General features: G+C 35.8%; 19 protein-coding genes across 20 annotated transcripts in view; 10 read left to right on the plus strand and 9 right to left on the minus strand.

Moving 5' to 3' along the window:
• The first annotated feature begins 1,383 nt into the window (after positions 1 to 1,383).
• LOC130728356 (uncharacterized) lies at positions 1,384 to 5,326 on the plus strand. Its single transcript, XM_057579811.1, has 5 exons — positions 1,384 to 1,622; positions 2,818 to 3,050; positions 3,214 to 3,294; positions 4,104 to 4,454; positions 5,058 to 5,326. The coding sequence occupies exons 1-5, from the start codon at positions 1,460 to 1,462 to the stop codon at positions 5,157 to 5,159; spliced, it is 930 nt and encodes a 309-aa protein (XP_057435794.1). The 5' UTR covers positions 1,384 to 1,459; the 3' UTR covers positions 5,160 to 5,326.
• A 562-nt stretch (positions 5,327 to 5,888) lies between these two features.
• Positions 5,889 to 11,571, minus strand: LOC130728355 (aspartic proteinase 36). Its single transcript, XM_057579810.1, has 10 exons — positions 11,140 to 11,571; positions 10,756 to 10,885; positions 10,065 to 10,312; positions 9,209 to 9,436; positions 8,384 to 8,546; positions 8,237 to 8,310; positions 7,568 to 7,655; positions 7,248 to 7,323; positions 6,889 to 6,960; positions 5,889 to 6,308 (listed from the first exon to the last, which is right to left on the minus strand). Exons 1-10 carry the CDS (start codon positions 11,355 to 11,357, stop codon positions 6,166 to 6,168), a joined length of 1,440 nt encoding a protein of 479 aa, XP_057435793.1. The 5' UTR covers positions 11,358 to 11,571; the 3' UTR covers positions 5,889 to 6,165.
• Positions 11,572 to 23,967: 12,396 nt separating this feature from the next.
• On the plus strand, positions 23,968 to 27,253 carry LOC130728357 (thioredoxin F-type, chloroplastic-like). Its single transcript, XM_057579812.1, has 3 exons — positions 23,968 to 24,343; positions 26,581 to 26,680; positions 26,945 to 27,253. Exons 1-3 carry the CDS (start codon positions 24,039 to 24,041, stop codon positions 27,077 to 27,079), a joined length of 540 nt encoding a protein of 179 aa, XP_057435795.1. The 5' UTR covers positions 23,968 to 24,038; the 3' UTR covers positions 27,080 to 27,253.
• A 2,356-nt stretch (positions 27,254 to 29,609) lies between these two features.
• Positions 29,610 to 35,993, plus strand: LOC130728358 (glutamine--fructose-6-phosphate aminotransferase [isomerizing] 1). The gene is made up of 11 exons (XM_057579813.1): positions 29,610 to 29,944; positions 30,049 to 30,221; positions 30,739 to 30,850; positions 31,496 to 31,641; positions 33,419 to 33,583; positions 33,821 to 34,181; positions 34,270 to 34,520; positions 34,623 to 34,737; positions 34,957 to 35,212; positions 35,290 to 35,458; positions 35,578 to 35,993. Exons 1-11 carry the CDS (start codon positions 29,683 to 29,685, stop codon positions 35,659 to 35,661), a joined length of 2,094 nt encoding a protein of 697 aa, XP_057435796.1. The 5' UTR covers positions 29,610 to 29,682; the 3' UTR covers positions 35,662 to 35,993.
• Positions 35,994 to 38,872: 2,879 nt separating this feature from the next.
• Positions 38,873 to 40,807, minus strand: LOC130728362 (uncharacterized). Its single transcript, XM_057579816.1, has 2 exons — positions 40,212 to 40,807; positions 38,873 to 39,276 (listed from the first exon to the last, which is right to left on the minus strand). Exons 1-2 carry the CDS (start codon positions 40,653 to 40,655, stop codon positions 39,226 to 39,228), a joined length of 495 nt encoding a protein of 164 aa, XP_057435799.1. The 5' UTR covers positions 40,656 to 40,807; the 3' UTR covers positions 38,873 to 39,225.
• Positions 40,808 to 42,001: 1,194 nt separating this feature from the next.
• Positions 42,002 to 43,902, plus strand: LOC130728360 (uncharacterized). The gene is made up of 3 exons (XM_057579815.1): positions 42,002 to 42,348; positions 42,658 to 42,846; positions 43,647 to 43,902. The coding sequence occupies exons 1-3, from the start codon at positions 42,109 to 42,111 to the stop codon at positions 43,728 to 43,730; spliced, it is 513 nt and encodes a 170-aa protein (XP_057435798.1). The 5' UTR covers positions 42,002 to 42,108; the 3' UTR covers positions 43,731 to 43,902.
• Positions 43,903 to 45,793: 1,891 nt separating this feature from the next.
• On the minus strand, positions 45,794 to 52,756 carry LOC130728359 (biotin carboxyl carrier protein of acetyl-CoA carboxylase, chloroplastic). Its single transcript, XM_057579814.1, has 7 exons — positions 52,475 to 52,756; positions 52,257 to 52,313; positions 51,619 to 51,773; positions 51,114 to 51,426; positions 50,957 to 51,028; positions 46,282 to 46,347; positions 45,794 to 46,187 (listed from the first exon to the last, which is right to left on the minus strand). Exons 1-7 carry the CDS (start codon positions 52,631 to 52,633, stop codon positions 46,164 to 46,166), a joined length of 846 nt encoding a protein of 281 aa, XP_057435797.1. The 5' UTR covers positions 52,634 to 52,756; the 3' UTR covers positions 45,794 to 46,163.
• Positions 52,757 to 53,764: 1,008 nt separating this feature from the next.
• LOC130728363 (probable membrane-associated 30 kDa protein, chloroplastic) lies at positions 53,765 to 59,125 on the plus strand. The gene is made up of 11 exons (XM_057579817.1): positions 53,765 to 54,000; positions 54,343 to 54,467; positions 54,603 to 54,713; positions 54,845 to 54,909; positions 54,997 to 55,078; positions 55,663 to 55,737; positions 57,201 to 57,271; positions 57,361 to 57,443; positions 57,581 to 57,645; positions 58,471 to 58,545; positions 58,668 to 59,125. The coding sequence occupies exons 1-11, from the start codon at positions 53,892 to 53,894 to the stop codon at positions 58,779 to 58,781; spliced, it is 975 nt and encodes a 324-aa protein (XP_057435800.1). The 5' UTR covers positions 53,765 to 53,891; the 3' UTR covers positions 58,782 to 59,125.
• A 915-nt stretch (positions 59,126 to 60,040) lies between these two features.
• LOC130728364 (protein TIC 20-II, chloroplastic) lies at positions 60,041 to 60,932 on the plus strand. The gene has a single exon (XM_057579818.1). The coding sequence runs from the start codon at positions 60,124 to 60,126 to the stop codon at positions 60,766 to 60,768; it is 645 nt and encodes a 214-aa protein (XP_057435801.1). The 5' UTR covers positions 60,041 to 60,123; the 3' UTR covers positions 60,769 to 60,932.
• Positions 60,933 to 61,915: 983 nt separating this feature from the next.
• LOC130728366 (uncharacterized) lies at positions 61,916 to 68,241 on the minus strand. The gene is made up of 13 exons (XM_057579821.1): positions 67,922 to 68,241; positions 67,775 to 67,827; positions 67,075 to 67,243; positions 66,937 to 67,000; positions 66,345 to 66,424; positions 66,024 to 66,177; positions 64,862 to 64,923; positions 64,673 to 64,735; positions 64,188 to 64,246; positions 63,789 to 63,870; positions 63,449 to 63,495; positions 63,120 to 63,359; positions 61,916 to 62,259 (listed from the first exon to the last, which is right to left on the minus strand). Exons 1-13 carry the CDS (start codon positions 68,066 to 68,068, stop codon positions 62,241 to 62,243), a joined length of 1,239 nt encoding a protein of 412 aa, XP_057435804.1. The 5' UTR covers positions 68,069 to 68,241; the 3' UTR covers positions 61,916 to 62,240.
• A 5,109-nt stretch (positions 68,242 to 73,350) lies between these two features.
• Positions 73,351 to 78,354, plus strand: LOC130728367 (uncharacterized). The gene is made up of 8 exons (XM_057579822.1): positions 73,351 to 73,761; positions 73,940 to 74,002; positions 74,102 to 74,197; positions 74,693 to 74,740; positions 76,039 to 76,110; positions 76,834 to 76,892; positions 77,635 to 77,725; positions 77,978 to 78,354. Exons 1-8 carry the CDS (start codon positions 73,459 to 73,461, stop codon positions 78,143 to 78,145), a joined length of 900 nt encoding a protein of 299 aa, XP_057435805.1. The 5' UTR covers positions 73,351 to 73,458; the 3' UTR covers positions 78,146 to 78,354.
• Positions 78,355 to 78,956: 602 nt separating this feature from the next.
• Positions 78,957 to 84,681, minus strand: LOC130728365 (calreticulin-3-like). The gene is made up of 14 exons (XM_057579820.1): positions 84,523 to 84,681; positions 83,743 to 83,850; positions 82,721 to 82,913; positions 82,139 to 82,397; positions 81,708 to 81,764; positions 81,549 to 81,596; positions 81,244 to 81,330; positions 81,068 to 81,125; positions 80,890 to 80,957; positions 80,683 to 80,775; positions 80,474 to 80,530; positions 80,293 to 80,388; positions 79,605 to 79,628; positions 78,957 to 79,225 (listed from the first exon to the last, which is right to left on the minus strand). Exons 1-14 carry the CDS (start codon positions 84,623 to 84,625, stop codon positions 79,214 to 79,216), a joined length of 1,263 nt encoding a protein of 420 aa, XP_057435803.1. The 5' UTR covers positions 84,626 to 84,681; the 3' UTR covers positions 78,957 to 79,213.
• A 5,105-nt stretch (positions 84,682 to 89,786) lies between these two features.
• On the minus strand, positions 89,787 to 92,343 carry LOC130728368 (probable receptor-like protein kinase At5g20050). The gene has a single exon (XM_057579823.1). The coding sequence runs from the start codon at positions 91,265 to 91,267 to the stop codon at positions 89,912 to 89,914; it is 1,356 nt and encodes a 451-aa protein (XP_057435806.1). The 5' UTR covers positions 91,268 to 92,343; the 3' UTR covers positions 89,787 to 89,911.
• Positions 92,344 to 92,489: 146 nt separating this feature from the next.
• On the minus strand, positions 92,490 to 94,418 carry LOC130728369 (acyl carrier protein 2, mitochondrial). The gene is made up of 2 exons (XM_057579824.1): positions 94,111 to 94,418; positions 92,490 to 92,944 (listed from the first exon to the last, which is right to left on the minus strand). The coding sequence occupies exons 1-2, from the start codon at positions 94,324 to 94,326 to the stop codon at positions 92,768 to 92,770; spliced, it is 393 nt and encodes a 130-aa protein (XP_057435807.1). The 5' UTR covers positions 94,327 to 94,418; the 3' UTR covers positions 92,490 to 92,767.
• A 1,264-nt stretch (positions 94,419 to 95,682) lies between these two features.
• Positions 95,683 to 100,603, plus strand: LOC130728371 (uncharacterized). Its single transcript, XM_057579826.1, has 12 exons — positions 95,683 to 95,893; positions 95,978 to 96,033; positions 96,152 to 96,185; positions 96,723 to 96,821; positions 96,941 to 97,089; positions 97,538 to 97,576; positions 97,722 to 97,814; positions 98,186 to 98,284; positions 98,478 to 98,564; positions 99,428 to 99,511; positions 100,181 to 100,246; positions 100,360 to 100,603. Exons 1-12 carry the CDS (start codon positions 95,707 to 95,709, stop codon positions 100,444 to 100,446), a joined length of 1,080 nt encoding a protein of 359 aa, XP_057435809.1. The 5' UTR covers positions 95,683 to 95,706; the 3' UTR covers positions 100,447 to 100,603.
• A 695-nt stretch (positions 100,604 to 101,298) lies between these two features.
• Positions 101,299 to 106,980, minus strand: LOC130728370 (peptide chain release factor PrfB1, chloroplastic). The gene is made up of 7 exons (XM_057579825.1): positions 106,663 to 106,980; positions 106,429 to 106,506; positions 104,943 to 105,163; positions 103,671 to 103,877; positions 102,907 to 103,122; positions 102,571 to 102,757; positions 101,299 to 101,938 (listed from the first exon to the last, which is right to left on the minus strand). Exons 1-7 carry the CDS (start codon positions 106,832 to 106,834, stop codon positions 101,634 to 101,636), a joined length of 1,386 nt encoding a protein of 461 aa, XP_057435808.1. The 5' UTR covers positions 106,835 to 106,980; the 3' UTR covers positions 101,299 to 101,633.
• Positions 106,981 to 115,078: 8,098 nt separating this feature from the next.
• On the plus strand, positions 115,079 to 130,906 carry LOC130728375 (phospholipase A(1) LCAT3). 2 transcript variants are annotated; one of them, XM_057579829.1, is made up of 12 exons: positions 115,079 to 115,417; positions 115,545 to 115,636; positions 115,730 to 115,857; positions 116,237 to 116,372; positions 116,488 to 116,539; positions 117,214 to 117,314; positions 117,825 to 118,004; positions 128,320 to 128,477; positions 128,886 to 128,940; positions 129,793 to 129,846; positions 130,034 to 130,071; positions 130,178 to 130,329. In XM_057579829.1, exons 1-12 carry the CDS (start codon positions 115,207 to 115,209, stop codon positions 130,212 to 130,214), a joined length of 1,242 nt encoding a protein of 413 aa, XP_057435812.1. In that variant the 5' UTR covers positions 115,079 to 115,206; the 3' UTR covers positions 130,215 to 130,329. The 2 variants fall into 2 exon arrangements, with proteins under 2 accessions (XP_057435812.1, XP_057435811.1); XM_057579828.1 differs by lacking the exons at positions 130,034 to 130,071; positions 130,178 to 130,329 and adding an exon at positions 130,364 to 130,906 and having other exon boundaries at positions 115,081 to 115,417.
• Positions 121,397 to 128,313, plus strand: LOC130728374 (uncharacterized). Its single transcript, XM_057579827.1, has one exon. It carries the CDS (start codon positions 121,510 to 121,512, stop codon positions 124,363 to 124,365), a length of 2,856 nt encoding a protein of 951 aa, XP_057435810.1. The 5' UTR covers positions 121,397 to 121,509; the 3' UTR covers positions 124,366 to 128,313.
• Positions 130,907 to 138,622: 7,716 nt separating the features above from the next.
• The window catches only part of LOC130728376 (AP2-like ethylene-responsive transcription factor BBM2), a 4,699-nt gene continuing 3,766 nt past the window's right edge, over positions 138,623 to 139,555 (minus strand). The window contains exon 9 of the mRNA XM_057579831.1: positions 138,623 to 139,555. This exon is cut by the window's right edge and continues 158 nt beyond it. Coding sequence (XP_057435814.1) covers positions 138,908 to 139,555 — 648 coding nt within the window. The 3' untranslated portion in view covers positions 138,623 to 138,907.

Below are 139,555 nucleotides of genomic sequence, written 5' to 3' on the forward strand. Positions count from 1 at the left end.
TTAGGACATAAAAATCATTGCCATTCTTCCTTGTATTATGAAAGGAAAGATTATGCTTAAACTAGAGAAAATGAAGAGAAGAGGAAATAAATAAATAAAACACACATACACACACATCAATGTTTTTTCTTTTCTCTTCTTTGGTTGATAAGGAAATAGGGAGAGAAGGGAAGAAATAAGATGGGACCCACACTAATTATTTTCTCTTCCAACATGAGTAGAAAACTTGAGAAGAAAAGGTATTTTGTGAAATTTGACTAAAATACCCCTCCTCTATATTCATTATTAGTTATAAAAAATATTAATAAGAGCTATAATAAATTATTTTAATAACATTTCTAAAATTATATCTTTTTGTAAATTGTTAATTATCATATTATATTTTTAGTTGAGGTAATGATGTCATTTTAGAAACATCAATCTTTCTTTTCTTTCACTTTTTTTTTAACTTTCTCTTCAACTAAACAACCTACAAATTATCTCATATTCTACAATGTTTTCTTTCTTTTCTCTCACTTTTCTCTTATATACCAAACATACCCTTAATGTATTCATATCCATGAGAAAATCTTCAATACTCATGTAATACTGAAGATTAAGTACTCTCTTAGTGTATAGTGTAAAAGTGATAGTTTAAAAAAAATTAAGAAGTGTGGATAGCTAACCATACATGGGTGAATGTGATGATGATATGTAAGTGGAAGTAGTACCGAAGACTCCAAACTTCAGGAGTACTAAATGTTGTTCCCGACATCCACTTAGTTATAAGAATAGGAGATAGAGAAATGAGTGATGTGATTGAAAAAGAAAAGAAAAAGAGGTAGAGAAAGTTGATGAAAATAAAATCAATGGAAGAGAAATTGATGTGTGAATATATATATATATGTAAGCGTGTTAGGAAAATAATTAGTTTGCACAAATACATTTTTGTTGTTGTTAAATTCTTAGATTAAAACTCGGGTTACCAAATGGGTGTCGGTCGAAGTGATTAACAGTGACGATTTCAACCTTTAAGATCGAAAGTTCAATTTTTGGGAGACTCAATTTTGGGAGACCTATTATTACCTCAATAGATTATACATATGGTTAAAAAAACACAAAGGGCTACACATCAACACTTACATTAAGTGAGAACAAATATTTCAAAGGTTGATACTATAATGCTGTAAGATTAGCAAATTAAGAACAAAACATGCTTAATTGTTACATAAAACTCAAACACTAAAACTAATCATGCAAAAACCCATATTCAAGCCCTCAAAGAAATTGTTTTTTTTATTATACAAATATTTGTTTTAACAAAAAAAAATTATATTTGATAAGTGAGAGGCCCACCTTATCCACAAGAAGCATGAATAAGAAGAAAAAAAATAAGAGAAAAAGAAGAGGCTCTCATTGTCTCTATGTCTCGTTTGTAATACCAAACAACACACCTTCCTCCACGGAATGGGGTGCAGACATGAATTTGACTGCCGCACTTTCTTGTTCTCTCGCCGCTACTTCTCTTTCCGCCGCCAAACTCCGCCGGGATAAATGCACCTCCTCTGAGACACGTCCCTCCACCACATGCATGCCCTTTTCCCTCCGTCTTCACCAACACCACCACTCTTTTTTGTTGCGAGGTTTCACTGCTCAGCTTCCTTTCCCTTCTCTCTCTCTCTCTCACACACATACAACAACATAAGCAAGTTCCTATATCATGTGTCGTCCTATGCATGTTTACATGTGTGTTGAGGATAGCATGTATGATATGAGTCTGAGAAAGAACATTATGTGACTTGAATCATTATTTTTTATGATCAATAGTTTTTCTGCTCTTTTTATAGCATGTTTGGATGAGCTTATCTTTAATCATAATCAATTCTAACATGCATAAGCTTCTACGCATAATTGATTTTGATGTTAGAATTAATTGTACAAGAATTTTTAAGCATGCACTTAGTTAGGTTATGAATGAAGTTGATTTATTTAGAGGCATGTGATATGGAATTGCTAATTCAATAAGATGAACAAATTACAATTTAAGTAACATGCCATGCCATGTTTTCCTTGTCAAGTGAAAGTGGGAGAGTGTGAGAAGAGTTACCATTTAGTTCATGTTTGGATGTGCACTCAAGATTAACTCCTTTCAATATTTAGGCAAATGGACTCCGGTTAAGAAGCCAAAGATAGAAAGCTTTATTAGAGAGTGTAGCTTTTGAATTACTAATAAACACTATGTTATGTTAACGCCCCATTTTCACCTACATCCAGAGTGAGAAAGAAAGAAAATTAAGAGATGTGAGAGATATGGATGATGTGATAGGAATTGAGAGATAGGAATAAAAAAAAGAGGTGGAATTTGGATGGAAAAGAAAGTGGTTATGAGTGTGTCAAAGTTGACTTATATATTGAAGGAAAAATATTGGTAGACACCCCAATGACCCCATAGAGTGTAAGCACCCTATATATATGAAAGGATACAGAGATAAGAGAGATAAGTGAAATATGTTATATGTGATGTGACAGGAAGAGAGCGATAGAGTGAAAAATTAGAAGAAGACATGGAAGTACTGTTGGGGTATCTAAACATCGGGATTGTATATTGAATGTTGTGATTTCTAATAATAATTTTTTTGCCCTGGTTAGCAAGACTCCACCATTCATACACTTATTTGAGGGGTGAGAGGAAGTATTCATGATCGTTTACAAAAAATTGAAAGGTTATGAAGTTGATATGGTTAATCTTGTATGAATTTTGCTTTGTCTCACTCTCTCTTATACACAAACTTTGATGTGAGGCTGATATATGTTAGGTGGCATGTGTTTTGTTTGCAGTTGCAAATGATGCTGATAGGACTGAACTGCCTTCTGATGCCGCAACTGAAACATCATATTCAGATGTTGATAAGATTGTTGATGGTTTGGACTTTGGTGAGCTGTGCAATGACTTTGAGTGCATCAGTAGTCCCTTGGTAGAATCCACTGCAAGGCAACTTGTTCGCGATATACTCGAGCTACGGGAAGGAAATAGAGCACTTGGAACCTTTGCTTTTTCTGTCAGATACAAGGTAATTTGCCTTTGTCCAAAACTCTACACCTTCAATCAGTTCATCTCATAAAGAAAGTAACATGATTTCCTATTATGGTTATACTTTGTGATATGATATAACAAAGCAAAGCAGGTTGTTTTCCCCCTTGGACTTTTGTTTATCATATTGTTACTGTGTACAGGATCCTATCAGGAGTTTTACCGGTCGTGATAAGTACAAAAGATCACTATGGGCAACCAGTGCACTAGAAAACCCATCTGTGGTGAGTTTAAATTCTAGAGTCCTTCTCTTAAAGCATCAATTAATACATGAAACAGGGATTCTGTTATTCCCTCTCATTATCTAATCTTTGATCAATGCTTGAGTAGGTAGCAACGTTTAGAACCTGAAGCACATAAGTTTATACCTCTTTAATTCGATGGGTTAGAATTGCCTTTACTAGTGTCTATCATTTGCTTCTGATATGTCATTTTGTGTCTTCCATTTTAAAACTCAATTCCTTCTCAGTTATTCCTTTCCTTCCTTCGAAATCTTGCCTTAAGGTAGCTGTTAAGGTTATACATTTGACTAGAGATATGACTGAATAAGTTCTTATAAAAAGCAGAGCAATCTTCACCCCTGAGCTAGCTTTTGGGGTAGAGTTATGCCCGACCCAAATTCTAATATGGTATCAAAGTCTATCCTAGTTTATTTGGGCCACCCATAAATGGGCACCGCAGATGTTCTATCTTGTAAACTTCACGCTCCAGATGTCCAGCCTCAGGCGTGAGGTGTTAAGGTCCCACATTTATTAGAGATATGGCCAAGTCCTTATAAAATGGTAGAACAATTCTCACCCCTGAGCCAGCTTTTGATATAGAGAGGTCTGACTCAAATTCTAATAGTATCCATCTAAGAATTAATGAAGTTATTAAATAACTTCCAACAGAATCAACTGGTTGAGTGAATTTCTTTGTTGAATTTTTTCATATGTTTTTATCATTCTATTAATTTATCTTTCACTTGTCAATATTAAAGGATAAAGCTGATGTAGAAGATGGTTGGATTATTTAAAAATCTGTTTGGTTACAGACTGTGCAGGAAATGGTGATGCTGTCAACCAGTGTGTTAAGCATCAAGTGGACAATGAAAGGGAAGCCTAAATCTTTTATTGCTAGGGTGGGAGGAGATGTGATACTACGAATCACTTCCAAATTTACTCTTAACCAAATCAGTGGACAAGTCATTGAGCATGAAGAGTTCTGGGACTTGTCAGCTTCATCGGCTAGTGCTCAGGCATTTTTCTGGACATCACGTGCTCTATTTGCCACTGTTGAATCTGTAAAAGACTTGGGTGATAGTGCTAAGAATATGAGTAGTAATTTTGAATCCGAGAAAGAGAACTTGGAGATTTATCCAGATCCTTCTGGCGATCCAACCAAGGTGAGTTCTATCCAGATCCTAAATGCTTGGCTTCAGTATCTTCATCTTGATTATTTAATGAATCAATTAAGCAAGGTGTTCAAATCTCAAGTTTATTTCATCACATTCTTTGTCTCTAATACATGATGGTATGACTTATGAGTGCTTTGCCATTAAGATTGCCATACCCACCCATAGAAAGTTTTCATAAACCAACTATTCCAAAAGCTAAAGCTGGTAATGTGAAGACAAATTAATGATTTTATATTATACTTCTAACACACCCCTTCATGCAAGAGCCTACTGTCTTGAAGCTGGGAAATGCCCAGGTCCACCTACCTTGTGCTGAAATTCATCTTTTTATTACCCCCTCCGTGGGGTCTTATAATAGGGGAAGGATGTAGTAGAATAATGGTGGGCTACAAAGATCAAACTCTAGATCACTTAGCCATGGATGCTTTGATAACATGTCATGAACAAACTATCCCAAAAACTTAAGCCATTGGGTGAAGACACATGATTGATTTTGTACTATACTTCCAACAAAATTAAACTTGACTGTCTTATTAGCACATTTGGTCATTTTCGTTCATTAGTTGATTATTGCTTTGTGCTTTTATTCAGTTCTTCCAGAGGGACGACAGCTTTCAGCAAGATGTATACCAGATTGCACTGTTCCTGGCAATTCTTTATTTTGTGGTACAATTTCTGAGGACAACTTTGTAAAGCCTTCCTTCCTTGTATCAATCTTCATCTCACATCTCTTTACTCCTGAATATTGATCATTATAAAGTGTGATTGTCAGCTTGTAATCATAATGCTGTTTTGTCAAAGTTATATTCAAATATATTCTCACTGGTTGACTGTATATTCAGAAGTTTCCCTTGGGATTTTTTGCTGCCTTAGTGATGGTTCTTTTGATATCACAACCGCAAAGGACCATTTGATCACTGTGCTATAAAACTAACAAACAAATATTTAGGATGTGTGTGATATTTTGTAAACAAAAATAAGCCTTATTTACTGGTGAAACCGATAAGAATGAACCATTGAAGAAGAAAGAAAACTGACAACTGATATTATTCAAGCATACAATGGATTTCAGTCTAGTCTAGATACTTTCTTTCTTTCTTTTTTTGGCATGAGATGCTTCATACTAACTCTCCAGCTCTTGAGTGGATAGATTTGTGAACATATCAATCCATCAAAGAACTACTGTCTCATGATCAATAACCTTTTTGCTTCTCTGCTATGTTGAATTTGTGCTTTTGAGAGCAATGCTGTAACGGGTAGCATTTTCAAGGACTTTATTTTTCTTTGAGTTTATGCCCTTTGCTCAAGTCATGTGTCCTTTCTGAAATGGCTTCTGAACAAAATATTAAAAGATCTTTGACAATTTTGATAATAAATCCTTGCTGATAGATGCTACCAAGCTTGTTTCATGAACTTGCAATGTCAATGATTCTAATTTTTCAATACTCCATAAATAAAAAAACACTGTATTCAATGGATTGTTCACACTTCTGCCCGTCCATTCACAGGTGCTATAAATCCTAAAATCCATAGTTTTCCTATTACACTTGTTTTCAAATGACATTGCATCCATTGCAAAATTACTCATACATCTTCCTCATTTTACAAGTGAAACAAAAAAGTTATTGAAAAGAACATCAAAGAATTATATAACAAAATGAAGTTATTTCCATTGCTCATATACAAAAGAACTTGTCCATTAAATGTTTATAATGGCAATAATCAACAAACAGAACGTCAATATGCTTCCAGTTAATCCGGTGGAACCAGAAGAAATGTCTTGAGCACCCACTGTATATACAGATTTAGTCGTTTCATCCTTCACTTTGATGCTGGAAGAGCCTAAAGAACCAAGAAAAAAAATGGTCAGGTCATTCTAGGACACATCAGTATCGACAAATCTAACTGCAAAAGCCAATAGACGAGTAATAAAAGAAGTTAAAACAAATGAAGCTTGTCTTGGTCAAGCTCTTAACTTGTTAATTGACCTTTGTTTTTCTAATTCATGAATCATGAAAACAAGGATGGAACCAGAAAAAGTTGGTAGAGGGGTGAAAATTTAACACATTTACAAATGTCAACACTGGCTAATTAAAAGAGACAGTATAAAAAAATTAAGGGAAGCAAATACAAAATTTGAATTTTTTATTAAGGAAAAACTTTCTCTTTAAGGGAGACTGCCCCATTTATTATGCATCTGATTCTGTCCCTGCTAGGAAACATTTTGAGACATGAAAATGAGGTGTGGACTGTGGAGGTATAGAAATATCAAAAGCAGGTAAAAATTTAAGGCAGAGAAGGATGAAATATATTTCTCATTGAAGAATGAAGAGGACCAACATAAACAATCTCAGCTGATATGATAGGTATAACCTTGGATTTGGATTATAACATTCAGCATATGAAGAAGTGAGATACTCACAATCGTAATCAGTCCATCCAATGGTCATATTTTCAAGATCATACACGACTATTTTGTTTGACAGCACCAAATCTGCAATTGGAAATAATTCAAAGTCAATAGATGATATAGTGCATCTTCGAAAATTGTTCTACTATTGATTCTAAAAACAAAATCAATTATGGAGAGAAGCTTTTGGCTTCAGAATTGATTCTGAGGAAAAAGTATCTGATCAGAACCAGACTCAATCTAACAGTATGTGGAAGTTCTCAACATAAATCAGTAACAATTAAGAGAGTGAACAAATCATGCCTTTTATGAACTTATAACCAAGAAGTCAATAGATTAAATTGTAAGTGAAATTTTGTTTCAAAATTTACCTCCAAGAAGAATCAGTTCCTGTCCATCCTTGGTTTGCGCCGTACTTTTCTGCCAGCCAATACAATACATGTCTCCCTGGAGGACAATGAAGACAAAACAATATCATGAAACATGAACACCTCAAAAAAAATTGTTACAGTTTAAGTCGTCATGAAACATGAACACCTAAAACCAATTTAAGCAACAGGTTAAACTTTAGAGTATAGTTATCATATGAAAATAGACTTGTTTGTCATTTGACTAATTATGCAGCAGCCACAAAAGCTTCTCAAATCAGAAGCTGGGTACATGTACAACAAATAATCAAGTTCCCGCTTACTTGAAACTGGAAGAGGTAGTCGTGAGGTTGAGCTATTAGAGAAAGCCCCTCAAAGTGAAACTTGACAGCTGGAAATCCAGCATCAAGTCTGCAAAATTACAATGAAACACGAGTTAAGAAGTGCATATGCCAAACAATGCCAAAAGAATACATTGTATATACCATAACATCATTTGAACAATTGGTACCTAGTTTCTGTATTTCATAAGACTATCTTGAACACATAATTCAGTTCTAGTATGAAATCAGATTCACTCAATTCATCAAGAATCTAACCAAACTTTCAAAAAAAAAATTTTAAAAAAATCTAACCAATGATTTGAAATCAACATATTGATTTGTGTCAAAGCTCAGCCTACTCTGGTTCAAAAATCAAGACAAAAACAGCCTCAGTTATCTTAATTAACTTACTACTGTCATTTCTGCTTTGCTTTTCACATTTTTCCCCCATTGCTGCTTACATAATGTTATCAAAACAGGAATCAACCAAAAAATGAACTTTAGAATCTCTTGTTATATAGGTGTTATTCAGGTTAAAATTAATGACAAATAAGAAAAAGGAGCATGACACAAAAACTTGGAAAATGATACTTATTTCAAAAGAAAATAGAAATCCAAAATTTATTCTCTCTATGAAGTTAAATAAAGTCACAAAGATAAGTGCCATACTTGCCACTGAAATGGAAACAAGTAAATTGGTCCTCAACAAGATATAATTTCAGTCCAGCCTGCTGACCCAAAATCTGTCACAAAGAATTATCATGAGTACTTAAGTGGGAAAAGTTGGTTCACTTAACTCTTAATTTACGCGCTTACCTTCGGCACTAGCTGGTCATAAACCATGGCTGGAAGATAAGCCAAGGTTGTACCACTATCTATAATTGTTCCTCTCCCATTTCCAGTGCCAAAGAAATCTGTGGGGAGCTGAATAACATCCCCACCAACCTCCATATCCTTCAAAACCACGTTATAGTGTGCCCTAAAAGAGTCAATAGAGGACAGTTATGACACAATTCCAATCCCAGAACCTAAATTAGACATAAAGTACATTAAACAAATCTGAAAGAACATTTGCAAGAGAATATATGTCAGAGAGCTTATATTGAAAGTTTTTATAGCTTATATCAGATTTCTGAATGAATCCTTCTTAAAAGATGATAGTCTTAGAAGATACAAAAGATGCAAAAGGAAAAGAACCCTGAAAGGGTTGATTGCTTGAAACATCCACAACAATTGCATCGATGTGAAGCAATATATAAAGACAAATCTATTACAGATGATCCATATGAATGTTTTATTCCACTCATATCTAATAAAATGAACAGTATTTTCATTATCATATAAATTTCATATTATAACCATAAGGCCTTTGCTATACTTGATTAGATAATGAAGAATTCCGAAAGTCAGTACAACTCTTCAGGAAAATAGAATTTATGAAAACCTAACTCATTTGATCTCCATAAATTATATGGTAGTGGCGTCATCATTTAAACAGATACCATACTCCACATTAAAGATATCGGCTAGTTTTATGTTGGCTAAACAGATATCATACTATTCCATCAATTTACTGTTATCAAACAGCTAAACAAATCAAATAGCATACATGGGAACAATGAGATAAGATTCTGGACATACATTCTTGGTACCAAAGATGTTGTATTAAATTTTGGCTGCACCACTTCCCCTATAGCAAATATCCCTCCTCCATTTATACTGTCAAGGCAGTGTGAAAATATTTTTTTCACCTTTCCAGATGCAGCAAGTTGTGAAAGCACAGAAGAATTTGATTGTCCAAAACCAATTATTCCATCCAGGGCTTCTTGTTGAGATGAACTCAATGTCCCAGATTGTTTTTGACCACACCTATCAGCAGGTAAATATTAAAACTCATAAAACCCAAAAGAAAATATACAATGGTGAAGCTATATAATCGCTACACACAAAAAACCTTCAAACTCCCAACTTGAATTTTGTTATAAAGCAATAACATAAAACTCAGGCTATTAAGAAAAAGAAACCCAGAAAAGGGCAGTATGGTGCTGTAAAGCACCGGCTAAGCGCAGGACCAAAGGAAGGGGACGACTCCAATTGGCGCATTGAGGCTCAAAAAGTAAATATAACTCCTGAAGTGCCGAGAAAAATCTAGTAGAAAACAAAAATTTATCATGACGGAAAGTTTCAACACAAAACAAAACAATTCAAAGGAGAATGAAAACACAGTTTATAATGAAGGAGAAATCTCTCATGGTGAAAAGCAAAATAAGAATTTCTTATTAATGCAGCAAAATTGACACTAGATCCTATTGAGGTCTGCAATATTGGATGACTATAATGTGCTAATGAGCTTGTAGCTCAACCCACTCTTTAAGGTTGGGGTCTCATGATGATGTCAAAAAGGTTCAATCATTCATCAAATCTAGTATCTACTTCCCCAACTCAAGTATCTGTGTGTGTGCGCGCACGCGCCTGAAGTATCAGAAAGTATACTCACCCGAAAACCACACTGCTAGTTTCTGGTGCAGTTTGGTTATTACCACTAAGTTTGTTAAAAGTAAGAAGATCCTTCACATAGGTCCCAGTGGTTGTACTTCCATCTCCATAAGTTATGCTGTACGGGCAGGCCATCTCTTTGTTGCAACCATCAATTTCACCTTCATATGTGGAAGTGCAAAAGTTATCATCACAAGGAACAATCTTTGAAGTTTGAGAGGCGTTTGGATCAAAGAGGGTCAAATCCATCTGTAACATAACAACAACAATAATATTGCAAAATCTACATCAATAAGTGATCAAACAATAAAAGTTTTAGTATATAAAATAGGCCTCCAATGTCATAAACTCATTGAATGCTCCAACACTCATCTTTTTCTTCATGGATTTATCTATTGCAGGTTACAGTTTATGGACCAGTGTTGTTAATCGCGGATTGCAGACTATAGCGGTAAGCCAAAACTCAGCTATTTCCAGTCTCTTAAAGTGGAAAAAGCGACAAATAGCGGGTAATAGTGGAGTAGCGGCAAGCTAAAAAAGCGCTACGCTATAACCGCTATTTGACAACATTTGTATGGACATAAAACATTTATTGCGAGAATCAACAGCAATAAATGCAGGGGAAAAACAAACAATCGTGCAATTCAACCAAAGTGCAGGAATTTTAAAGCATAAAGTCTAGACAAACATACCCCAAGAGTACTTTTTGTGGGGCATTGTTTGCAGGCAACACAATTCACCCATAGAATGTCACTTCCTGTATCAACTTGCACATAGTAGTTCTTTGCCGGAGTGCCGAGCCCAATTTTGGTATAATATAGCCTATTACCAATGAAATAAACAAAAATTAAATGTCTCAATTAAAAATGGTGATATTCTTTATTTCTTCATTACAAATCAATATCAAATAATCTGCAATAAGAAACCATGATCATGTACCCATAAGAAATGTATTGGTGTAAAAAAATGAGTTTCAAAATGACGTTTAGCTGTCATTTTTCCGCCGAGGGACTAAAATCAAACTGGCTTACCCAGACAACAAAAATGTAAAGAAAAAGGTGGAAAGAAAAACAAACCCAGTTGAAGCAGGACGGCCATTACCACCAAGGGGAACATCAACAGCAGAGAGAAATCTACCTCGGCGATGAGCATCATGAGCTTTAATGGCACCTAAATTCTGAAACGGCCCTTTAAATTTTCGTTCAACAGGGAGGACCAAATTAGCATTGGCAACGTGCAGCAATCCCAATACAGCAAGCAACAACAACAACAACCCTCCTCTTGTGTGATCCATATTCCAATGATCGTAGCTTGCTTGAATTGAAAGCAACAAGAAGAAAACAAAGAGAAGAGAAAAATGAATGAAATGAAGCAATAGCAAGAGCTATGACACGCTCTAAATTTTCATCGCCGACCCAGATAAAGATAAAGGGTCGGTGAAAGAAGAGAGGGAAGAAGAAGAAGAAGAAACAAACGCAAGAATACAACTCAACGCGGCGACTTTGTTAAGAAAACGAGAGAGAGGGAATTTCGCGGTTTCAACGGCAAACGGCACGTCTTTGTTCTTTGTATTTAGAAAATTAAACTAAACAAAATCCAAAACAAACAACGACTTGTTTATACTTAGTTCAAGTCTTTTTCTCATTAATTCTTTCCATTTATATTTTTTTTTTTTCCTATGTTAAAATCTTGGAATTACATTCAAACTAGATATTATACCCGTGCAACGCAAGGATTAATTTGACCATTAACCCTAAAAAAATTGAAAAGGAAAACATTATTAATAACATAAGAAAACTTGAGAAAATATTTTTACTACTATATAATAGGTCAAAAAACACATTTGCAAGTATTTTCTTCAAATAATACATGCAATACATTTAATAGTAAATATTTTATAGAGACATTTATTTAATTTTTAAAATATTTTTCTAGAGTGTTCATTAATATATTTTGATTTAGACTATTATTTAATTTAAATTATTAATATTTTCTACATATTAATATATTTATTAATTTTTCCCTCAATTTATGATTGATAGTTAATATTCTAACTATTGTTAAAAACTACTTAATAAATTTTTTTTATAAGAAACTGAAAAGTTGACAATTAATAGTTAATAAAGTTAATAACATAAAATATTCATCAATAATTTATTATTATCATTATTAAGACAAATCACAAATAAATTTAAAATTATTTTTAAAATAACACGCAACTGCAAAATAGTTAATTTAAACAACATACAAAATCATTTCATATTTAAAAGTAAATTTCGAAATATATATTTACAAAAAGCATTCAACCATTAACTAATTTCAATATCTAACATGTTTATTTTATTTAAAAGATATTACTTTTTGCTATTTTATCTTTTTTTTCAACCTTAGGTTGATAATTAATTGAAATGAAAATGGAAATAAAAATTAATTTATTTTGCCAGTAATGTAGAACTCAAGTCAGATTTTATGTTATATATATATATATAGCTTATTAACAATTATTTATTAATATAATAAATAATAAAGTAGATGTTGTTTTTTTTAGTTTTGTATTTAATTATTTAATGTATTTAATGCAAAGGTAAACTAATCAATGCAAAAGCTCAAGTGAGCTTTACATATATATATATAGATTCTAATTCATTCTAGTCAAAGCTAAATTGAGATGCTTTATTTAATGAAAAAACTTAATTACTAATATATATTTTCTTAGTGTCACGCGATTTAGACATTCGGGCTTCAATAATACCAATACATCGGTTTGTAACGGTTTTATATTATCATAAATCGCAGAGTTATAAGAAAAGGGGCAGGGGGAACACATTTCTGACAGTCTAGCTGAAGTATCATACTGACATAAATGTGTGTTTTTTTTATAATTTTGTAATTTGTGGCAGTCAAAAATCACCATATACTCATATATAAAATATATGTTCGGTATTATTTGGGAGTTCGGTAATATTTTTAATTATTTTACTCATAAAACTTCAATACTTTTCTCAAAGAACAATTTAAAAGATTTTGACACAGCTTAGACCGTCAATCAGATTTTAAAAATATGAATTTTTTTATTTTATTATTTAATTTAATTAGTTGAAATGACGTATTTTTAAAATCTAATTAGTTGGCGGTGTAAAAAAATTTACACTATCTATGCATGTAAATTTTATCTTTCATTAATAATTGGCTTAATTGCACTTTTGCTCCCCCATCTTTCACCATTGTGCGAAATCCCTCCCCCATGTTTAAAATGAGCGGATTTCCTCCCTCATGTATTAAATTGCTAAATTTTGCTCCTTCCGTTAGTTAGCCGTCTAAAAGCTAACGACAGTTGCTATTTTCACCTCTTCTTTTTACTATCTGCACCACCTCACTTAATTAAATAAAAAATTATTTTTTTAAATTATTTTTATATTAAAAAAAAACCATCTTCTCCTCAAGTCACGTTTCTTCTCCCCACCCACTCATCTTCTTCTCTCCCCCAACCATGAACTACCACCACCACCCAAAACGCAATAAATTAATCATCACCATGCACAAGAGCGCTTCAGGTTCCACTTGGACCTAACCCAAGCCTTCTTCAAGCCCATCACCTACACGGCGCCGGCACGACAACGGTGCTGGGATAGGTGACGGCAGTTCTCACGGAGGCTAGGACTCGTGGTGGTGGTCTCAGCGGCATGGTGGGGAATTCAATCGAACTCTATGGTGGCTGAGTGTGTGGGTTTCAATCGATTGGGTCTTCTTTCATGCTCCTCCTCTCCTTCCTCAACTTGTTCTTTACCTACAGGTCTGAGCCCCCATTTCCCGTATCACCGTCCAGATCTGGGTTGCTGAGTTGCTGCGATATGGGGTTTGATTTGCTGGGTTGTTACTAGGTTTTTGGATTTGTAGGGATTTCTTCTGATTTTTTCACTAGCAATTGGGTTTGTACAGTTGTTTTTATCAGACATTCATAGATGCGGATTTCTCGTGTTATTGTTGGTTCCATTGATTCATACATTATGGCTCCTCTTTAATTGGGTTTGGTCCGTTTATCTGGAAGGACAGCTTGAATAGGAGTGATTTTCAAGTTGGAGATAAGCTTGGTGCAGGCCAAAGGGTCATTTAGTGTTGTTTATTTGGGTGTTTTGGTCCCAAAGAATGGGGATTTAGACGAGAGAATGCAGAAGAGGGGAAGAGGCAAGGAAACACATGTGGAACTTTGGGTAAGAAAATGTGGGTGGCGGTGGTGGTTCATGTGGGGTAGAGAAGAAGATGGGTGAGGAGAAAAAACGTGATTTGAGGAAGAAGAATGGTTTTTTTTTTTGATTGGCAGGAAGAAGAAGGGTATTTTTTTTCAATGAATATAGAAATTTAAAAATAATTTTTTTTTTTTAATTTAGTGTAGGTGGTGCAGATAGTAAAAGGAGAGGTGAAAATAGCAATTGCCGTTAGCTTTTAGGTGGCTAACTAACTGAAGGAGCAAAATTTAACAATTTAATACATGAGGGAGGGAGGGAATCCGCTCATTTTAAACATGAGGGAGGGATTTCGTACAACGGTGAAAGATGGGAGTAAAATTACAATTAAGCCTTAATAATTTTACTTGCAAAGAATCAAATTCCTTAGTACTTAGATAAATATAATTTTTGGTCATTTGCTTTTTTCTCTAAAGTATTCTACAGTCGGCGGTGGTCATAAAACTAAATCTCATCAATGTTCGGAGATCACTTCAAGTTAGCATATATCTCCCTAACAAATTCTTCTTTATACGCATTGTTTAGGACCGAACTTTGAACTTTTAAAAGCTTAACTATCTACCAATTATATTACATTGTGTTGGTTTTGGTACTTTCCTTTGCTTCATGGAGTTTGTTCCTTTCTTTCATGCCATGACATTTTTGCTTTTACTTGTTGCCTTGTTTTATGAAGAAAAAAAATGCTTTTGTCATTCCATGTTGTCCAATTTCCCACCTAACTTTCCTTCTTTTTTACACGCCATTAATTCTACCTTGCCACCTCCGCTCCCCAATTTTGGCAACGAAAGAGAAATGCACACATGCATTGTGATATACAGATTCCTTGCCAGCGGTGATATGCCTTGTATGCCTCATTACTGCTATATATTTCCATTTTTCTTTTATTTGCATTGTTTATTTCCTTAGCTGGTTTTTTTTTTTCCGGTTACACCTTATATGGGCTTTGAGTCATCGGATTCTCTTAAAATCTTGTTTCCTTGTTTAATAGGCTATCCTCCCTGCTCAAACTCAAATTATTAAGGGACATGTTCATGTTTTATAGGAGAGTCAGAAAAGAATGATGAGTCATTCTAAAGGTTATCTGATTCTTCTAAGTGTATGTTTGTCAACAGACTTTAAGATCTTCTTCTATAAAGGATAAAAATATCTCATGCATGTTGTCTTTCTTCTAAGTGTATGTTTGTTAACAAACTTTAAGGATCTTCTTCTATAAAGATTAAACATATCTCATGCATGTTGTCTTAAGAAAAGGGTTCAACCATATGTGTATAAAGAGCCTTGAAACAATTAAGATTGAAGTTGCTCCAAGGTGAGTAAAGCTTCCCGTCTAGCCAAACTTGTCGGCTTATATATTTAGGTCAAATTGAGACATTTTATTTGAACCTATAATAACACAAACGCTTACATAAGTGTTTGGATGTAACTTATGAAAAAAAAAACTTATAGCTATAAGTTATTTTTAAATTATTTTCATAAGTTACCTTTAACATATTTTGAATTTGAGCTTAATTCAATGAAATCCTCAAATTAGTTTATAATGTGAGAAGCGTTTATTGCTATACAATTTTAATTGAGTTGTTGATCTTAAGATAAGTAAAGACTAAAGATACATTTGGGTAAACAACTTAATTAAGCATGTATGATAATAAACCAACATTCAAATGATATGCAAAAATATAGAAATTAAATATTCATCCATTTTAAGACTTCAACTCAATATGATGAAAAGGATAGGAAAAGTAAACTTCATATGTCAAATGAGTACATCCAAACTTAGAGACCAAAAGTGTAGCCAAAATATACAATATTGAAGATATTGTTGCCATGCTAAAATATAGTTAAGTGTATAATTAGTAAATAAAATAATTTTTTATGCGGGAGGAAGAGAGGTATAGGAAAAAATGAGAGAAAAGGTAAAACTGTGATAGATGATTTAATTGATAAATAAAAGAAAAATAAATAGATAATAAAGATGAGAAAAGAGTCAAGGTGTACGTGAATCATATCTACAAGTCAATATGCCCACCAGTTAAGTGCATAATAAATAAACATAGAATCAACACTCTTTCATGTTGTCAAACAACCACTTATCCCAAAAGCTTAAGTTGTTGGGTAAGGGCCACTTTAATGGTTTTATATTATACTCTAACACGCCCCCTCACGCAAGAGCCCTTTGGGCTTGAAGCGTGGATAAATGCACAGACCCACCTACCATGTGCTTAATTAAATTCCACTTTTTTAATTAGAAAGTGAGGGGAGCAAGAATCGAACTCTAGACATTTCGGTCATAGAGGCTCTGATACCATGTCAAACAACCACTTAATCCCAAAAACTTAAGCTGTTGGGTAAGAGCCACTTTAATGGTTTTATATTATACTCTAACACATGTAAATATAGAAAAAGTAGAGAATTTCAATAAGTATAAAATAAAAAAGAACCTCGTAATTGCCTCCAAAAATTAGACATGTTGGCCATGCATATATTGGACGCTTGACTTCTATAGAAAAGTCAGATTGCTAGATTTAGTTTTGTTATAGGGTATAGTCTTTTTATAACATGTAGCAATACAAGATAACACTAATTTCACACTTATAAGTGCAAAAAAATTACTTAAACTCACACTTTTAAGTGCGAACGGCAAGAATCTCAAAAGCAATATAAAAATTTCACTTTAAATAAGAAATCATAGTGATTTTCTCATTTAAAAGTGCGAAAATTAACTTAAATTCGCCTTATTAATATGTTCTGCAAGGATCTCAAATGCAATATAAAATTCTCACTTTACATGCGAAAATCACTATGATTTCTCACTTAAAAGTGCGAAAATTAACTTAAACTCACCTTATAAGTATGTTATGCATGGATCTCGTATGCAACATAAAATTCTCACTTTTAAGTGCGAAAATCACCATAATAAAGGATATTTTGAGATTTAAGGAAATGTGGATAAATTAACTTAAATTCACCTTATAAGTAAGTTATGTTCATTTTATAAATATTCTTATTTTCTTTAAAATTGAAAAGAGCAAAGATTTTTTATTGGATTGTTTTTTTTTATAAATTTGATTTGAATTTAATCTTTTCATGAATTTTTTATTGGCTTTATTTAAATTTGCACTTTAAAAAGTTTAAAGAAATTAATACACATATTCAACATTTTCCACATGTAACAAAAAAAAAGACATATTTAAAGATAGGCCTAAGTCGAACATAAATTCAATTTGTTACCGTTAAAGTGCTTGATATTAAAGAAACTCCTATATTTGCTATAAAAAAAACTCCTATAAATATAAATCCATTTCACAAGCATCGTTTGAAGTAACTAGTCTCCTCTCTCAGTAACTGATCTCGCCACCGTAGAGGAGCGATTCACCGCCGCATTCCTCTTCGTCATCCGGCATACTGCCCCTCTCTCCGGCGTCATGCTCAAGATTCGTTGATCGGAGAAACCAAAGGCCCGTGATCTCCATTGCGCGTTCAAATGTTTGGTCCCCGCACACGGCAACGGTGGCAGCGGAACCATGATTTCGAGTAAGTATTCTTCTCAATAATTTTCTAGGTTAAAATGTTATTTCTAATTTAGAAATGAGATTGATCAATTGTTCTTGTTCTTACTATTGCTCAATGTATCCGATTGATGAACCCTTTTCCCTCTTTTCCAATTTGCAATCCTTACTCTCTTTGTTCCGTTTTGTTTTCTTTCTACAAAATGATATCAGGATATGGTGAATTTATTCCATTTGATTTCATGTTACTCAATTCCATCCTAGTTTACTTTTATGTATTCTTTGATATGAAGACACATAAACTAGCCTCATTCCTCATGTGATGTTATCATTTTAGCTGGGAATTTATATGTTTCTTGAAGTATAATCTGTTTGAAAGTGGAACCCTGATCCATGTATCTGTTACCCAGTCCTGATCAAAGAGGACATTGAGTATATATTCATGTTCATAAGTATTCCATAAAGATAAGCAACTGTTATCTTAATTTTAAGGTCTGGCCTAATTTTAGAAATGTTTTCATGATTATAGTGAGATGTCACAAGTTTATGGACCTTCCCATCGAGATGCTACATAGGGCATGAAGTATGGTGTCACTTGTCAGATCAGTTTAGGTACTTACTTTTATAATGTAACGAGTTAGGCATTCTCATTACAAGTGACATATATGCACTAAGCTCATACATCTGAACTTTAATGTTTAAGGGTTGTGGTTAATCTTCTGCAAGAGAAACTATTGGAAGGGTTGTTTCTGGTGCTGTTGCTAAGAAAATCCTTAAGAGCTTTCCAAAACTGAGGTATGCTACTCTTCTCATAAGTTTAGATCTTCTGCATGCTACTCTTTTGTGGTATTTCTTCATTGGTGTTTTTGTTTCAACATGGAAAGAAGGATATATTATTATTACGTAAGAGGAGTGCTATAAACACACTCTTTTAACATTCATATTTATATTTCAACTGTTGGTTAGGAAGGGTAACTCTGAATGAGTTGAAAGATGAGTGAGTGACCCATGTGTGTGTGGGGGGAACAGATAAGATAGGCTTTACGCATTCACATATTTACTTTTTAGTTTTTTGGTTTCATTGTATGATTATAGAAGATGAAAATATGTCAAACTAATAATGCAAAAAGGAAAAATTTCGTAAATTCTTTTTCTCCTTTCCTTTTATGTTTTCACTGGCTTTTCTATCACTCAAGTTCCAAGTAAAATCTAGACCCGAAATAGAATAAAAAATTTATTGGTTGATTTATGCGCAAAAGACGGTTGATAAAGGTGACGAAAAGCCTCTAAGAAAGGAACATTCCTCACCAAAATTCCTCATAATACACAATATGATTATTACCACCCAAACTGAAAGGAAGCAGTGATTTAAAAGTTACACTACACTAAGAACTTGACTTCCTAGGACTAGCATAAGTTGCATCAATCGATGGATTTGGCATCCTATCCATACTAATCTTATGTAATGTTCATAGAGTGCGCATGTACTTGTCCGAGCCTAATTTTACTATATTAATAACACGAACCAAATCCTTTTACCACCAGGTGGGATCAGCTACGTTGATCCATACTGTACTTGTTAGAGCCTAATTTTGATAGATGACTCTTCTTTCTTCCATTCCCATTTTTTTCTACAATTTTTTTAATCACCAATGCATTTTGATTTACTTAATACATCTGCATTTCACATGTTTTAATTTGTCAATTCATTAAGAAAGATTTTCCAATTTACTTTTCAGATTCCTGCCTATGTCTCTCAAGTTCACAAGGTAGTAGTTCTTCCTGGCGACCTAATTGATCATGGCAAACTGACCCTTGATCAGGTATTAAACGTTGCTTTTTCATATTTAAATATGGTCAGTGGTGCTTTTTGTGAAACTGTTTGAAGTAGATTTCATGTATTCTGAACACGGTGATGACTGTCTGTTTAAATTTTTACTATTTTTTGTGGATATTAGGATTTTACTTACTAACAAATGTATCAAGTGCATTGACAACTTACATCAACTGCAATTCTTGTAATGCATTTTGCAAATCATGATTGCAACTTAAAATTTTGTTGGAAAATAGTTTGGAATTCATAATTTAAATTCAATATATAACTATACTTTTCCACTTATTTTAGTACGTTCACTCTAGAATATCAGCAGTAAATTTGAGGGGAAAAAAAACTTTACTTCTAAGATAATGTGCATTTCTAATGATAAACTGATTTCTGCCAAAAAGAAAAAACAGATTCTCACCAAATAAGAAATCTCTATACAATCTTAAACAGAAACTTCATGCATTTTTTACCTGACTAGTGAATATTATTACGGAAATGACTTTCAATTCACTAAGATAATAAGGGATGAATATTTTTACCATCCCAACCTTCTTGCCCGGGCATTTGGGTACAGAGCTGAATTTAGGGTAAATGTTCTTATAAATATAAATCATTGTCTTGAATTTGATATAACAATTCGTACATAGTACATATGTCTATTTGAATGAATTCAAATTCTTCCTATTTCGTTTCTATTTTATTAAACAGATGTCATCATGTTGTCCTGTTCAGACATTTAGTTTATCGACCTAAAATTGATCTAGTGAATACATATGATGTAGAGAACAGTGGAGACTGTACAAAAATAATAAGATTTTCGCCTTAACTAAACTCAGACAAGTTGTGCTCTTTAGTTATCCATTCGAGCTTCAGAGCTTCCCTTTTAGAAGAATTAAATTTGTAGCCCATCAATATTTGATTGCTCTGAGGACTTCTGACCCTGTTATTTGATATTATAATAATTAACATGAAAAAAGGGAAGAAAGCAACACTTTACTTTGAAACCGGCTTGTTGTTTTGCAACTTTCTGTTCGAACTTTCAACCTCCCCTTTTATATGTCTGCTTGCATGCTTGATATCTTATAAGGCGCTTCTCATCCTTAGAATATTTTTACAACCAAATAATTTTATGTGTTTTTCATTTTGTTTTCCCCTAGAACAGAAATGACATTATCATTGTTATTTCGAAGGGTTTTGGTTCACCTGTATTTGACAAACTTGAAGCTGAGCTGGCTAAAGCTGTGATGTCACACCTGCAACTAAGGGCTTTCCATTTGGTAGTGGGTTTGCAGGTATTTAATATTGCTCATATATATCACTTATCTGGGTGCTTTTGTCTGATTATTTAAACTTACATATATGACTTTTTTTTTATGGTTCCTCCTGTATAGGACTTTGAATGCCTTTGTCGTATTAGTTTGATCTGACTAAACAAGGGTCAAACTTGATGTATATCCACTTATTTGCTTCTTCTGTTTCTTTCTAATTTTTCTATCTTATTTTCACCTTTTCCATTTGTATTGCTGCATGTTTTAGTTCATTTATATTACAATTTTTCACGTGTCCTTTTTGTTTTATAGATTGTATTTAGGAACAAAACCTTGTAATTTTAGATCATTTGTCTTAGGTTTTGAGTTGTAATTTTTCTTTTTCTCTCTTGATAGACTTTGGACTTTCTATTTTGAATCATTTGGTTGATCTTTATTGTTTGTGTGGGTGAGTAGAGACATTGGACATTATTATAAGTAATATCCTTTAGAGTGATCCTCCGGGCATTCGTACTTTGGTTGCTTTATAGCTATTTTCTCGCCTAGTATATCTTCATGATAGCCGATGTTATTAGTGCCTTTGTCTTATTATTTAAACTAACATTTGTATTGCTGCATGTTTTAGTTCATTTGTATTTCAATTTTTCCAGTATCCTTTTTGTTTTATAGATTGTATTTAGGAACAAAACCTTGTAATTTTAGATCATTTGTTTTAGGTTTTGAGTTGTAATTTTTCTTTTTCTCTCTTGATAGACTTTGGACTTTTTTTTTTTGGATCCCTTGGTTGATCTTTATTATTTGTGTGGGTGAGTAAAGACACTGGACACTATTATAAGTAAGATCCTTTAGAGTGATCATCTGGGCATTCTTACTTTGGTTGCTTTATAGCTATTTTCTCGCCTAGTATATCTTCATGATGGCCGATGCTATAAGTGCATCTGTCTTATTATTTAAACTAACATTTGTATTGCTACATGTTTTAGTTCATTCGTATTACAATTTTTCCGGTGTCCTTTTTGTTTTATAGATTGTATTTAGGAACAAAACCTTGTAATTTTAGATCATTTGTCTTAGGTTTTGAGTTGTAATTTTTCTTTTTCTCTCTTGATAGACATTGGACTTTTTTTTTTGGATCCCTTGGTTGATCTTTATTGTTTGTGTGGGTGAGTAAAGACACTGGACACTATTATAAGTAAGATCCTTTAGAGTGATCATCTGGACATTCTTACTTTGGTTACTTTATAGTTATTTTCTCGCCTAGTATATCTTCATGATGGTCGAGGCTATTAGTGCATTTGTCTTATTATTTAAACTAACATACATGTTTTAGTTCATTTGTATTACAATTTTTTCAGTGTCTTTTTGTTTTATAGATTGTATTTAGGAACTAAATCTTGTAATTTTAGATCATTTGTTTTAGATTTTGAGTTGTAATTTTTCTTTTTCTCTCTTGTAATCTTGTTAGACTTTGGACTTTCTTTTTTGAATCCTTTGGTTGATCCTTGTTTGTTTGTGTGGTTGAGTAGAGACATTGGACATTATTAGAACTATGATCCTTTGAAGTGATCCTTTAGGGTGCTTGCTTTATACTCTCTTTCTAGTCTTGTATATTTTCATGATGGCCGATGTTATGAGTGATTTTGTCTTATTATTTAAACAAACATATATGACTCGTTTTTTTTTTTTACAGTTGCTCATATATCTGAATGTCATTTTCTTGTTATTTTGATCCGACTAAAGAGGGATCAAACTTGATGTATATCCCCCTATATTCTTTTCCGTTTATGTCTAATGTTTCTTTCTTATTTTTATCTTTTCCATTTGTATTGCTTGTTTTAGTAAATTTGTATTAGGATTTTTCCGGTGTCATTTTTATTTTAATATTCTTAAGTTTATAGTTGTAACTTTTCTCTAGACTTTTTTTGGGATCCTTTGTTTGATACTTATTGTTTGTTTGTATGGGTGAATAGAGACATTAAACACTAAAAGAAATATGATCATTTGGAGTGGTACTCTAGGGGCGATTACTTTGCTTGCTTCATACATGCTTCCTTCCTAGTATATATTACTTTAAAACAAAAAAAAAAACCTTGTGATTAAAGATCATTTTTGTCTTACTTTTTTTAGTAAAGGTAGTAGGCATGTTAAGGGTAGAAAGCGATAGATCCAGGTAGGGGAGTGAGGTAGGATAGGTAGGGGAGTGAGGTAGGATAGGTAGGGCAGGGGAAGGGCCGGAAAGGAAGGGAGGTGGGGTAGAGTTCGGTAGTCTAGATTTAGGGTGTAGGACGAGAATGCCTGACCTGAGAGCTACTGACCTGAGCACTACTGACCTGAGAGTGTCTGACCTGAGAGCGACTGACCTGAGCACTACTGACCTGAGAGTGCCTGACCTGAGAACTACTGTGAAAGTGTGTTTGTAACGCATTTGAAAAGTGCGACAGATCTAAATCGAGAAATAGTGCAGGTACCTTTACAGACGACAGCGAGAAGTCAGGGAAGGCGACTGACGACAACGGAGGCGGTGGGGTTGGCGGACGTCGACAATGGTGGCGTTGATGGTGGCCGGCGACAAGGTTGATGGAGGTTGCTATAATGGGTAATGAGTATGGGTATGGAACTTGGAAGTTGAAGAAGAATATAATGGTGGTGATGGGGGAGGGTTTGAAGAAGAAAAGAGGAAGAAGGTAAGGAGGGAGGGAGGAGGTATTTTTTAAATTTTCTGTTTTCATTAAGGTCATTTTTGACAAATTCGCACTTTTTTGGGGTCTAAATAGACGAGACGTGGGTGATCTGAATAACAATTCTGAAAAGAAATTCCATCACACAAACCAAAATATCAGAGAAGGGTAGTTTGGTACCAACCCACTCCAAAACTTGGGGGATCTCACATTCTCACTAGTCCACCACACACATCACTCTCAGGAATGGCTGCTTCATCCGATTTTACCAACACCACCCTCATTTCGCAAACAGCAATTAATATCACACACAAATCCCAATGGCAAATCTGTCTTTTTCTCTACACTTCCCCCCTCCTCCACCCATATTTCACTCACCTCAGTCCTATACCATTTATGGTGTCGCATTGCAGTATTGCAGAGTGGAACAACAATCCCCAGCTAGCTAGCAGCAATGGCTCTGAATCTCTTTGTCTCTCCTAAATGCAAATGGACCGTTCCTCCTTCCACGATCGTGTTTGATAATGCTTCTTCTTCCAAGCTACCACTTGGTTCTTCTTCTTCATCTTCTTCAGCTTCTTCCGTTTACAGAAGTGTGAGTTTGAGGAGAAGTGGTAGTGTTGCGGTGAGATCAAGCTTGGAAACCGCGGGGCCCACGGTGACGGTGGGGAAGGTGACCGAGGTGAACAAGGATACGTTCTGGCCCATCGTTAACGCCGCCGGTGATAAAACCGTCGTCCTCGACATGTTCACCCAATGGTATATTTTTATTAATTAATTATCCTTAAACCATGATCATGTCCTTTTCCTTTTTTAATATTTATTAATTATTATTATAATCATATGATGATGGAAATAGAATTGAAGCAAAAGATTTATGTTTTACCCTGTTTGTTTAGTAGCTGTTAAATTCCTTGGGTGTAACTGAGGTAATTGCATTTGAATGGCATGTTAGATCAGTGAGTGAATAATTGTGTTAGTCCTTTCAAAAAAGTATAAGCTTTTTTGATCAACTTCTCTTTCATAAGAATCAATTCTAAAACTTACAAAAGCTTTTCCCCAATTCTGAAGATTTTCCAGACATGCAATTAGTATGGTAATGGTAATTAAGTGTAAATTAGTATGTATGTGTGTCACTAGAAAGGCAATGGCTATATTTACTTTTTGACATTGGTAATGGCTATATTACACTTACCAATTACCATTTGCCTAATAATTTGGTAAGTTTGTGAAATTGTTAAGGTGTATTTTAAAACTAAAAAAGATGGTTTTTACATCTTTCAGGACTAATTTAATCATATTTTTTTAATCTCTTAAAAATTAAATTGATCACATTTTATGAATAATAATGAAAATTTCTATCATACTAAATGCATATTTGTTTTAGTGTTGGAGTAGTTCCAACATGATTTCACTAAGGTACCAACAAAGAAGCTATAATTTGCCATGTTGAGTTTAACGTGGATCGGAGAAGCAAGATTATGGCACATTGGCTTCAACCGGGATCCACGCCGAGTTCGATGGAAATCCAAGCATACACTAAATTAACCAACGCCATCTTTCATAACCAAAATAAAGTTTGTTTGATATCAACATTCTCCAAAAAGTCAAAACACATTAACTCAATCCAACCTCATATAGTTCCATTGGCTATTTTGCACTGGAATGATGTGAATGTGCTTTTAGGATGAAACCAGCAGAAAACCAAATACTCTATTAGTCCACATACAAAAGAAAAAACACTTTAAGTTCTCCACTATTCAAATAGCACGCATATTAGCCCCCCACCGACTTTACATACACTGATACAAGGACTGGTTCACATATAATGGTGAAAGTGTTTGACAATTGAATAGGTTAAGACTTGAAATGGTGTTTCTATAATCTCTAAGTTGGTAGAGACTAATTAGGAGGTTTTAGTCCATGTTAGAATGAGATAAAAGATGACATATTATATTTTTGTTGTATGCTTAAAATAGTAGAGACTGGACACGAAGCCAAATATAAGTGATCCTTTAGGGTGCCAAACACTATCTTCTAACTTGGTTTGTTTAATGCTGATTTTGTCATGACTCCAGGGATCTTTATTGTTATCACTGATCAACTAGTTGGGTCCTCTCCTGTTTTAGTTGAAAAAGAAACAAACAAAGGAAGGAAAACCACTTTATACTTGCTTGGTACAAACAAATATGAGGTCTCATGTGGATTGTAATTCATTTATAGAATGTTTGAATCAACTTCTCTCTCCTCAGAATCAATTCTGATACACATAAGCTTCTTCTCAGAATTGATTATGGCTTTAAAATCAATTCTAGAAGGATTTCCAAACATGCATTCCAAAACATGTGTAGGAAGACATTTTCAGTTTTTTACTAACACCACAGATAATGAATTGTAGATCAAGGCATCAAGCTTATATTCACTCACATTGTATCACTGAGATGAATCTCTTCCAAGCTTGAGCAAAGTTCATTATATGATGAAGGGTGGGAAAAGAGGATTTGATTCTGAAATGAGGGGTTCATTAGAGGGAAATGTGCTTAACAAAGTCCAAGCATGGTGTTCTCATGGGAAGAAGTATATTATTTATTTGGGATATGAAGCACATGGATCCAAATCAGAGTACTTATATATAACCATTGACAACTTGCTTTACCTGGTTAAGCATACATAAGAGCAGACATTTTGATTTTTGCCATGTGTAGAAGAGTGGATTGTTCCTCAAGTTTTATGAGAATGTCATGTGAAATAAATAGTGACTAGTTGATTATTTCATTAGTTTATAGAAGGAAGCAAAGAAAGCTTCTTTAGTAATAATAAATTGGTTGGTTTACAACAAAAGCAGAGTTAGTTCTAAATGTTAATTGATTTTGGTCATTTTCTGGTGTGGTTCTACTATTTCAAAGAATCATGATTCCGAACGATTCTTTATCACTCTGTTCTCTTTCTGCTTAATACTGACTGGATATTTGGATATGAATTTGTGAATTCTGCAGGTGTGGTCCCTGCAAAGTGATTGCTCCAAAGTATCAAGAATTAGCTGAGAAGAATCTGGATGTTGTCTTTCTAAAGCTTGATTGCAACCAAGATAACAAGGTATGGATGTAAATGTGCTAGTCTGCTACATCGAATTAGGAGCCTCTCATGTCACCTGACCATGCCAAGCGAAACATTTTGTCTGACTCTCTTCATAAATATTCAGAGGGTCTCAGCTAAGTAATACTAATGAAGAGGGACATAGACACATCATTTTAACATGAGTGCCGTGTGAAGTTTTTACATGAGAGGATTCTGATCCATTCATTATTAATATGTACTTTTTTTTTTACTCACATAGTTTTTGTCTAATGGTTATTGCAGCCTCTGGCAAAAGAACTTGGAATTAAAGTTGTTCCAACTTTTAAAATTCTGAAGGACAGCAAGATTGTGAAGGAAATTACTGGAGCAAAATATGATGACTTGGTCGCTGCCATAGAAACTGTCCGATCTAGCTAAAGAATATAGCTATTCTCTTTCTATGTATAAATTTCATGCTTGACAACACCCTTTGTAAGTATTTCCAATGAAATTGTAAGATGAGGAAATGTCATCATGTGTGATTGTTGTAAGCTGTAATTGATGATTCCCCATGCCTAGGGAAAAGTTGCTCAATATTATTTGTTTTATCTACTTGATCATGGGGTGTCTGTAAAGTTTGCCGGGTGAATTTTTTTTTGGGGTAAAATATGTTTTTATTCCCCCTAAAATGGACATCAGTTCATCATTTTTAAAACCTTGCATTTTAGTCTAATATTTTCTAAATAGCCTCAATTTGATATTCGGCCGTGTTTTTTATATGGGCCACATTATGTTTTAATATATTGTCATGTCTTAATTTGCATCCATGTGTTACTTGTGTTACGCTTTGCTGGTAAACTTGGACCACATTAATTATGTTTTAATACTGTTATGTCTTAATTTGCATCCATGTGTTATTTGTATTATGCTTTGCTGGTAAACAATATCATCTTTTTCAAATAGCTAGAAAGAAATATCCATATCAGTGATACAACAAAGACTGGATTGAATGTGGATTCTTAATACAGCAAACAGTTGTCTCCAATTATGCACACCACCCACGTTTATTCAACTTGAACAATCAATTATGATGATGTGAGTGGAAAAGAACACAAAGGATGAATGAAACTAATAAAATACACTAAAAAAAATACAGAAGAGATTTGGATATGAATATTTATTAATTTCAGGGAAACAAAGGGTAGTGGGAGGGCCCACCTAGAAGTCCAGAAATACCTGTAAATTGGAAAAGTTAATTTTCAAGGGTCTACCTAATATTAATGCACACTTTTTAGTGGTGTAACTTTGCACTACTATGTTAATTGTCCATTTTACCCCTGTTCAAAAAATTAATCCCATCAAAATCCACCCGGTAATACCAATATTTTTTTCTTTTTATAAAATAATTTTTTTAACAGGGGTAAAATGGACAATTGGTATAGTGGTGCAAGGTTGTACCACTAAAAAGTGGTGCATATTAGGTGGCACTAATTTTCAAATATAAATTTCTTGGATAAGTTTAGCTCATGTGACCACCATAGGAAGTGATAACTTAATCATAACAAGAGCGTTGCAAACTCATTCTCTTCTGTTAGTTAACTCACATTCCAATGTCACACTTATTTCATGGAAGAATTTCTTGCATTGAAAAAAGGGAGGCTTGCAAACACACCAAACCTGTGTTGATTTTTTCATTTTGGATTAGATTTTGGTGCAACTATACCTATATTTGTGTTGTTGTTCAATATAAAAAACATAGTCATAAATTTTCTTAATATAATTTTTTAAATTATTTTCATTTAACTTCTCTCATTTTAAACATATTTGTCCATATTTTTTTACTATCATATCTCCTATTAGTGCTCTCAATTTTATATGCAGTATTCTTATATTTGAAGTTTGACTACATGCATCCAATGAGGGAATGTCACGTCCGAAAGTCTGATGCAGAGTGGAATGACGAAAATATCCCTGAGCGCGTAACCAAATTAAGTAGCAAATTGCATTGACGTGTGTGGACTTTGAATGGAAAAATCGAAGGAGGGAAGAAGTTCCCATTGGAGGGCGGAATCGGAAGGAAGCAAAGGTGGCAATTGCTGATTTGCTAAGATGACTCAACTGACACCAAGTCAATTGGATTGGGCGCAAATTGCAATGCAATGCAATTCACTTCAATTAATAAAATAAATAGGAGTACATTTTATCTCTAAAAAATGCATTTTAAATTGTAATTAAATATATTGATGAGTTTTTTTCTTTTTTTAAAATGCTATCAAAAATTATTAAACCAAAGGCAAGGCCACTAAATCAATTAAGTATTATATTAAATTTTATACAATTATTCAATTAAAATTCATCAATTTAGGAGTATTGTCTAAGATAAGAATATATGCATTCCAAAAAAAGCTAAAATTGTCTCTCAACTAGAGTTTTATTATAGTAGTACAATCATATATTATCATCTTTTTCCCGTCAAAAAAAATATATTATCATCTTTTACATCTAAACATTAAAATTTAATCAATTACTTACATTTATAAATAACTATTAAATTGATTCATATCCATTAAATCAATTTCAAAATAACTATTTCTCATATCTTAACTTAAAATTTCACATTTTACCAAATATTATTGCAATTTATTGTTTATTTTTCTTTGTCCTTATAGGTGTCAACCTGCTCGGATTTGGTGATCCTCCCTCCTAACAAATTCAATTTTTTATTATTTATACGTCAAAAGATTTGTTTATTATTATTATTATTATTATTATTATTATTATTATTATGAGAAATATGTGCAAGAGCTATTGTTGGCCATTTTTATTTTTTAAAAATTAATTATCTTTTATTTTGAACTTAAATTAATTATCTTTATTATTAGTAAATGTTTCTAATTTAAAAAACTATGAAATTTTTTTATAAAGATTATGGTGTATAAATCAAACACCAAAGTTGCAAGTGCGTTAAATTTAAAAGGAAGAACAGTGCGAAAAAAACGATTCAAGTAAGAAAAGAAAGAGAAGAAGAAGAAGAAGAAGAAATGTGTGGGATTTTCGCGTATCTGAATTTCAAGGTAACCAGAGAGAGAAGATACATCTTGCAGGTTCTCTTCAACGGCCTTCGACGGTTAGAGTATCGCGGTTACGATTCCGCCGGAATCGCCATCGATTCTTCTTCTCCTCCGCCACCGCCACCGCCACAATGCTCCCTCGACGATTCCGACGATCTCACTCCCTCTCCTCCTCCGCTCGTCTTCCGTCGTGAGGGGAACATCGAGTCTCTCGTCAAATCCGTCTACCAAGGTCACTCACTCTAATTCTTCGTTCCTTGATTTTCCATTTTTCTTGATTTGATCACTGGTTTTGCGAATTCTGAACGTGATTGCGTTTGATTTCACCGGAAACAGAAGTTGATGAAACGGAATTGGACTTGGAGGAATGTTTCGGCACTCACGCCGGAATTGCGCACACTCGTTGGGCTACTCACGGTGAGCCTGCTCCTAGAAACAGTCATCCCCAAACTTCTGGTCCTGACAATGAGTTCTTGGTTGTTCATAATGGAGTTATCACTAACTATGAGGTATATACAACACACTAACATTCTCATTCTCACTAACACAGATTTGACTCCCAAGTAATGAGGCAATTGTAAACTGCATGATTTTGAAAATCAACTGTTCATTTTTTGATTCTGCAGTTTATCACCAAGTTCCAGTAACATTATCTCATTTTGTTAAGCTTAGGTGTGGATTTGGTATAAAAAAAATAGCCATACTGTCCATGGTATCAATTGCCTCAAATGGATAGTTTTTAGAAATGGAGAAAAAATAGCAATATAGGTATGGTTATTGAGTAATTGAATCAATTGATATCAAGTCCCTTGATTGAATATTTTTCGTCATTTTCAAAGGAAGGAGTATGCAGGACTGAAAGTTTTTTCCATGCATGTACTTTTTAAGGAAAATGCTGTCGAGTTAAGACGAATGCTGTGAAAAGCGGTACTAGCTTAGTACTATGGGAGCACTGGAAATTTGACTGTGGAATCAAGGTTTTATCTTTTTTGGTGATAATCGTGTTTTTATTGTAACTTTCTTTAGGTTTTGAAGGCTACGCTGCTGCGACATGGCTTCACCTTTGAATCTGAAACGGATACAGAAGTCATCCCCAAGCTTGCAAAGTTTGTTTATGACAAAGCAAATGAAGCAGCAGGTGATTTTTTTATTTCTGAATGCATGGAGCCTTTTGCTTTATTATAGGTTTTAAATTATGATTGTGGTCACGTTACCATTGTTGATATTGTAGTGATCAAATATGGTTGATTAATGCAGTTGGAGTCATGGAGATTTTAGATACTTTGATTTTACGGTTGTAATTGTAGTTTCGGACCACAATTTTAAACCTTGTTAATTTCCTTTTACATGAAATTTAGAGGGTTAAGGTATGTATCACTATTTGTTGGTGACAGGACTGAACTAAAGCATGAATGAGTTCATGGTATACTATTGTGTAATTGAGAATTGTAAAATGCATATAAATTGTGAAAAGCAAGAAAGAGGGGCAGGGACTGATAAAGTGACCGCTTGTATGCCGCAAGACTAAAAAATGTTATGCATCTGTTTTAAAAAATGATCTTGCCGTTTGGTTCACAATATGAGAAACTTAATATTTTTTAAATTTGCATTGATGTGGGTTAAGTACCAAGTGTGTTAGTTTTTTATTCTTATATTCATATCTACACTGAATGCAATCATTTTCAGAGGTCTATACCTGAGCCTCCTAATCTACTTCTTATGAAGAGGTGTTAGTGCCATTGTGGGTGATGTTAGCTTTACGTACTTTTCCAATTTGTTGCAGGTGGTCAGGTTGTTACCTTCAGTCAAGTTGTTCTAGAAGTTATGAGGCATCTTGAAGGAGCCTATGCCCTTATTTTCAAAAGTTCACATTATCCTAATGAACTGATTGCTTGCAAGCGGGGTAGCCCACTTCTCCTAGGTGTTAAAGTAAGTCGTATGCAATTTAGTGATTTAGTTTCTCAAAACAGTGACCTATATCAAAATTAATTGTCCAGTGTCTTTTTTTGGCAAGGAGTGTTTTTGTTTTCTCTTTGAACTAATGATGTTTCAAGTCATAAAGCCTAAATATCTCTAGAGGAATTTAGTTGCGTGTGTTGGCATTTAATATCTTGACAGATAAAAATAGGACCAATTATTGAAATGCTAGCACACTAGCCAGTATATGCTGTCAGTTTGATAGTTCATAGAATGAGCTTAAGTTTCACTTTATGCTGCTTGGCTGGCTGAGCCAAAGCAATGATTGTTAATAGATGGCAATGAATAACTCTCAATTTCCATGCATTGTCAATGGTACTGCCGAAGAAGCTTAAATTTATGGAGGATTAATCGGCCTCCCTTCTTACGTGCAGGTTATTAACTGTAACTTATTTAAATAATATATGATAAATTGAACTAACCATTATCGACTCAAGAGAGATGCTATTCATATGAAATAGAATTTCCACATAAACTTGATTAATACTTTCTTCCCTGTAGCTGGAAAATTTGAAATTTTAACTACCAAGAGCTTATATTAGATCCCCCCCCCCCCCGACTTGCCATTTATATAAAAGAAGAAATACTGTTTAGTAAAGAGAAAGAGAGACATACGTAGCACAGGAACAAATAGGATGTTCTTCAAGTCTTTGAACTGAAAGATAAAAGAAAAAAACAAGAAAAGAAAGTCATGAGTTATTATTGCTAGTCTCTCAGTAAGCACCCCAATGAGGCCACTTTTCAACAAAAGAAGCAATATTAAAAATGATATCATTAAAAATTCTCAGTTCTGCACTCCACTACAACCATGAGCATACTGTCATTACTGTGCTCATGGAAAAAGAGCCTTTCCCGATTTCTTCCAACCGAAACAATTAAAATCACATGGGAAATTGCTCAAAACTCTCTTGACAGCACTTATCCTATAGTAGGACAGCGATTTAAAAAATTGCTAGTCTCAAAATCAGAGAAATACATGGCGCAAACATTAGGCGAGTTTTGGATGGTATGCTAACCTCTGAAAAATCATTTTTATTAATTGTATCTAGCACTGTAGTTCAAATGAGAGATTCACTCCTTGAACTTGTAAAAGCTTTAGCTACAGGAATGTTTTCCTCATTTGGAAATTAAGTAACAAACTGAAAATAAGACCTAATAGAGTTCACTCCATTTATCCAAGTACCATATCCTATTATCGACCAACGGAGAGGGATAGTCATGGAGTCACACTATCAAGAATTTTGAGCAATAATATTTCTTTTCAGAAATGTATGGAAAAATGGAAAATCATGTAATTCCACTGCTTAGAAGTATTTAACTTAAATAGCTGCTAGTGCATTCGTTATACATAGTGTACAAATGATAAAGGCAGGACACATGAAAAGGAAAATGGGAAAGATGATTATTAAACCACAAGTCCTCCTACAATACGATACTTGGACCATCCTGCTTTTACTATGAATAAGCTTTTTCTTCTATATGGTATTTCATTATACTGCATTTTCTTGTTTAATTTATTTTTCATGGTTAATGGATATTGTGTGAAGGTGAATTTTTTTAGATTGTCCCGTAGAATAGCTCAATTGGTAAGAGTCGGGGACATATGGGTTGGGTAGGGGAGGTCCAGGGATCGATTCCTGGCGGGTGCAATTTATCTTTCCAATGTACCCAAAAAAAAAAAGTTTTTTTAGATTGACAATGATTAAAGTAGTTACTGTTCTAATCTCAGGAATTGACAGAAACTAAGGAAAATGGTTCAGCCTTTGAGGACGACAAATTCCTATCAAAAGATGGACGACCCAAAGAACTGTTTTTGTCCAGTGATGCCAATGCTGTGGTTGAGCATACAAAGAAAGTTCTAGTTATTGAGGATAGTGAAGTTGTTCATCTCAAGGTAGATCCTGCACCCACTCTTTCCAATGTAGTACTTGCAAGCTTTATGTTCACTTGGCACCCTTCACATTACTGAAATATAGTAATCGGATTCGGGTTCCATATGAATATATTCCCTTTCCCTTTTCAGCATGAGATGATACTGTATACATCATTCACAGTGCTGTAGTTGCATATCTGTGTAATCATGTCGAATTGAAAACAAATATTGTTCTTATCTTGGAAATGATTCTGTCAGGATGGTGGGGTTTCTATTTTGAAGTTTGATAATGACATAGGAGAGCTAGGAACTCCTCTTTCAAGAGCCTCTTCAGTGCGACGTGCATTATCCGTTTTAGAGATGGAGGTTGAGCAAATAAATAAAGGACATTATGAGCATTACATGCAGAAGGAAATTCATGAGCAACCTGAGTCTCTGACAACCACAATGAGGGGGAGGCTTATATGTCGTGGATCTAGCAAATCCAAGTCTGTTCTGCTCGGTGGATTGAAGGATCACCTTAAAACAATTAGGCGAAGTAGAAGGATAGTATTCATTGGTTGTGGTACAAGTTATAATGCTGCTTTGGCGGCTAGACCTATCCTGGAAGAACTTTCTGGTCAGTGATATATAAACTTTCTTTTAGTAAGGTTTGCATATTATAAATATGCTGATTTTAATGTTTTACACTATACATTGAACTATAGGTATTCCTGTTACTATGGAAATTGCTAGTGATCTGTTGGATCGGGAGGGCCCAATATATCGCGAAGATACAGCTGTTTTTGTTAGTCAATCCGGTGAAACTGCAGACACTTTACTTGCACTGCAATATGCTTTAGACAATGGCGCATTATGTGTTGGGATAACAAACACTGTTGGTAGCGCAATAGCAAGGAATACTCACTGTGGTGTTCATATAAATGCTGGAGCTGAGATTGGTGTGGCAAGTACCAAGGTAAATGTTGCATTTAAAGGATATCGTTTTCTTTATTCCATTTTATATTATCCTATTGTTGGCTTGACCAGTGGGTTACTCACATATTTGTAACTGCTATAGGCATACACGAGCCAAATAGTAGTTATGGCCATGGTGGCTCTTGCAATAGGAGGTGATACAATTTCCAATCAAGGGAGAAGAGAAGCTATTATAGATGGTCTTTTTGACCTGCCAAGTGAGTTTCTGTTGGCTGAGCATAGTACAGGATTTGAGTACATTATGTGGTGTCTGGTTGATGGCTAAAAAAGTAAAGAAATTATAACTTCCAAGAATTGCAAACAACTTACAACCAAAGCTAAAACACTTTTTTCTTTTATGAGAAATCCACTAAATGCCACATAAAGAAGCTCAGTAGCAGTTGAAGAAGTTATCTAATTAACATGTTGTATTGTAGATAAAGTCAGAGAGGTGCTGAAGCTTGATCAGGAGATGAAGGATCTTGCACAGCTATTGATTGCTGAGCAGTCACTTCTTGTCTTTGGGAGAGGATACAACTATGCAACTGCTCTGGAGGGAGCTTTGAAAGTAAAGGAAGTGGCACTTATGCACAGTGAAGGGATACTCGCAGGTGAAATGAAGCATGGCCCTCTGGCATTAGTGGATGAAAATCTTCCAATTGTTGTCATAGCTACCCGCGATGCTTGCTTCAGGTTGGTTGCTTTGACTGTTGAGTAGCTTTATGATCTGAAATTAGGAGTTCGATACTGACATCTTTAATCTTTCGCAGCAAACAGCAGTCAGTTATTCAACAACTCCGTGCCCGCAAAGGTCGCCTGCTAGTTATTTGTTCAGAAGGTGATGCTGCTTCTGTATGCCCCGGTGAATCTTGCAGGGTTATTGAAGTTCCACAAGTTGCGGACTGTCTTCAACCTGTAATTAACGTAGTTCCGTTGCAGGTAACTTCACAACCCTTTTTGAGCTCTTTTACTGCTTTGTTGTTACTACATTTGACAAAAGGGAAATATTTTTGATGTTACTGTCAAATATTTGAACAAGTTATTTCTTTCTGATGCAGTTATTGGCATATCATCTGACTGTGCTGAGGGGATTTAATGTGGACCAGCCTCGTAATCTAGCCAAGAGTGTTACCACTCAATAAAGAAATTTGGTGACTTCACTTTCTTAATTTGATTCTGACACAAAGTAATATCAAGATCCTTAGAAAGCTCCCCTTGATCTGCAATTCTTTGTCTTAGACAGGGTGGCATCCTAGTTGTATTGTAAATGAATAGATGTAGGCTTAAAGGTTTATTTACAAGCCACCTTCTCACCAGGCAGAATAGACATCAACCATTTCCTGAGGTATTTGTGTTTGTTTGATATGGTTTATTACATCTTCGATGTATTTGATTTGCTGAATCCTGTATTGGATGCTTGAGCTCAGTAGCAATCAGAATCACAAAAACGAAATGGACATCATTTTCCATGGAATTCATGTATAGCATGGCCATACATTACAGGGATGCCTTTATTGACTTAAAAAAAAACACATGCCTTTTAGTTTTAATTTTTACAGAAAAATTACAATAAGATTTCATATAAATTATAAATATCAGGCTAAAACAATTCATGATCTTGGCCGAAAAGATATTTTGTATTAGGCATGAGTTAAAGATTAAAAACGATTTTAAAAAAAGGTGTGGAGACATTCACTGAATTCGATTGCAGATCAATTATGCATTCACAATTTGTGGCCACCGTAGCTCAAGCAGAACTCAGCGCTCTTGTAGGTCCAGTCCCAAATATACAATTCTGATATGTATATTTATAATACATGAATCTTAATTCAGATATTCTAAATTTTAATGCCTGAAACAAGAATTCATGCGGTACAATATAATTACATTCTGCAATCTTACTAAAATTACACTCCGCAATCTTTATTTGCAGTACTGTAAAAGAAGGGCAAGAAGGAATGAAGTGGGTGGTCCCTTTAGTTTTGCGCTTCCCGATTTATATTGTACTTCCCATGTCACTTTTTTCTTGTTAACGTATTCCCATGTCACTTATTGTATATTTGGATGGTACAGCTGAGTGTATATTTGGATTAGGAGTGGAAATGTGTTACACATGCATTTGAGTTAGGAGTCTAGTTAGCTATATAAGGAAGTATACACTATGTAATTGGTATGTTGTTAATGATAATAATACTCATTTTTCCTTGTTTCCCTCTCTATTCTCTCTGTTCTTCCCTCTCTCCCTAATTCTATCCCTATCATTGGTATCAGAGCACCGATCTAGGTGCACTTGAACCAGTAATCAAAAAAAAAATGGATAATTTGTGGTGGATTCAGTTCGAAGAGCTGTGCAAGAAGACGGAAGAAATACGCCTGCGTGAAGAAGCTCGCCAGCGTGAAGAGGCGGAGTACGAGCGGCACGTGGCAGAATACCATCGGTACATGGCGGCGTACGAGCAGTACGAAGCCAAAGCGGCGGCGGCGGCGGTGGAGGCCGAGCGCATCGCTAAGGAAGAGCGCGCGGCGGCGACGCGAGAAGCGTCGAAGGTGTCGGCGATTCAAGAAAAGGAAGAAACAGAGTGTGCGATCTTCGTCCAGAACCCGCAGATTGGGTCTCCCATGGTGATTCTGGTCCCACACAGCAGCGATTTCAGGTCCATTGAAGTCGTCGTACCTCGAATTCGGGAATCCAGATTCGTATTTTCCCAAATTAAAAAGCTAGGGTTCCAGGGGCCCCAAATCGGAGTTTTAGGGTTCCCCGATGGTGATTTGTCCCAATCCGCCGCTGTTCTCTGCAATTACGACGGCGATCTAACTTTCAGAGGAGGAAGAAGGCCTCCACGGAAGCCACCAGACGTATTCCTTCCGGGCGGAGACCCCTGCTGCTTGGTCAGAGAGCGTTACCTTCTAGTCTTGTCCAAGCGTCCACCTGCGAAGCCGCCGGACTCATTTCTTTGCGGCGGCGAACTGTCCTGGGCCGTGTACTCTCGCCAACCACCTCGAAAACGGCCTGATTCCTCACCTTGCGGCGGAGAACCTTGTGTTTGGACCTCAGTCATGGCGACAAGGCCGCCAGCGAAGCCACCGGACTTCGGCGTCGGACCGGACACGGCGGCAGAGGCCACTGATTCCATAGCTCAGCAACGAGGGGTGTGTGTGTGCGTGTGCGTGTTTGGTTGCTACAGTGACAAAGCGAAGGAAGAGGGATGAACAGTGCTCCCCTCCGAGTGGGCCAGGCTCAAACTGCTCTTGGAAGGACTTGGGCCTTGCAGGAGGAACAAAAACAAAAAGTCCAAGTGCTGCAATGGGTGGACATAGCTTGTGTTGGCCCATTCGTTTTTTTTGGAGTTTTTTTTCATTTCATTGTTGCTTCGAGCCCCTGTTTCTATGTGTTACATTTTCTTGTTTTTAATGTGGTTTGGTTGTATTTTGTTCTTGTTAGTGTTTGGATTTTGATGAGTTTCCTTGAGCACAAGGAAAATTTTAAGGGGAGGGATATGTTACACATGCATTTGGGTTAGGAGTCTAGTTAGCTATATAAGGTAGTATACACTATGTAATTGGTATGTTGTTAATGATAATGATACTCCTTTTTCCTTGTTTCCCTCTCTATTCTCTCTGTTCTTCCCTCTCTCCCTAATTCTATCCCTATCAAAATGCTTTCATTCACATTTTATGAAATTGTTAGATAGAGGCTAAAAGTTCTTAAAACCCAACTGTTTTTCAAATACACTTGAAATCCATCCAACCTAATTGAAATTTGTTTCCTTTAGGTCTCATTAAGGGGATTTTATCTACTTAACATGAATCCAGTCATTTGACTCGACTCAGTGATATAATGTAATTGCTGAATACCAAGGATCTTAAGAACAAAACCAAATCATTTTGACCTTTGTCATTCAAAATCTTAGATATTTTGCCAATTACTAAAGACAATGTTTGAGTACTCGTTGGCACCGGAGCAAACAAACATTAGCACCCGCTTCAAGAAAACAGGTAAAACAGAACTCTATATATGGATTGTGAAAAGAGTACTTCACTTTAAATTTAATTTGTATCCAAACACACTAAGAATGAATTTCCATTTAACTCTACACAAATATCTCATTCTGTGTAGAACCATACCAACGATACATTATGGAACAATCAAAACAGAGTATAGAAACAGAAAGAGTTGGAGAAAACGTCCCCAATCAAAGCATGGACTGAAACAGCCATTTAGGAGGCAAAAATACAGACAAGAAGGACAACTTACCTGAAAGATTGTGATTAAAACACACACAACACAGTACTCACAATATAAATGGCAGGAATAGGGGAATCATAACTAGTAGTAATATAATACAAGAATCATGGACATACTATGCTGAATTTTATTAAAATAGTTTGGTCTACACAACACAAGGTTGAAAAACTTGCATACAAAAATGAAAAGACCAAAACACAGATAATAGAACCTGAGTATTACACAGATCATCATCAGCAAAACCAACCAACATTCCTCTCTTTCTAACACAGGTTTTGCAGAAACGAGTGTTGCTACCACCAAAATTGTCGTCCTTTGTCCCTCGACACAGGCGATTGATTCAATCCAAGCAGAAAAGAAAAAGACTGTGACTGTACAGAAAAAATACAACAAGACCAACCACAGCCACAGATAGGCTGATTGATATGTAATCTGAAATGCAGCAACATGCTTCTCTCTTCTACCAAGCAGCCCTCAACACATCATCATCACCATCACCATCAACATTAGCCTGAGTAAGTCAAACACCGAATTAATCATAACTTTCATATACCCGGAAAAAAAACAAATTTCAGCTACCCAACACAAGAAAAATGACAAGTAACATGTCATGAAAGATAGAAAGTTTATCAAATCAGTTCCTAAATACTAAAAGTTAGGCCCTAATGCCTTGATTGTGCATCATTTTAGTGCATGTTTGGAAACCCTTCAACAATTGATTCTAAAGCCAGAAATGATTCTAGGGAGAAATCTCTGTGATTAGCTTTTGGATTTCAGAATAGATGTTAATGAAAGAGAAAGTGATCAAAATACTATTAGTCACGTGAAATTAGTCTTCAGCCTTCAAATTCATCACAGACTGTTCTGACCAAGGAAATACAATCTGAAGGGCTGACAGCACATGAATGCATATGCAAACAGCACATGTGCAATTTCAATCATTCACGACAAACATAACATGCTATATAGTTTTGGAAATTAATTTGACTACTCATTAGAAGAGCATACCCAAATGATAAAAACCATGAACTTCAAATACCCAACTGGTAGAAAACACAAGTTTCAGATACCCAAATCACAAAAATCATGAATTTCAAATACCAATAAAAAACTCAAACATTTCAGATAATCAAACAACAAAAGTCATGAACTTCAGGTACCCAAAATCATGAACTTCAGGCATTCAAATAACAAAACCAAGAATTTCAGATGCCCAACAAAAAAAATCACAAAATTCAGATACCCAATAAAATCATAAATTTCAGTTAGTCTGATAACAAAGCTCATGAATATCAGACACCCAACAACAAAAAATCATAAATTTCAGATACCAAATAACCAAAATCATGAATTTCACATACCCAGCAAAAAAAATCACAAATTTCAGATACCCAGAAGAGGAAAAACCAAGAAAATTGTGGATGGGTGAAAAGAAAAGAAAAAAACCTGGGGGTTGCAATCAGGAGGATCTTCAAAGAGGGACAAAGAGAATTGCTTATCAGCGACACCAACATCGAAGTGTATGATCCCAGAACTCGGCACATCAACTCGAATCCCCTTCACAGGAAACCACAGGAAGAGATCCTGAGCAGTCATACCGGTCAACCCCTTGATCCATCCGAAACCGAGGGTGCCCTTGATGTTGGAATCGTAGTGCACCTCGTTCTCAAACTTGGCGTTGCACGCTTCCTCCATCCACACCACGAACTCACCACTGGTTCCGTTAATTTCATACTTCGTTATCCCCTTCGGAAGAAGCCCCACCGGTAGCCCCTGCGCTTTGAGCTCCTCGTATATCGTCGTTGAATTGGCCGCCGAAGACGTCAACGGCACGGTGGCGATAGCGAGAAAGAGAATCCATGACAAAATGGAAACCCTACCACCCGCCATTGAAGCGAATCGATGATGATGATGAATTCCCAAAGATTTTGAAAATTTTGGGAATTCTCTTCTTCTTCTCTTTCTTCTTCTTCTTCTTCTTCTGTTTCTCTTTCCTTTCCCTTTCTTTATTTACCAAAAAGAAAAATGGTAAGTAAATAAATAAAATGAAGTGAAGTTTAGTTATTTCTTCTCCTTTTATATGATAAGACCAGTTTAAATAACAGAAAACCAGGTAAATTAATTTGACTATCCCTAACTTTCCTAACAAGAAATCAGATGAATTTTTTTTTTGGTAAGATATGTGTTCTTCTTCCTGTTCAAGCCGGAAACATTCACATTATGGTCGAGCTAACTCTATCACGGAGGTTTTTTCATCCATAAGACTCAAACTCGATACTTTAATTAAGGGGAATCAAATATGTAGCACTTGAACCAACCACCCGTTGGTAATCAGATGAATTTTAAACTCGAGACACCTTAAAAAAAATTAAGATGTGTGTTTTAAGTTTTTTTATTTTTTAAGTAAGTTTAGCCTTTGATCCTTGTAAATATTTGTTTGGTATGTTGTATAATATGAGGTCTGATAGTATAAAGCCTGATATGATAAGGTCCGATAAAATTTTAATATTATACAATGTTTGGTCATGCACTGTATAATTTGATGGCGACACGGTGGCAGTGGTGATTTTGGAAGGTGATGATGGTTGCAGTGGTGGTGGTGGTGGTACTAGTAGCGGTGATGGTGGCAATATGGAGGGCGGCGACGGTGGTAGTAGTAGCAGTAGCAGTTATGTGGTGGCGACGACGGTGGTGATAGTGGCGGTAACGATGACGGTATCAAACATGGTGGTAGCGGTGGAGCATGGTAGTGGCGGCGGCGACGACGATGGAGGTGACAGTAGTAGTGGGGGTGGAGGGTGGTGCAAAAGCTTCCTTGAAAGTTCAACAAAGCATAATCAGGTGAGGTTCAAAAGATGGAGCTGCTTGTTAAGAACGTCTTGTTTCACTATTGTTCCTACGAATTTAGGAGTTATGTGTGGGTTTTTTTTAGTACATTAGTTACTTTTATATGCATGAGTGAGCATGCTTCCTTCTTAATGTTTTATCTTATTGTCTTGTAACACTAATGAAGTTTTAGTCTCACTTATGTAAGTGTCGTTTCACAACCCTTTAATGCTTACTTCAAGTACCATTGACAAGATCACATTCTCGTAGTTTGTTTTCTCTATCTAAAAATGATGCAAAGATAATTTCCTTAATTTCCCTTTTAATAAGTGGCTTAAAAGGGGAAAAAATATGTTTAACCCTTAAACAATTCACCATATCCATGTCCAATTAGCAATTTAGCATGAAGAATGAAGGGTGTTATTGTCCTTTTATTTGGACGACATATGTAAGACACACGAACCTGTGTTTCTAAGGAATGAAGTAACAATTTTGGTTCTTGATTCGTGTTCGAGAAATGATGATGAACGGAGTGAGGCGTAGATTGTTGCACACTCTGTGTGGCGGCGATGTCCCAACGGAAGCATTGAAGAGAAGAGCGTTGGAATTGGAGAAGAAGAGGAAGATGAGGAGATCCAAAACCAAGGACCAATTCATCGTTACTGTCCCTGAATCATTGTCCTACCTCGACACCGCCACCATGCCCATGGTTGTCTTCGCCGTTGGCGTCGCATGCTTCGCCAAGATCCTCATGATGGTGGGTATTTTCGATTTTCCTCTCAACTTCACTGCACATTACCTGTTTGATCATATTACTAACTGAACTGAACCAACTGATAGTTTGTTTAGACGGAACATTTATGATTCTCATTAAGTAATGTCTCAGGTTCGAGTCATGCGAATAAAAAAAAAAGAAGAAAAACTCGTTAGGAGAGTTAACCTGCTGTAATGGGGATGTTACCTGCTCGAACATGATTGTCTCTTTACATTACAAGTTGAACATACTAACTAGTGTAGTCAAATAATATAAGTGTATATTAATGGGTGGCATGGCTTGACATGGCAGCTTGATGAATCCAGAGAGCAAGAGTTGCTGGAGCGCAAGATAAAGAATGCCCCTGCTGGTCAAGGCACTGTGAGAATGCTCACCCGTGAGGAGTGGGAGAAGGTTCGAGAAATCAGGCCTAGAACTCCTTTTGAGTCCAAGTTTTCACGCCCGAATTCCAGAATAAGATCTGGAGAACCATTGCATCTGGTAATAACATACACTCACTTACTGTATGCTTTATTTACTGTATTGACATAAATGCACAGGGAGCATATGTAGCGTGTGAAGAGTTATGGTAGTTTGGTTTCACGGTGAAATGCTGGAGAATCCTTTCTAGTTAGAAGCTACAAGTCATAGCTTTTGAGAGATAGCATGTTGTATTATTTGCAAATTGTAAAATCAATCACTCGCTCAATCTTAAATTCTTAACCATTAGAAAATACATGTATGATGAAGATCAGATTCAAGTAAAATTAATCTTTGACAAGTTATGGATAGATATATGGTCAAGGATAGCTCTTCTCATCTCTTTCTTAATGTTGGCGTGCAAATGCCGCAGAATCAATTCCACTAGCTAGAAGCTACTTGTGCAAATTCTAATTTAACGTGGTTTTTCATTTCAACGTGATGCTCCAACTAGCACCCAGACGGACTATTAGTACACCCTATAGATGTGTGTGGATGCATGCTTGCGCTTGACAAATGATACAGAGGAGCCCTAGTCTTAGTTTGATAACTAAAATTGCCACGAGAGATTACTTGATTATACATCTATGGTCAAAATTAGCTTCTCTTGACACATCTGTTATCGAATATATGTGTGTGTGGGTGAGGGGAGATTTAGCATTCAAATTTATTCGAGCTGACTTTGACCATGTATGATCATGCTAAACTACCATTTAAATTTTAGCACAAGACTTGCTCAGTTCATTAGAGTTTTGCCTTGAAATTTAATTAAAATTGAAGCATTTAGTTGCTGAAATTTCCTCACTTATTGCTGTCTACAGGATGATTTAAAGGATTGGACAACTGATGTTTTCATGGATGCTGTTAGCAGAATTGAAGAGTATGGTAAACAGGGTTCCAAATAATGTAACTTGTCACGAATTAACCTTGTATTACCTGTTCATTCGGTTCATTTTCTTATTTTACTGCGTAATATAAATAATTCCCATTACTGTGTTTTGCTGATCTCCTTGATGAGATTAACATGTAATCATACAATTTTCACCCAGGAAAATTACATGAATTGTGTTTGGCAAACATGAATTACCAAAGGCTAAAAAGCATTTTTGGCCCCTGATGTTTTAAGTTTGTGCACATTCTGCCCCTATCTATTTTTGTCGATGTTTCCACCCCTCATGTTTTCAAACAGTGCACCGTCTACCCCTCCGTGAGGGGTAGACGGTGCACTGTTTGAAAACATGAGGGGTAGACGATGCACTGTTTGAAAACATGAGGGGTAGAAACATCGACAAAAATAGAGTAGGGGCAGAATTTGCACAAACTTGAAACATCAGGGGCCAAAAATGCTTTTTAGCCATTACCAAAAGGAGAATAGAGTATATTTCTTTAAGTATGTTTGATTTTATGCACTCCTAAAAACAATAAAAGATAACTACGGGTACACCCTCATCAGAGCAAATATTTTAATACAAAATACACCTATATTAGACAAGGCCAATGAGCATTTTCAGAATTTGTACCAAAACTTGTATATATAGAATCTAGAGTTACATGGCAGGTTTGGTTGAAGTTTCACCTGTATAATAGAATTCTCCTTCACTTGTATAATTACTCACCACCCAAACAATAATGATTAGTTTCTTGAAAATAGAAGTAAATATCCTTTTTATGTTTGGTTTCTTTTTTCTTAATAATCACTTACCAGTCTCTTCCTGATTACACTTTGGAAGCATGTACACCAAATATTTGTTTTCAATCATAATGATTTTTAGGTCTTTTGAGTTGACAGGGTTATAGTTCCTTTTCATCATAAGTATCTTATTTCTTCAACAGGATGATGAATATAAGTTCCACTTTTTCTGTTTGCCATGCTCACTTCAGATTCAAATTCTAAAATTGACTGATCCTTGATATGGGGGTTATAATAGATAGTAAATAGATACAGGAGAGATTAATTTGATTAAACAAAAGCATTGTCTTCAACAACAGTGGATTTATCGAGGATGGCTGCTTTTTAGTGGCTGTATGTTTTTCTGTTCTTTTCTTTTGTTGGCTAAATGGGGAGTTTCTCCACAACCACCCTGTGCAATCCCATATTGTACACCATTCTGCAGCTTCAAATCAAAGTATATTTCAAAGGGAAGTTGAGGATGGCACATCTAAGAGAGATCTTTCCCATTTTTCATAAATGTCAACGTCGGGAGTGTTGTTTTCAGTAATAACCGGTGGTTCATTCTCCATACTAGCATAATCAATGTTCATCCAGCTCAAATGGAGAAGAACTCTCTCCTTCTGGACTTCATAGTTGTCACTCTTTGATTCAGGAATATCACGCTCTATATTAGAAATATTCACAAGTTGAATCACTGCAATTTTAGACATGCATGCTCATCATTCATATTTTGAGACAAAATAATTAAATACCACATTTGATTAAAGTAAATCATGTATTAGTTTATGATCTAGGGACTTAAAACTGGCATTTAGGCTAAAGCCTCACTCAATCAGAGTCAACATGTAACCTTATAATAAAAATATCAAATCAAATTATGTTGCATTTCTTAATCCATGTGGTTAGATTAAAAAATATAATCCATGATTTCATCATAACTAATCATACAAATATATAAAAAAAATCTTGTAGGTTACTTATTTAATTTAAGCTTTTAATAATTTATATAATGTGCATAAATTATTTTACTTAACTAAATAAGTAACAAAATAATGCATACAGTAATTGAATAATATTTTTAAAAGAATTCAAATCAATCCCGGGTTCAGTAAACATAATATTGCATGCAATAGCACATTTGTTTAATATTGCGTCCATTAACTATTTTTAGCAACCAAATGATGCAATTGTGGCCAGTGAAACCGCATGGAAAACCCAATGATTTCCAACCATTTTCAGCATGAGTTCAGCGTTTAGTTGTCAAAAAATGAAATAGGAATGATATAGTAGTAACTCTTTCTACCTTAAATTAAGGAATCTTTATAAAAACTTGAAAGAAATGATATCACCAACAAAAACCAGGATAACAAAAAAACAATGAACAAAATAAGGACAAATGCTCCCCTAGACCTTCAAAAATTAAAAGGAAAAACAGAAGACATGAAATAAATATCACACACATCAACTTCCTTGAAAGTTGAAACCAAAAGAAAATTCACTAAAACATTCCAATCATGTAGAAGTGAAAAATAAGGAAGAAAAAAAGAAGTAAGTAACTCTTCTCAGCTGTACCATCCCAATTCAGAACAAAATCTTCCTACACTTCACACTTTTCAATTACCAAGAACTGCATACTATCATCCACCTCCTTGAGTACTCTTCAGCTCTACGGTTCAATCACAAATAGGGGCTGCATGGGGAACAAAAAAATTCAAACATATCATGATGTCAAGCTATATTTTACTTTGGGAGTTACTAGTCATGAGGGACAAGAATATACTCACAGTGTCAACGCTTACAGACTTGCCGTCCTCTGCAATGACGTCGACTACAGTTCCTGACTGGTCAGCCTGTATAGTACACAAATTTATGGTTTAAGATGTCACAGGATCATGAAAATAAAATAACAATTGCACATATCTAGATTTTTTTTTTTTGGCATCAGTATTGTTCATCCAGGATAACAGCGCAGAGGCCAACCCTAAAAATGCTATTGTGGTATAGCCATCATGGGATGGCAGCTATGCTGGATTGTTTTATACAATTTATACTAAATATACATATATGGTTGTTGGGTCAGGGAAAAAAAATACTCAAAAGTCAATTCAAATATAGATATCTTAAACAAAACATAAAAAATAGAACCAACAAAACAAAGGAAAAGAGGGAAAAAAACTTAAAAGAGACTAGAGAGTAGTTGTTGGGTCTGACTAGAGAGACAAAATCAATTGCAAAAGCAGCAAAAACAAAGAAAAAGGGGGGAAAGGAGAAGACAGCATCCTAAAGCTGCTAGACTTTGAGAACCGAGAAAACATATATGGTTGTGGCAGGAGGGTCACTATACGGTTGTGTGGTGGCTGGTCGATGGTCACTCGATGATGGGTCCACTCGGACTTTTGGATAAAGAAGGGACGAAAGAAAAAATAAATCTCCCAACAAAATGTCCTGCTGTTAACATTTTATGAGCATCTTTTGGGGTTTTGTCCATCCCTTCCAATAGGGACCAAATAGCGCCGGTGGCCGCTATTTCCACCGCATTAGTGGCCGTAATAACCGTTGCTCTGAACCAGTGTAGTTAATCACGGATCACGGAAAATAGCGGAAAGCCAAAAATCCGCTATTTCAAGCCCTTAGAGCGGAAAACAGAGGCAAATAGCGGATAGCAGTGAGCCCTCAGAGAGCTACGCTATAGCGCCGCAATATCCACTATTTGACAACACTGCTCTGAACTGAGCGACCAAGGGCTTCTACTAACTGCTACGGCGCTATAGTGCTATTGAAAATCCTTATTTACATCTCAGTTACTAGCCTAGTTAGAAATCAAACTTCAGTTCATTTTATGCAAATTTTTTAATGAAAGTCAAACCACAGTCCAGCCTTAAATAATTGAAAAGTATTTGCACTTTAAACTTGTATTTCCCTAAAGAAACAGTGAAGTGTAGTTATTTTGGACTAAAAAGAAATGTATGCAAATATGCAATTGATTTCAGTAGTAGAATCAGGACTACTTGAAGTACAATATGATATGAACTAGTTGAATACAAGCTATTTCCTCCATAAGAACAAATTAAGAATAACTATGCACAGGATTATTGGCTTTCTGTTCTGCTAGGGTAAACGTTGTTACAAATTTTTATGCATGTGAAGAACCAGTAATTTTACAAAAACTAAACATGTGTTAGTTGAAACTGCAGGGAACTTGAAAAATACTGAGTCCTAATTCAATACTGACAAACCTATTCACATATCAAGAGATATCAAGGAATATTGCAGGAAGGAAGTTCTAAAGAGAGGAGGAACAAAGACTACCAAAAAGGAAAATAAAAAGAACAAAGATGCCACAGACCCATAGAACAACTTTGATTTTCTACTCCACATTTGCACACACTTGAATTTGATAAAATAATACTTGTATTTCATTGATAATACGTGACTAAAGATTACAATATATATAGACTAACAAAGAGATCAAAAGAAACTAAATGTATCTAAACATATCTCTATTTAAATAGATATCATCTCTATTTAAGTAGATACTAATCTAAAATAGATAAACAAATCTAAACTATATCTCTATGAGATAAGACTAATAATAAATTAAATCTTAATAGATATTCAACACTCCCCCTCAAGCTACAGCTTAGCTTTAAGCTTGTAACAAATCTAACTCAAGAAGAAAATTATCTTAATAGATATCCTTTAATAATGACGGTCCTGGCGAATCTCTAGATTGAATAATCTTTCGAACTTCTAGTAAATCCATGGCGGCAAAAGACAACGTCTCATACTTCAAATTGAATAATCTTTCGAACTTCTGCTAAATTCATGGGCAGGATAAAGACAACTTCTCATACTTGATCTGGCTGAAATTGATGCAAGACAAAAACCAATTCTTCTGGAGTGTCGTAGGGTAGCTGAGCCAGCAAACAAGGGCGAAAAACCAGCAACAATACGCCCGAAAATAAAACAAAGCTGAAGCAACAACTCACCAACAACAACCACACAGAAATAAAACATACTTGAAGTCAATCGATTGATGGCTTCTAAGACAAACAATGGTGTCATCTTTGACACAGACAACTCTCAAACATTAGAGAGTGGGCCAGCGCAACTCGCAGCTGAAGCCCTAAAACCAGAACCAATAACTCTCAACTAGAGAGTGGGCCAGCGCAACTCGCAGCTGAATCCCTGAAACCAGAAAACCAAACAATCGAGACAAAACAAATGAAGGTGACACTGTCACCTTCAAAACCAAACCAAACCAAATTGCATAAAGTCAGCCAAGATCAATATAATAATAGCATCTCGAACCATGAGACGCAAACAACAACTCAAGTCTCAAAAACCAATGTGGACCTGAGCGTCAAAACAGAGTTAAAACTCTAAACCAAACCAAACTTGGCCAACAGTGAGATATGGCACGAGAAACGTCCAAACAGGGTCAAAAACAGCTGACCCACAAACCAAACAGGGAGAGGAAGACCGGATGATCACAATTGTGAAGGCACAACACACGTCAAAACAGAGGATCCTTAAAACCAAACCTGGCTGATACACAAAGAGGACCAGCGAGAACAAAGCAGCGGAGCAATACAATTAGATTCAGCCAAACACTTCTTGAATACAACCTCCACCAAACCAGCAACAAGGATAATGATTGTCGGCGGTGGTTGACTGTGGTCTCTATTAGGATATTTAGCAATATCCAACACTTCCCCTCAAGCTATAGCATATATGTCATATGCATAGTTTGTAACAAATATAATTAAGATTTAACAATATCCAGATCCTCCCCTCAAGCTAGAGCATATATGTCATATGCATAGCTTGTAACAAATATAATTAACTTGAGAAGTCGCTGCTGCCGGAGAGAGATATTCCCAATAATAGTCCAAAATTTATACACCAACAAACCACACAATGCAAAACCAATTCTCCACTTTAATAGAGAGCAAAAATCTTTTCCAACTCCAAAACCACACTGTGCCATCAAAAAAACAAGAAACCAAAACAAGAAACTAGAGCCAACCATGTTCTGAATCTTGAGATCCTTAAATTTAGCGTTGAAACAAGTTTTTGAGTAATACGAGCATACTTCCATGCTGCCAATCTGGACCAATGGACTTTTGGAATGGAACAGGGAGGAGAGGAAGACCGGTTCTGGGCAAGAACCGCAAAAAACCGAGAACTGAAATTCTTAGAATCTGGAGAACATGTGGGCAAAAAGGAAAGAGAACAAGCGTGAGGGCACCATGTGTCTTCCCACAACTACACCAATTGTAGTTTTAAGTCCTAGTTTAGACTACCAAGAGTAACCAAAAGTGATAACTACTGTCCACCAAACCACTGCTCCATCAACAACTTGCAAACGAAACCCAAAGAAGCAAAAACCACAGTAACAGAATTCCACAGTAGCATGGTTCAGACACTTTAACACGAGTCACGGCCACAAACGACACGCAAGAAGGGCAGATATGGAGAAACCGACCGCTGGAACAGAATCAAGAGAGCATGGCGAACCTTTCTGTGGAAGCGGCATCACGAACGATGGCTGGGAAGGCGGCACAGCGAACCGACCGTTGATTTGATAGTGGTTGAACATTACTAGGGTTCCAAGAGAAAGGGAGCCATAATCAGAAAGAAACGAGGCCGTAAGAAAACGGCTAGAACTAACAAGCGGAAGCAAAGTAAGAAAAATTAATCCAAAGAGATTTGGAAAGTCACCATGAGGGGGCTCACGGGGGAGGAGCCCCCTCACAGCGAAGGGATCAAAACTAGCTCTGATACCAACTTGAATTTGATAAAATAATACTTGTATTTCATTGATAATACGTGACTAAAGATTACAATATATATAGACTAACAAAGAGATCAAAAGAAACTAAATGTATCTAAACATATCTCTATTTAAATAGATATCATCTCTATTTAAGTAGATACTAATCTAAAATAGATAAACAAATCTAAACTATATCTCTATGAGATAAGACTAATAATAAATTAAATCTTAATAGATATTCAACACACACCTTTGATTTTCTACTTCCATGGGCTCAATTTACTTAAAAGGAGGCGTGAAATGCATTGTACTGATAATTGGCAATTTAAGGAAGATTTGCTTCACAAAAAAAGAAGTACATATATGGAGTGATACAAAAGTTTCTATTGCAAATATATATATATATATATATCAAGTAATCTAAATCCTTAAAAATGGATAAAAAATAACCAGTAATAGCACAGAAGAAAGCAAAATGCTAATTACTTTTAATAAAACTATCTCATCCTCTGGTACAAGGTCTAGTGCTCCAAATTCAACATTTGGAAGAGACAAAAGAGAAACAGCAAGAGGCAGTAGACGTATAACAAATAATTGCACTTTATAGAAGCATAATATGTATAATTCACTAATTTAACCAACAGTTACAATGCAAAATAACATAAAAACTTTGAACTCACCTCTATTTCATTCATCAATTTCATTGCCTCGATGATACACAAGACTTGCCCTTTCTTTACTTTGTCTCCAACCTAAAGAAAGAGTTCCATCGCATAAGAGTGCAAAAAAGCATGATACAAGGAAACGAACAAATATAATATTACATAGAAGATCTACCTTCACAAATGCAGGTTCACCCGGTGCAGGACTTCGGTAGAATGTTCCTGCCATGGGGGATTTAAGAGGTGGATGTGATGATTTAGCTGACTTGATTGCAAGAGAAGTCGATGGCGAAGGGGTAGAAGCGGCTACAGCAGGTGCTGGATTAGATGCTGTCGCGACAGGTGGCATCGTTGGTGAAGGGGGTGAATAGAACACTGCAGGCTGAAGAGCAGACTGCAGTTGCGGCATAGCCTCCCTTTTCCTGATTGTTACTTCACAATCTAGTTGCTTCAATGTCAACTCTACAATGTCTCTTGAATCAACAAGCCTACAGAACAAATTTGGACAGGAAGGTTTCCATTGTTTCACTCCAACCATATTGAAAAACCATACATACAATTGCAAGCGCGCACAAATTCAACTACTCAAGTGTATATACATACACGCGCTCGCGCGCGCACACACACACACACACTCATCATAATTGACAGAAAGTAGCAAGATTGAAGCAGCGTCTTACTTGACAAGACTTGCAACTTGAGTAAGAAAATCAGAAATTGATTCTTGAGTTGCAAAGACCGAAGAAGATGGTTCGGGTGAAGGTTTGTTTGGTGGTTCCACGTCCGAGTCGGATTTGTTAGTAGGTGCAGCATTGGAGGAACCATCATGGGCAACCTTGTTGAAACCAAAATGAGAATGTGCGTGTTTCAATAGAATATAATTTTAACAAAATTTACAGTATGTAACACATATCATCATAATCTCAATTATCAATTTTTCAATCAATATGATACAAACCCTAGTATCACAAAAGCTAGCTGTTGCAGTTGGAGAACCCAAGGCCTTATAAACCCCAAGTTAGAATCCCATACTACTTCCGATGTGAGACTCGAGTCTCATACAGTCATACCTTGCAATTGGATCCTAACACAATAGCTATAACCCCACATTTTTACTTCATCTAAGGTGCAGTTTTGACTTTGAGGAGCCAAATTCATATTCAAAAATAACCTCTGCTATTCAGAACCAGACAAATTGTACAAATGTGAAAAAACTCCTTGACAATTAAACACTAAAAATTACAAATTTCTTCTCATACCAATGAATACATTCTTTGAAAACATACATACATAATAGTGCAAGAGGAAGAGAGTTTACCTCATTTAACTGGGCCTTAACCCTGGGGCACAATACCACATGACTAGGTGGGCATCCCTGTAAACATAAAATAATGCATAGAAAGATAAATAGTGACATAATTAAATGAATAGAAAACAAAATGTAAGGTGTTTTATTCTTATTTTGAGCTAAGGGGTGTATGAAAGATGCAAAATTTCCAACATTTGTATAAATAGTGATAGAGCGAGAGAGAGGACCTTGGTGAAAAAGCGGAGGGTGTTGGGTTTAGGAGAGAGGCGGAAAGAAAGGTTGGAGTTGGAGGAATGAGAGACGCGAAAATTGGTGGCGGGTTTGGTGGTGGAGGGAGAGGGAGAGGGAGAAGGAGAAGGTGATGTTGAAGCCAAAGAGGAAGCCATGACTTGAACTGAACAGTTTGAGACTGGGTATGAGGATGAGAGAGAGTGTTTTGGATGTTCGATGAAAACAATGGAAGAACAAGAACTGATGAATTAATTAATTCAGTGGGGTAACATTAGCTAGCTGCTACACTCACAGTCACACACATATCCCAAAGAAAGATTAAAAAAATGTGATGGACTCATTTCTCTTTCAACCAATTTAAAATAAGATTACATCATAACTAAAATTGCAACAATTACAACAATATCTTTTAAAATTGTGGAAAAACAGTATGTTTAATAAGTCATAAAAAAATCGTACCTTGCGCACAACTCTTCTAAATTAATTTCCAAAAATCTAGAAGTAGTCCTAAAATCCTTGATGATGAAATCATAAGTTGTGGTCATCGAATAGTTCCCATCAAACCTTCTTTTCCCACAAGAACAAAAAAAAATTCTCGTTGTAGAACATGCATCGTTATCCTCTCGACCTCCGCACGCACTTGAGCAAGCAGCACGATAAAGGGATTGAAAAACTGCCAAAGGCCCCCACTCCACATATTTGAGAGTTGCAAAACTATATCCGCTATGCGGATAAAAGAGACATCATCACAAAGCCTCAATTTTTCCATCCAATAAGCATACCATAATTAAGGAGGATATGTCCTCCCCTAATCGAACTTCGTATCCAAGAGCAATAGCAACTTTCACCTTTAGTATATCCTTTCAAACATAGGAATCACGAGGTTTATATCTAGCCGCAAACACATAATACGTCTGTAAATACTTTTGAGATACCAACCACATCCAAATCTTATCTTTCTTATGGAGCAAGCCATGAACAAGTTTTCCAAGCAAAACCTCAATATTTACATGAGCATGCCTAACTCATAAGTTCCTAACCCTCCTTAATATATGCACCAATGTAAAGAAAAACTTTATAATTTATGTTGATGTAAAATTATTTTTATTCTATTAATATTATAAAAAATAATATAGATATGCTTTACTTCAAACAAATTTTTAAAAGAATAAGTACATTAATTAATTGAGGAAAAAATCACTACTAACCCCACAAAAAATAAAATGCAATTTAAAGGCTTGGGAAAAATAAAGAATTTTTTTGGTTTCTGGCTCCTACTAGAATAGAACCCTCCCCTTGATGAGAATTGTTTTTGAACAATTACTTGAAGGAAATTTACCAAAACAAGAACATTGTAGAACAAAGTTCCAGAAACGAAAAGAAGAAGAGTGACAGGTTCGTGAGAAAACTGCCATGGCTTTGTCTATGAAGGCTACACCCCTAACTGGTTCGTGTTTCGTTTCAAATTCAATACGACCTTCCACACATCCACCCTTCAAATCATCGTTTCTTCATTATGGCGGTGAGTTACTCCATCCCTTTGTTCTATAACCTATATATGATCATATTATGATTATTTTCCCTATATTCTTATACATGGCTTGAGAGGAACATGTTTGTATGATGATCCTCTGATAAACCAGAAAGATTGTAAAAGCTGAAAGAACAAAAGTTGGCACATTTTAGAGAACTTTGGTGTTAGAATTTCATTTCATAAAAACCAAGAAAAAGGGTCGTTTTTGTATACATAAAAGCATAAACTTTTTTGGTTGTTTTAGCATGAAAGAAGTTTTCCTTCAACAGAAACTTGAGGGAACTGTAACTAGAGAGGATTTGATCATCCGGGGTTATTATATTGTAACAGGAAGAGCACTGGAAGTTCCTGGTATACGAGTATCATACTCCAATAGGTTGAAATGTCAATGTCATGGTGGCGGTGGGCTTGGTGCTCATATGAACATTTTTAGCAGATTTGCTAGAGTTATCAAGGTAAGAAGTAAGATCAGGAAATACATAAAGTTGAGATTTTTGTTTTTTGTTTTATTAACTTATGGAGTTGATTCTTTGCATCCCCCACATTTACTATAATTTTTCGTGTGTATTGATGATTTTGAGTTAATGCAGTCATATGCTAATGCCATTATAAGCTCCTTTGAAGACCCTGAGAAGATTTTAGAACAAGCTGTTTTGGATATGAATAATGATTTGGTGAAGGTTCGCCAAGCTACAGCACAGGTATGTATTTAGTTTGTTACCTTTTGTTTTATTCAATTTGTAGAATAGGGGATTTATGGTGCTTGAGGATGCGGTGATCACTTAGCTGAATGGACATTTTCAATGAACTTATTTGTTTCCATTTTCTCCAGGTTCTAGCATCTCAAAAGCAACTAGAAAGCAAGTACACAGCCATACAAAAAGCTTCAGATGACTGGTATTTTGGTTTCAGAAACTTCTACTTTTTTGCACGGGCATCACTTATTGTTTGGTAGTTAATCTCCTTCCCTTACCTTGATAATAGGTATCGAAGGGCACAACTTGCTCTGCAGAAGGGGGATGAGAATCTTGCACGAGAAGCACTTAAGCGAAGAAAGTCTTATGCTGTATGCCACTTGCCTATCTAAATCTTTATGGGGGACTATGAGTTATATGCATCATAAATGTGAATGATATGCTGTAAGATTTTATTTAGATTTTGGCATAAGATGGAGTTAAATCATTTTACTAGTACAGTACACACATTCTTAATCATCAAATGACGGAAAGGAAAGGATTTGTGTTGAAACTGGAAGCTGGATTTGCATACTTGCAGTTTGTTGTAATTGGTCTCAATACTCATTTGAGAATTTCACTCTTTTAAAACACCTCTAATATTGTACGAGCATCCTTAACAGTGAATCCCTAATTTTAACTGCATAAGAAAACATGAAAGGGAGAGGATGAGATCTTTCTCCTTATAATAATGGAAAGTTCTAAAAATATCAAGTGGAGATGGACCATGCTTGTCTCCTTTGAATTTTCTATTTGTTTCGAGGTTGCAAACTTGCAGAAAAACTTACCATTGTGGTAGATTCATTTGTTTTGTGTCTGTGTTGTTTAATTCTTGCAAGTCACTATGAGTTGAAAACAAGCTGCTTTGGTGCATTGAAGTTTGATTTCTTCACTTTGCGTCATGTGACTTGTTCAGGATAATGCAACTGCTTTGAAGATGCAGCTTGAACAGCAAAGGAATGTTGCCAATAGTCTTGTGTCCAAAACACAGGTTAGTTACCATCTGTGATGATAAATTTTACGACAGTGGCATGGAGATTTATAGTATACCAGATATAGTATCTTCACACTCACTATGTTGGGTGACCCACATTCTATGTTTTATTAATTATTACTTCAATTTGTCTTTGAAAAGTCATAAATAAAAGGGGGAATGTGTAGAGATGTGAAGTAGTTGTGAAGTTTTTATGGGAGAGAATAATAAAATACGAGTAAATAACCCAGGAATTGGAGTGAATTGAGATAGAGAGTCGAGGGATAAAAGAATTGAAATCAGCAGTAGTAAGTGTACTTCTATCTTGGTTCATGAAATTTTCTTGCGGACTTGTATAAGATGCTAAAGTATAAATGCTACTTTTATGTGCATCTTCATGTGAATTGAGTAATGAGCTGACTCTTTCAGTACAAGAGATTTCATGATTGCCCTTGAAAAAAATAGATAACAGTGGTGTTCTTTGAGTGAAAATATGACTTATAATTATCATACACTTATATTGGAAGTCAGATGTTTCTTAAAAAAAAGAGCTTCAATTCATATTTGCATGTTTCATAACACCTAGCTATCATGTATATTGTTATAACATTGTTAAACTGTACATCATACCATTATACTCCTCTTTTCGTGTATGTATTCTTTCCTTTATGTTCCACCAACTTCTCTTTCAAAACAAAGGGTTATACTCTTTTAAGTCCTTTGCTTTGCATATTCATTTTCACATTCATAGACTTATCAGAGTCGGCATTTTTGTTCTATTCCTCTGATATTATATAACCTCTTGCTTGAAGCTTTGCTTCAGTTGCATGTGTTCATCCTCGAAGAACAAGGTCAAAGATTATAGAGTACCTGTAGAACAATTATATGTTAGAGATATACAGATCATAACTTCTGAAGATTAAATTAGTATGGTGAATACTGTATGGATATCTAGTCCAGCAACTATTATAATACACTTGCCAGGGAAAAAATCATTAGTAATACAATATCGGTATAAGAGTGGATTGTTATTTTTACTAAGGGAACTTTCATACCTGATTAACCTGGGGTGAAAATTCGTAGCAAGATTAACAGAAAGCAAAATTGCTTTATGCAGGGTAAAAACTGGCGAGCAAGATATGGTAATATACCTATATATTTTTGGAAGTAATATAACCTTTCTAAGGAACTACTTTTAACCAGTGTCTGGAATATCTTTTCTTATCCTTTTCTTTTGGGTGGAATGAGGCTGCAGTAGAAATTTCTAACTTGTTTATGGGCTTTGTGGCTTCAAGGTTTATTGGTAGAAATACCTTCCTCTTTGTCCTATAGTCACACCATATACTTGGATGTTTGTCAGTCTATCATTGCACCATGTTGCTAATGCTGATTTATTTTAGTATCAGTTGCATTGTTCATTTGCACTATTTGATAAGCATATCTGAGGAATGCATGTAACTCTATGTACTGTTTGTCCACAGCTTCTGGAGAGCAAGATACAGGAGGCAAAGTCGAAGAAAGATACACTCAAAGCAAGAGCTCAATCCGCAAAGTTAGTCTTCATATCTATCTTTCATTCTTCGGAAGCCGGGCTTGTCTATCGCCTTTGTCTAAATAGTCAATTCTTTTTCTTCTCTTTAGGACTTCAACCATTGTAAGTGAGATGGTGAGCAATATCAGCACAAGCAGCGCCCTTGCAGCGTTCGATAAGATGGAGGAAAAGGGTAATTTTTTTTTCATATTCTATTTTGGATTCTTCATATGGAAGAAATGGCTTTCATCCATGATATCAATAGGTTCTAGTTCATATAGTTCTTAAAAATTTATTTAAGCCTTAGAAATTTGATTTTCTTTTGTACAGTATTAACTATGGAGGCTCAGGCAGATGCATTGAATCAGTTGTCTACTGACAATCTTGAGGGAAAGGTAGTATAACTTATAACTTCTCCTATATTACTATGCAGTATATTTCTTTTAAGATGTATTTCTTTAAACAAAATGAAGGGCTTGGTTTGTGTTTTTGCCTGTCCATGTATGTGACTGTCATGAATCAACTTTCCAAAAGTGAAGACACATGAATGGTTCTTTATTATATTTCTAGCATGACCCCCTCATGCAAAAGTCCATTGAGCTTGAAATGTGAATAATGCACAAATTCATCTACATTATGCTGAAATTTAACATTTTATTAGAATTAGAATAATGGGAGAAACAAGGATTGAAATTTTGACCAATTGCTCATAGTCAGAAACCACTATCTCAAAAGTTCAAGTTGTTGCGTAAATGGTTTTATTGTATAGTTTTAATATTGACATACCAAATAGAAAGTTATTGATATGCAAAAAGGAAGGTGAGTGAAACCACAAACTTCAAAAGTTAGTGAATGCACTTATTTTCTTGATCCAAAAGTTTCTTAATTTTCATTACTTTATTAGTAAGGCGGCTCTTATGTTCAAATTAGCTTTATCAGCTTTATGGGTGCAAGATGTGGATTGGAAATTCATGGAACTCGTCCTCTTGATTTTGTTTAATCCTTATAGTCTATGGTTGTTACTGGAAAGCATGTTCCCATGAACTGAATGTGCCTTGACATAATAATAGTGGCTATTCATTGACCTCTTGTGATGATTAGCATTTTTCTATAGTAGTTGTCTTCCAATATTTTGTGCCATATCTTGTAACCAAAACATGGGGTTAAATTCTCTCCTCTCTCACAAAATTAAAGACATTTCTTACTCTACCAATTTGCAGTTTGCACTGCTAGAGAACTCTTCTGTTGATGATGATCTTGAAGAGTTAAAGAAAGAAATATATGGAAGCTCTAAGGTATCAAGCTATTAATTGTATCTAATGACTGTTTCACTTTCTCTGCATATTAGTCATCAAAAGAAAACTTGTTTATCATGGGGACTTTAATCTTTCTTTTTTTGTCATTTTTGTGTTGGCAGAGGGGAGAACTTCCACCTGGAAGAACTGTTCCCACTAACAAAGAATTTCTATTTCCTGACTTGGAGGTTGAGAAGGAGCTTGATGAATTGAGAAGAAGAGCAAAAGGGTTCTAGGTTCACCCTTGATCTCTCTTGATCACTCACCTGAAAACCTTAAGAGATAGAGTTTTTTTCTTGGCCGCCAAATATAGGAATTTAGATTTTAGTCTTCTTTTGATCATATGTAACTTGAAGTTGGGAACCGATAAAGATCGGTGACACCTAATGATAGACTACTAGAGTGAGATAGGAAGAGAAGAGAGATAAGTGATAGATGTGATATGTGATGTAATTTGACCGGAAGAGATAGAGAAAATGATGTAACAAGGTTTATGCACGATTTGGTGTTACACATATCTTTACTTGTGGGAAAAACTTGTAAATATTTTTTAAGTATAATAACCATTTTACGTTGATAATTTTACATTAATCTTTATAAGTTATTAATTTAACAATAAGTTTATTGGTTAAAAATTGTAATTTCATAAATAAAATTTTTTTGATGATCAAATAACAAATAAGTAAATCACCAAATTGGTCGGTGCAAGTTCATGTTGCTCACAATTTGGTCTCGCTCATAATTTAGTCTCTAAAGAAGAAAATGGCTTGATGAATCCTTAAATGTGCAAAAGTTGATCATGTTTGTCTTTGGATTCCATCCAATAGCTAAACTATATGGAAATGGTGATGTGGCAAGTTAAGTGACATGTAGACTTCCACTTGTAATCCAATGTGGCTAACACCCACTCCCCTAAAAATTTCACCCTTCGACATTTTCATTCTCTCCCCCACCCACCACTCTCTCAAACCCTACTCCTTGTTCTTCCTTCATCTCATTTTTACTTATTTTTTCTTTTTATATCATATTATCTATCATATCTCTTATTTCATCTTTTGTCTCTATTAGTGTAGGTGTGGTCCAAATGTGATTTGAATATTTGATAATGAAACCTTGGTAAAATTTATCTACACCTTTTGGTGTATAATTATTAGTATTAAATAATATTCGTAATGAATAGCCAATTTAATTCTTAAAATATGAGATTGGTCAATCTAATCAAATATGAAAATTATTATTTTGATATTTAAAAGATAAGACTATTACATCGTCTCACTTTTAACACACTAAACGATATAACTAATGAGACTATTACATCGTCTCACTTTTAACACACTAAACGATAAAAGACCATCAATGAAAAGTGCTAGAATCGAAAATTCTAGCCCCATGGCTAAGAGATAATAATCAATTGATTTTTTTTACAAATTTATCTTGAAATTCTTCAATAATAGAAATTAATTAAGTTTTGTATTTGAGAGACCAATGCAGAATGAAAAGGAATTACAGAAGCCCTAAAAATTAGTAGCAAGTAGCAACGTCTTGACTCACCAACGAATCAACCTGTGAAATTGGAAAATGGCTTCTCTTCCTCTTCTCCGCCCCTCCCTCCTCCACACCCGCAACCCCTCTTCCACCACCACCGCCCTAACCCTCAAACCCAGACCCACTCTCCTCCGCTTCTCACCTCTCCACCCGCCATCCAACCGCCGCAGCAACAACCACCTCACAGTCCGCATGTCCAACTCCTCCTCCACCTCCCCTCCCGCAGTAGAACGCCTAATCTCCGTCGCCGCCTACACTCTCCCCTTCTTCAACTCCCTCCAATACGGCCGCTACCTCCTCTCCCAATACCCCAACCTCGCCGTCCTCCTCGACCCCCTCATCCCCTTCCTCTCCTTCTACCGCTCCCTCCCTTACGCCTCCTTCATCGCCTTCTTCGCTCTCTACCTCGGCATCGTCAGAAACCCTAGCTTCCCTCGATTCGTCAGGTTCAACGCGATGCAAGCCGTCACGCTCGACGTGCTCCTCGTCTTGCCGCTACTCCTCCACCGGATCTTCACTCCGGGTCGGGCCGGGCTAGGGTTTCGGATCATGGTTTGGTCCCACAACGCCATCTTCATCTTCAGCGTGCTCTGCTTCCTCTACAGTGCTGCTTCCAGTGTTCTTGGCCGCACGCCTTACTTGCCTTTCGTTGCCGACGCTGCTTCTAGGCAAATCTGATTGTAATTTTGATATGTGTGTTTGGATTTCCATATTTCATTTTGTAAAAGCGCTTTTTTCTGTAATCTACTGTGAGACATAATTTCATTTGAAAATAACTTTAACAGAAAACCAAACACGTTATTACTTGTTGTGCAATCAGCAATTTGTGTTGCTTTCTTTCATTGATATTCAATTCCAGTCGAATTTTAGTTATAAACCAACCTTGAAGATAGAACATAAAGCAATCGAACAAGTAATAGGTAATGCTAAAAAATTGATTTCAGTGCAGGAAAGAATTGCGTATGAAGATACAACCATTTCTTTTATAATTTCATCTATAATCTATCTTTAGGTTCGTTGATAAGTTACAGGATTAATCTTACTTCTTATTAACCTGCCAACGTACTTATACAAAGAGAACACAAGTTTACAAATATTTCAGTTGATTTTTTGTAAGTAATAGATAATTAATTATATTGTGGTACCGGTCCTCTCTTACTAGGGAAATTTCCTCTCAATGCTCTAACGCCCACATCGGATATGGACCGAACTGTCTTACGACGTTCTGAACCCAGCTCACGTACCGCTTTAATAGGCAAACAGCCCAATATATTTGCTCATAAATTTGTTCAAAAAATATTCACAAAAACATTGCCCGATCAAATTCTCCCTTAGACTCATAAAAAGGTGACTTTATTTTTCACAAATTTTAGAAAATTAATGAATCCATGAAATAATCTTTGAAGAAAATCTTCATTACATCATAAAGGAATGATAAATCATACCAAAAAAGTTGCTGCAAATTTTCATTGAGCTCATTAGACCAATTAATTAGTACTCAATCATGACTTACAATTATTCTTCAAGTAAGTATTATCACTCAACTTTCGTACCAGTACCGCCCTAGAAACAAAATGGTTCACTACCCCAACCCCAAAGGGTGTTAATTAGTATATTTTAAAAAAATTGAATCCTCAATTGAAATAACAATTCCTTCATTATCCTCAAATGTGTTTGAGTAAACAACTTGACTAAGCGCGCAGATAATTTTATAAACTTATTGAAATAAGTTCAAAATAGCTTATGATTATAGCATTAAACATGAGCTTCTTATGAAAATAAGCTCAAAGCATCTTAGAGATAGGTCATAAGTTTTTTCATAAGATTACTCAAACACTTATACAAGCGTCTATGCTATAAAATGAGCTCAAATAAGATATTCAAAACACGGCCTAAATGTTGACCTAGAGAAAACTACTTCAAGCACAATTGCAAGAACTGCTCCAAGTAGGCAGATTACAAATTAGATTTAATCTCTCCAAAGGAACATCAAACCATAATTTTGCTACACACCTAAGCTCAAGTTATACATCCATCGTTGGAGAAATAGCTCAATACATTGCAAAATTATTTGTCCAACACCTGGTTCAACACCCACCTAGACTAGACATTTCATGATAACCATAACAATATATGACTCACGGCAGTTGCTAGTACCGATCATGACGCCTGGCAAAAAAGTAAGACAGGTTAGGTACAAGGCATACATAAATAAAATATTTCAACTATTGATATTTATTTTCTCCAAGTGCATCTTTATTTTAGAGAAAAAAGTAAAAGTTCAATCATTGATCTGAAAATCCACTACTGATAGTACAAGTGTACATGTAACAAGTTTTGATTCACTCACACCCAATTTTTCTTCCATCCCATATCCATCATCTTTTTCTTCCAATCGCTCACTCCGTTTTCTATCACATCACCCATTATATCTTTTATTTCTCTCTTTCATTCCTATCTCTCTAATTTAGGTGTGGGTGGAATGGGTGTGAAGATAAAATTTTCCTATTAACAATCCATGAATTTGCTAAAATCCACTCTTGATTTATTTATTTTCATCGATAGTTGAAACCTCTCGTATCTTTGAACTTAATACAAGTTAGGATATTATGATATCGTGCGGTGTGGTCAGCCCCACCTAATGGGAGAAAAGGTTAGACTGTTATTATAGTTGAAATCCCTCACTTTTCTCTTTAAAATTATAAATGACTGCAAGTCTAGAGGAACCAATTCAGAAAATAACGTGAGAAAAAGAAAAAGAAAAATAATGTGAGAAAAAGAAAATGAATTAACCAAAGATAAAGCCAGTAGCTTTCATCAGACAACACATCTGTTATGGTATTTAGATACCAAAAGAGATAATGCTTAATCTAGTAATCCGTATTTTATTATAGATCATTGACCTACATGTGCCACTCCTATTGGCTCCTCACAACACTTATTTTCCAAGATTAACAGTAGCAAGTTATCGAAAAAAGAACGACAGAATTTAACAAAGGTAACCAAGGAATAGACTAGAGAGCTTGTACCTGTGACGATCATAGTCTCGAGGACGATCCCGAGACCGTGAGCGGGACCTCCGGTGACTTCTTGAATCATAGGAGCGGTTGCGGTCTCCATTACGGTCCCGGTCATATCCACGGTCTCTATCATGGTGCCTATCTCGGTCCCTGCTCCTACGATCGATGTCTCGCCCCCGTTCATGACTCTCACCACGTTCACGGTCCCTACTCGGCTCCCTATCACGATCCCGACTCCGTTCTTTTGATCTATGCAAATAAATGCAAAAGATATTTATTTGCATATGAAACATTTCACTTTCATACATGTTACTACATTTTGGAGTAATGAAATTTACCTCCTGTCCTCATGCCGATCCAACTTGCGGCTCTTATTCCTTTCTTCCTGAACCAGAGAAAATAACATAGTCTGAGGTCCACTCTCTTACCGATTAAACCAAAGGTCCGTATGCTATTTGATATACAAAAATAAACTAAATGCATTCCCAAAAACAAAACCATACAAAGCATAAGCCTGAAAGGTTATCAAAAGAGATGCTATAGGAGTCATGTTGTAAACAACTAACAGGCAAAACAAAACAATTTCTCCATATATTTATTTATATTTACTTATTTAGCAATCAGTATTTGAATAGAATAAAATTAAACAAGATCAGAAATGCATGAAAAACGACTTACTTGAAGTTCTTCTAACTTCTCACGAATTTGCATATACCCTAAATGAAGTTTCCCTCCAAAATGATCAGCTAAACGGCGATCACTGTAAATAATAATATAAATCAAAATGTTGCAGCAAAATTAACAAAGTATCATGACTTCAAAATGATATATGACATGATTTCCCCAAAAATTGCTAGCTAGAATAGCATGATCTACAAGCAAAATACAGAAAAGACGCACATTCTTTAGCTGCAAAAGTTATCCTCGTAAAACTGGCACAAGAGCCTGCTGGTGACAAGGAGGTATTACTAACGGATCAAAAGCTGAAGCACTCGAAACCCCAAACTCTAACACCATAAATCCCTAGCAAAACTTAAAAGGGGCAAAAACAAATGGGGGCACGGGATTGGTTTTTACCTGTCATAAACACTCAAAAATGCTCCACAAATGTCGCACACACGTAGCTTCTGATCAGTCTGAATCGTTATATATGAGTAAAACAGGTATTAGAATCATTAGTTATATTAAAACTAAATAAACCAAAAATGTTGGCAAAAAATGAAAACCTACATGCCAAAAACGTGGATATATAATTATGTATGGGGAATTATTTTGCACAGTCTACTTCTACATGCATATCTGTATATTGCTCCCTCAAGTACCAACTCACAATGAATCAGTTTGGGACAAAACATATTACTTTATACCTCTTTAGCTGTGAACATTGGAGAAATAGCTAATATAAACTTATGGGACAGAGACAAAAATTATTATAATGGGAGTTATTTCAAAGCACATTTCCTACACTTAATTTATTCCAACAGCTTACTTGTTGTTATAGAGGAAATATATATGTAACTTTCTAACATATACAAAGAGTTACAGATCATGGAAACACTCACAATCCGCACATCGGCAGCTGTATACTTTGAAGAATCCAATACTGGCTCCTGCCTGGGAGGAAGCTGTAACAGAACAATCAGACCTTTAGAGTCATTAGCAAGTAAAAGCTAGAAACGATTAATAAAAAAATGCAGCAGGTAAGCCGATAAAATATTGCAATAACTTCATAGACAAAACATATGAATGACCTTCTTAAGGGCTTCAGCCTCTTCCATTGCTTTTTTTGCCTCATCAACCAATCCTTGCTCGCCTGTTCATTCAAAATAATATCATTAAATAAAAAGCAAAGATCCTTTCCTAACCTTAGGTATATGTTTACATTTTGGAGTTGCTAACCAGAAGGCATATGTTTACATTTTGGAGTTCCAAAACAGAAGGCAAAGAACAAAGTTGGTGTTTTGAGTTACACACACAATCAAGATCCAAAAGAAATGAAAATTCTATAACAACTTCCGGGCAGCAGTCAATTATGTTGATATTAGAACACAAGCATACCAAATCTTCCTAGAGGCTAAAGTCAAAATGTATTAGTTTGAGAAATTAAATTAAAAAATCAGATTATATAAATGGTAAAGATCTTCTTAGACATGGAAATTATCTCCTCAACATTCGTGATTCCGTTCTCTCTGTGGCCAAAATCCTTTTCCTACACCTTGAAATTTCGCTGTGATATCAGCACTAAATATTTTTAATTGTGATACATATAGCCGACCTCACTTAGTGGGATAAGGCTTTTATTGTTGTTGTTGCTGTTGTTGTTGTGAGACATGACCAGGACTCCCGGAGGATTAGTAATAATATTTTAATGATGTTATTTTAACTTTTCTATGCATTATGTTCAGGTCAGTCAGAATTGCATGTGACCTTTTAATAATCTCCAAGTGTTGTGATTTACTTAAGATGTGCAATGGATTGATTAGGATGCCAGAACTGTTAAACTTTAGAAGCCCTAATGGAAAACAACTTAGGAACTATCGCGATCAGATTTTGTCATCAAATTAAGTCGTATGTCATCACTTCCAATTTCAAATTCTCCAGGGTTCTTGACCCAGAGCTATCTGTTAATCCCGAAATATATCAGTTTGCTTATTCATAACTGTCTAAAATGCTAAGGAGTACATTAGCATTCGAAAAGTGAGCGCATAGCAAATTTTAGAGCTACGTAACACTCCAATTGGTTATAAAGACAATTGCAAACAAATCAGTGTGTTTGGATTGGCTGGTTGTGTTTATCTGTTGTTAAATATTTTAATACAATCAAAATGCTGCAAATATAGTTCTTAGCAGAAAAGCCATGTGTGTACAAATTAGCAAAAGAAAACATAACCAATAAGAGTATCATTGACTTACCAAGTTCCTCAGCCTTTCTCATCTTCTCATTTATCATCTCCTGTGTCTGAGGATCAGGAGCAGTGGCAGGAAGAGGCGCCAAAGGTGGCGGATTAGGCAGAGGTTGAGGTAAAGATGCCCTATCTTTGTTAAATGCGTCTAAAAGTAGTACAGACTGTTTGAAAATCGATAGGAAGACAAAAGAGTTGTTAGTAAGTTCCACTATAATAGTGACTATATAACTATCTTGACAGTCTAACAACATGAACAGCAAAAGAAAGACAACACCATCACATCTTAGACAATCCACATTGATCTTCAAGTTCAAGGGTGATCACTGACCTGCTTGTCTGCTCTTTTAGTTCTAAGCTCCTCTACAACCTCCAGTGCTCGGATCTTCGAATCTGTCATGCCTTCAAGATCTGCAAACCCAAAATTATTTTACACAAGTGGAAAAAAAAAAAACAGGAAGTTGAAATTTGGGGTGACAAATAAAAGTATCTAATGCCATATCAAATAGTTTCAAATTTGATCAAGTTGGAATATGATTTGGAGTTTTCATAGTGATACGATCCTGAGATCTAATAATTGGACTTGAAAATATGAATTATCAAGGGAAGAAACTACCCACATCTTTACTCTGAGATATATTCAATACCTAGAAGGCTAGAACAGATTCAGATTATGCCTATTTTCGAATGCAGATTCACACATGTAAAGCATAGGCTTGCAACCAGGGGCGAGAGAACAAAAAAATGTGATACCCACAGCAACATGCAAGTTCATCTTAAGGCAAAAGCTACAACTTCAAATGAGACCATATAAACAAATGCTATCAACAGTTTATCATCCCCTGTAGTATTCTATTCTTATCTCATTACAATTGAAGTCTCAGAAATGCAAGTAAATCTAGAAGCAAAAAATATTTACATACCATGTAGATCAGCCTCTTTCAACTTCTCTTTGATTAGTTTGGACAACTCGAGCACCTCAGGTGTCTGCACATTGAAAAAACAATTATCACCAGCTAAATCATCACTCACAAATAAATCTGACCAAGACTCAAAGTCACCTGAGTTACTTCAGAAACAGAAATTGCAATTGCAGCTTTGGCGTCATCATCCTCAAGACGCTTGAGCGCTCTGCCAATTTTCCTATCACACTCACTAATAAGCTTATCTATGACGTCCTCCAACTCCCTATCATAATTGTCGGCACCTTTTGCTTTCGCTTCCTCATATCTAGAAACAGTTAAGGAAATACCCAAAAAGACAATAATAATCATAGCACATCATCTTTCAATTTTTTATCACTTTCCTTCTACTTACACTCTCGTTGTTATCCAAAATATTCAGAAATGAAATCAATTAACCAATTTCAAACTTCTGTCAAATCCCACCCCCTTCAAACCCTAATTTCACATCTTACAAAATCTTCCAAATTTAATAAAATTCGCACTAAATTTTCAGACTTCCAAACTTACAAAGCTATTTCATTACACAAAGCCATCATAATTCAAAGGGTTTGAAGTAGAAGAAAATTCATGGCAGGACCAGATTTTCCTAATTCAAAGGGTATTGCTGTTAGCGAACTTGAATCTCAAAATTAAAACAACAGAAGGCCGTTAATTGATTTCAAAAGCTGACATATCTTACAGCCAAAGAGTACACCAATTCAAAACCCTAACCCTAAGTGGTTGGAACATATATGCAGCAAGTAAAGGGAGAAAACGAAACAGAAGAGTGAAATAGAGCAGAGATCGTGAAGGATACTCTTTCCTGAGCTGCAAGGAGTGCACCTTAGGGCAAGGACCCATATCCATTTTCTGAAAACAAAACCAGTCACAGAATCAAAACGACGAAGCCCTAAGAACAAAACGACGCTGAAAACAAAGAGGGGTTGTTGATGAAGAATGTTACCGTGAGCTGAAAGAGCTCGTGAGGGCAGAGACCAACGAGATAGAGGCGACAGACATCGCGATCGTAGTACTTGCGGTTCACTTCACGAACGTCGCCGTTTCGGTTCGCTCCCATCAACACATCAAGCTGCTTCCGTATCGCGTCCATGCTCGCTTTGCCACTCACAGTGAAAACCAGTTGCTTCCTCTGTTACTGGCGTTGTTGATAGATGCCACTCTTCTTCTTCTACTTGTGATATGGTTTTGGTTTTCTTTCTTCTCTCTCTCTCTCTCTCTCGCGCGATCTGGAATTTTACCCCCAAATCACACTCCTTTGTGAGTTTTAGGGTTAAGTTAAAGAGGTCCAAGTCTAGTTGGGTCTTCTTCATTTGCCTTTTTTTTTATTGTTAATTTTTTATTGATATAAAAAATAATTCAATTTATTTAAACCATAAACAATGTACCAACGGGTGGTTCGTTGAAGTGGTATTTGATTCTCCTTAAGTAAGGTCACGGGTTCGAGTCTTGTGGATGAAAAAAATCATCTTAAGAGAGTTAGGTACACCATGATGTGAATGTTCTCAGCTCAAACATTATTACCTTCGAAGGAGGACACATGTATTACACCAAAAAATCATAAACAATGTATTTTGATGGTATTTATATTTATGATGAAAAAATGAAATATCAAAAAATTGATAATCATATTGTCCCCGCTCATATGATAGTTCAAGTGGTAGGAGTTGGGGGATATATGAGTTGGGTGAGGGAGCTCCAGGGATCGATTATTCGCAAATGCAATTTATTTTTTCGATGTAAAAAAAATCATATTATTTTGTCTTCTACCTTAGGAGTTGCACTCTTCGGAGCTTTTGGCCTTCACCACATCTGGGTTGAAATTACGAGATTAATTTAATATACCAAATATTTTGGTTTGCCTTAGACATACCTTTCAAAAATTGTAGGACACTCTGACAATATCATAATTCTTCATACATAATAATGAAATATTTGAATTATTAATATGAAAAGGATTGTCAACTCATTCTTTTGAACTTACTTTCTAACAAACTCCTTGTAATTGGTTCATTTTCAAAATGGTCAACATATTTTTCTCTCTTTTATTAAAAATAGTGTTGACATTTTAAAAAATAAACATTCACACGAAGTGCTTGTGCGTGTTACTAGCATTTCTATTGTCAATATTTAGTTAATGAAATGCGAAAAATACCCTTTTGGATTAAACCTAACTCATTTTCTTCTCCACTAGTTCACCTCATTTGGGTCGCCACACCATCTTTATGTTTTCTGCTTTTCTAGACCCCATTTTCACTTTCTCTCATGTTTTTGTTCGTGATCTCTGCATCAACTGTTTCCAAAGCGGCAATGTGGTTTGAAGCCTTTGCATTGTCCTCTATAGTTTCTTCTTCATGTTCTTCTAGCTCTTGTTCCCCTCGTATCGTGGCGTTACTTTGAGGCAAATCTTCTAGTTCATATTCTTGCTCTTGGTTGAAAACCATATTGTGGGATTTTCCTTGATCTGAGGTTGGTTGGAGTTCAAGTGCATGTCCTCAATCTTCACTTCACGCGAAAGCAACGAAACCTTCTCGCCTAACTTTATTTAGAATAGTGATCGATCCCTCGAGAGTTACATTCGTAACTTAATGTTATGTTCACGTTCACGCGGTGATATTATATCCAAGAGTACTACCTTGTACGTAGTCTATGTCTGGGGAGCATACTTGAGTTTCATTGCCATGACCTTGGTGTGGTTTGACCTCCACACGCTTGTTAGTGGGCTTGAGGTCAAAGGATCAAAGCTTTTGCTTCTACGCCATGCTAGTGACAAGAACGAACTATGGTCAGGGTTTGCATGGAATTATAGAAGGGGATTGTCTGAAGAGGAGAGAAATTAGGGTTTTAAATTGTGATTTAAAGGGAAAATGGTTGAAATACATGTTGTGAACAATGGAAATGCTGAAAAAGTGTTCAATATTTTACGCACATGTGGTGGCTGTCAGGGAAGTTATGGTTAGAGTAATCAAAGAAGTGGTTATCAAGGAAGTTGCGGTCTCTTTGAGGAAGATGAGACGATGTTAGTAAATTACCATTAATTTAAGGCTTAAATACTCTAGGGGTCCCTGAAATTGTACCCCGTATCAAAATAAGTCCCTGAAATTTTTTTTTCCGATTCTGGATCCCTGGAATTGTTTTTTTAATCAGAATAAGTCCCTACGCCGGAGAAGACGGTGGTTGACGACGGCGGTCATGGAGGCGCTACGACCAAGGTGTTGGGCCGGCTTCGTCTCGTCCTCAGGAACTCAGTGGTGGTGGTCTCGTGGGCTGGGTCGTCACAGTTGAAGAGAAAAGGCCAGTCGCAAGTTGATTTCTTCTCGCCGGAATTTATGGAGCTTCTCGGTTTCTTCGTTTTAGCTTTGTTTCTTGCGATTTCTTCGCCCAGATCAGATATATGAAGGTCTAGGAGTGTTTTAAACATGTTATTTCATGGTTTGTGGAAACAATGAGGAGGCAACCACTGTCTTCTCCGGCGTAGGGACTTATTTTGATCAAAAAAAATTTCTAGGGACCCGGAATCGGAAAAAAAAATTTCAAGGACTTATTTTGATACGGGGTACAATTTCAGGGACCTACAGAGTATTTAAGCCTTAATTTAATAGGTAAATTTTTCATTCACTAATTGGGTACATTAACTTTCTTTCAAAGATATTGTTGCATTAAAATAACACAGGAAACAAAAGTGATACGAGAAGAATCATGCTTATCGAACCCAAGAGATTAAGGCATGAATACTATATTTCAAACGAGGGGCCGTTTTGAAAATTGAAAGGTTATTGGATACTTGTGATCATGTAAGAATTAGGGCTCGTTTGGTACGTCATATTAGGTATGATAGTATAAGCTTATACAATACAATATGAGTTTATCCATTGTTTGGTGCTGACATTGTATTATATAAACTTATACATCAATCCCCTCTTATACATCAAAATGATGGATTATTTAATCCACCCCATAGATGATGGATAAGGCATGATAAAAGTGTGATGTATAGACTACTTGAATATATTTAATCTATTGCACCACCACCACACTCCACCACCACCACCACAACCACTACCACTGCTACTACCACCACCACTGCCGCCACCACCACCACCAGCTTCGCTGCCGCCACCACTATCTCCACCACCACCGTCGTTGTCGCAACCACCACCGCCACCATCGCCGTCGCCGCCACCACTACCACTGCCCATACTACCGCCACCACCATTGCCACTATCGTTAATACCATCATCGTTTCGCCACTACTACCACCGCCACCACCCTCTACCACCACTATCGCCGTCGCCACCACCACCACCACGACGCTCCACCACTGCAACCATTGTTGAAATTGTCATCGTTATCGCCACCACTTCAGCCACCAGCGCCACTGCCACTTCAACCACCACCCTCCACCACCGCCGCTGTCACCACCGTCGCTCCACCACCATGCTCCACCACTAACACCCTCGTTGATACGATCATCGTTTATGTCACTACCACCACCACCCTCCACCACCACTGTCGCCACCACCCAACACCACCGCTACCATCATCACCTCCCAATACCACCATTACCGCCGCCGCCATCCACCACCACCGCCATACGACCAAACGTTGTATAGTATTGAAATTTTATCAGGCCTAATACAATCAGGTCCTATACTATCATGCCTTATACTATACAACATACCATACATGCCCTTAAAGAAAATAATTAAAATAAGGAAGATAATTTAGAGATGAAGAAGCTTCAACGTTAAGATAATAATTCATTATGGCAACCCAATTTATGTAGCTTATTTAATGATTCTTATGAAACCAACCATACCCCTTAAATTGTTAACTCACTCCCATGTTGTTACTAACTATCCTCCCCAAACTCACTACCCACAAGCAACCATCATACAAGTGTTATGGAGTGCACATGCATGAAGAACAAAGAAGCTATCTAGAGGACATTCTACGAGCCGCTATCTAGACAAGTTAAAAGTATACGAAACTAATCATAAACCCTTTGCTATGAGCGATTATTCTTATCTACCTATACTCAATTTCTTCATGGTTCAGATGAATTAAGTAATTAACACATTCGTCAAGAGACAATTAACCACTAGAGATTATGATTATCCACTTCGTATATCAAGCACAAAGAAAAAATACCAATCATGAAAAGAAACTAAACAAGAGGACAGATAAAAATGATTCACATCATCAATTATGTTGCAACCTCGAGAAAGATATTTGTATACTTTTGTTATGTCTTGAGGTGTTGAGTTTTCATTCAATTATGTCTTGATCTTTGTTCACCGGACATTGATCCTTCAAGTTGTTACCGAATAACTTGGATTTCTTTTGAATTTGAGCACTACAACATATTTTTGAAACCACCCAAATGTATAGTATTATTGCATATAAATCACTAGACTTAAAAGAACACAAAGAAGACCTTATCCAAGTCCCCAATATGCTATTTGGGTGCTTTTGTTTGCTTGTGTTCTTTTCACGCGTTGACAATACTGCAACAACCCCTTTTTTTGGGCACTACTTGAGCAATGAGGAAAAACGGATGAGCATCCTAATGCCCAACAACTTTCGCGCCAATGCGTCCCTATCTCGAACGTCTTGTTTGGGTCAAGGTAAGTAAATATTTGTTGCCTAGTGATTAACAATGACCTCAGTACATATTGTCTATGTTTATCTACTATTTGTTCAAGTGCACAAAGTAAGGAAAAAGAGCTTAATCTCAAACTTCCCTTTCTTTCTCAAAGCTCTCCGACTCTTCAAGAAGGAGAGTGGCAATGCTTGAAGCCTTGAACCATAAAGTTTTTATGGTGAGAAGTGAAACAAAAATGTGTACGAATAGAAGAAGACCTATAATAGCCTAGCCAACAAGATCCTATTAAGTGGTCCAATCAGTCTAATGTGTGATGTTTAATAAGAAGAATCTTCCAGTAATTAGTTGATTAGGGATTGAATGGGAAAATGAACTATTATTACCTAGTCACATCGAAAATATGAAACAGTTTCTTTTAGTTAGGTCCGATTTGCGCTACCTCAAAGACTGGATTCAAGTCCCTTCTAATGATAGGGTCGATTTACAGTTTTTGGTTGCAAGACCTAAATCCAAATATAGAATTTAAAATCGAGTTCATTCCTAAGTAACAGTAACTAGTTTCTCAATATAAACCTTCTTAATTAATATATTTTAAAGTGTGTTGAACAAATGAGAAATTGCTACAAATTATAATATTAATTTTTAAGGTAAATAGAAATTTAAATTTACATTTTTAAGAATTAAGAATTAAATTATCTTTTTCTTATCAAAGAATAGAATTAAAATATCTAATTAATCCTTCTATTGAGGATTAAATTGAGCTATGGGACTATTCGATCTGTCTGGGTTAAAAGTTACTGAGAGCCTGCTGAGAGTATAGTAAGTAAAGCTTCGTCGTTAGGCTTTGAGGAAGCAGATTCGGTTGCTCCGCCGAGACGATGGGTGGTTTCCGGTTAGTTCTGGCGGTGGCTGTGTTCCTCGCCTGCTTGATCTCCGTCTCTCTGTCTTTCCAATCCGATGAACTTCTCGACGACGAAGAATTCGGCCTCGAAGGTGGACGCCCATCCCAGTCCGAATCCCGTCCTCCACCTTCCACCACCACCACCAATCGGAAGAGATTTTCCGACTCCTCCTCCGATTCCAAGATCCAGTTCATTCTCCAACACGCCTTTGGAGACTCCGATTTCACCGACGCCGGCAACTTCTCCGCTCGCCTCAAAACTTGGAGCCACGGCGCTCAGGTACCTTCGCTTCAAATCTAGTAGAAAATTTATTGAATTGGTATTGCGTCGATTCGAATCTATGCAAAACTGTGAATATTTTGACTTGTTAATTTCACCTTATTGTGCTGAGTTCGAATTGATATATATGATTATATGCAAGATTCATGCACTGAAAAACGGTTTTGATCTGTGGCAGACACTGACGAAGCTGCGGTTTACACGGGATACGTTTACTGATGTTGAGAAGAACAAGTTTCAAGTAATTTGTTTGTTTTCCATTGAGCTATTTTGCGTGTGAGTGTGTTTTCGCGCCTTTGTTAGCTTTGTGTGAATGTTTGGGACTGTTCTATTATTGCAGGAGCTGTTGCAAGGAGATGATTTCTATAAGATTAGATTGCCATCCAATGTTTTGAGTCCTCCAGGAAGGGACTATATTGTTTCTTCAGTGAAAGCTGTAAGTGTGAATATAGATAGTTTAGTATTAGATAGTAGGAAACAAAAGTCAAGGACCCTTTTCAATCAAGCATGGTGGTCCTGGCCCTGGCCATTTACTATTCATACTATGGTTTTACTTTCATGTTTATAATTGGGAAATGTGAAGTTTTTAGTTCCTTGATCTTTTTATTATTTTTCTAGCATTTTTTTGGTGAAGCATATAATGGGTGGTACTGCGGTATGATAGTTAGCAACATTGTTCTAACAATACTGGGTGTGGTTTGTTCCACACTTGCCTGATACTGAGTGAAAGTTAAACTGCTTCTTCTGTTTAACTCTTTTCCTGGCATCCCTTTTCAATGTGTGAATAACTTTCAGTAACTTGAATCCTTGTTATACTGCTGCTGGATTTGTCAATATTTTTGGTAGTTGTGGCTCTCTTAGTTGTTCTTTCAGGGACTCTTTGAGCTATTGTCTCCAATTAGAACTAACAGTTCTGCCTTTTTGAATCCAGAGATGTCTTCCAGGGGATGGATTGGAGGAGCATTTTGTAATACACACGGTAATTTATGTTATTAAACTAAAATATGCTGTTTATACTGCAATTATGGGCTTCTATCTGCAAAATAACTTCTTCTCCACTCAACTCAAATTTTGATACATGAAGAGGCTTGTCATGGATACTCTCTTGCCATTTGAAAATCAAACGCAAGGGTCTCATGAAAGTGGGAAAAATAGTGAAAGTCTTTTGATGTAGATTCAATTAATCATTTTACTAGGAATATCCAGAATATGATAGGATTATCGATTCATAAGCAGGGTGTGTGCTATACTGCTGTATCATTTTAATATGGGGTTGACAACACTGATCAAATCCGAAATTTCAATAGATCTATAGAGAGTAACTTCATTTTGGAGGTTTCTCTTGAAGGTTTTTATAAACTAGCTTTACTCTTTCCCAGCATCTCTAGTGCTTTCTTTGCCTCAAATTCTTGGATTCTACTATAAAAAAAACACAGGTTTGACCAGTCTCTCTTGTGGTTGAACTCTCAAAGTCTATTTCTCGCATGCCTTTCTGTGAATATCATCTTGTAGAGATAACTCCACAATCCTTCCTTAATTTCTTTATCAGTAGCTAAGACTTTCCTACCTTCATTCTTAACACCTCTTGCACTAAATCCCTTGTTTTCTTACTCATCTCTTGGAAATCTTGTATATATTTCCCCCCTCATTTCCCAACCCTTTTGACTCAGTAAGAACTACTTATGCTACCTTTCAAAATGTCTTTTGATCAATAACATTATTTAGCCAAGTTACATTACTAGCCTATTGGCACACTAGAGGCATTTTTATGCAAAATGATATTCTCTTAATTTTATATCCATTTTATATTTACGAAAAAGGAAGAGTCTTAAATCATAGCTGTAGTTTTTATAGTGAGACAGTTGATTTTGGGAAAAAAAGGTAGAGAAAGTGGATTTTAAATGTGTTTTCATATGAATCAGGCTATCGAGTGCCAAAAAGACACAATGATGAATACAGAAGTAGAAAGTATTTAATGAATGGTACATCATTTAAGGGAACTTTGAAAGCTTTACTTTGTATTTAATACTTTTCATTTATGAATCCTTAACAGTCACAAGTGCCTTAAAGACGCTTGTTGGCATTTCCCAGTTCATATTTCATATTTCATGTAAATGGAGGAGACTTGAGAGAGCATGGGCGTTGTTCCCTATAAATTAGTGTATAATACTTCAACCTGGAAACAGGACTGAACTTTGTCTGTATAGCTTTTCTTACAGAGCAGATATTTCTTTTTAATCTTATTGAGTCTCAGTCTTTCTATTTTTTCTGTTTCAGGAAGGTGTTAACATCTTGGCTGTCAATTATGGTGCCCATGGGGCTTGCCCTTATCCCCGGCAATTGAAGCTTGTAAGTCACATCTGCTTTTGACAACTGCACTCATTTCATGTTTCTCATTGAGCATAGCCCAAGTTTAAAACTTACCAACATGTCTTATTGTTATCTATTTTCTTATCCTATTGCTTCTGTTATTTTGTAAATAGAGTTGGTTTCTGTAAAAGGTAGAACAACCATCTGTTACTCTAATTATTTGTGCTGCCCATGGAGTCACTATTCAATATTCCTATTTCTTTCCTTAACATACGAAAATTGATATCAATGAAGAATTTATTCAATGTTTATATTTGTTTTTGCCATACATGCAGTCATTTGCTTAAGCATCTAAAATGATTGTCGCATGTAAGGGCTGTGAAGGCTAGTTTTACAATCTAGAATTCAAATATAAAAGTGTACTTAGATCCAAAATTAGCAGATGGAAGTTTAGACCAAAGATGGGTTACCTTGTGAATATATTAGGGTCCTTAATCCTAATCCATGTTAGTTTTAAAGAGTAAAATTATCATATATGAAGCCTTTTATAAATTTAGTTTCAAGGAATATTCCATAGTCCATACATATGTCCTGGTTGATTTAATAACCTGCTGTGCTACAACTTGTCCTTTGTTCTTAAGAGTAACTAGATTTGAGAAAACTCTCTTGTGCATGTTTCAGCTCTATTTCATTACTAGTCCAATGGCTTATTTTATAACGTAAAAGCTAATTGTATACATGCTTTTGTTTTCTTGGCCTCAGCCAGCAAAGTGGTCTTTCAAGTCACACACAGTTTTGAAGAACAGTGAACAGGCACCGAGGTATATGTACTACGATTGACATTTTCACTCCTAATTGTTTATTTTTATAAAAAAAGTGCAGGATGAAGGTTCTCTCTTAATTGCCAATTTTAGAAGGTTTTCTCCCTTTGTAAAACTAAGGAACAAAAAGTGCAGAATGAAAAACTGCTAGTGTATTGAAATTATGATATTGATTATATAACTTATACACATTATATGGAAATATAATTAGATCAAAATAATAGTCAAATGTCTTGTTCGCAGCAAACTATTTGCTGAATTCAATGTCCAGTATTTTATTTTAAAATTTGAGTTGCTTGTTTTCAGTGGATCTTTTGCATGCTTTTCTCAAATATCTCAATTAAAATGAAAAAAAGAACATAAAAAAGTGGAAAATTAGAATTTGAAAATAGCTTCCCCAACTAGGAGCCTGTTTGTCTATTTCTCATCCCTCTTTCCGAGGCATGGAAACTGAAGTTAACCCCCCAACTCTACCCTGAGCCTCTGTCTTTTGAACTTCAGTTTGTGTCCTCCCACTATAATACAAACAGGCCCTAAATGTTTCCATCTTGTTGTCTGGACTTTGTTGACTAGATTCATATGGTCCTTATCTTATAGACTAGGAAGGAAGGAAACCTTTTGCAGTTTAGATCATTGACATTACACGTGATGTAACTGTTGAATCATCCTTATTAGAAGTTTTTACTTGTGCAGTTTGTGTTTTTTTTTTATATTCAACAAAAACATTTTTTTGCTTCCACAGAACGCCAATATTTGCTGAAGAGGTGCTTGGTGGAGAGGGAATAGATGGCGAAACTATAAAGCCAATAGAAAGGTCCTTTTGGGCTAAATATGTGAGTATACAGCATACATGATTGCTTGATCTTTAAGCCACGGCTTTTCCTTTTTTAATTACACTAATCAGTTCTTCTTATGTGGAAACTTCACATGAAATTATTTGTCTATCTTTTCATAAGTATTAATCAGGTGTATGAAGAGAGACATAGATACAATATTTTACTCGACATTGTCATGAGAGAATCCAAATCCATGTACATATGTATTTATTTTCTAAAAAATCTCATTTGGAACCTGTTCAATATCAGTGGATGTACCTGATCCCTCTCGGACTCATTGTAATGAATGCGGTTACCCAAGCGATGAATATGCCTGAGGAACAGGCTGGTGCGCAAGGTGGCGCCGGACCTGCACCGCAGCAGCTAGGATCTGCTGCAGCTCAGCGCGGAACAAACTCTGGTGTGCGGAGAAGATGATCATTCATTTGGGAAGACAATCTTAGATTGACCTTTGATGTAACATTTCAAAATAATTTTAGTTGCATGTTAATATTGTGAGGTCTGTAAGAATTTTTTTTAATTTGATTTGCCTGTAAACTTTGAAACAGTAGTATCTTGAAGTTTTCCAATTAGATCGAGTAATTAATGTCATATTGAAATTTTGACACGAAAAGAAGTTTGACTCAGGAGCACTGCTGTTTCAGTTTGAAATTCATGATTTTAATTTTTGAATGCAAGTTTATTTTGATAACTTGCACACATGAGCTTCTATATTTTGCTCCCTCCCTGCTTGGACATATATTTGAATCCCCATAGTATATTAATATGTGCACTCATTTTTGTATCTATCATTCACATTTATCAATATTCAATATGATTTGAAGAACGTACTCAAATTCCTAGAACAAACTTGAGCCCTCTACAATGTCCTTTGCAATATGCTTTGAATCTAACCGGGCTCTCACTGCTGTCACTATGCTTTTTAATCATTCAAGCAGGAAGCATTACAATATCATGAGACTTGTTTTTTCAACGGATTTTTTTGTCATTCATAAGACTCAGTCTGAGAACTTATTTAAAGAGAATTAGACAATTAGACATGTATCACTGAACCAATTGGTTTCAACTAGCGTTTCACAAAGTTCTATTTATATTAATCAATTTCTTAAATCCTCATTTGGTTGGTTAATGAAATGAACATACACCGGAGTTACAAAATAGTTGAATTGGACAGCAAATGAAAATGCTGAGACCTTAGCATTAGTACTAATGCAATTGCAAGGGGACGTTAGCGGGCAAAAAGTTGATGAAACTTTTATTAAGTATTGAGATGAAAATGTTCACATTACAGCCAATTAGTATCCAAACACTTGATTATCAGGATAATAACTTCAATGGCACCAATGATTTTCAATTTTCATTGATTCACCGTGCAATGTTCACGTTTATCCCATAAATATCAACATAATCATAATCATAATTCATAACAGTCAACAACTTCTTCCCAGCCCGAAAACATATCACAAAGAAGGACTCTTTATCCCATCATAGTTCATCCTGCAGATCAAAGAAATGGATTCTTTTAGAACAACAAACTTAAAGATGTCAAAGATTGCATATTAATCACAATCGTTCCACAAGCTGAAAACACAAGGATAGCTTCTCCCTCCTTTTTATTCTTTAAACTGAAGTTATGACATGAAAAGCTAAGCTTAAACAAAATTAGTGACCAAGTTTGGTGAGGGATCATCAAAATGCCACGCTATCTCTATAAATGTAACAACAATGCTAAATCTTACGAAAGAAAATTGCAAAAAATGCAAGAAGTGGCGATAACTAGCACTTCTATGTTTCTTACAGCAACTTTCAATATTTTCCATGAATGTAATTTCTAATTACCAAGAGAAAGAATAACAATGAAGAAATTGGGACTTACATGATCATCATAACCACGACGATACTGCATATGGAAAACAACAAAACAAAGTGTTAGAAATGCTTGTCCTCGTTGCAACACAGGGCAACAAAAAGTATCATCAAATTGGAATCTAAATCCAAAAACTCAAATATAACAAAATTCAGCACAATAACCACTCCAACATCATTCCATTAACATGATTTTTTTTTCTAGGTTTTGTAGACATTTTGCTGCCTTAGTAGTAGTGAGAAACACATAAACCAATTCAGTCTGTTGTTTCTTTTATTCTTTGTCAAATACATGTATTGAGATATAAGTGAAGTAGTATAGCTGATATTTTTTAAATAAAGTTCATTCTCAAACAAAGATTGCAATTATATCTTTTTGTTTCAAGGGAACTAGGTAGTGTTCAGCTCCAAAAAAGGTCAGCCACAAAGATATAATTACTAAGAGAACTTGATGACTTTTACCAGAAAAAAGGCCTAACTTAAAGTGAAATACTTCTGATAAAATTATCAAGTAAGTTGGTTTATCTACCACACACATTTTACCAATAGAAGATAGATCAAAGCTAGAATTGAAAAATACTAGAATGATATCCAGTTTCTATAGAACATGATTTCTATTTTCTATCCTATAAAAGGGAGTGATGATTCATTAATAATGAAAATAGCAAATATTGACTATATTCATGTATCATACAGACCTTTCTATATCTGTCTCTGTGTCTGTCCCTGTGATGTCGGTCATGGCCTCTCTCTTTCCTCCTCCTCTCACCTTCTTCTCTTGCTCTTTGAGCCTCCTGCATAAATGTGAGTTTAGATTCTGGAAAAGAAACCAGGTGACTTATGGCAGATGAAGGAACTAAAAGGTGTATATTCAAGTACCTCCTCCTCTTTAGCTTTTCTAATTTTCTCTTCTTCCTCAAAAGCCTCCTTTTCAATCTGAGATGCCACAAAATAAGGGTCACTAGGAGAATTGAATTCCATTTTTATGACTTGATGGATACTTTCGGAGGTAAATCAAATATTACTTTGAAAAGGCTTAAGTTTCTAGACCATTTCTAGAATCAAATGCAAGTTCCTGAAAAACTAACCTCCCTGTTGGCAAAAACTTCATCAACAACTTCTCTTGCATAATCAGGATCATCACAAATCAAAAAGTTGTCAAAAACTGAACCGCCTTTAACCTGAACCACAATATTTTCCTTTAGCCTAATAGTTCCAGACCTCCAAGAGAGAAAGAAGATCTACGGAATAATATACAACTCATCACCAAATATGGAAGTTTACATTCATTTTACCTGCCAAACTTCGATGCCAACATACTTGATAGGCTTAAGCACATAAAGATCAGGGTCATCTTCAAACTCTAATACGGGGAAAAACGAAATTTATGCATTTAGTAGTGTGCATGTAAGTCTGAAATATATAAAAAATTAAGACAAAGAACCTGGATATTATATAGACACTTGAACAAACCTGGATTATCTTTCCATTGGACTTTCCACTTCCCTTTGTAGTTAGGGTTCTTGATTTTCTGTCAAAATAGAGGTTGCAAGTAAGAGATGATGCTGATGAAAGAAAACTGACAGAATATAGGAAAAAGAAAAACTAATGCTTGCAGCTGTACAGCACCCCAAACTTGATCAACAAACCTTTCTTTTCCACGGTCCTTTGTATGCAGGATTTGGTATCTTTGGTGCTTTCCATATTCCATCTTCATCTTCATCCCAACTATCAGGCTAATTAAAAGAAGAAAAAATGCATAAGATTTTTCTTTAAAAAAAAATCTACATTCATCTCTTTATTTAGAAGTCATCATATTAGAAAACAAGAGAAAATGAAGAGAAAAATACAACAATGTGACATATTGAGGATGCAACTAGCATCCACCCTGTAAACTAGAAAATTTAAGATATCTTTGGAGGAATTTGTAGTTTTTCTTCCCCATGAAACTAACCTCTTTAGCATTTGGGTCAGGAATTTCAGCTGGGATTGAATCATAGCCCTGCAAATGCAAAACCAATAAACCAATAAATGAGTTTTCCATACTCATGGAACAAAACTACCACCCCCTTGTTGTATTATCTTTATTGAAAAAGTTTGAACTTTCAGATACCTTAGGTTTGACATCATTAGGGTCTTCAATGTATTCTTTGTCATCCCAATCTGCAGGCTGCAAGTTGGGAGAATTTTTAACTTCAAAATATAATTCATTGGCAGAAGAAAAAAGATAACAATAGAATATGAGTGGGATAAGGTAAAGTCCTTTTATGGAAAAACCGAAATCCGAATTGAGTTATAAAAATAATATTGTCGTGAGATTTAGAACACCAAAAGAACCATGCCATGCTTGAGGAAAATGTCATAATTTGACAATAGATTGCATGTTTGGAAACTCGTTCTAAAACCATGTTAAAGCCAAAATCATGATGGACAGAAGCAAAAGCTAAGGGAGAAGTTGCTTCTGCCCACCATGATTTTGACTTCACCGTGGGTTTCGAATGAGTTTCCAAACATGCACACTGAGTAAAAAGCTCAAAATGACACCTTTTTCGCCTTGACATCTTTGATTTTTCGCGGAGGAAGAATGTCCCAATCTGTATACATGCTTCCGGAATCTCGCTCTCTATTATCAACCAGGACACTATATGAGGCATCTGGCCTTAGAATGAATGTGTAGAAGTGAGTTAGCTTGTCAGTTTCACATTGCAGGTCCTTCTTTACGGGGTAATTTTGACCTTGGTAGGAGAGTATGAGATGGAGCTTCTTTACATCTGTGCCACACAAGTCTGGTCCAAACATTACACTATAGAGAATTTGTCAGTGTGACATTCTTTTCTATTGAAAAATAGACAATGTGGAGAAGCAAGGAAAAAATGAAGATCTCTGCTAGTACACTATGAATAAATATGATTCAAGGTGAATCAATGTACTATGCTTTAATGTTGATTCTCATTGGTCTACTTAAGCTTCTAAATGACACTAAAACAAACGAGGAAACAATGAAAATTTAACAATGTCTTTTTTTTTATATAGATTTTAGCTTACTTAGGTTGCAGATGAACTATTTGTTCACTTGGTGTAGTTCAAGAATCAAAAGTAAAGTGAACAATGGAATAAGCAACACACCTGTAAGGCGTATCCCCACCGAACTTCTTTTGATTCACAAATCCAGAGAGGAGCTTTATGTAACCTCCACCACACTCAATTTCTTGCTCAAATTTTACAGAATACTGAAGGACCAATGTTCTGTTCTTGTTGCTGAATTCTGGTATCTTTGCAGAGATAGCAAAGTGTTTGGCATCAGTAGATGTTTGGATACCTACAAGCTCCCACAATATTATTACAATAACAATCAAATTCCTGTCACCACCATTTTGTACATAAATGGACGACAAGGCAATTAAAAGTAAATTCCACATAATAATGTGTGTTTAACGAAATGAGTTCTTATGGGAGTAAATTACTCTCTCTCCCTCTCTTATTTTGTATTTAAACTCTAAACCTCCCCATTATGATGAAAATTGAAAATTACAAAAAATGTCTCATATATTTACATTAAAAACAAGCAAAACTAACTCCAAAATGTTGTAACAACAAACAGATTTGCTAACTGAATCATTACTTCACTCAGGTATTTAAGCCATGTTTGGATATCTGTTGGCACCAGTGTAAACAGATGTTAGCATGCACTTTGGGACAAAAAAGTGAATGGAACTCTTCTTATGGATTGAGAGGAAAGTCCGTTCACGTTTCACTCAACTGGTATCGAAACACAACTTAGAAGTCAACTATCATTCCTACACTAGTTCAGCCTCATATGTTGAAAAAGGGACATAATACACTTAACTTAAACCTTGATATCATTAATGCAAAGTGTCCATCCTCAACTTTGTGCTGTTAAAACAGCTGACATTAACTTAACAACAATCCATTTTACATTCCATGTTTAGCAAGTTGCCAAGATCACATTGAAGTCAAACAGGTGGCACCAAAGATAGACATTTAGACAATAAAGGAATACTAAGTGTATGTTTGTAAATACTTCTACAATTGATTCTAAAGTCAAAATTAATTCTGGACAGAAGCTTTTATGAGTAGGCTCTGAGCAGAGAGAAATTGATCCAAACATGTTGTAAATGAACAATTACCTTTATCATCTGGATCTCCAGCCCATTTTCCAGCCGTGTGCTTGAATGAACCAGCTTTTCCTTCACTGCTTTTCCAGTCTGATTTCACCCAGCGACTTTGCCATCCATCTTCACAAAATCCAATACATTGAATTCAAACCCCATATCATATCATCAATGAAAAATATAAAACACCCACAAGTGATAAAGAGAAGCTGATTCTAAAGCTAGAATCAATTCCGGATAGAAGATTCCGTGAGAAGCTGATTATCCAAACATGCCAAAACTATAAGCTGAATTCAACACCCCACATAACTTGTTATGTTAGGTGCTGTCTTTTTTAAGTTAACATTCTTTATTGGTCAATAAAGTACAGTCTAGTAATCATTAGTGAAAACCAATCAACTAAAAATAACAATAGAAAACATATCAAACATCATTTTCCTTGTGATTTATCCTTAACCATACAAGGAAGCAAGGAATAATATTTACTCATTTAGAAAAGAGTAAGAGAAGAAATTGACACTTCCTGAATGAGAAAATTTGAATTACACACTAACCAGCCATACATACATAAATACATGGTTTATATACATATTAATAGAAAAATAATCAATCATCTAACTGATCACACACAACACAACAATCACCTATTTACAACATGCTTTGATATCACGATTTGCATAGAATCCAAGACAAGTTTATAGATTCTAACTCAACCAACTTTTCACATTTGTTAACAGTTGGAATAAACAATGTAAAAGTAAAGCAACAATAGAACATAGAATAAAATTAAAATACCATCAAAGCGCTCTTCAAAAATGATTTCAGCAACGGAAACCTGAATTAGAAGCAAACAAAACAAGACAAGCTTGTTCAACACAGTTAAGGCATTTTCTGCCATTTATGTATTAAGCAATATTTGCTCAATGACACTTCCACCTTCCATTTGCAGAGTTGAACTTACTTATAGAGGCAATACCTTCATCTTTGCCCCCTCGTGTCTTCTTAATTACTTATATGCCACACACTAAAATGAATTTTTAATAACTAAATACTTATTATGTTTTACATATATTTTCAAAAGATATGATGGTCTATTCCCTTATTCAGGGTCTTAATATCAAAGTCTTTCAAATAAATCAATTACTTCTTTAAAATATTCATTTTGAAAAATGCCTTTTATTGTCTAAAATATCAAAGAAATTGATTGTTAAATTATCCAATTGTAAGACTTTAATGTTCAAAAGAGCCCTCTATTTTATTTTAACCAATAGTTATTCAATTAAACATTAATTGTTCAAAAGAACTAATAGTTCACAAGAGCAAAATAGTCCTTATTGTTCAGTGTGATGAATATCACAATAAGCTTAAGCTCCACTATTGTAAATTTAATTTTTTCTTCCAAATTAATATTACCAAAACACAAATTAATTAATTTTATCATTTTTATATTTTAAAATTAAAAAAATTATAAGTTGATTGTAATCATTACCAACACTTACTAAAATAAGCTTGATCCTTTTTGCTTATGCTTTTGGCGTGTATCTCACTGGGGAAAGAAAATTGCTGTTGATTATAGAAAAGCCATGATCATTAGTGTTGAAATTGTCCAATAGAGAGCTAATTTTGACGTGGCTATGGCCAATGATACCACTTCTTTCATTCATTTCTGTGTCATTTTTATTTTTGTTTTTGTTTAAATGAAACAAAATACCAAGTCAAGGTCTACGAGACTTTAGAAAAATCATCAAACCAAAGAAGAAGGCAAGTGAGAGACATGATTTTTATGATTAACAAGTTTTTGTGTTCAAGAGTTCAGTGACCCTTTCCATACCCCTTCGGAGAAGGTTCAAGGAATGTATTTGAATTGTCAACGACGACCCAAAGTCAACCTGGCTACGTTGACTCAAAGTCTATCATTCTGTTTCTTTCAATTCTTCCATTTTACATACCTCACTTCCGAGTAATAATAATTTTTTGGTTTAATACATCAAAAGGTCCCTGGAATTGTAAAGAGAATTAGTTCTAGGACCTGAATTTTTTTTGCATCAAATTGGGTCCCTAAGAAATTTTTTTTAATTCAATTAAGGCCAAAGTGTGTCAGTTCAATTTTGTCCTAGTCATCAATTCCACGCGGCTTTTTTTAATTTTTTTCAATAAAAAATTATAAAAAAAAATTAATTTTTAATTCCAACTCATCTCATTTATTTAAGGAGAAAAATAAAAATAAAATGGTAAATAGTCAATTTGGTCCCTAAATGTGTGAGCCGACTTCACATTGGTCTCTAAACTTTTAAAATGCCTCTCGCGGTCCCTGAATGTAGCAAAACTCATTCACGTTAGTCCCTCGGTTAAAAACATGTTAATGGACGTTAACAAATTTATTTTTTATAATTTTTTTTACCTGGGTGGACTGCCTACGTGGAATTGGAATGTTGAGAAAACATTTAGACGTCAAATTAGTCCCTCGATGTGGCAAACTAGTCCTCAATGTGGAAAAAAAAATTCTATCACCTCTAAATTCTGATTCAGATCCAAAAATCTTCCAACTTCATCACAAATTGAACCCAAAAAACTTCAACAATGACGTAGTTTTCACGATGAGAGCTTTCAACCCATCCTGTTTAGATTTTTTCTCTCTAAAACCCCATCTTCTTCTTGCTGCAATCTCAAAGTTCTCAACTTTCTTACTTCCATAAGAGTGAAATCCAACATCTTCATTCCCTATTTCCCACCTTCTCCAACATGTACGATAAAACAAACATACCCAGAAAGCAGAACAAGTTCATCATCTTACAAAAGTTATGTTGAAAATGAAAAGGAGAACTTACTCTTTGTAGGAGATCAACAAATATCAAGACAGAGTTACATTTGTCAAGAAAAAACATCATTTTTTTTACATTCTTCAAATACCCAATTCATGATATATTCAAGAAAAGAAGGTCGAGTAAAAGAATGAAATTTTGGAAACAAAGATACAAACATGCAAAGTGCATAAAATGAAAGATACAAACATGTAAAGTGCATAAAATGAAAGAGGAACTAAAGGGTAGGATTTTGTGAAGGATATGCAAGATCTTCACTCTCATCTCCGTCCCCAGCAATAGACGATGGTGTAGAGTCTCTGCGAATTGTGAATTTACAATTTAGAGACCAAGATGAAGGGTTTAAGGGAAAATGTTACAGGACGTGAAGCTATGATTATTCTCCCTCAAGTATCCTGGCCAGCAGCGCATGGCGGAGTGGTACCTCTTTTCGGATCCCTCCCGACTCGAATCCAACCGCGCGGGTTGGAGTAGCTGGATTTGGACCCTCCGAATCTGAGATCGGATTTGTGGAAGAATATGAAGGTTGAGGGAGGAGGAGGAAGAAGATGAAGTTTCATTTTCTTCATTTTTTGGGGGAAAATAAATAATTTCCACATCAGCACTCTTGGATGGAAAAAAAATTCCACATCACTGATTCCGTTAACGTCCGTCAATTTATTTTAACCTAAGCACTACCGTGAATGAGTTTTGCCGCATTCAGGGGACCGCGATAGGCATTTTAGAAGTTTAGGGACCAATGTGAAGTCGGCTGACACATTCAAGGACCAAGTTGGCTATTTACCCAAAAATAAAAATATTAAAAAATTACAATGTATTTAACTTTGATCCTAATTATATCTTAATCCTTATCTCCTTCCATCTCCATGGAATCAACAACAACAAATTCAGAAAGAAAAAATTCTCAGAATCAACAATAAATCTAACATCAACCACCATCTTCATCCTCAAAGTTCAAACCACCAAAAACCTATTCCCTTTACCAAGAAATCAACCCACAAAAAACAACTAAAAAATCCAGAAATAAACCCAGAAACAACCACAAATTCAACATCACCCATCATCTTCATCTTCAACCCCAATCCACCAAAAATCTCTTCCCCTTACCCAAAAACCAACCCCACAAACCTCCTACCCTCCTCCCACTGTTCTGGAACCCAAAAAATCTACATCTGTGGGTATAACCAAGAAGCATTCTTCTTCACAACTTTGAATCCACTTTTGCAATATATAAAGCCAGAAATCACACCCCAAACATAAACCCATAAAATAGTTGAAGAACAAAAGGGGAAGAAGCTCATAATTTTCAATCAGAAAATGGGTCTTCATCTGGTGCTTTTGGGTACAATTTCTCCGCCACCACTTGATCTCCCCAATACCGCCGCTCAACCTCCACCGCGCCGCCGCTCGATGTCGTCATAGTCGCCGTTGCAGAATATGTTGTCGCGGGCACAAGGAGGAGTCGTCGTACCCAAGGTCAACGGATATAATGGTTCCATAAGGCTTGAACAAATCAAGTAGGTGAGCAGCGTTGAAGCTTTTGGGAAGATTGCAGACATAGAATCTTTGTCTGGGTTTGTTGGGTGGGTGGGGGTGGGGAAGAAGAAGAAGAATGGGTTTTCTTATTCTCTCCTCAGTTAGGGTTCAATTTGGGGGAAGATTGGGATTGAGTTTAATTTGGGGGTGAAAATGTTTTAATTAGGGATTGGTTATAAAGATTATTAGATTAGATTAGGTTAAAGTATTAGATTAGTTCATTAGTTAGATTATTAGATTGTTTAGTTAAGGATTATTAGATTAGGTTTTTTATTAAGTTTTTAATTTTTTTTTCTGATTAAATGATTGAGTTGGAATTAAAAATAATTTTTTTTATTTTTTTAATTAAAAAAAATTATAAAAGCCACGTGTAATTGATAATTGAGATAAAATTGAAGACTGACACACTTTGACTTTAATTGAATTAAAAAAAAAATTCTAGGGACCCAATTTAATGCAAAATTTTTCTAGGCCCTGAATTTGATTCCCTTTACAATTACAGAGGCATTCTGATGTATTAAGCCTAATTTTTTTACCATTAACTCATAATATGTGAGAGGGATACTCAATGCCTCATTTTATAACAAGGTCCAACATAGTTACTAGATAGTTGAATTTTTAAGTATTTGATCGATAAAAAAGTATTTAATCGAATCAATAAAAAAAATGTCTTTAGTTGAGAGTTCAATCTTTGGATGATGTTTATGAAGAATCATTTATTAGGAAAAATTCTACCTACTTAATATGATCTTGAAGTGCTCTGGACTGTAAGACTACTATGGTGTGAAAATAAAGAGTCTAATTGACATGAAAACACAACATTGAGGGGTTTTTCAAAAGCTCATTCATCGTATCATTTCAAATGTAATCAAAATCAACCATTCGTTAAGTGCAAGTTTTAATGACAAATCCTTAATGGATTGATAAGCTAAGCATGTGGGTCATTGGTGATTAAATCAAACTTAGCTACTTGTGATTCCCTACTTATGAAACTTTCTCACACGAGCTCCACTCTTGTGTATGATTAAATGAGAAAAAAAATTATGGAAGAGACTATTTAATTCCAAGTGGCTCATTTCATTGAGATGCAAATTTACTAATCAAGATTAAAAAGGAAAAAAAAGAAATTAGCATTTTACTGGTCCATCCTTTCGGTAATGAAGTCATGGTAAGGGGTAAGGGTTCATACTCGAAGAAAATTAAACTACTTACACCAAGTTGAATATTTTTTGGTACCACTACAAGAAGATGAGGAAAAGGGTTCGTCTTAGATTGACGCCAGATGGTTTTTATAAGGGTTCGTCTTAGTTTGTAAGTGGTGGGGATGACTTGATATGGCTCGATTTGGGTAAGTCTTTCCATCGTTCATGTGAGTTCAAAGTTGGGAACTTTGGGGGTGGCTACATTTGGACATTTCGGCTCGATCTAGGTTAGATTCTTCGTCACTCTTGTGGGTTCAAAGTTGCAAAATTTGAGGGTGGTTCGATCTGGATTCGTTCTATGCTTTCTTCTTCTTCTTAACTAATGCAAGCATGGTGGTGGTGGGTTCCTTCCAACTCTTCGAATATTTTGAATATTTGTTGTGAGAATGTGAGGCTGCGAAGATGGTGGTGGTGGGTTTTGGTGCTTGGCAAGAGCAAAGAGGGTTGTGGTCATATTTTAACTCATTTTTCTTAGTCATTGGTCCAAGTAGTACTAGGATAATTTAACTCATATTTGTGTCATTTAACAAGCCCAGAGAAATCATAAGAGAAAACAAGAAACATAATAACAAATAAATAATAATCCGCTCCTAAAGCCAGAGTAGCTAGCTAGCTAGCTAAGAACTATCTTCCGGACATAATGAACGAATTATAAGTAGATGTACAATCCACAATACTATGTGTTCTTTGACTCGACATGGAGTCCAACAACCTTGGCATGTTGTTACAATTTGCTGTACTCTCTTCATCCACGTTGAGCAAATCCAGATGAATCATTCTGGTATCTGGTGGCTCCTCCACCCTCACGCGCCCTTCAAGCATATCAACCACTTGAACCATGTTAGGCCTCAACCTTGGCCTTTCTTGCACGCACCACAGAGCAACAAAAACCAATGTTCTTACCTCCCTCTCATCAACACCCTCGCATGCCATCAACCTATGGTCAACAATTTCCATGAACTTACCTTCCCTCACTTTCTCATTCACAATCTTTGGAAAGTGTTGCCATTTTCTTCTAGACTCGACGTCCTTTTCATCTTTTACTAAGCACATATTTTTCCTGCCTCCAATAATTTCCAAGAGAACCATCCCATAACTATAGACATCAGTTTTATCTGATATACCTTGTTCCAAGAGCCACTCAGGAGCCAAGTACCCTCTTGTTCCTCTGATTGTAGATACCACTTTGTTTTCATCCTTACCAATAAGCTTGGAGAGACCAAAATCAGAAACCATCCCTCTATAAGTCTCATCCAAGAGTATATTTTCTGGCTTTATATCAAGGTGTAAGATCCTTGATCTGCAATCATGGTGAAGGTAAGCCAGTCCCTTAGCAACATCAATTGCAACTTTATACCTCAAGTTCCATGACAAGCACCTACCACCATGACTTTGATTTTCCTTTTTTGGAAAGATCCAACAATCCAAAGACCCGTTTGAGATGAACTCATAAACAAGGTACCTTGGTGCTGAAGGAGCATTACAATAGCCCAAAAGCCTCACGAGATTCACATGATGCACGCTAGCGATGGCTGCAACTTCTGATCTGAACTCCTTCTCTCCTCTGTTTCCTAGTGCATTGATTCGTTTCACAGCAATTGAAGTGCCATCACTGAGAACGCCTTTGAAAACTGAAGCTGATGAGCCTTTTCCAACAAGTGACTGAAACCCATCTGTGGCTTCTTCAAGCTCTTTGAATTTGAATTTTGTGGGAACCCCTGCAACCTTCCGCAAGAAACTATACTCTGTTCGAAGCTCTTGGCCTTCGAAAATTAACTGTGATTCCAACAACCTCCTTCTGCGGTTGTAGCTTAAGCGCAGGAGTAGCCAAACAAGAACAGCAAGAATCACAGAAACTCCTGCGCCACAAATGAGGAAGAAAGCCCTTGAGAGCTTCAACAAGACACGAGCGAAAATTATGATACATATCAGTGTGATCACTGATATAGAAGCAACTATATTCACTCTCCTATCTTCCATTAAAACTTCATTTTTAGTTTTTGTCGTAAAGATTGGAAGGAAGGAAATAAAAGACCATCTTCGTTCTTCCTTCAACTATTGTAATCTCACAAACGACGAGTTGATAAGTTCAAACAGTTTAGCTTGTGATTGCAGTAAATGATGTGTAATTTTTATTTGAATATTGAGCTGACAACAATTGTAGAGACTGGTTCCTTCCTCGTTCAGGTTCACCAAAAGGTGGAGTATATATCCAGCCACAATTGATATTGGATAAATCTTATCCACAATTCTTAAAAATTGGAATGGAGTGGAGAGAAGATGAAGTTAGAGATGTAATAAGTGACATAATTGAAAAAAGAGAGAAAGTAAATAGAAAATAGAGTGGAAATGAAGTCGAGGTGTGAATGAATCATAAATAATTGATATTTAACATGTGTATTTCTGTCAACCACTCTTGCACATATAAGTCAACGACACTTATATGTTATTTTTTTGAAAAATTAAGATAAACATGTGCAACATTCAACCAAGTATGTTAAGACCACAATGAAGCAAGAACATTTCAAAAATCTACAAAGTACAATGGAGAGAACAGATTATAACAAGTTAGAAATTGGAACACAAACACGATGCTAGATCAAAATAAACTTTAAAGTAAGTGATGAGTTAAGACAGTGCACTTTCAACTGATAGGAAAACTACGCTGGGATCACAATGGCTTGACAGCTGACACTAGGTTGACGCTGGATTCGCAACAGGTAGACAATGCATTTGAACGACTTGTAGAAAACAGATGCTGGATTCTCAACACATTACCACCCACAGGTCCTAGCAGAATTTTTTTTTATGGTTTCTTAGCAACACTGTTATTTTGGCAATTGGGGGCAGTAAGATTAACTTCGTAGACTCTTTCGCTCACACCTAGACTAAGCAATTTTCAAGGAGTCTGAACAATTTAGCTCTGGTATATACAAATCTATCAAGAAACAAGTTTTCAATCAAGTATCAAGGGGATGTTTATTGATGCTATAATGTTGTATGTATTCTAGGAAAGAGCAGATTTTCCTAAGCAACAAATATTACCCTCCCCATATTAAGAACCACCAAATAAAATATAACATTACTTATCATACATAGATTTTGTAACTGAAACTATTACACATGAAGTATAAACCAAAATAAAAGAGCATGGCAAAGTCCATCAAGCACTCATGAGTCATGACAACTCAAGACCTCAAGATTTTGTAGTAAAAAAAATTAACACCCAATTTTTATTGACATGAATAATGGGGGAATATAAAATTCAAAGCTCTGCGATGCCAATATTACTAAAAGTAAAGTGGCACTCAAGTTGGCACATCCCCAGTTAACACACATCTGGGATTTAGAGGGATGACAAAATGAAGTTCCATTTTAGAAGCAGACAAGGAGGGAAAACGTCTTAAAATTCGATGGCTGGTTCTACACTACTTTATGATGAACAAAAATAAAATTATACACCAAGCCTCAAGGGTTCCACTACTTTGCCTGAGGGTGAGATGCAATGAAGTCAACTGCAAGTTTAATGGAGTTGATCTTGTCCGCTTCATTATCAGGAATCTCAAATCCAAATTCTTCCTCAAGAGCCATCACGATCTCTACAGAATCTAAACTATCCAATCCAAGGTCATTCTGGAAATGAGCATTGGGGGTAACCTGAAAAACAACCATAGGCTCCATATGAACAAATAAAAAATGCACAGATAATAATTGCTGGGCAGTGAGGTAGAATAAACCCTTTTCATGTGTTCAGAGAAGCACATGTGCTTCCTGATTTTCACACAAAACCTGATGTTTATTCTGATGAATGATTCTCTCATTGGATTCACCTCATAGTTGGTTAACAATAACGGAAGCAAGTGTTTTATATCTAGGATCAAATAGAAAATGGAGTGGAATCATTCAAGGTTTCATTGTCTTTACAGATTATATCCCATTCCATCCTTTACTTCTCATTTCCTTCCCATACAATTTGCATGAACACAAATGGGATGGAATAAATATTTTTCTCCATTCCATCAATAAAACATTCAAACCATTAAATGTTGTATTCTATTCCACACTCCATTCTTTATTTTTGGTATATAAATACGGTAGAAAGGAGATAGTCACTTCATTCCATTTTGCTCCACTCTCCATTAAACATCCAAACATAGCCTCAGAAACCACATTTGTAGCATCAGGAAATGAGTTTAGTTCCGGACTTCCGGTAAAATGGGCAATATTTTACTCCTCACTTTTTCAAATAACCTCAACTTCGACTGTATTAAATAGTGAGCCAAATCATAGTTCCAATGCTGACATTGGTATCCATAACAATTGTCCATCATATACCAATGTCCAACACATTCATTTACATTATAACCACAAAAAAAATACATGTAAATTTAAATGATTCAAGTGAGGGAGTAAAATGAAAATCAAATATTATTAGATTGAGTCCAAAAGCCAAGGGCAAGCATATCACATTAGAAATATAAATTTTAAAAAACAGTGAGGGAAAAAATCAATAAAATGACCGAGGTTTTGCGCACACGAAAGGAGTGACGAATGTGTTGCCGAAAGATTGAAAAATTGAAGCTAATATCATCAAGTCACGCATTGATTTTGAAAAGGGGCTAAACCAGAAATTAGCAAACCCTAAAAATATCTATCAATCAATATAAACAGGAAATGCAATTGGTTCTTTCAATTACAATCAAGAGAAACAACAACAACAACAACAACAACAGCAATAACAGCAACAGCAACATTTACCCAATACAAATCATTCAGTGTGCAGTTGAGAAAAATAGGGGAAAATGGAAATGGTGGCGGTTTACCTTGGATGGGTCAACTTTCTGGAAGTTTTTGACGCAGGAGACGACGCGATCTGTGACCTCGGATTTGTCGAGGAAGGAACCCCTAACCTCTTCGCTGAAGCGGCGAAGGAAGACGGAGGTGGAGGAGAACGGAGATTGGTACTGGTGCGGCAGAGCACCGACCACGTTCACTCTCAAGTACTTCATCAGAGGCAAACCCACCCTCTTCGCCGCCATTGCAAAATACGGAGTGAAGGAAGATGCGAGAGAATGGGAGAAACAAAACCCTCTCTTCTTTCTTCTTCTGGGCTTCACACTTTCGCTCACCAGGCCCAATTTGTTTTCTTCAGTATCCATCAATTATCATAAACCAACTTTGTAAAAAAAAAAAATTGGCCAAAACTTGTGTAATTGGCAAATTCTTTGGTACCCTTTTAAAAGTGAAGGGTTTCATACCTTTTAGTTATGTTTTCTTCATGATAACAATTTTAAAATTTCAAATTAGTATTTTTTATGGTAAAAAAAATTACCTAAAGGGTATCGGAACAACACCCTTTTCCCAAATAAAGTGATGACACGTAGAGATACGTAGGGTTTTAAAAAAGTAAAAAATTCAATCTAGCTCGATCGAGATTGTCTCAGTAGAGGTACGTAGGGTTTTAAAAAAAAAATTATTTAAGTCTTATGAAATTCATATGATACTCTTGTTGGACTTATCATCCATCTTAATGCATGATATATGAAATGTATGATATGATTTTTAAGATTGTTATATGGATAATATTGAATTACACGACCATTATATGACAACCACGACACAACACATCACGATGGTGTTTTCAATCAAAACATATATTTTTTTAAATTAAATTATAAATAGCAAATCCATACCATAAACTAGGTCAAATACCCTTATTTGTGGGTGTTGTGCATTACTTACTTGTGTGTTTGGAAAACTTATCTAGGATCCACGTTTGGCCCTGATCCATGTTTTCAGAAGCAAGAAATAGTTGCTTTTAGATTTCCGGATCCACGTTTGGCCTCTCCAGATTTGAAACCAAACACACACTTAGCGTCATGCCATATAGGAGTGTTGTTGTCACATTGTGAGATGGAAGTACGAAACTTCCAATATGCATAGTAGTATGAGAATTTAAAGGGTGGTAAAATGGGTTTGACTCATCATGTCAACTCATCATAAATGTGGTGTCGGGCCTCAATAAAAATTTAGTTATGAATCTCTAAACCTTGGTATAGACAACCTATAACTAGAGCTCATTGTTAAAATAACTTTGTAGTTAGAGTCTAATTTTAATAACTTGCTTAACTCTAAACTATTATCTACTCTCATGACACTCACTTTCTTATGCTTTATTTGGTTTATATTTTCACAATAAGAAGTGAATCATTTCTTTCCAATAACATAAAAAGAGTTACTGGTAAATCATAAGTTAGTTTTTGCTCTTATCTTATCATATGTTTACATTCACCAATCAACTTTGTGTTTGTTTTTCAGCTTTCTTAGTTTAAACAATTTTTTTTACCAAGCAATAGCATTCTTTAATTAGAATATTTTTAAAAGGGTGGTATAATAATAATTCCTAAAATGCATTTGCCATGAAAAATAATAATAATTTAAAAGCCTATTTTTCCATTTCATGCCCATCACAGAGAACCAAGAGCAAGCACACCTCCACACACAGAGAGAAGAAGAAGAAGATGATATCGCTGAACCCTATATTGTTGCTGTTAATTTCCGTGTTCCTTTTCATATTCTTCCTATTCAAATTCGTCACCGCTTATGGTATTTCATTTGTTTCATTCACACTTTCAAGTTTCATTCATCATTTTACTTTTGATTCTTATTCTAGCTGTTTTGATACACTAGGCGACTTCACTTTGATGTCTAAGAAGCAACCAAAACGTGAAGAAATTGAAGATAAGGTTTGTTTTCACCCACACTTGTTACTATCTATGCTTCCAGAATCACATGCATGATACATACACTGATACACACACTTGAATTGAATCTCATGTCTTCAAATGCTTCATTTCTTCCCAGGTTGTCTGGATTACTGGTGCAAGCCGTGGAATTGGTATAGCAATAACTTGAGTATTATATTTATACCCCTTTTGTCTCATCTATTTTTTTGATATCAAAGTTCTATTTCTATAGTATTGATTTGTAATCAAGCTTACCCAGAGATGGTTTTGATAAGTAAATGAATGAAATTCATGAGCTTTTGTGTAAACAAGGCTCACCCAGAAATGATTTTGATAAGTAAATGAATGAAAGTCATGATCATTGTGTGAATTTAATCAAGGGCAGTTAATGCATTCGACGGTTGTCGGTTGATAACTTGATATCATGCCTTTTTGTTCCAAACTTAGTTCTGTCAATGTTGATCTTTGAAGCGAATTTCTTGGTTTAATTTATGCCACCATGCAATACTAGTTTTGAGATCTGCTGTTTATTTAATTTTATTTCAGGGTTCCTCTGAACTTCAATTCTTCTCTACAATGTTCAAAGATTCTTTTGTAAAGCCGGAATATTTTGCTTATTTGTAATTACTTTTGTTTGCATAATCAATTGCTTCTGTTTTCTTTTCCCCTCTTCGATGATGTTTATAAAGGGGAGATTCTAGCTAAACAGCTTGCAAGTTTAGGGGCCAAGCTAATAATCTCTGCAAGGAATGAAGATGATCTAATCCGAGTAAGGACACAGCTGAAAGGTATGTTATGTTACTTGCAGTTGCATGTAAGGTCTGAATTACTCTTTTTTATGTCTATGGACAAATAATGATATACATACATGCCATACTCTAATATTTTGTGGTTTTCAAACCATCAGGTAAGCATGCACCTGATGGAGTCAAGGTTTTACCATTGGATTTATCGTCTGGAGAGGATTCTCTTAGGCAGGCTGTTGAGAAAGCAGAATCCTTTTTTCCGGATTCTGGTGTTGATTATATGATCCATAATGCAGCTCATGAGCGTCCTGTAAGTGACTGATTGCTTTATCTAATGGTTAGATTTTATAAATTAGAATTTGCATCAGGAAACAAAGCCTATGTAAGCTTGTAAATTGTAATACATACATAATATATATTTGTTTTATATTTTTCAGTGTTAAATTAGAATTCTAAGATAGTAAAATTACTTCAAATTTCAGACACATTTCCTAAGGAGTTCATGCTTCAAATATGATATTTTGGTTGCTATGCTTGCATACAAGTGTATCTTTAGCAATTATTTTTATTAACTGAACACCACAATAGAGAAAATGCCATGAGATACTTCCATATCATCATTACATGCCATATGATATAGCGAGGATCCTTTGTGAAAATTGATTAAATTTCTATTCATTTTTATGTTTCTTAATTTGTTACATGCTTCTTCAATTTAAGTATTGTACTGTTGTGAAATTAATCATTTTGTTTTGCAGAAAACATCAGTTTTAGATGTAACTGAGGAAGGTCTTAAGGTATCTCACAAAGAACATTGCTCCAGCTGCTTAATTACCAAGCCTCTACTTTAGAAAGTGTTTTTCATTTTCCCTTTATAGTCTTCTTTCAAAGGACTGAAATTAGTCTTCTGAAGTTCTGTATTACTCTTTTTCTCCTGATTAGGCAACATTTGATGTCAATGTTCTGGGGACAATAACTCTGACAAGGCTCTTGGCACCTTTCATGTTGAAGAGGGGGAGAGGTCATTTTGTGGTGGTATGCATGAATTCTTTGATACTATCTTATTTTGGTCTGGTTATGGAATCTGCATAGCAATAATCATATAATATATTTAGTGGTTAGAAACTAGATCATGGTGATGGAGCTTATGGAAAGATGTTTGTGACTGAATTTGTTTATTAGTTGAGATAATTGCAAGGAAAAAAGAGAGTATTTTAGATTATGTTATTTGAGTGGACATTCATATTTTTGACTGTTTTAGTTAAATATATTGGCAAATGTTTTATGTTTTGGATGTAGAAATTTCTGACTATGCCAATACCTAACAAATATAATTTTGGATCTTGTTTGACATTGCTTTTTCCCATTCATAAATTGATTATCTTTTGCTCTTTCTTTACTATCAGATGAGTAGTGCAGCAGGAAAGACACCAGCCCCAGGTCAGGCTGTATATTCTGCTTCTAAATATGCCCTAAACGGGTACTTCCATTCTTTGCGTTCAGAGGTATGTAAATCGTATTCATTATCTTTTGATCAGTGGGAAGCAACTGACCGTGATAAACTGCACTATAGAATATAACTGGAATATAAATGCATAGTTTTTCTGTAAAGAAAAAAATGGATTTAGTAGATGCATATTTTAATTATCGTACAATACCTATCATGCATTACTAATACTGACCATTCTATGTTGACAGCTCTGTCGGAAAGGAATCCAGGTCACTGTTGTCTGTCCTGGTCCGATAGAAACATCAAATAATGCTGGATCCAATGTTCCATCTGAGGTATGTTTCTTTGGCAACTTATCATCCAATACTAGTGTAAAGAAAGACACAACTTGAGTCTGTCTGTTTTTTCTTTACTTTCTTCTCACTGTATACATAGTATATGTATCTTTTGCAACTTCTAATCTTCTGAGAGTGCTAAATCAAGATACACTACTTTTTTCTAAGTTTATAGGTATATGTTATGCAAGAATAATGAAAACTGTTCTCATTGTACTTTTTAGCAAAATTTGATGCATGTAGAGTTATACTTCTGATTTTATTTTTTTTAATATTGTAGGTAGTTGTGGGATTATTATTTGGAAACCATGAATACGGCTTACTGATCGCATGTTTCCCATTAGATGGGTTCGGTTATACACGAATGAAACAATGCCATGATCTTCCTCGACCTTTTAAATCATGTCCATAGACAAACTATTTAAATCTAAATTCTTAATGGCTTGCCCTATAATTTTCCTTTATCTTCCTCAACCTTTTACTATTGGACTACCCTTCATATGATCTACTCTCCTTATGGGGACTTTTATAGGTCTTCTTTTCACTTTTGTAGATCTACCATGTTAGTAGATGCTACCCCCAGCGTTCTCTCTAATGCAATAATTTCTAATTCTATTTTGTCATGTGTCACTACTCATGGCCAAAACTGAATAAGTAAAAAATCTAATTTTATTACAAAAAAGGAAATATAGATTGCTGAGAAGCATAATAGAGAAAGTTCTGGGAGCATCAAGTACAAACTTTCCTTTGTCTTGGTTTGTTTGTTACTATTGTTGAAGATGTGTCGTGTAATTTTGTTATGGATACATTATTGAACCATTGAAATTTGAAGGTTTGTTTCTTTCATATTTCTGTCCCAACAGAGGCGTGTCTCATCGGAAAAGTGTGCAGAGCTGACTATTATTGCTGCAACCCATGGCTTAAAGGAAGTTTGGATATCAAATCAGGTAATAGCATTGGTATTAGGCTATTAGTAATTTACTTCTGCTTAAATATGCTCCTCCACTTTTCAACTTTTGTACCTTCATAGATTTTTCTTTTGTAGTTGAAGTACTGTTAAAATCATTTATGGTACATGTGTTGGTAAGATAAAGTGAGTCAAGTGGGTTGGAGCTGGCAGTTATTATTTCATATTACTAATCTGATTAATACTTACTTTTGGTTACCTTTTAGATTTATCTACACCTTTTTTATTTTCTTTTCCTCTTAGACCAGGGGATGTTCGATGTTGATACATGAGATAAAACATCATCCTTAGTTGTATGTTACTTTGTTCACGCGATTCTCGGTATAATTGTGTAATCGACAAGATAAATGGTTCCTTTTTTTGTTTGTAACATTATGCATTCAAGTGTGAGTTTGGGAATACCTGCTTTTGCTTTTCTTTCTGGAATCATAAGAGTTTATGTCCACTCAACCTGAAAGATTCTATGTTTTGGCCTATTTGAGAGTTTGCTGGATTTTAGCATTTCGCTTCTCATTTTAGATAGGTTATTTGGCAGGCATTTGCACTCCTTATGGTGCACAAACTGTTGTTGATTCTTTCAATTTGCATGAACTATAATTTTGAGCTTGCAACTTTTGTCCTTAATACTAATAACTGAACTCTTTTGCAGCCTGTGCTTGTTGTCATGTATCTTGTTCAGTACATGCCAACTATTGGTTATTGGCTCATGGACAAGGTATTTTCCACCTTTGATATGCATTGTCTGTCTTTATTGACAATTTTTGATTATCATGTACTTCTATTGCACATTACTAAAAAATATTAATTGCTTCCATAAATGACTTGTAGGTTGGCCAAAATCGAGTGGAAGCTGCTGCTAACAAGGGAAGCACTTATTCTTTGAGCCTTCTGCTTGGTAAAAAGAAGGCAGCATAATCCCCATGGATGCTAGTTTTTCAAAGATTTGTATCGAATATAAAATTGTAGCTCGAGGTTCTCTATCAAACTGATTAACACCCTTTCTGACCACTGACAAAAGTGCAGTTATGGTGTATCTAGTTGAATGATAAAGATTTGAAAAATTCCAAGATGAGTCAATGCGTGCACAAACTAAACTCCAAATTTGATTTAAAGTACAAATTAACTAATCTGGTAATTCGATCATAAACAAGTGATTTTTAAGGCAGCTACGCCTACTACGGTACAATACCATACAGCATAAAATACCAAAATAGGTGTTGTATCATGTGACGTATACATAAAGCATTATGCATTAAATAAAGAATTGAATGGCTGGAGATTCAGTTTGCACATTTTAGTGATTGAAATTGCAACTTCCTCCCTTATCAACGTGGTGGTGGATGTGCTTCCAACATGTTTTCAGGTGAGCATGGAATAGAGCTGGCAAAAAATGGATTAATGGAAGGAGAAATGAAAATTCACTCTCAATTCTAAAATTCCCGTAGAAACCAGGAGAGAAGTGCATTCAATTTAAGATTTGCAGCTGCTAAGCTGCATTATCTTCAACTATATGTATTAATCGGATTTGGGTTATTTAAAGTCAAAGATACACTACATTCACGCATTCATGATATCTGGATCATATGATTAAGATCACTTACAGTCAAAGATGTCCTACATTCACCCATTCATGATATATGGACCATATGATTAAAGATCAGTCGGCTCATACATCTCTTAAAATTTAAGATCAAAAGCGCGTGAATGTAGGGATTCCCAACTGTAGGGAATCAATTTCCATGGACCACCCAGCTTCAAATGACAATATACAGTAAAAAGGACAAATTGTGAATGGAAAATAATAGCAAAGACGTCAACAGAGATTGTCTAATTAACTTAGCATTGTAAGAGGATACAAAGCCCCCTGATACAACCAAACCGCACCTCCTCCTGCAGGCTACTTATAGAAGATAGGAAAAATACTATATGGCAAGACTAATTGTTTGACAAAAGATCCACCAACAAGGTTTTTTCAGTTTTTCTGAATTGCACAACTGATTTTCTATCTCCTCTCCACCATTTTCACCCACCCTGAAAGATTATTTCTTTCTTTCGTGTGACTGATGCCTATGCTCGCCTTGCTGTACAGCCTCTAGAAGATATTAGTTGACACCACTTGTAGACATTGTCATGCTGAACTTGTGTTTGAGGTAAGATTTGATGAAGGGGTCCAACTCGCCGTCCATAACAGAGGTGACATCTGGCGTTTCATGCCCTGTTCTTACATCTTTTACTAGTTTGTAGGGATGGAATACATAGTTCCGTATTTGTTGTCCCCATTCAGCCTTCACTGCATCCCCCCGAATCTGCTTAATTTCAGACGCACGTTGCTCTTCAGCTATCACCAACAGCTTCGCTTTCAGACGGCTTAGAGCCTTGATCTTATTGGCTAGTTGGGATCTCTCCTCTGCACAATGGTAGTTTGAAGTTAAAAACTGGCATGTAAAAGTATAGATAATCGAATTGAATCCAAAAAAGATCTATGTTTCAAACAACGAATAAACCTATGGATAACAAGGTCACATAGAGTGAACTACTAACTTACGAGGCCCTTGTTTAGAAAATGGAATTAAAGCAATGCAATAATCGAATATTATGTGTTAGTAGCGTCCTTTAGTTCCTTCTGATATCACAAGCTAAGCTTATCTGATTTCACAATATGATTCATGCATGTATACAAAGCCATTCGCAATTCATCACATACAAGAATCAAAGACTAGCTAAATCTAATTGAATCATGGGATTCAGATCATGAATAGCCTACTTGAAACTTGACTGAGACCACTCTGAGCTTATAAATTAATTTCCTAAGTGAGTATTTCTGGTCATGGCGCTCGTAAGAGTAAAAGTGGGGATATGAATTCCTAAAGAAGAAACAGCTTGTGGCTTAAGTTTGAAGCATGGGTCCATTGAACTTAAAATGTGACTAAATTATGTTTCTAAAGTATAAATTGTCTCCAACTATATTCTGTTCCAAAGAAGCCGCAGAAACATGGAAGATGAGTTCACATATTAATTAAGAGTCAAAGGGGGAAGAACCTGTGCAGCGAAGAGTGACACCGGTTGGGATGTGTGTAATTCGGACTGCAGTTTCAACCTTGTTCACATTCTGACCTCCTTTTCCACCTGCTCGGGAAAAACTAATTTCCAGGTCCTCCTCAGGGATTTCAACATCCAGAGATTCTTCTGGAAGAAGAGGCATGACCTCAACACCAGAAAAGCTCGTCTGTTTAAATATTTTAATATTAAAACCTTGTTGTTTAAACAAAAGTTGATATATTTGATAATTGAAGAGAGATGACTAAGCACATTTTAAAAAAACCATTCATGGACATCATTTCTATGCAATCAACATAGCAAAAAGTTGATTAATACCTGACGGAGACCTTTGGAATTAAAAGGAGATTGCCGAACAATGCGATGTGTTCCTTTCTCCCCAGACAAATACCCATAAGCATAACGGCCTTCAACCTCAATGGTGGCAGATTTAATTCCAGCTTCTTCTCCGGGGGATCTCTCAACCACTCTGGTTTTGTATCTCTGTTTCTCACCCCATCTCATGTACATCCTAAGAAGCATGTCCGCCCAATCCTGCACTGGAAATGATAATATCGTACAGAAGTTGAAACTGAATACTCAGAATCACCATCAAGTACTCAAATTCGGAGCAAAATACAAGTAGAAAAAGGAATGGAAAGATGGGTAAGTTGCATCTTCTAGAACTACAGGGAAGGCCCCTTATATCATGATCTAGAAAATAGGGATTAGTAAAACAAGCTCCCCATATGATGATTTTTTTAGAAATTAAAAAGTTAAATGCTTAACAAACCCACATCCCATATGTTACAAGAGTACTTGTCCAGATGTCATTCCATATGACTGTCACTTATTTGCTAATACATACGAACAAATACTCCTGAAAACCTGGAGAGGTAAAAAAAATGTTGAGAGAAAGAGGCCGTATTCTGAAGTCATAGCTGCAGTGAATATTTATTTACTCAGGATGTGAAAAAAAAATTAGCTTTTTGTTGGTATACAAGTTCTTCCTTTCTACCAGTGCAATAGAAGTTTTCACCTACGGCTAGGAATGAAAGAAACAAACTCATTACTATAAGATCTGCACATAGATAGTTATTTACCTGTGCATCAGTACCTCCAGCACCCGCTGTAATAGAAATAACAGCACCTTCTTTATCATAAGGTCCAGAAAGAAGTTGAGTCAGCTCAAATCGATCTAGTGATTTATTCAGTTCTTTAATAAGACTAGTAGCCTCCTCAAGAAGCGCTCTATCAATGGATGATTCCATTTCCTCGGTCAGCTTAACTATTGTTTCTGCATCCTCAACCTATATTCATTGTGATGAAGATCCATATTGGTGCACAACTTAATTGACACAAGAAAAGAAGTAGAGACACTCAACATGCAATGAATGAGTCATTGAGAGAGACAGTACTAAGCATTCAGTACTATAAATAAGAGTAGTGAGGATCTGTTCCTATCAAGAACCAACTATCCCAAAAGCTTAAACTATTGGGTGACAGACACATGAATGGTTTTATATCATATTTCTAATACGCTCCCTCACACTAGCCAACTTGGACTTGAAGTGTGGACAGTGCACAGACCCACCTACCACATGCTGAAATTGAACATTTTATTAGAATAATTGGGGGCAACAAGGATTGAACTCTAGACCACTTGGTTATAGAGGCTTTGATACCATGTCATAAACCAACTATCTCAAAAGCTTAAGCTATTGGGTAACGGAAACATGAATTGTTTTATTTTATATTTCTAACAGTTACATTTCCATATATCGTTGGCTTCAATTTTTAAAAAAAATTCCATGACGGAACTAATTTAGAAATTAAATTTTTTCATTTCCTAGATAAATGAGATTTTATTGGATAACAACAGATTACGAAAACAAGGATAGGGATGAGGGAGCGCAATGGGAGAATTTTAGTAAATTGTGCATAAATATGAAAACACCCAACACAATGTAGTAACAAAGGATAGGGATGAGGGAGCACAACGGGAGAATTTTAGTAAATTGTGCATAAATTTGAAAACACCCAACACAATGTAGTAACAAAAACAACATTCAAATATTCTTAAAGAATGAAAATATTTGTTTTTATAAATTCTAAAGTAAACTGATGTGAAATTGTTCAGAGAAAAAGATGCAAAGTATTGTTCAACTTTGTGTCATGGGTTTCAATTTTACAAAATTACCTTCCACTGTTTATTGATAGTAAATTTTGACAAGTGGTTTCTAAGGCATATACAAGTGAAAACTGAAACTTGGAATCACCTTTATTTATTTGCACACACAGATATGACTAAATGTTGGTTCTTTAATTAAATGCTCATAAAATAATTGTTAAAAGTTGATAGAGTTGCATCTAACCTGGGTTTTGAACTCAGCAAGCAAGTTAATCTTATCTTTGACATCAGACAATGTCGAAAGAGTCTCTTGAGCTTTGGCTCGATTGTCCCAAAAGGAGGTAGCAGATGCTTTCTCCTCCAAATTGGCAAGCTCTTGCTCCAATAGTTGTATACCAGAAGATTCTCTTATTTCTTCAACACGCTGAGACGTAATTTCAACATCCTTCCTCAGGGAATAAAAAGCTGAAAAACAATGCCAAGTTATGCACTACTCCATGACAACTAATCCAGAATTGATTTTAGCGACATTCCTCTTATTAAACCCATCCATGCATTATGGTGCAGTTTATCATTAAACAAAAGCAAGAGAGAAACTAGAACGTGTCCAGTGACTTAAATCTAAAGAAGTCCACAGAATAATGTCAATGTACAAATCTACTTATCTTTTTAATTATAAAATATTTGGAAAAGAAAAAAACTAAAGAACAAAAATTAATAAGAGATTGCTCTGTATTATCTCTGGGATTCAATCTATGTCATTCCTTTAAATTCTTCCTAATAGTTGAAGACAAAAAGTCATACAACCTTTGGTAATCAAATGATGCATGGTCTGGTCATGATGACAAAAGTAAAAACCCAAGAAACCCCTTAAACTAAAAATCAATTACAGATGACTCCTTTGCATTTCAGAATAAGCAACTTGACGTTAGGTGTGTGCTATCAGAGGTTTAAATATCGTTATTATGAAAGAATCACTCCAGAGTTAGTAGAAGAATATATTGTTAAATATTATATTGCAATCATAAAAGAATTGTTTTGTTATGGAATTAGGATTACTAGGAATAAGATAAAATAAGAGAATTAGGAAAAGATAGTATGTTATAAAAGACTTAAGAGAGTTAAACTGTCGATATATTTGTGGAGAATTGAGGGCTTAGGGCAAGGAGGTGCAGACCCTCAAAGATCTGCAATGCTATAATTAGGGGATACTTTCCCTATTCTTTCAAATAAAATACCAAGTTCCTAACACTTGACTCCTTGAACTAACCAAATTATGCATATTGACTCTCTACTCCCCACAGTGATTTTCCGCCCACATGTTAGCTGTTGGATGCAAGAACTACACCTGTTACCAAACTCCAGCAGATCCATTCCCATCCTGAACCATAGTGTTCTGCAGATGACTTACAATATGCACTTCAACCTTATTCTAAAGACTAATATCATCAAAGTCACGTCCTATGCTTGATGTATGAATGCAAATGTGACATAATCTCCTCTCAATTATACTAAAAATGCTCATTATCAGTCTTTCTCGACCTTATTCGAGCTTATCTTATAAAAACTAAAAATAAAAACTGATTCAACTTACTAGACAAATAACTTACATGCCTAAAAACCATTTTGAGCATACTTTACTAAAAACTTCCATAGAAATCATAAGTTGTAACATGATTATTCCAAAAATGGCCTTAGATTATTGGTTAACTAAAGACATTAGAAAGTACCTTGAAGTGCCCATTCAGTTGTATCAGTATCCTCCCCTTCCCCAACGCTCAACTGGTTCTCCGGCGCGGCAGACACAACTAGGGCAAAATCCAGAACCACACAAAACAATTCTCAGCTCAAAATTAAAACAAAATAATAATGATAATTTTTTTTTTAACAAAAACTAAATGTGAGGATTGATTCCATTGAAGATGAACAACAAAGAGAATAATGGAAAAGCAAAATTGAATTACCAGGTGGTGGAGGAAAACGGGAAGGAGAAGAAAGTGTGGTGCGGAAGGGAAAATGCTTTGAAGGATAAGTGGGGTTTTGAGGAATGAGAAGTGGTTGTTTACGCCTGAAGCTTTTGGCGGTTACAATGGCGGCGGTGGTGGTGGTGCACAGAGGCTGCGTAACAACCTCCATGGCTTTTCCTAACGAATTTCTGAGTTCCACGGAACGCCACTTCCTCGCTCGCTGGAAGGTGAAAGAAAGGAGATAAGAGAGAGTTTGTGTGAGTGAGTGAGTAACTCAACTCAACTCAACTCGTTTAGGATATGGTTCAATGGTTCATGTCTGCAGTGCTGAAATGTAAATAAACCAAATGCTTAAAGTTACTCATAAGGGGAGTTTAGTTTTCACCTCACACAATTTCTTACCCCATGAGTTAAAATGCTGAAATTGAAATTGATTAGTAAGAACAAAATTAGGGAAGTTGTGGTTGTTTGGCACCAATCTAATTAGAGAAATTATGGTTATTTGATATGAACTAAATTAGAGAAATTGTAGTTGTTTGGTACGAATACAATTAGAGAAAATTTGGTGCGAACTCAATTAGGGGAATTAGTGTTGTTTGCTACAACTTGGGGACGTCTTGGTGGTGCTGCTTGTCAAGAATGATGCATCGATGTGGAAGATAGATTGTCGTAGATGGTGTCTTTGGTTATATAGTCGATCAGCTAGTTTGTTTTCGTTGGGTCTTGCGCGCAATTATTTTTTGGTTTTGAATAAAGTCTCTCGTGTTGTTTGCCCTATATTATACAACGGGAGCAGTTTTAATTTCACTTTTTTTCTTGGTGATTTTGAATAATAGACTTTTAATAACTTGGTTTCGAATGGTGGTCACTTAATGAGTTTCTTTCATGATATTAAATGTGTTTGCGAAAATTTTAGTAGGTTTTTTGTTATTAGTGACCCTCGAGAAATCAGAGCGTTAAAATATGTGAGTAGTGAGTAATCTGATATGCTTACAATGCATAACAAACCTTATATAATGGATTTTCTTGTCCTGTTCGTATGTATAAATATTTAACAAATTGTCATCGTGGTACAATTGAATTACCACGTGGAATAACGATTAAACCTTGGTTGAAAAGTGCTTGATCATGATTTTAACATATTAACTTCTATGGTGAAGTCATTTGGTTAGATGGATGAAAGCTTTATATTCCTTGGTCTAATTGTGACTTAGTCATCATTGTCTTGGACAGGTCATAGTGGCTTTGGGTCATGTGTTCATCTTGACTAATTTTAAGAGGAAGTCTCTAACTCAACGAAATGTCTAGATGAAAATTAAATACAGCAAGATATCAATATAAATGTGCTGAAATGAATCAAGTAAGAAATATTTTGAGATGTATGATTTAAACACCATACTCGAATTTTCAAATAGACAGGCTGACATAATTTTTTACATTTGGTTAAAACGTAATGATAAGTTTCGTTTAAGAAATAACTATGTTTTTGTCAATTTACAACGTAATGGTTCATTACCTAGTCATAAAGACATAAACATGATGTCCACTTTTCAACACATTATCATTTTAAACAACTCGCCCTTTTATTTTTCACGCTGTTTTCATATTTCTTTAAAATTTTAAAAAGGTGAAAATGTTCTAGATATTTCACTTTTACCTAATTTTTTTTTATTAAGTAGAAATGCTTCCATTTAGCATTTTCACACAATACTTGCGTTTTTTTTCAAGCCTCCTCTATGATAGCTTTTCTCTTAGGGCTCAAATGTCCATTTGCAGTCGTTTTTTTTTTTGTTGATAATTACAGTCGTTCTTTCTTCCTTCCATCTCTTAGAGTCCCTACTTGTTAGGTATACTTCTTTAAATTCATTTTTCTCCTTTTAATTTCAATGGAAAATATATACTCCCTCCGTTCCTTATTATAAGGCTATTTTTAAGTGTTTTTCTTGTTCTTAAATATAAGTCCATTTACAATATCAATGGAGCATTAAATATAAGTCCAAAACTATCCTCATATTTAATATGAAAGAGACAATGAGATTTTGAAATAATAACTTGGAGAGAGAAATTTATAAGAAATTAAATAAGGGTAATCTAGGAAAGTGAATAAATTCTTTTACAAATTTATTGTTTGTAACTACTTTTCTTAATTTAAGATAATTGGGTAAAATTGACTTATAAATAGGAACGGATGGAGTATTAGCTATAAGCAGGGGTAAGTGAAAACAATGATAACCATAGTTTAGAGAAGATTCTACCTGGGCCTCCACTTTTGTGGCATAATCATCTATATCTATATACTTTAGAAAAGAGGAAGGTTATGAGCCCCACCTAGATGATTTGGCATTCCAAGAATGATTCTCATCTAACCTCCCTCTTTACATGACAAGTGTCACACTCCTATTCATTTGGATCAAAACATTACAAGCTCATTTTCATTTGCATTTTGTATGGAGGCCCATATATTTAAAACTCCCTATTTTCCTTCCATAATTTAAGCACTGAACTCGAATTTGAAAATATTAATAAATAAAAAACGTTACACATTAATTTCAATGACTTCTGTATTCAATTGTTTCCATCTTTGAGAAACAATTTTCCTTTCGAAATTTATACTATAATGCTTATTTCAAATTCGAAATTGACCCTCACTCATTAATTGGTTTCTCCGTTGGCATTGGTTGATTAATCAGTGATTGAATGTCGTTTTTTTTAAAACTCTGCAATTTATTATCAGTTTTAAAACTCCCTATTTTCCTTCCAAAATTTAAGCAATCTACTTGATTAGCAAAATTAGTAATAATTAAATAACGTTACAGATTAAATTAGGAGAAACATCATTTCATCAAATATTCAACCATTAATGGTTAAAACTATTTAAATCAAAATCTTATGTAGATATTTATTTTTATAATCAAATTCTTTTTTTTATATATTTTTTAAAAAAAATTTGAGTGTACCCATTAATGGTTAAAATTTTTATTTGACTTTTGTATGGAGACCCATTATTGAAAGATTTTTTTTTGTTACAATTATTGAAAGCATTTTGAATAACCTTTTGAATGCTTAAATGAATTTGAAATTGACCCCCTCATTAATGAATTTCTTCGTTGGCATTGAGCAGCATTGATTCCATTTATTTGTTTGATTTATTTTTATAAAAAATAAAACGGCTATTTGAATGAAAATGACAAATTGAAATGGGTAGCATTTAAAACAAACAACTATGGAATACAAACAGGATTCAAAAAACCGCAAATCAATCAAAAAAGTGTTGATTTGCATTTATTTATTTGATTTAATTCTCTTAAATAAAAACCGCAAATTAAATTGGAAAAGTCAAATTAGCATTGATTCTATTTACTGCTATCCAAATTTGAGCATATGTTCGAATGGAATCAAATCTGCATTTAGTCATCTTATTCAATTCAAATAATTTCGGTTTTCTAATAGGAATCATAAAAAATAATTATTGTATTATAAAAAGTCAATGAAATATTCTTTACACCTTTTCTCATCATTGTGAGCCTCACTTAGCTGATTACTATATAAATCACCTAATGTTATTATTCAACTTCATCAGACCTTCCATTTTTCACCAACTATTAGCTTTGAAATATACTTTGTTCTAATGGCAATTGACGATCTCGCCACCCTCGATGCCTCGAAGGAGAACTGGACTATTGTTACAAAGGTGGACCGTTTATGGCTTAGTCCGAGCTTATATGGCTTGAAGCTTCCATTTTCCATGGACATGATTCTTATGGATGACAAGGTATATTACTTTTTCACATAATCACCATGTTTTAAGTTTTTTTTAATGGTTGGTAAATCTCCTATGTTATCTGTTTATTGAATTTCAGGGTTGTAAGATTCACGCTTCGGTTAGAAAGACTCTTATATACCGATTTCAATCTTTGCTAAGTGAAGGACGTGTATATTAGATTTCGTTTTTTTGGTGTTGGTGAAAGCGGTCGTGATTTCCGTCCAACCTCGCATCCATTCAAGATCAACTTTGATATTCATACTTCTGTGCGATTGGTTCCCAACAAGGCTATTAACTTAAGCCCTTACAATTTTGTGTCACTCTTTGTTATAATGTTTAAGGACATTGATACGTCTTTTCTTATAGGTATATACTCTTTTCAAAGATTTTTGGTTTTAAATTACTGTTCTAAAAGTTGGATTAATATTTTTCAGATTTAGCAGATGTGATTGGAATTCTCACCGGTGCAACTGGTGAGCAAGAAGGAGAATGATGGGGAAAAGCAGAAGAGAATTACTATTCAACTTGACCAAGATGGGTACACTTAATGTTCAATGCTTATTCACATTTAATCCATCTTTATTATTATGAAATCAGTTTTATATTTTCCCATTTTTTTGAATAGGGTTCAGGTTGAATGCGCCTTTTTTGGCCAGTATGTTGATGAAGTCGTATGTTATCTTGCATCGGGAGATGCAACAAATGTTGTTGTGGTTGTGCAATGTGCAAAGATCAAGCCCTTTAAAGGTATTTAAAAGTTTGATCTGGTGTCGAATAATCAAAATATAGTTGGTGGTGTTTTTTTTCCTTAATCCTAATTTTTTTTACAAGTAAGACAAGTCTTTACAGGTAAGACAAGTCTCCAAAATGTTTATGGGGCTACAATGGTTCTTTTTAATCCTCTCATACAAGAAGCTGCTCCTCTCCGAGCTCGGTGAGTTTTATTCTGATTTTTAAATTTCTTTCATTTTTTTATTCATATCAAATTATGAAATTGGCTATCTTCCAGATTCTTGGAATCAAATGATACTGCTGCACATGTGATTAGCCCGCTGCAGGACTCGACAAAAAAATCTACCCCTGATTTCTTAAAACATAGTGATGGAAAAACCATTGAGCAACTCAAAGATCTTGCTGAGGTATACTCTTGACTTTACAATTCAATAATAATTTATATTCCATATTTAGTTACAACATATATTACACATTTTTATTTTCGAATTTAATTTTGCAAAAGTCCTATTGTGTTGTTCTTCGTACTGTTAAGTATATTGCAGAGGGTATGAATTGGTGTTACCCTGCGTGCAAATGTAGCAAGAAGGTATATCTTGCTGACGGAATGTATTTCTGTGAGCTATGTAATCGTCACGTTGTTTCTCCGGCTCACAAGTTAGACTACAACTTCGTGTGATGGATTCAAAAGATACTGCTACCTTTGTCATTTTTTATCAGGAGGCTACTGCGCTTCTAGGCAAATCCTGTCCAGATCTGCTTGAAACTACTGTACGTATATTTTTGGTAGCGTATGATTCAATTTAGAATTTATGTGTATATTACTAACAAGTTTTTAATATTTTTTTTCCACAATTGCAGGGTTCTGATCCTTTAACAATTCCCACGGAAATTCTGAATTTGATTAACAGAACCTTTTTATTCAAGATTGAAGTCGCAAATAGTTTCCATTCTAAGTTTGAGAAATCATACCGTGTCAAAAAACTTTGTGCTGATCAAAAAATTATTAATCAATTCAGAGCGGCAATGACCTTCCTGCCTGTAATTAGTTTACCTTAATATGACATTGGTGGGCTAAACAACGTTTTCTATTTCACATTTTTAAGTTGGTCTACTCACATATATTTTTGAATCTATTCTCTGTTGTACAGCTATTATACAAATATATCTACACAATAAACTAAATCGCCGTGCAACGCACGGGTAAAAAACACTAGTTTGAGACATTCTAAACCAGTACTCTCCACAGAGATTTCTCATACTCTTCTTCAAACGGTAGAATTCATTTGTTTTTTAACAAAATGATTTAGATAATTTTTCTTCAAAACTCGCCTCACTGCGAAAATTATTAGAGGAAGTCTAGATTATGGGAACTCCTTTGACATCATGGGCGTATCTAGGGAGGGGCTGGCAGGGGTCATCGACCCCCAAAGAATTTTGAAATTTGACCCGACTATAGGTATTTTTCCGAGCTAGAAAAAAGGAAATTATCGTTTCAACTGAAACATTATCATTCAGATGTTTTCCGAGATCTTAGTTTAGGAAATTTTTCACATTATCCGAGTTTTACTAGAAGTTAGTTGAAACTTGAAAAGCAACAATATTTCCACTTGTTGATAGATTGATACGTCTTGTTTTGACACTACCTGTTTCAACAGCATCTACAAAGCGATCTTTTTCTGCAATTAAAGTTGTTAAGACTCGACTTTGAAACAAAATTGAAGATGATCTTCTTAGAAATGTATTAATTGTATATATATCGAGAGAGAAATTGCTCAAAAAATCTCTGTTGATACAATAATAGATAAATTTAGTACTATGAAAGAACGAAGAGTTCTATTTAAATTATTTTTTATTATTTAAAGTATATATGATATTCAATGAAGATTTTTTTAGTCTTATATTTCGCCCCCAAACAAGAAAATCCTGGATACACCCCTGTTTGACATCCTTTTCCATTCGAACCTTGCAGGTTCCTTGTTCATGGGTTGTCGGAAGGGTGCCCAATCTTCTTGACTTTTAACAAGTCCAACAGAATTGACAGATAGTTAAACTATTTAAGTATTTAATTGAAAATTCAATCACTAGATAATATGTATGGAAAAAAATGGTTGGGACATATCTACTAAGCTACTCGTGGAATACTTAGTAATAAGAAAAACATACATGAAAATTAAGATGGCAATATTGTCACATGTAATAATGAGGGAATTAACTTACTAATGTTATTTCCAACAACAATTGAAAAGATTGTTCAAAAAAAAAAAACAATTGAAAAGAGAAAAAACCATTATTTACGAAACACACTATTTTTATGTCTTTGAAAAAAAATTTATGAAATAATGAATAAGAAATGATATATTAATTAAAGAGAATTAAAGAGAAATGGACAAAAGGTAAAGGTGTGGGAAGAAAGGAATTCCATCTTTACATGGGTAGTTAGTTAGGTTGGGCATAGACAGAAAGGTAGTTGGAGATATGGGGAGTGAGGTAAGGGTATTTAAAGTTTAAACTTTAAACTACTACCAAAATTGATAAATATAGGTTTTTTGATATATCCTATTTTATCCTATTATAATAGGCAATTTCCAAAAATACAATATTTTAGCAAAACAAAGAAAAAAGAAGCCCTGTACTAAGAACATCAAAATGTATATAAAGACACCTCTCCATAACCCAGGTCACTATTATATTGTTCAAGAATCAAGATGATCATTGAATGGTATAGTTACTCATCATTGATTTCATTTGTATACTTTGTCACCAGAGTTGAGATGCTAAGGAATATGCTGGTTAAGATGCTTGTGATGTATTTTCGTACTAGAACTAGAAAGAACTAGCTAGAAATCTCTACCAGAATAATGAGAATATAACAAAACACGTGGGTGCATTTTTTAAGTTTGATTTTTAGGTAAGCACGTACGTAGCTGCTGGCTGCATATTCCATTATTCTTCAGCTGAATTATATATATAATTACAATATTTCTTGGTACCATATTTCTTCCCTCTTTACTTTTCTTGCTTAATCCAACAACATTGCGTACTCTTTTAATAGTCTTTTGTATATCGGATAAACTAGAATCATCCATAATTCAATGCCAATCTCTCATCTGAGAGGGACGGAAAGCGCAAATTAAAGCAAAAACAGTACTTGTTTAAGTGCCCATCTTCATTTGGTGTATTTTTCTCTATTCTACCAAATGAAATTTTGTTATGGAAATTGAAGAACGACATAAATCTGACACTTATAATTTTATATAAATGATTTTCGTATCATATGACACAATTGCATTAATAAGATAGGTAACACAAATTAAAATTAAAATCTTTTCGTCTTTATTTGATGTTTCATTCTTTTCTATGACACTAATTAATATATGATATATCAATTTAAAAAGGCATAGTTATAAATCATATGAATAATTTTCAAATAATTTGACACAATTGTATTGGTGGGTTATGATATAAAACATCAAGACTTCCGATTTCAATCCGTGAATACAATCTCTACTATACAAAATTACAAATCAAGAACTATAAAAAGAAAACTTGTATGTCTACATCAATATAAGATATAGTAGGATTTATACACATGAATCAAAAGTTTTAAATCAGAGTAAATTGAGTTAATGCAGTAGTTCAACACTTTGTTTCTTAAGTAGTTAGTGATTCAATTCTCAACTTTTGCAATAGAAAAATTCATTGACCAGTCTCCTGCAGCATAGTACCCGTCTCCTGTGGTATAGTAGGCTCACAATATTAATCACACGACTATTAGTTGTCAGATAGCTCAATTAACACATGAAAAAAATCTTTAATTAGAGTCTAAGTATGAAGTGTTTTAAAATCTAGAGAAATGAGTTTACCAACTACAATAGTGATGTTAAAATGTATTATAATAAATGCATGGTGGTATAGTAGTAGCACAAGACTTATAGGTAGAGCAGAGTGGCGAGTAGCTTTTCAGTTTTTCTTGTTTGGTTGGTACAACTCCCTCACTCTCACTCACCGCGCTTCCACTGTGTCAGAACTCAGAAGAAGCAACGATGCGGTTGTGTCCCTGTTTTGGCGACGGAAACACCGAGCAAGCAGCGGTGGCGGATCGCGACCCGGTCCTACTAGTCTCCGGCATGGGTGGCTCCATCCTCAACTCCAAACCCAAGGGATTCGGTGTCACCACTCGTGTCTGGGTCAGGCTCCTCCTCGCTGACCTCGAGTTTCGCAAGAAGATTTGGTCCATCTACAATCCCAAAACAGGTAGTGAGTGTGAGTGTGAGCAATTGAGCATAGCAGAGTAGCATTTCAATTCTGCAGTCAAGTGTGAGTGTGATTGATTATGATTATGATTGTTCTGACCCTAAATTAAGCATCAATTAATTTTCAGGTTACACGGAATCGTTAGACAAGAAATCTGATATTGTGGTTCCTCAAGATGATCATGGCCTCTATGCAATTGATATTTTAGATCCTTCATGGGTAAACAAAACAAAAAAAATTAATTGAAAAACCAAGATTAGGCTTTGAATTTAGTGATATTTAATTTTCTGATTTTGTTATCTTATGTGGCAGTTTACGAAATGCGTACATTTGACGGAGGTGTATCATTTTCATGACATGATTGACATGCTTGTTGAATGTGGGCATAAGAAAGGAACCACCTTGTTTGGATATGGATATGATTTCAGGCAAAGCAATAGGTAATCTTGCTACTTGCTTGTGCCAGTGGTATGCATAAACATCATTCAAGGAGTTTATTAAGTTGGTAAATGTTTAATTAAGCACTTATAGCATGAGAGTTTCTACCTGTTTGGATGCAAACCAAAAAGCACATATTGGAGCTTATTTAGTGCATTTGCTAGTATGTAAGCTCAAATAAGCTCCAATAAGCCCCTATCCAAAAGGGCTCTTTATCTGAAAAGTTTAAAGCTCAAAATGCTTTATAGGTGGGTCATTAGCTATTTTTATAAGTTTAACCAAAAATCAATTTAAGCGCTTATGTCATGCGTTAAATCGAAATGAGCTCAAGGAAAGCTCTTATGAATGTCTCAAAGTGCTCATTTTTTTTGTTGTTGGCAGGATTGACAAGTTATTGGATGGTCTTAAACACAAGTTGGAAACTGCTTACAAGGCCTCTGGTGGAAGAAAAGTCAATATAATCTCACACTCGATGGGAGGAGTTTTGATCTTGTCTTTCATGACACTTCATAAAGATGTATGCATAGTTTTTCTCCATTGCCACCTATGACAATTGTGCTATTTCTACAATATATTGGGAAGATTAGAAAGTTCAAGCTGAACTAATGGCTATTTACGTTGTTTCTTGGCAGCTGTTTTCAAAATATGTGAATAAGTGGATTGCCTTGGCTTGCCCTTTCCAAGGTGATTCCTCTGTTCTGTGTTCCTTTTGTTAAGCCTACCCTGTTTGGTATATACCCCCGGAGGGGGGGGGGGGGTACTCATTAGTTCATATTATTTGTCCGTGGTTGAAAATTTAAATATGCTAGGTTAGTTGAATATAAATTCTCCCTTCATGATAGCCATATGATAATTCAATGCAAAATTCATGAGATCAAATTGAAACATATTCTCAATGGGGTACATAATCTATTGACAATCCTGCCATTCTACAAATTTGTGATGTGAAACTACCAAGACTAATTATCTTCTATTCTTATTCAATCGCAAGTTTCCCTGTCATTGATTTGATTAGTGGGGCTGTGGGGCCCTTTTCATCTCCTTGATTTTCTGTGTAGCAGTGTAGTTCATTCTGTTTATTACTAGGGACTTGATTTGTTTCTGAAGTTTTTCCACAGACTGGATGGAAATAGTTACCAAGCTATAATCATCTTCCAAATTTGATTAAAATAAGTCTACTATAAATACAGTGATGTGATAAAAGTTACTGGAAAATCCACAACTAGCCCATTGAAAAAATCGCACGGCTTTTTGAATCATTAATGTAAACGGCTTATCATTCTTCTTTTTACTCTCCCTCTTTCATTTTTCAAGATGTCTTAACTATCTATGCTTGGATATGAATTCCACATGAGCAGGAGCCCCGGGGTGCGTCAATGATTGTTTATTAACTGGACTAGAGTTTGTTGAAGGCTTTGAAAGCTATTTTTTTGTATCAAGGTGGAGTTTTCATCAATTGGTAAATTCTTGATCTCAATTAATTTGTTCTGTTAGTGCCTGAACTGAGTGTGATTATAGTAATTTTAATAAGAACAATCTCCAGTCACCCTTTGAAATGTTCTAATCATGTCGTGATTGCCAAGGAAGTGGCCAAAGTCCAGTTCAAATGAACTGGCTCTTCAAAAAAATAAGTTGGATGGTGACCAGGCTTTAATCCTTTGAAACTAGTGAATATGGTTTTGTGGGGGTACTGGAGATGTTCTCTGATGTGGAGCCTCCAAAGTCTAAATGGCTAAGCCTCAGATCATTCCCCAAATATACACTTTCACACTCTTAGATATGCTCCTCTCTGGCAGCCATAACAGTGATCCATTGATGCCTGCTGCTCAGGTCCACTAGTTATTGAGATCCAAAGCTTGGTTACCATCCAACTCATTCCTATGAGGTTGAGAATAGCCACAGTTTTCATGCTTTTTGTAACATGTTAAAGCCACTAAATCATTTGAAACAATCTTTCTTATCGCATCAGCTAGTTGAGTGTCCATCAATCTATGAGATGTTGCCAAATCCCAAATATGAATGGAAAAAGCAGCCAGAAATTCTAGTTTGGCGCAAGCTTACAAAGGATGGGGATATTAGCGCAACTCTGGAATCTTATGGACCAGTCGAGAGTATCTCTTTATTTGAAGAAGCATTGAGGCACAATGAGGTAATCTGTTCGAACTTTTCTTTAGGTTGGTGAATCCAAGATGTGTGGGCATATATGCTTTGAAATGTTCAAGGAATTCATGTTTTGAAGGTTTGATTTTGTATGTATGATAAAATAATTTGATGACACGTTTAGGAGCATATTAATTTAAGAAATGAACAATTCCTTGGCCTTACATGTCAGGTGTTTGGGTTCAACTCCTAACTATGTGTCACACAGCACCTCTGTGAGCTGCCATGTGATTGATTTGTAATTTAGTGGACAGACCAAAGTGCTGCAGTTGGTTTGACTAGTTCTTAAAACTACTGGCTTGCTTGGTCGGACAAGTTATGAGTCTTATTAGCAGTTATGGTTACTACATAAGAACTGAACCAAGCTTGAATCAGTTCCCCTCAGTAAGTAAAACTGGCTGGGCTGGGCTGGGCTGGGTTGGGTTTGGTCTAGTCCCGTTTCAGAACACTGGTCATAGATCAAGTGACTTCTCTGTTTAATAAAGGTGCATGTGTATTCAGCAATAGGGATGGGAAAGTTGCCACCTGTCATTAGTGAGACTAAGTGGACTGGGCGGGATATAAGTATCCCTTATTCCCGCCCAAATCAAGCATTTAGATGAACGAAAGCAGCCATGGCGGGATTATGGAACAACGTCGAAGCCCGCCCGTCTTCTGGATGGGTCCACGCGCCAGCTGGAAGATTCCTTTAGTTTTGTCTTATATGTATAGAGGCTTGGGCCCCGGTTGTCAGGCCCAAGTACAGTGACAGTCCATGTTATGATCATTCCCTCTATAAAAGGAGAGGTCAACCTCCTGTAAAAAGTACCTTTCAAACATTTAATGAGAATATTCCTTTTGTGATATTTTTAGTACTCTGCTAGGGTTTACTTTCTGTCAGTTTCCGACGTCAGAACTCCCTAGTACGGAACATTGGCGCCGTCTGTGGGTCTTACTTCGATCTACTACTTGACATAGAGGGTGCGTTTTAAGATCCATGGAAACTCGTTCGTGTGGTGTGGGCCGCCGCGATCATCGCCGGAGGGGTGGTCGTCACGGCGGCCGCGGCGGTGGACGGTACAACAACCGCGAAGTACCTCAAGAGCCGGAGCAGGAGGCTTCTTCGGCGGGGGTTCACTCGGTGGCGCAGTCACCGGTCTCGTTGGTGAATGCAGCTCCAGGAAGACCTTCAGATCTGATAGCTAGATCAGATCCAGGAGTCAGGCGACGATCAGCGTTCCGAGAAAAGCGCCAGAGGTGGTGACGGGAATCACTCCGGCGGCCTTGCAACAAATGTTGGACACTTTGCAAAAAGTACAAAGCCAGAACGAGCAGTTGCAAGCCCAGGTGCAGTACTTAACTCAGCGACAAGATTATAAGCAAGAACAACGGCTCGAGGCCGAAGACGTTGTTGAATTCCAGCCTTTTGTTCCCGCCATCACACGGGTGGGCATACCAAAGCATCTGCAAACGATGGCGTTGGACGCCTTTTCAGGCGACTCAGACCCCATGGAACACTTGCGTTATTTTAACACGAAAATGGTTATTGGAGGAGCAACAGATGAGGTGAAGTGTAGGTTGCTACCATCAACATTCAAGGGGATGACGATGCAATGGTTCATCCGTCAACCGCCCTTCTCCATTGACAATTTTACTGATTTGTCCACAAAGTTCTTAACTCAATTCTCCGCCAATAAAACTACCAAGGCAACCATGTTTGATCTTATCAGCATACATCAACAGCCAGGGGAGAAGCTCAAGAACTACATGGCGCGATTTAGTAAAATGACGGTTCAACTGGAGGAGGGCAATCCAGATGTTTGCCTTGCGTCTTTCAAAAATGGTCTTCGGGCGGGTGACTTGAATCGGGACTTGACGAGGCGACTAGCAAAAGACATGATGGACCTTCGTGCTCGTGTTCAGGAATTCATATTAATTGAGCAGGATGATCAGAAAAAACAAGAAAGAGAGGAAGGACGCAAGCAAGCCCATTCCGGCGGGGTTTCGCAGGATAAACCTAAGGCAGGGAAGGAAACCAGGGTAGCACAAACCCCCCGTGTACCAAGACCGGGACCATATCAAAACTCCAAACCAGGATTTCAAAATACATGGCACCGTAATTCTCAAGGTCCCGCTGCAGCCACAACTGGTCAGCATGGTACTGCGCCAGCTCCAGTTCCACTTACAAAGTTAAATGCGCCCTTAAGCACCATTTTAAGGGCCGTTGGTCAAACGAATGTTGTGCAGTACCCGCCACCCCCGCGGCGACCGCCAGCTAATGTAGATACCAATAGGTGGTGCGAGTACCACAAAGCGTTGGGGCATACGACGGATAATTGTTGGAATTTGAGGCGGGAAATTGATCGATTGATTAAGGCTGGTCATCTGGCAAACTTCGTTAAAGACACAGCAACGCCAGAAGTCGCTAGGATCACCCAAGGAGACAAAGGCAAAGGCAAGGAGATAGTGGAAGAGTTGGGCGATCCTGTTGGGGAATGTTCATCTATTGCAGGAGGATTTGGCGGGGGTGCAATTTCAAGTAAGGCTAGAAAGCGCTATGTGGCGGCAGTACACTCAGTACATGAGGCAAGCGAAAGCGAGTGTTGGGTGAATCACTCCCCTATCATATTCACTCCTCAGGATTTTGCGCACGTGATTCCCCATGACAACGACCCAATTGTGGTAACAATCAGGGTTAACAATTATGTCACGAAGAAAGTATTTTTAGACCAGGGGTCTTCGGCGGATATCATTTATGGAGATGCCTTTGATCGCCTGGGGCTAAAAGAGTCAGACTTGAGGCCGTATAAAGGAACCTTGGTAGGGTTTACAGGGGACCGTGTCACTGTTCGAGGATATGTGGAAATACCAACTGCTTTTGGCGAAGGAGAGTTTGTAAAGAAATTTCAAGTGAAGTACTTAGTCCTGGCGTGCAGAGCCAACTACAATGTACTTTTGGGACGAGACACCCTCAACAAGCTATGTGCGGTCGTTTCAACAGCTCATTTGACTGTTAAATATCCAGCCTGCAATGGAAAGGTTGGGGTATTACATGTAGACCAAAATGCAGCAAGAGAATGTTATTTAAGAAGTGTGGCGCTTTATGGGCGTAAGGCCGCCAAAGAAAGTCACAGAATCACAGAAATCTTTCCGCAAGAGGGATTCAGTTTGGATCCAAGAGACGATGCTGATGATTTCCGCCCACAACCTCTGGAAGAAACCAAGCAAGTGCAAATTAAGGATAAAGTTTTAAAGATTGGCAGCAGTTTGACAAAGGAACAAGAGGAAAGGTTGATCACGCTGCTGGGTGATAATTTGGATCTCTTTGCATGGACCATCAATGATGTACCAGGGATTGACCCCAATGTGATCACTCACAAATTGGCTATTCGACCAGGGGCGACCCCAGTCATCCAGCCAAGGCGGAGAATGAGTGATGAAAAGAATAAGGCAGTACAATTAGAGACTGAGAAACTAATCAAGGCTCGCTTCATCCGTGAGGTGCAGTACCCGACATGGCTCGCCAATGTTGTATGGTCAAAAAATCCAATGGGAAGTGGCGAATGTGCACGGACTACACAAGCTTGAACAAAGTGTGTCCTAAAGATTCATATCCACTTCCCAATGTCGATAAGCTTGTGGATGGAGCGTCGGGGAATGAACTTTTAAGTCTCATGGATGCTTATTCGGGCTACAATCAAATCATGATGCATCCATCGGATGAAGAAAGTACAACATTTATGACCAATCAGGCGAGTTACTGTTACAAGACAATGCCTTTTGGATTGAAGAATGCAGGAGCTACGTACCAACGACTCATGGATAAAATCTTTTCAAAACAAGTGGGCAGGAATATGGAGGTATATGTGGACGACATGATCGTAAAGTCCGTCAGGGCTAGTGATCATGGCGGCGATCTTAAGGAAGTGTTTACTCAATTAAGAACATATCAAATGAAGTTGAATCCTGAGAAGTGTTCTTTTGGGATCCAGGGAGGAAAGTTCTTGGGATTCATGTTGACATCGAGAGGAATAGAAGTGAATCCTGATAAGGGAAGGGCGATCTTAGAGATGAAAAGCCCAACAAGTGTCAAAGAAGTTCAGCGTTTGACAGGACGAATGGCCGCCTTGTCACGTTTCTTGCCAATGGCGGGTGACAAAGCGGCCCCATTCTTCACATGCTTAAAAAAGAATTCAAAGTTTCAGTGGACAGAGGAATGCGAACAAGCTTTTACCAAATTAAAGGAATCATTGGCCACATTGCCAGTACTTTCCAAGCCAACACCAGGCTTTCCATTAGTGCTCTATCTAGCAGTTACTGACAAGGCGGTGAGTACAGTGTTGCTCCAGGAAGAGGGAAAAAAGCAGAAAGTTATATATTTCGTGAGCCATACTTTACAGGGGGCAGAGTTGCGGTACCAAAAAATTGAAAAGGCTGCATTGGCGATTTTGAAAACTGCGAGGCGCCTTAGGCCTTATTTCCAAAGTTTCCAAGTTAAAGTTAAAACTGATGTCCCCTTAAGACAAGTACTTCAGAAGCCCGATTTGTCAGAATATGATATACAATATGAGCCAAGGGGCCAAGTCACAGTTCAAAGTTTGATCGACTTCGTGGCGGAATTAACACCCACGGAAGACGAGAAGACTCGAGGAGAATGGGTCTTATCTGTGGATGGATCCTCTAATAAGACTGGAAGTGGGGCTGGGATAACAATTGAAAGTCCAGACAAAATGATCATTGAACAGTCTCTAAAGTTCGAGTTCAAGGCGAGCAACAATCAATCTGAGTATGAGGCTTTGATTGCCGGCTTAAGGCTAGCCATTGAGCTGGGGGTCCAAAAGTTATTTATCAAGGGAGATTCGCAGTTAGTGGTTAAACAGGTGAAGGGCGAATACCAAGTAAAGGATCCGCAACTTTCCAAATACTTGGAAGTGGTACACAGATTGATGATGGAGGTCAAAGAAATTAAGATAGAACATGTCCCGAGGGGCCAAAATGAGAGGGCAGATGTGTTAGCAAAATTGGCGAGCACAGGGAGATTGGGCAATTACCAAACAGTCATTCAGGAAACCCTGCCTCGCCCGAGCATTGATTTGGTAGAAATAAAGTTGAAAGCAGTCAAGTCAGTAATTGAAGGCGAGCCTTCTTGGATGGAGTCAATCAAAATATTCCTAGAAAACCCTCCAAAGGATGACGATGTGAACACAAGAGCGAAACGAAGGGAAGCCAGTTTTTACACAGTGGTGGATGGTGAGTTGTATCGGCGGGGAATTATGTCCCCTATGCTCAAATGCGTTGACACCAAGAACGCCAATGGAATAATGGCGGAAGTCCATGAAGGTGTTTGTTCAAGCCATATAGGCGGGAAATCCTTGGCGGTGAAAATCGTGAGAGCTGGATTTTATTGGCCGACAATGAAGAAGGACTGTCTTGAGTATGTTAAGAAATGTGAAAAATGCCAAGTCTTCTCTGACTTGCACAAGGCTCCGCCAGAAGAGTTAACAACCATGATGGCGCCTTGGCCATTTGCTATGTGGGGGGTAGACATTTTGGGACCATTCCCAGTAGCGAAGGCACAAATGAAGTATATCATCGTGGCGGTTGATTACTTCACTAAGTGGATAGAAGCTGAGGCAGTGGCAACTATCACGGCCGCCAAGGTCAGGAGCTTCTTGTGGCGAAGGATTGTTTGTAGATTTGGGGTCCCCATGACATTAGTAATGGATAACGGAACACAATTCACAAGTAGTGTTACCCGAGAATTTTGTACAGAAATGGGAATCGAGATGCGATTTGCCTCTGTAGAACATCCACAGACCAATGGGCAGGCTGAATCGGCTAACAAGGTTATCCTGAAAGGTTTAAAGAAGAAACTGGATGAAGCAAAAGGGCTTTGGGCGGAGGAACTACCAGGCGTTCTTTGGGCATACAACACCACTGAACAGTCAAGCACAAAGGAAACCCCGTATCGTTTAACTTATGGGACTGACGCCATGCTCCCAGTGGAAATTGAAAACCAAAATTGGCGAGTGGCTCGGTTTAATGAGAATGACAACGGGGAAAATTTAATAGCAAATCTAGTCATGCTGCCCGAGGAACAACGTGAGGCTCACATAAGGAATGAGGCGGGAAAAGTGAAGGTTGCAAGAAAATTCTCAACGAAAGTAGTGCCAAGAAAAATGAGGGTAGGAGACTTAGTGCTCCGAAAAAATACAATACCCGATAAACACAACAAACTTTCACCCAACTGGGGCGGGCCTTACAGGATTATAGGCGATGTTGGAGGAGGAGCTTATAAGTTGGAACAACTAAATGGTCAAAAGGTTCCACGAACATGGAACGCCTCTCATCTAAAGCAGTATTTTAGTTAATAGAAACAACCAAAGGTAAAACCAAAGGTGAATGAAGCCGCACTCTTTTTTCCTTTCTTTGGAGAGGTTTTTAATGAGGCGGCATGTAAAAAGAATGGAGACAATTGTTCTCATGTATGAAAGAGAAATGAAGATTATTTCAACAGAAGTTACTTTTTAATTTTTTAATTTATATTACGAGTTTATGCAAAGTAAATCGTATCAAGGTATATAATACCGCGAATAAACCTTTCGGAATAAGAAAGTATCGCCATCCAATATTGCAAGCCTTGGCAATTCTAGTGGCCACTAGAAACCGAGCCTCGTCGAAAAATCGACTAAGGTATATAGACCTAAGTAACAACAATAATTGGTAACAACTCAAGGTAACAACGAATAAATTTAAAATGGTCTTCATTAAAAGCAAGAAAAAGGGGCGACGCCCGTACATGATTTGGAATGATAAAAGACAAAAGGGGAGGCCCCAAAGATAAAGATGACTCAACAAAATAAAACAAATTACAAATTCAAGCCAGGTTCTCATTGTTGGCGTTGTTGCCCTAGCTTGTCCCAGCTTGAGGGTCTTCCTTCTCGTGATCCTCGTTCTTGTGCTGCTCATTCCCATCCTCGCCATCTTCTTCAGGCTCACTTTCATCATCGAATTGGGGAAGGAGGTCGAGGCTAATGTCATCATCACCAACTACTTGACCATCCTTGATCTCCTTCAGCCACCCAATACGGGAAAGATCAAAGCCCGGCTCAACCACACTAATCTGCTCTTTGGCCGCCAGAAAGCCTTGAGCAAACTGGAGAGAAGCACGCCCCAAGATGGAAGCACTTAGGCGTTCGTACTTCTTTTCCAGTTTTTGGCACTTGGCTTGAACAGCAGTGTGTTTGTCGTTGATAGTTTCTTTCAGAGATTTGGTCTTTTGAAGAAGCAAGTCAGAAGCCGCCAAGTCATCAGTTAACTTAGCACACTTCTCCTCAGCAGCCTTCAGGTTTTTGTTGGCGGTCTCAGCATCGGCTTTTGCTTGCTCATAGGCAGTCTTATAGTCAGCCGCCTTCTTTTCATAACGGTTCTTGGTTGCTATCAACTCCTTCACGCACTGAGCCATTCCCGCCACAGTACTGGCAGCAGAGAGCGCATGATGGATCGCCACAGAAGCAATGTTGGGAGGGCCTTGACCGGAAACATCCTTGTGAATCCGGTTGTCAAAGGTACGATTCATAAAATCCAATCCGTTGAAGCGAGGATCAGATAGGTTCAGCAAAGGGGGAAGAGCCTCGCCACCAATAGCTGAGCTAGGGCCAGCTTGGACGAATGGAGTTGAAGGGCGGTTGATCAGTGCGCCTGAATCCGGTTGATGTGGCGGGACATTGTCATGCCCCTTCTTTTTCTCAGTCGGACGACCTTTTGGATCAAGAGTTGATTGGTGAAGAGGTTTAACACCAGCAGCGCTCGAAGTTTTTTGGCGCTTTGGGTCCCTGATGTTATCAGAACCCGAAGTACCTTCATTCTTTTTCTTTTGCTCAGTCTCGGCGGCCCTTTTCTTCGCCGCCGCAGCAGACTGGGCGAGGTATTCCTTCATCTTGAGGGGGTTGGCATCAACCTTGCTTTTTCCCATCGTGGCTGCATGGAAAACATCAATTAGGCGAGGTACATAAACAAAAAGAAAAACAAGTTGTGCAAAAATTATAAACTTACTAAAAAATTGATTTAAAGTGCCGGATTTCGACGCTTCAATCAAGTCATGACCAGAGATCACTGGTAAGGTGCGGAGGTAATCGGCGATGGCTTGCTCGGATTCATCCAAGGCGTCGTATGAAACGGATATTTTTCGGCGAGGGTTTTTTGTCCAGTAAAAGGGGAAGAGAGGGTGGTTATTGGAATCTCGAAACAAGTTATTCATTTCAGGCGACTCCATGACTTTGAAATATTTTTTCTGCCACACTTTGTAATGGCTTTTAAGGGCGGTGAATCGGCTCATGTTCCTGCGAGCCAAAAGGGGAACCCACTTGACAGATGTAGGTTTTGTGGTGACTGTCTTGTAAAAAAGGAAAAATAAGGGATAGGTGGGAGTGCAACTCAAATGTTCACAGAGAATTTCAAAGCAGCGTATGAAACCCCAGGCGTTGGGCTGGAGTTGACAAGGCGCCACGTTCAAAAAGGTAAGAACGTGACATATAAAGGGCGAGAAAGGGAGTTTGATATTCAAATCCAAGAAAAAATAACCATAAACAAAAAAGAAATCGAGCGATTCATCAGTGGGTTCCTTGCGAAAAAGAACACAATCGTCCTCGCCACATGGAAGAACATTTAACAGGTGATCTTCGTTATTTGAGGTGGCGGGATTTACCTTTGTAAACCCTTGAGAAGATATTCGAAGCGAACTGATGCTCCCAAGGCTACCCCAGATGGAGCGCCAAAGACACTTATCTTCAACTAAATGCGCATTGGAACGCCATTCGGGCGAAGACAAATCTCCATTAGAGGAGAGAATAGAATCAACGGAGCCGGCGGGACCGGAATCCTCGTGAGTGGAGGGCGAGGATTGTATTTCGATAACGGTGGGGGCAGAAACTTCCCCCTCCGTAGAAGGGGAAGTGAGCTCTAAGGAGGAAACGCTAAAATTTTGTGTCGACATGCTGGGTAATTTCATAAAAATAAAAGATGAACAGGTCCAAACACAAAGAAAGAAGAAGACACAGTGTCAAGAAAAGAGAAAGGGGAAGGACTCACCGGAGTAAGAAGCGGAGGATTGAGTAAAGAGAACGTCGGCGATGGGGGAGCACCGCGCAATGACAACGGCCGGAGTGAGCAAGGTTCACCGGAGAGCAAAGAAGAGAGGGAAAGCTGCGATGAAAAAGTTTTCAGAGCAAAGGTTTTCAGAAAAGTGAAAAGTGAAAGGTAAAAAGGGTATTTATAGAAGAAAAAGGAAGAGAGAGAATGAGTGGGAAAAACTGCCAAGGATCGTGGGATCGTGGGTTTGAAATTTGAAAAGGTATGAAACGAAAAGACGTAACTCCTCGAGACGCACAACTGCATTTATGGCAAATGATAGCAAAATCCCGGAAAAGAAGGATACGTGCGTCAGTTGAAAAGACGTGTTTGACAGGTGTGATAACGGCGAGATATCGACAAAGATAAAGAATGTCGACATATAAAGGAGCATGAAAATGGCGAGAATTCATAAGCAAGAATGTGACGACAGACCCATGACTACAAAGAATGGCGATATACTGTAAAGACGTCTCGACTCAAGGAACCTAAGTCTCATGTCTTGGGGGGGCATGTGGACTGGGCGGGACACCTACACAAGTGAAAGAACGGCGACACAATTATCAGAAGAACGAAGTAAATGATAAAGGTAGGCGACGAAGCAACGTATAAAGACATTTCGACTCAACTTACTTAAGCCTCATGTCTTGGGGGCATGTGGACTGGGCGAGATATAAGTATCCCTTATTCCCGCCCAAATCAAGCATTTAGATGAACGAAAGCAGCCATGGCGGGATTATGGAACAACGTCGAAGCCCGCCCGTCTTCTGGATGGGTCCACGCGCCAGCTGGAAGATTCCTTTAGTTTTGTCTTATATGTATAGAGGCTTGGGCCCCGGTTGTCAGGCCCAAGTACAGTGACAGTCCATGTTATGATCATTCCCTCTATAAAAGGAGAGGTCAACCCCCTGTAAAAAGTACCTTTCAAACATTTAATGAGAATATTCCTTTTGTGATATTTTTAGTACTCTGCTAGGGTTTACTTTCTGTCAGTTTCCGACGTCAGAACTCCCTAGTACGGAACACTAAGCAAATGCTATTATGTAGTTTTATCTGTAATGCCAAGGAAAGGAGTTACGTTAATTATAAAAACCATAAAACACATGTTATTACTCTTTTTCTAATAAAAGCAAAAATGATTTGTCATATAATTTTTTCATTAGCTTAGACCACGAACTTATTTTTTTTTCTCACAGCTAAATTATAACGGAAAGCTGATATCACTGCCCTTTAACACTGCTATCTTCAAATGGGCTAGTGGAACTCGTGAAGTTTTATGTAATGCAAAACTGCCAGATGGGGTCAGCTTCTATAACATTTATGGGACATCATTTGACACGCCTTTTGATGTTTGGTATGTAACTAAATTGCTCTATGGAAAAACAATTATGGCTTTGAATTAATTTAGGTTGAGAGATTGGAAAGTTAGGTAGAAACTGGGTCACCTTAGAAAACTCTAGTGTGAATTTCATACATCATTTTATCTGAATTTCAAAATTCCCCTCATCAGTATACATAATGAGCTTTCCCGATTAGCTGGACTTATTGTTTCTTTATTACATTTCAAACCTTTTTTCATATTTTTTTTGCAAAGAAGGATAACCGCATCCTCAAGAAAAAAGGACAATCTTATCACTGAAAATAGGGCATACATTGGGTCAATTCTTGTGAGAGTTTAGATTAGATATCCTGTGCTTGCTATTCGAAAGGTTCTATACTATTTTGCTTCTGACATGTTTTCATGTTTATACCTAATGCACAGCTATGGTTCGGAAAAATCTCCAATAGAAGACTTATCTGAAGTATGCCAAACATTGGTAAGCCACTTAAATCCCTTATATGCCAAAGATGAAGGCCGTTAATGAGACTCTGATATCTTCGTTCTCTAATATTTTTCATTGATACTGCACCAGTTCCTGTATCCCTACTGAAAATAAAGCATCTGTCATAATCCTAGAAGGAAATCCTTTATTTGAAAAGTGAATTTCAAACAATTCTAGCACTTGGGATTTGGGGCTCCCTCTACAGACTGTAAAAACATGAGTACTAATAATACTATGTGTCATGAACCAATTATCCCAAAAGTTTTAAGCTGATGGGTGTAGGACATAAATAATTTATATTATATTTCTAAAATTATAAATTAAAAAGAAATTGATTTTCCAACTGACTGAGGGAGACCTAGAAGTTCGTTTGACAATAAATAATTCCTGTCATGAGATAGCTGTTAGGCACCCCTTTGTCGTTAAACAAATTGTATCTCCTTTTACCTTCCAGCAGTTTCTTTTTATTGGTTCTGACCAGAATAACAAGGCTATGATTTCAGGGGGTGCTGTTTTGGCAATTCCTTCCATGTAGTAAGAGAGATATGTCCATATTTTAGAAGGGTTTATCTTTCCCCTTGGGTTTCTGTTCATGTTAGTTTCAACTTTCATGGGAATATCTTTGACTTATATGTAAGGAGATTCACTGAATAATTTTGCTGATTTCGTAGCTATTTTGGCTCGGTGTTGTTTTTGTCTCTAGAAGGATATAACTCCTCATTTCTTTGATAAGATGTAGCTCTCTGTGTGTGTATGTGTGTGTGTACATGTTCACTCGTGTGTCTCTATGTATGCTGTACGATGTTTGAATGAACTTAGAAGAAAATTTCCTTTCTTTGTTTTCAGCCACAATATTCTTATGTTGACGGAGATGGAACAGTTCCCTCGGAATCGGCCAAGGTGTGTCTTGGACCTTTCTGTATTCTGTACATAATTCTTTGCTGTAGCCATGTTGCAATTTTAATGATTGTTTTGGACAAAGATATAATGCCTAATTATTAAAAGCATCTAAGCATGCCATTCTAAGAGTTACTTAGCTGTTCAAAGCAATTATTTGCTGGCTTTTGAAGATAGACTCACTTTGCAGGCATATAAAAGTAGGCAGATAGATGGATACGGTTTTAGGTATGAACTATGTGTTGCTTCCTTAATATAGTAGTTCCAAATTAATTATTGAAAATAATTTCTGGTGCTAAACAAAATGTGGTACCTTAACACCGCACACGCCTAGGTGTGAATATCTTGAGAGGATCTATGATAGGATTTGATACTGTCTTACGATTCAGGTTAGGCTTAACTCTATCTCAAAAGCTAACTCAGGGGTGAGGACTGAGGATTGCTCCATATCTAGTCAATATAGGACCTTAACAAACTTCCATATTAATTTGAGGAGTTCTTTTGTATTCTCACCTTACAGGCGGATGGACTTGAAGCCATTGAAAGGGTGGGAGTTGCTGCCGAGCACCGTGCACTATTACGAGATAAAACCGTATTTCAGCTTATTCAAAAATGGTTGGGTGTTGAGCCAGTGGTTAGCAAGCAATCTAAGACATCAAAAGTGGTAGATATTGCTGCAATCAAGCCTATGATTCTATAAATGTTTCTTTCATAAAAAAGGGGGATCATATCCATGTCCATTTGTTTGTGCTCCTTGATACGTTCACAGAAAAAATAGTGTCTTTTCCATCATTTTTAAGAGAAAAGATAAGAAACTTAGAAACAGCTAAGCTCCCATTGTTTAGACAATAAGCAGTTTGGTGCAAGTTCAGGTAATCTAAAAATTACCCAGGAGTGGTACAATTTTATCATGCATCATGTGTTGTCGTTTATTATTGGGTGGTGTACTATATTTGGTGGTCCTAGAACAAGGTGTATCTTTTTCCTTGCATCTCCAAGATGTGTCGTCTTGGAGTGCCTGGTGAATTTGTTCTCAATATGCATATATGTTATTATTAGCTTATTAGTTTGTTCTTATCAAACTGATTTTTATCAACACGTTCAAATAAGAACCAATTGCTCCAATTGTGACGATATATTAACATATTCGTGTACTGAGATTATGGAGGGCAACAAGTGAGTTGAGCTAAGCAGTAATGCAGTTTAAGCAGTTCTAGAATAAGCTGATGGAATATATTTAGCTTGACATTCGTTAAAAAAATGAGTTCATCTTTATCTTACAACTAGTTTTATCTCAATGAGTCATGTTAAAATCTTAAATCAATTATTAGTCAGCTAATTGTGGGTAAAGTGTGGTTCGAAATCCATTTTAAACAACTCACACCTCTTTTTACTTGAGTGTCTGAAATTAAACATCACGTCATCATCCTCAACCTATTAGCAAAGAAGTTTTTATAGAAATTTATACATACAATCAATTAGAGAAATATGTTCATACTCCTCAATCTTCTGTGGACTAGATTCTTCAGAAATCAAAACAATGAAAGAACTGTCACAACCTCTCACCAATTTCCCATTAAAATTGTTTTTCTTTAGGAAAGTAATAAAATCATTTTATCTAGAGTACAAACCTCCATCACATCAATGTATATTATTTTTCTTAGATTGGAATAGAAAAAACAATTGACAAATAAATAAATTAGAAGAAAAAACTAGTCTCCTGGAGAACATTTATAAGATGAGAGGATTAGGTCTTCAACACTTCCCTTTCCCTAAGCCCCAATTTAGCTAATGAGTCAGGTTCAGCCATCATGTTGATCCTAGAGACATGTTGGAAGACAACTTCCAAGTCTTGTTGCATAAAGATTCTCACTTTAGTCAGATACGCTACACAAGATTGGAGATTGAGAGTACCATAGTTGAGGTATTAACAACATCCAAACAATCAAGCTCAAAGAAAATTATAAGCACCAACACGTTAAGCCAACATAAGACCCCCGACTACGATATGAAGCTCAGCTAAATAAACATCACATCTACCTTTAAAGCTAGCAAAACCAAGAATCCAAGCTTCGTTGTGGTCTCGAATCAGCCCCCACAACACATTGTTGAATCCCACATACTATACAAGTGTCATCGGTATTTAATTTTAACCAACAAGCCATGGGCGCAAACCATCCTCCATGGTCCTGAATCTACAAATGAACATCCCCTACAAAACACTGAATATAATTGTCCTGCAAAATATTGCGCTGAATAAACACTAAGAGGTTTAATTTCGGAACTCATCATGATATTTCTCAATCTCCATATCCACACAAGTGATGGGAATCTAACCGCATTAGGACTACTAATGATTTGAGCAATTCAATATATGTTAGAAATTCACATGATAATTAAATTTGCTCATCAACTTATTGTCTTGTTTGAATATATTTATATATGGAGCCTTTAATTAAATTATTATAAGCCTATTAAAGATTTATTTAACTTTATCCAAAAATAATTATTATACTAATTAAGAAATATTTTTTTAACAAAAAGAAAATGGTACATATGATACATCTTCAAAGAAAAAGGATATATATATATATGTTCAATTTTAAATTTATTGATGGAAGAGTTATTTACATTTGCAATAGTTAGACTTTGATCGTTTTGATTTGATAAAAAAAAATATCATTTATCATAAACAATTATGTTCGAGCACTAAACATTTACATCCTAGTGACTAGTTAACTCATGTCATATATCGAAGATTTGTGCACTATGAGCACTTCTACCTGTTTGCTGCTCCTGCCCCTTGGTTTCGCTGGCTTTTCAATTTGAGTTGGCCTTGGTGGTTCTGTTTAGTAGTTTTCCTGTGTAGTTATTCTTCTTTTTGATATCTACATAGAGAACCTTGTTTGTATAGTTTCTTCTTTCCTTATGATTCTGTTTTTTCTTCATTTGTATCTTTGTGTTCTTCTCTTATATTAAGGGTTGGAGTACCCCTTGTACTCCTTTTTAATACAATTCTTTGGCTTACCAAAAAAAAATATCGAAGATTTATACCATTCTCAATGATTGAATTCAAATCTTATTTAAAGAGAATCAAACATTATTTAATCAACTATCTTAGAATAATGACTTTGATTTAAAAAGTGTGTACTTATATTGAGGCTAAAAATTATGTTATGAAGAAGAGACCATGGAAGCTGGCTGGTCAAAGTCAAAAAGAGTTTAAATCCCAAACAGAGTTTCCACGACCACAAAGCTAGGGCATTGGATTTGATAAACTAATATAGAAGCTCTGATATAAAGACACAAATGAGCATTCCCAGAGCTTGTTAGCTTATGATAGGATTCTATTTGAGAAAACAATGTATAGACACAGAGGCACATGACATATACTAAGTGAACTAAGCATGCTGCAATTTTATAATATTGGACTATTCGAGCCCGAATCCCATATTCTCTTTTCTCTCCCTCATCACACGCCCCAACACTAAATACAAACAACAAATGTAACTTTACTCAATCATAAATGTTTTGAATACTAGCAAACAAAATTACTACTCTAAGATGATCTCCAATGCTAGGTTTTTAGTTCTTATCATTATTCATGTGGGACTGTACTACCACATGTGCTTAAACAACTCTTTGCAGATTTTGCTACAACTATGAGTTTTTAATTCTTAGCACTATTCATCTGGTCCTACAATACCATTATCTTAATATTATTTTTTATTTTCGTATAATTTAAATTTAAATTTAAATGCTAATTCAATACTTAAATTAAATCAGTTGATTAATGAGAGAGATTTTTTTTTATGCTAAGAACTCAAAAAGTAAAACTTCTTATATAAGAATTACGAACATCACGTTATTAGCCCCCTCCAATGATTAAGAACTCAATTCTTAACTCAGAAATAAGAACTTAGAACATTGCATTGGAGATGCTCTAACATGCATTCTAGAATAGGATTTCATCCTTAAACCGTGTGTATAGAAAGTGATTTATTGGAAGAGCTCTATCACTTAAAATTTTTGTTGGATTAGTTTTATTATTGTCGGTTGTGGAGATATATATAGCTTGGAAATTTTTTTACTAGAATATATCTGAAGTTCACGTCTTAAAATTAATGTATCGTTTTAATTTGCCAAGTTTCAGACATGTACCCTTTTGACTTAAAAAAATCTTATCCTTGAAAAGTCCTTAAAAATAAAATTTTATGCTAAACTAGTTCTCGATCGAAGAATACTTCTTAAAATCAATACGAGTACTTTGGAAGATAAAATGATGAGCATTTAGACTGTGTGCATAATTGTTAAGAAATTAAGAAATAAAAATATTTAATAAATTAAAAGTTTAAGAATTATGAGTAACATTATATTTGGATACTCATTAGTATTAAATTATTAATGCAGATATATGTTAACACTTACTTTGAGATAAAAAAAAAAGATAAATACTCCGTCAAAAAAAAAGATAAATACACCATAAATGTAAATATTTTTGGCAAATATTTTTTTATATATGCACCCAATTGTTTTTCTCCATATTAGAAAATATAATTTTATTTTAAATTATATAAATGATGAATGAAAATCTCTTAACATTTCACTCAACTCATATTTAAACACAAAGTGGTCATTGTCAATTTTTAAAACACCAATTAGTACAATCCACAAGTAAAGTGGCTTTGAGTCAATAGGAACACATAGCCCGTAATTTCGTGGTTCCATTCCTTCATTCACACACAGGAGCAGACCGAGCAGTGCGGTCAAAACTTCAGATAATTGGATTGAATTAGCAAGAGAGCAAAACTTAGCTAGGCTTAGTGAATATATATAATTGGTGACATACAAATGTTTTAGTAATATCCGGAGTACTAAGAGCAGATTCAATTGGAGTATCTCACACCAAAGAGACTCTCCCACTAGTGTCTCACACCATTGGAAAGAAACTGTTCTTTCACCATGTCTAATTTGAGTGTGGTAGTGTAGACATTTTTCTCTCATGTGTCTCTCATAAATATGTTCTTATAAAATATTATTATATTTGCTTATAATTTAATCACTCAAAGTATGTAGTTGATTGTGGGGTCTACAAAAGAAACTTTTAAGAGTTTTTGGGTTCGAGTAAAAAATTAGTAAATTGTTTAGATGATGTGACACTATAGGGAATTGTAAAGAATGAAGTGTAGACACTCTAGTGAGTGTGCATCCATCATACTCACTAAAATATCTACATTTCATTTTTTACAATTCTTCATAATGTCACATCATCTACACTATTTTACTTACTTTTTACTCCAACCCAACAACTCTTAAAAGTTTCTACAGTGGATCCCGCCATCAACATCACATTTGTATATTTTATTATTTATCTTCATTTTAATTTAATTATATTAATTGTAAGTGCTTGTAATAAATACAAGCTCACTTTTCAAGTCTAGTGTAGAGTATCTATTCCCACATACTCATCTTTGTCATGTTGGAATCGAATATGTACTCCAATGGTAATAGATACTCATATGAGTATGTATTTAACATTAAATACTATAATTGGAGATGCTCTAAGATAGATAGATAGAGCATGGGAACAAAAAGTAAAGAGAGGATTGTGACCCACTATAGTAGTACTACTACTTTAACAAAAGGTTATTGCTACTTTTCTTGGAAATCTCTTAGTCTTTGGTGAGAGGAGAGGCAGGGTTTGTGCAATATTGCATGGATAAGGGTGAAAAACAACACTGCAACCAAGCAGGTGCAGAGAGAGAGAAAGAAGAGTTTTGATAAACAATTATAGGTTCATTGGTATTATTTCCGAGGAGGCACGGGCACACCGCTGATTTCTCCCATAAAAAATCGATTCCCACTGGAGTTTACTCCCTTTAATACTCATATGTCCTTCCATCCATCATCAGTCTTCAAGCCACTTGGATCTCTATTTGTTTTACATGCATTCATTCATTATATTTTTAATTAGTACTCTTGTGTAATGTTCCTAATAAGCATGAGTATGTATCTGCTATACGAATCACAAACAAACAACACCAAACAAATTAAAAAAGAAAGACTCACATATTGTTGTCTCCTCATTCAATGAATCACAAGGCAAAGACCACATTGATGAGTAGGGGTGTCCTATCATGAAACGAGTTGCGTTTGTCTCTTATCTAGCTCTAAATTTGATCAGCTGAGTTTTTAAACTCAAACTTGTCTCCAAATTAGATAAAATGCGAGTTTTACAAAGACTATGTCACTAAAGGATGAGTTTGCGTTAACCTGAAAGACAAATTGAATGTCGAATTCAAAATTCATCAGAGAATTATAAATGCTTCTCATTCTAAAAAAACAGTAATTTCTTATCCTATTAATGAAATAAAAAACTACTCAGTTATTAGATTATTTGCCATGTGTTTTGCATGCTACAAGATTCCAATCTAATTATATATAATTTTTAGATGTATTTATACGAAAATATGTTGTCATAGATACATACTGGGTTTTGTTGGATGCTTGGAGCGACTATGACATAAAATTGAAAATTGTTGTGTGATGTTAATTTAGAAAATTATAACCTTTTGTGCAAAGTTCACGCACAATTATATGCATAAGTAAAATTAGGTTTTAAATCTAGTGGGTACAAGTAGGGGTCATAATAGGCCAACCGTTAGTAGGGGCCTATGGCTTAGCCTGTCACAGGCCTAGGCCAAGACATGACAAATTGGTAAATAGGCAAGGCTTAAGCTTTTTTAAAAGCCTATTTGGTTAAAGGTCAAGCTCAGGCCATTCAAAAAGTCTTGTAAGTCTTATATGTTAGCCTATTTAAGTAAATATGTATGATTAGTATTTTTATGGTACATTGTAAATATGATTAGTATAAATATATTTTACTATTGATGATGTCTATATCTTAGAGATTTATCATAATATTTTGATATTATATACTAATTGACATTTTTATATATTTAAGCAAATTGACTTATATAATGATTCAAAGTTATAAGTCTATTTAGAAATATATATATATGACATATTTAAATACCTTAATATGAAGTGTGATTTTAAATTGGCTCTCTGACTCTAAAAAACTAACATAAACTCGTTTAGTTTCATTTCTACCTAGTAGCTTATAATATTATAAGCCTGATTGTTGAAAAAATTATCTTAGTATATATAATTTAATCCCTTGCCTTATAAGGTTGGTAGCTTTTTTACATATAAGTTTGTGAAACGAGCCTTTAAATAGGCTACCAGGTCAAGGACAGGCTCAGACCTTAAGATATTTAAATAGGCTAGGCCAATTTACGCAAAGCCTACATGAGATTAGCCTATTCCCACCCCTGGGTACAAGGTAACTAGGATTTTCGTGGAACGTATGAGTTATTCTTGTCTTTCACCCGACCCTAAATGTTGATCGAGCCAATTTTTTAACCCTATATATAACATGCAGGTTTAATGAACTTAAGCCATGGCAGATTAATAGCTAGACTGAATCAGTTCTTGTACACCCTATTGAAGAGTGATGACTAGTAAAATTTTGCTCCTAAAACTTCCAATAATTTATGTGATAAAACAAAACTCAATTAATTTGCAAAATCCTCATGACGATACTGAGTGGTGTTATATTTAAAGACTATGCAAATTAGTTGTGATTTATCTGCTACTTAACTATGAATATCGTTCTCTTCAAATTCCGATAATTTGAACAAGTGTAGAAAAATGCCCATTTTAGGTCCCAAAATCTGTATATGAGTATTGCCTATTTAGTTGGGGTAGGCTTCCTCTGAAAGGTTTTTTGGGATTCTTTGAGTACTCTCTCCACGATAATCGTTATTACCTCTCATTTTGGTGTCTTTTGGGGTTTTAACATGATATAAATGAGATAGTCATTATAAGTTAATGATATATCTAATATGTGTTATGACTCGAGTTTTGCTCTTTAGATTCTCCCCCTGCTTGTCAAAGTTGTCCCTTATGTCGAGATACCTACCATCGAGTATGGGTTTCGAGACTCGACTAGTATACAACCTTTCCTACATGTCTTAAGCATCTAGTTTAATAGACTTGAATTGTCGGATTTTCGTGCTCGAGACTCGGTAGGTAGACAACCTTCCATGTCAAAAGCATCTAGCTTAATGAGCTTGATTTATTGTCGGTTTTGGGTGTTCAACTAGGCATCTTTACTCATACAAATTTTAGGATCTAGATTAAGCACTTTTCCAAGCTTAGTTGGGAAAGAAAGAGATAGGAAAAAATCGCAGTTACTATCAATTTGACTAGGAACAAAAAAATGAAGGAGTTATGATATATACACATCTCTCCACTTCTTTTCCACCTTCATTTCTATTTATTTCTCTTTTCTCTATCCATCAAATCATCTATCACATCTTTACTTTCTCTCACCTTTCTTCTTATCTTTCTCTTCCTCCACCTCTCCACCCCTCAAAAATGAGGTGTGAATATATAATTATTCAAAATGAAGTGACTCTTCGTTTAATTTCAAATTTTATTTTATTACTGATTCTGTAATCTTTCACTGAAGTGTTTCTTACGTCTTAATCACATGAAGAACTTCTTTTCTAAATTTGGTCATATATCATTGGATCATGTGATCGAAGCAGGTGTCTGGATCCATAAATAAAACTATGAGATCTCTGATCAGTTCACAGAGAAACACTATTTCTACTTCATACATATATAGATGCATATTGAAAAAAAGCATTTGGTAAAGAAAAATTATTACAAATTAAAATAACAGCATATACATAACATACACATGAACAAATAATTAAAACTCCATCCTTTGTATATGATTATTCCAAAAATTACAAAGCATGGTGACATAATAAAATTAGATAAAACTTAATCCCAATGATCAATCTACATTCTCAAAGTTAATAATTCCCAAAATTCACAGCATGTTGTGTCTGCTATGCTAAACTTGAGATCACTAGATTAAACCCTGTTAGAATTGCCCCAAACTTCGAAAAAAAAAAACTCTATATATCTTGAAGAAAGAGTCAGTAATGCATGCATCATTGTTCACACCTTCCTTGACCACCCCAATAAACTATTGATCATATTGGTAGAGAACCATATTGGTAGGCCTTGCTGGAATTGCAGTTGGAACCCAAGTGGGGGCTTGATCAACACATGTTTGTTGTTGTTGATAGTACAAGTTCCTTGCATGTATTGCATGATAAGGATCAGTAGTAGAAGTTCCATAAACACTTTCATAACTTTCACCAAAACCATTGCTTCTTTGACTTTGGTCAACATCATCAATTCCAATAACACTAGTAGTACTAGTTGTTCCCATGGGAATCATATAGCCCCCACCACCACCATAACCATTACGTTGATCCCCTCCATAAGATCCTGAACTATTATCCATTGAAGCAGAATTATCCAAGCTCATGAAACTTTGCAAACCAGAATTTGACTGAAAGAAATTGTGAGTATCTTGAAAAGTGTGAGAGACATGATGATCAGAATCTTGTTCTTGCTTGCACCAAAGCTTTTGTCCATAAGGGTAGTGGATGGAAGCACAAGGTTGAGGTTGTTGGAATGAGAGAGCATTATTAAGCCAACCATGTTGTTGATAGTTGTTAATGTTGATTCCATCACTCAAACTCATGATTCCATGATCAGTTGATTGCACTACACTCAATTGTTGTTGTTGTTGTTGTTGTTGTTGTTGTTCAACTTGCTGATCAAT

The sequence above is a fragment of the Lotus japonicus genome, chromosome 1 (assembly GCF_012489685.1).
Source record: "Lotus japonicus ecotype B-129 chromosome 1, LjGifu_v1.2".
Classification (NCBI taxonomy): Eukaryota; Viridiplantae; Streptophyta; class Magnoliopsida; order Fabales; family Fabaceae; genus Lotus; species Lotus japonicus.

Excerpts from the sequence above, each read along its gene's own strand:
- LOC130728356 (XM_057579811.1), top strand. The coding sequence starts at position 1,460 with ATGAATTTGACTGCCGCACTTTCTTGTTCTCTCGCCGCTACTTCTCTT. Across the intron at positions 1,623-2,817 it reads CCACTCTTTTTTGTTGCGAG|TTGCAAATGATGCTGATAGG; the intron begins GTTTCACTGCTC and ends TTTTGTTTGCAG. Across the intron at positions 4,455-5,057 it reads CTTCTGGCGATCCAACCAAG|TTCTTCCAGAGGGACGACAG; the intron begins GTGAGTTCTATC and ends GCTTTTATTCAG.
- LOC130728355 (XM_057579810.1), bottom strand. The coding sequence starts at position 11,357 with ATGGATCACACAAGAGGAGGGTTGTTGTTGTTGTTGCTTGCTGTATTG. Across the intron at positions 9,437-10,064 it reads ACTAGCAGTGTGGTTTTCGG|GTGTGGTCAAAAACAATCTG; the intron begins GTGAGTATACTT and ends ACCTGCTGATAG. Across the intron at positions 7,324-7,567 it reads ACTACCTCTTCCAGTTTCAA|GGAGACATGTATTGTATTGG; the intron begins GTAAGCGGGAAC and ends ATTGTCCTCCAG.
- LOC130728357 (XM_057579812.1), top strand. The coding sequence starts at position 24,039 with ATGGCTCTGAATCTCTTTGTCTCTCCTAAATGCAAATGGACCGTTCCT. Across the intron at positions 24,344-26,580 it reads CTCGACATGTTCACCCAATG|GTGTGGTCCCTGCAAAGTGA; the intron begins GTATATTTTTAT and ends TGAATTCTGCAG. Across the intron at positions 26,681-26,944 it reads ATTGCAACCAAGATAACAAG|CCTCTGGCAAAAGAACTTGG; the intron begins GTATGGATGTAA and ends TGGTTATTGCAG.
- LOC130728358 (XM_057579813.1), top strand. The coding sequence starts at position 29,683 with ATGTGTGGGATTTTCGCGTATCTGAATTTCAAGGTAACCAGAGAGAGA. Across the intron at positions 30,222-30,738 it reads GAGTTATCACTAACTATGAG|GTTTTGAAGGCTACGCTGCT; the intron begins GTATATACAACA and ends AACTTTCTTTAG. Across the intron at positions 34,738-34,956 it reads TGGTCTTTTTGACCTGCCAA|ATAAAGTCAGAGAGGTGCTG; the intron begins GTGAGTTTCTGT and ends GTTGTATTGTAG.
- LOC130728362 (XM_057579816.1), bottom strand. The coding sequence starts at position 40,655 with ATGGCGGGTGGTAGGGTTTCCATTTTGTCATGGATTCTCTTTCTCGCT. Across the intron at positions 39,277-40,211 it reads CTCCTGATTGCAACCCCCAG|GCTAATGTTGATGGTGATGG; the intron begins GTTTTTTTCTTT and ends TGACTTACTCAG.
- LOC130728360 (XM_057579815.1), top strand. The coding sequence starts at position 42,109 with ATGATGATGAACGGAGTGAGGCGTAGATTGTTGCACACTCTGTGTGGC. Across the intron at positions 42,349-42,657 it reads TCGCCAAGATCCTCATGATG|CTTGATGAATCCAGAGAGCA; the intron begins GTGGGTATTTTC and ends TTGACATGGCAG. Across the intron at positions 42,847-43,646 it reads CTGGAGAACCATTGCATCTG|GATGATTTAAAGGATTGGAC; the intron begins GTAATAACATAC and ends TGCTGTCTACAG.
- LOC130728359 (XM_057579814.1), bottom strand. The coding sequence starts at position 52,633 with ATGGCTTCCTCTTTGGCTTCAACATCACCTTCTCCTTCTCCCTCTCCC. Across the intron at positions 51,774-52,256 it reads TTAAGGCCCAGTTAAATGAG|GTTGCCCATGATGGTTCCTC; the intron begins GTAAACTCTCTT and ends GGTTTCAACAAG. Across the intron at positions 51,029-51,113 it reads GTGAACCTGCATTTGTGAAG|GTTGGAGACAAAGTAAAGAA; the intron begins GTAGATCTTCTA and ends CTCTTTCTTTAG.
- LOC130728363 (XM_057579817.1), top strand. The coding sequence starts at position 53,892 with ATGGCTTTGTCTATGAAGGCTACACCCCTAACTGGTTCGTGTTTCGTT. Across the intron at positions 54,468-54,602 it reads GATTTGCTAGAGTTATCAAG|TCATATGCTAATGCCATTAT; the intron begins GTAAGAAGTAAG and ends GAGTTAATGCAG. Across the intron at positions 57,646-58,470 it reads CTGACAATCTTGAGGGAAAG|TTTGCACTGCTAGAGAACTC; the intron begins GTAGTATAACTT and ends ACCAATTTGCAG.
- LOC130728364 (XM_057579818.1), top strand. The coding sequence starts at position 60,124 with ATGGCTTCTCTTCCTCTTCTCCGCCCCTCCCTCCTCCACACCCGCAAC.
- LOC130728366 (XM_057579821.1), bottom strand. The coding sequence starts at position 68,068 with ATGGACGCGATACGGAAGCAGCTTGATGTGTTGATGGGAGCGAACCGA. Across the intron at positions 64,736-64,861 it reads AGGCTGAAGCCCTTAAGAAG|CTTCCTCCCAGGCAGGAGCC; the intron begins GTCATTCATATG and ends GTTCTGTTACAG. Across the intron at positions 63,496-63,788 it reads AGAAGTTAGAAGAACTTCAA|GAAGAAAGGAATAAGAGCCG; the intron begins GTAAGTCGTTTT and ends TCTCTGGTTCAG.
- LOC130728367 (XM_057579822.1), top strand. The coding sequence starts at position 73,459 with ATGGGTGGTTTCCGGTTAGTTCTGGCGGTGGCTGTGTTCCTCGCCTGC. Across the intron at positions 73,762-73,939 it reads CTTGGAGCCACGGCGCTCAG|ACACTGACGAAGCTGCGGTT; the intron begins GTACCTTCGCTT and ends GATCTGTGGCAG. Across the intron at positions 74,741-76,038 it reads AGCATTTTGTAATACACACG|GAAGGTGTTAACATCTTGGC; the intron begins GTAATTTATGTT and ends TTTCTGTTTCAG.
- LOC130728365 (XM_057579820.1), bottom strand. The coding sequence starts at position 84,625 with ATGGCAGAAAATGCCTTAACTGTGTTGAACAAGCTTGTCTTGTTTTGT. Across the intron at positions 81,126-81,243 it reads AAGGACCGTGGAAAAGAAAG|AAAATCAAGAACCCTAACTA; the intron begins GTTTGTTGATCA and ends CTATTTTGACAG. Across the intron at positions 80,531-80,682 it reads AAGTTTTTGCCAACAGGGAG|ATTGAAAAGGAGGCTTTTGA; the intron begins GTTAGTTTTTCA and ends GTGGCATCTCAG.
- LOC130728368 (XM_057579823.1), bottom strand. The coding sequence starts at position 91,267 with ATGGAAGATAGGAGAGTGAATATAGTTGCTTCTATATCAGTGATCACA.
- LOC130728369 (XM_057579824.1), bottom strand. The coding sequence starts at position 94,326 with ATGGCGGCGAAGAGGGTGGGTTTGCCTCTGATGAAGTACTTGAGAGTG. Across the intron at positions 92,945-94,110 it reads AGAAAGTTGACCCATCCAAG|GTTACCCCCAATGCTCATTT; the intron begins GTAAACCGCCAC and ends GTTGTTTTTCAG.
- LOC130728371 (XM_057579826.1), top strand. The coding sequence starts at position 95,707 with ATGAAAAATAATAATAATTTAAAAGCCTATTTTTCCATTTCATGCCCA. Across the intron at positions 96,034-96,151 it reads GTGAAGAAATTGAAGATAAG|GTTGTCTGGATTACTGGTGC; the intron begins GTTTGTTTTCAC and ends ATTTCTTCCCAG. Across the intron at positions 98,285-98,477 it reads TCCATTCTTTGCGTTCAGAG|CTCTGTCGGAAAGGAATCCA; the intron begins GTATGTAAATCG and ends CTATGTTGACAG.
- LOC130728370 (XM_057579825.1), bottom strand. The coding sequence starts at position 106,834 with ATGGAGGTTGTTACGCAGCCTCTGTGCACCACCACCACCGCCGCCATT. Across the intron at positions 105,164-106,428 it reads AACTGAATGGGCACTTCAAG|CTTTTTATTCCCTGAGGAAG; the intron begins GTACTTTCTAAT and ends ATTGTTTTTCAG. Across the intron at positions 103,123-103,670 it reads CTGGAGGTACTGATGCACAG|GATTGGGCGGACATGCTTCT; the intron begins GTAAATAACTAT and ends TTTCCAGTGCAG.
- LOC130728375 (XM_057579828.1), top strand. The coding sequence starts at position 115,207 with ATGCGGTTGTGTCCCTGTTTTGGCGACGGAAACACCGAGCAAGCAGCG. Across the intron at positions 115,637-115,729 it reads ATATTTTAGATCCTTCATGG|TTTACGAAATGCGTACATTT; the intron begins GTAAACAAAACA and ends CTTATGTGGCAG. Across the intron at positions 115,858-116,236 it reads GATTTCAGGCAAAGCAATAG|GATTGACAAGTTATTGGATG; the intron begins GTAATCTTGCTA and ends TGTTGTTGGCAG.
- LOC130728374 (XM_057579827.1), top strand. The coding sequence starts at position 121,510 with ATGGCTCGCCAATGTTGTATGGTCAAAAAATCCAATGGGAAGTGGCGA.